Source organism: Chiloscyllium plagiosum, unplaced genomic scaffold, assembly GCF_037043375.1.
Source record: "Chiloscyllium plagiosum isolate Xiang-an unplaced genomic scaffold, Cpla_swu_hap1 HiC_scaffold_13, whole genome shotgun sequence".
Taxonomy (NCBI): Eukaryota; Metazoa; Chordata; class Chondrichthyes; order Orectolobiformes; family Hemiscylliidae; genus Chiloscyllium; species Chiloscyllium plagiosum.
The window spans coordinates 81,536,002-81,680,180 of record NW_028270151.1 but is presented as its reverse complement, the minus strand read 5'-3'; the positions used below and the strand labels follow the sequence as shown (position 1 = coordinate 81,680,180).

The following is a 144,179-nucleotide window of genomic DNA, read 5'->3' as shown; positions in this document are numbered from 1 at the left end:
TGGTATCATACATTATAGCCAGATGAATTCGTAATGACATCCTTGTTGAAACAGTGAACCATGACAAAATAAGGCAAAATAACTGAATGACAGTAGCATCCGATATAGATTCTCTCTTAATAACAGTGAAGCAAGTCTCAAGGGAACTATTTCAGTGCAAAGGCTGATGTGCTGCTTGGCGTATTCATTCACTGGCTGAAGAAATAGCCTCAGTCCACCTGGATTGAAGTTCCCCTTCATATCGTTGAAGTTGCTCCCAGAATCCCTCATTGGGCTCCACTGTTGGTCTGACTGATTTCACGTGCTGTGAAAATAAAACACAGCAACAGGTTTAAAATCCATCAGTCAGGTTCTACAGGAGGGAAGTGGAAATGCTGGCTGGGCTGCTTTACTTCATAAGTTAAATCTACCAGGGTCCAGTTATTGTAACCCCATTGCCAATCTAGCTGGCAACACTGAACTCTATGCAAAGGTCCTGTGGCACAGTGGCAGCATAACTACCTCAGGACTAGAATGTCTATCTTCAAGTCCTACCTGCTGAAGGTGTCTCATACCACGTCAGGACTTAATTGAGGAATATGATGGAATTGCCCAGGGAAGAGAGCCGACAGGATTGCCCAGTGAAATGCTTGTCTTATCAGGAAGCCAGAGAGAAAGCCTGTGTCAATGGCAAGGATCATAGAGGGGTTCAATCTCTTCTTAGCACAGGGCTCTGTTAGAATATGGAGAACTTGGAGGCCATCCTTTCTAGAGTGGAGATGGTGTTCAACTTAATTTGCAAAAGTGTGATCCCAATCGTGATGCAGCGTCTCAGACCTGCTGCAATGACTCAGTGAAGTGCAAGGGCAGCTGGAGGAACAACATCTCGTCTTCCAACCAGGTACATTACAGCCTTGATCACTCAAAATTGAGTTCAATAATTTCAAAATAACTCCACATCAGTTACTGTCTCCCACACTCCTATGTCTCACTTTGTACGGGTTGTAGGGGTTGATCCTTGTACAGCCAACCCATTTTCAATTATTCCTTCTTCCAATTAGCAATTCCTGTAGTATTTATCACTCTCTTGACTTATCATAAGCTACCTTTTTGTTTGCTTATCCATTTTTTTACTTTCTCTCTCTCTCTCTCTCTCTGCCCCTCTCTGAGCATCATGTCCACTCCCCCACCACCCATCATCAGCATAAAAAACACCCTTTCCCAGCTTTGTCAGTTCCGACATTGGATTGCCAGACTCTGTTTTTCTCTCCACGGATGCTGCCAGACCTGCTGAGTTTCTCCAGAAGTCCCCCATTGTCTGTATTGTGTTACAAGTATAAGGACAGGAGAAGATTGTAATATTCAATATGCAGTCAGTTCTAAAATTGCGACATTTGATTATCCCAAAGTGTTAAACTCATTTCTGCTTACCAATGGGATTAGGGCTTGTTGCATCGATTACAATAGGTTTCTGAGGATAGTTCAGAGGTCACTGGAGAGATGCCACTGGAAAGGAGTTTAACGGTGATAGCCAATGAGACCAGAAGGCTTTGTGTGAGTGCATGTATGTATGAAAGAGACTGGGAGAGAGACAGAAAGCAAATTTCACATCAGAAATGGCTGTTTTTGTCTAAAGGTAACCAATCTGCATTGGGTTCTGCATAGTTGGGGCAAAGAAAAGTCTTACACAGTTGAATAGCTTTGCATTGTGACAGCTCAATGAAGACATTGGAGACAATGAACAGAATTAACAGTTAGACAATTGTTAATTGGATGGCACGGTGACTCAGTGGTTAATACTGCTGCCTCACAGCTCCAGGGACCTGGGTTTGATTCCAGCCTCGGGCGACTGTCTGTGTGGAGTTAGCACATTCTCCCCGTGTCTGTGTGGGTTTCCTCCAGATTCCTGATTAGATTCCCAGGAATCCCAAGTGCTAAAGTTTCCTCCCACAATCCAAAGACGTGCAGGTTAGGTGAATTGGCCCATGCTAAATTGTCCATAGTGTTCAGGGATGTAAAGGTGAGGTGCATTAATCAGGGTAAATGTAAGGGAATGGGTCTGGGTGGGTTACTCTTCGGAGGGTCGGTGCGGACTGGTTGGGCCGAAAGGCCTGCCCCCACACTGTAGGGATTCTAATTCTAATTTAAAACTGAACTCAATACGTTCTTTGCAGTTGATGCACAGAGAAGTCTTAGAACAAATGAATAATAATGCATAGTGAGGGCTCAGGGAATGTCTAAAATTGTGAAGGGCTATAAGAAGGCAATGAATAATTAATAGTTCAGCACAATAGACAGTGAGGGTCAAAAACCGAAGTGCAGCATTTGCTTTGTTCAACTGAACCAAATTAGAGTTTAGGAAACTAATCCAGGGCATCAGTGGCTTGATAAAGCTTGCTAGATGCGCAAGTCAGCAAGTGAGGGCTCAAAGAAGTCGGAAGAATTGGAAGGGTTTGAAAGAAATCTGTGTACCATCAATAGTGCAGTATAATTGTGACGTTCTGGAGTGCCATTTTCAAAGATCTAGGGAACTTACTCCCAGGAAAGGAAGGTGAACTCCCAGGACATCAGCAGTGCTTGAGGCAGTACACAACAGACCAACTTTTCAAGGCCAGATCATCGAGAGTGAAAGCCAAATCCCTTGTGAAATTTTAATGAGATTTGGTGACTCACGATGTCATTCACATCTGGGAGGGAAAGGGAAAATTGCTGAGGGATCTGTTTGATTAAATTCATTATTAATGAGTTCTGTGGTATTGTTCAACTATCATTTGCCGGTTACCCATATTTGCATCACGTTAAGTTTGGGATGTTAGGATATAAGTCTTATCTACCTTAAAACAATCTAAACCCTTCTTTCATGTCAATAACCTTTGCATCTTTGTTTGGGTAAGCTTCATTACTCTTCTTTTGTGATTAAAGAAGCCTGGCTGACTTATTTCTAATACTAAGCCAGTTAAAGTGTGAGACTGATATAATCGGTCATATCATTATCCTGGTTGAATGTGAGCAGTGGGGAAGTGGGGCTGGAGAGGAATTGATGTGCATCTCCAAGTTTGAGTGAAACAAGTGGAAGGTCAGAGTAAAGTCAAGCAAGGTTAGCTTGTTGCTATGCAAACTCTGACTGATTAATATCACACATTGTCTGCATTGCAGACCTTTGGCAAAAACACCCTTTCATTATGCTCTCACCAAATGTCTCAGGCATGCTTTGCATCAGAGGTGCAGATGTTATGGGTACCATCTGGCCGACCAGTGGCACTTGTGCAACAGAGAAGTGCTGCAGAGCCACATTTCGCAGGCAGAGAATGTGCAGTTCACATCAAACAGGTAGAACTCCTGCTCGTGCTGATCTTTTCGCACACTGGTCTACAGACACTAAACGTGGTGATGGATTTTTTTCCAACTAACAGACTAACCTGCGTTAATCATTCTGGAAATATTGATAGCAATAGAGGTTCAAGCAGCGGTACTAAAATAAATCAGCGGTAGGAAAAGGTTGAACTGAACCTTTGAAGCAATTTAATTTAGCTAATGGGACTAACTGAAGACCCTCTGTCTGATTGCTCACATCCCTTCCTTATTGATTTCCATAAAAACAATTTGGTCAGTAAAATAACATTTTCTGAGAACATCACGTACAACCACAATGAATTCTGAAGGGACAAAGTGTCGCTGTTTGTTGTTACCCATTATACTGGAGTAAAACCAAGGCTGCCTGCCTCTGTTGCTGTAGAAACCATCCCAATAATGTCATGAGCTAGGTTTCACAACAGTCACAGCAGTTTATTATTCCTCCCTAATTTCCTCTTCATCCATACCAATAAAGTGCTGACTCATGGCTGGCATTGGTTTACACTTCACATCACCTCAGCTCTCCAGAGGTCCATTCCCCAGTGAGGGGGTTGGGACAGACAGTGTGGTGCCGGGAAAGCACAGCCGGTCAGGCAGCATCTGAGGATTAGGAGAATCGACGTTTTGATCATAAGCTGTTCTATGGTAAGAATAGGAGTAGGCCACTCAGCCCCTGAAGCCTGCTCCATCACTCTATCAGCTTATGGTTAGCCTGCACCCCATCTAGCCAGTACAACTCCGTATCTTCTGATCCATAACAAAACCCTTTCAAACTCGGTCTCCAGATTGTGTGTCGGATTTCTGCCTTTATGAAAAAAAAATGTTTCCCACGCTCCCTCCTAAATAGCTTAGTCCTGGCTCTCAAAATTATACCCCCATCAGAAGAAATAGTCCCTCTGCATCTACGCTGCTGAACTCCTTTATTACTGTAAACACCTCACCTGTCAAATTTCAAAACGCAAGGGTTCACTGTGCCCGGGCTTGTTTTCACACAACATTAACATATCCAATCTACAGCAAGCCGGAGTCCACAGTGATGGCAATGGTGAGGGGAGGTGATGGCCGAGTGGCATTATCACTAAACTATTAATCAGGAGACCCACGTAATCTTCTGGGTTCGAATCCTGACACGACAGATGGTGGAATTTGAATTCAATTAAAAAAAACTGAAAGTAAGAGTATCATTATTAAGGACCATGAAACCATTGCCGATTGTCAGGAAAAGACCCATTTGGTTCACTAAAGCCCTTTAGGGAAGAGGACTGCCATCCTCACCTGGTCTGGCCTCCATGCTTCAGACCCACAGCAAAAGTGATTGATTGTCAACTGCCCACTGGGCAATCAGGGTAGGGAAGTGAATGCTGACCTAGCTCGTGATGCCCATACCGTGTGGTATGGGCCAAGTCTCACGCCAGGAGGTGCCAGTTTCAATTCACCATTCATTCCAAAGTATCTGATCTAAGTCACTGACAAGATGCCACTGACCCTCCCCAGCCCCTGATCCCACTCTCCTCCCCCACCCTACCACTGACCCCAGGCTGGATTCGAAGAGCTGCCTTCCCACTCCTGATTGTCATCCTATGAGTGTCCCTGGAGAGAGAATGGTTGTGAACAGCAATCAAAGTCTGAGTTAGGCTGACCTGTGTTGCCCCGCAATGTTTGAGCAGCGTATGAGATCTGTTAGCATCCATTGGACCACGTCCCAGAAACAGAAGAGTTAAGAGAAGGGAGGTGCTGCCCTTGTGGTAATACGACCTTGATCACCTTCCAAAGCTGGTCCTCGTAATAATGATCACGATCATTGATTGTTCTAAAAACAACCCATCCGGTTCAGTAGTTTGTGCCCTTTAAGGTTGGAAATCTGCCTGTCTTAATCGGGTTAGTGTATATTTGATTACAGATCCACAGCAATGTGGTTAACTCTTAACTGCCTTCTGAAATATCCCAGAAAACCACTCACTTTGAGTGCAATTGGGGTGGGTACTAACTTCTGGCCTTGCCCACGATGTCATGAAAGAATAAAGGGGCGTTTGGTTGGACCTTCTCACTCACTGACTCAGCCTCAGCTGAAGCTTTGCCCCATCCTGATCACCACGATTCAGGAGGTCAGGATCATGTAAAGGGTGTGGACTGGGTTTACTTGCATTGTACCAGAGGTGGGCTTTCAACTATATGGGGAGGTTGACATCCTTCCCCTTACAGCAGAGATGGTTAAGGGGAGATTTAATAGAGACGTTCAGAATTACGAGGGGCTTTGGTAAAGTAAATAGGGCAAGACTGTGGCAGGAGGGCAGCAAACAGAAGATTTTTCAGTGGTAAAACCTTGCTGTTTAGTTGATAAAAGACTCAGTGGAGAAAACATTTGACTCTTCTCATGAAGTGTTATGGTGCAGAAAGAGGCCATTAGGCCTGCACTGTTTCTGGTTGTCACAGCGTTACTGTCACACAGGGCTGCTCTCTCATTAGAGAGAGATGTGACTGGTGGTGATTTAACCCAAGGGTCAGCGTGGTGGCTCAGTGATCAGCACTGCTGCCTCACAGCGCCAGAGACCTGGGTTCAAATCCAGCCTCGGTCGACTGTGTTGAATTTGCACGTTCTCCCCGTGTCTGTGTGGGTTTCCTCTGCGTGCTCTGGTTTCCTCCCACAGTCCAAAGACGTGCAGGTCAGGTGGAGTGGCTGTGTTAAATTGCCTGTAGTGTCCAGGGTTGTGCAGACTGGGTGGGCTAGCCTTGGGGAATGCTGGGTTACAGGGATGGGGGGGGGGGGGGTGAGGAGACATCTCTTCAGCCAGAGAGTGGTGGGCCACTGGAATCCATGGAACGCGGTGGAGGCTGGGACGTTAAATGCCTTCAAGGCAGAGATTGGTAAACTCTTGATCGCGTAAGGGGTACGGGTAAGTGGTGTTAAAATGCCCATCTGCCACAATTGAATGGCGGGATAGGCCGAATGGGCCTTGCTGCCACTCCTATGTCTTCTGGGTGCTCTGAAGTGGGGGGGGTAGGCATGGGCTGGGTGGCCTGCTTCCACGCTGTAGGGATTCCATGCCGGTGGTAGCAAAAAAAGGGCAACTACTCAGGCAATAACCCCAGGGGTGGGAGCGCAGCTAAGGGGAGGAGGGGCCGAACGGCCTCCTGCCGCACGGTTGCAGCAGCAGCTGGGGGTGGGAGTGGGAGCGGGAGCGGCCGGTGTGTGTCTGACTCACCTGGAACGCCTCCTGCAGGGACAGGCGCCGGTACTTCATGAAGTAGGCGGTGCAGACGGCGGCGGAGCGGCTGCGGCCGTTCTTGCAGTACACCAGCGTCCTGCCGCCCCGCCTGGCCGCCTCCTCGATCGCGTCCGCGCACCGGTCGAAGTACCTGTGCAGATTCTCGGCGGGCTCGTCGAAGACCGGCACCCGCATGCCGCCGATCCTCAGCGCCGGGAAGGGCTGCTGCTTGGACACATTGATGCAGAAGGTGACCCCTTCCCGGGAGAGCAGCTCGCTGTCACAGGCGGACCGGGAGTTGCTGATCAGCACCGAGTCGCTCAGCGCGCACAGATGCAACATCTGACAAGTGTGTGGGTGGTGGGTGGTGGGTGGGAGCTGGGTTTGGGTGGGAATTCCTCCCTGAAATGAACTACAGGAGTCAGAACCACTCCCTAAGAGTTTATCCCAGTCCAGGTAACAGCAAATTGGGACATCCTGAAAAACGCTTAAAGTGCCTCTCTCTCTGAAAGCAGCCCAGTGATCTCAGCTGAGTGTGTACGAGTAATAAATCTGCTCTGTTTACAGTCAACTCATGGCTTGGGAGGATTTCACCAGGTCCTAAAGCACACTGCAAATTGATCGCTCCTGATAGAAAGGACTCCTACAAAAATATATAAGCAGGAGATTTAGAGTCTCCTCAGTTTAGGGAACTAAAAAAAAAAGAACTTATTTGAGGCAAACAAGAAACACAAATATTTTCTTATTCCCTTCTCTTGCACTTAGAATCCCCATTATGCAGAAGCAGGCCACTCGGCCCAACAACACCATACTGACCCTCCGAAGGCCATCCCAACCATTTCCCATGGCTAACCCACCTAGCCTGCATATTCCAGGACACTATGAGCAATTTAACACAGCCAATCTACCTACCCTGCACATCTTTGGGTGGCACGGTGGCACAGTGGTTAGCACTGTTGCCTCACAGCGCCAGAGACCCGGGTTCAATTCCCGCCTCAGGCGACTGACTGTGTGGAGTTTGCACGTTCTCCCCGTGTCTGCGTGGGTTTCCTCCGGGTGCTCCGGTTTCCTCCCACAGTCGAAAGATGTGCAGGTCAGGTGAATTGGCCATGCTAAATTGTCTGTAGTGTTAGGGATATGGGTGGGTTGCGCTTCGGCGGGTCGGTGTGAACTTGTTGGTCCGAAGGACCTGTTTCCACACTGTAATGTAATCTAATCTTTGGACTGTGGGAGGAAACTGTGGGAGAATATGCAAACTCCACACTGACGGTCACCCAAGAGTGGAACTGAACATGGTTTTCATCATGCTGTGAGGCAGCAGTGCTAACCACCGTGCCACCCTACTCGCTTTTAATTTCCACTGGCAGTTGTCCTTCCGTGTCTCACTCATAATGTTATTCTTTAAACTAACTAGCTACTCAACAGCATGAGGCATCGCAGCCAAGACTGATGCCATCCTTCACCAACATCCACTTTCCCTTGGCTGAGAATCTCCCTGCCCCGTGATACAGTAAGGACATTTGCAGCCCCGTAGTTAGAAAGTAGGACAAGGTCAGCTGGTGTCCGAGGATAGTTTCCCAGATGGGGAAAACATCTTCTTCACACATCCATAAGGCCATACAGATATAGGAGCAGAATAGACTATTCAGCCCATTGACACTGCTCTGCCATTGAATGAATTCATGGCTGCTCTGATAATCCTCAAGTCCAGTTTCCTAAATTCAACTTTCCTGCCTTTTCCCTGTAACTCTAGATGCCATTACTGGTTAAAACCTGCCCACCTCAGCCTTACTTGACATATACATAATATATAAACCAACCGACTCCCACAGCTACCTAGACTACACCTCCTCCCACCCTGCACCCTGTAAAAACGCCATCCCATATTCTCAATTCCTTCGTCTCCGCTGCATCTGCTCCCAGGAGGACCAGTTCCAAAACCGTACAACCCAGATGGCCTCCTTCTTCAAAGACCGCAATTTCCCCCCAGACGTGGTCGACGATGCCCTCCACCGCATCTCCTCCACTTCCCGCTCCTCCGCCCTTGAGCCCCGCCCCTCCAACCGCCACCAGGACCAAACCCCACTGGTCCTCACCTACCACCCACCAATCTCCATATACAGCATATCATCCACCGTCATTTCTGCCACCTCCAAAAGGACCCCACCACCAGGGATATATTTCCCTCCCCTATCAGCGTTCCGAAAAGATCACTCCCTCCGTGGCTCCCTTGTCAGGTCCACACCCCCCCACCAACCCAACCTCCACTCCCGGCACCTTCCCCTGCAACCGCAAGAAATGCAAAACTTGCACCCACACCTCCCCCCTTACTTCCCTCCAAGGCCCCAAGGGATACTTCCATATCCGCCACAAATTCACCTGCACCTCCACACACATCATTTATTGCATCTGCTTCACCCGATGTGGCCTCCGCTATATTGGGGAGACAGGCCGCCTACTTGCGGAATGTTTCAGAGAACACCTCTGGGATACCCGGACCAACCAACCCAACCACCCCGTGGCTCAACACTTCAACTCCCCCTCCCACTCCACCAAGGACATGCAGGTCCTTGGACTCCTCCATCGCCAGACCATAGCAACACGACAGTTGGAGGAAGAGCGCCTCATCTTCCGCCTAGGAGCCCTCCAACCACAAGGGATGAACTCAAATTTCTCCAGTTTCCTCATTTCCCCTCCCCCCACCTTGTCTCAGTCAAATCCCTCGAACTCAGCACCGTCTTCCTAACCTGCAATCTTCTTCCTGACCTCTCTGCCCCCACCCCATTCTGGCCTATCACCCTCACCTTGACCTCCTTCCACCTATTGCATTTCCAACTCCAAGTCCCTCCTCCCTACCTTTTATCTTAGCCTGCTGGACACACTTTCCTCATTCCTGAAGAAGGGCTTATGCCCGAAATGTCGATTCTCCTGTTCCTTGGATGCTGCCTGACCTGCTGCGCTTTTCCAGCAACACATTTTCAGCTATGTATACATAACAATCAGCTTGTACAGACCTCTGCGGTGAAAAATTCCACAGGTTTCTTACCCTCAGAGAAGAAATTCCTCCTTGACTCTGTCTTAAATGGCCAACCCCTTACTCTGAGGTCAACTCTCTGGTCCCAGCCTCAATGAAAAGGGGAACCAACTTTTTTTGCCTCTGCCCTGTCAAGCCCTCTGATATTCATCAACATGCATGTGCCTTTTCATGAAAGAAAAGTGACGAGGAAAGAAGGGCTGCACATCACCATTACCGCAATTGCACAAACGCCAATTATGCACGAGTGGTGAGATTCTCAGTGAAACACACCTTCTCACCATTGTTTGTTCAGATGAAAGGTTGAGCAAACCCTTTTTGGGTGAGACAGCGAAACAGTCACAAAGGTCAGATAAAACTTAATGAACCTTGGCCCTCAATGATCTTACGCTGTCCTTTTCAGACTGAACTGCTGAACTTCTGACTTGGTCAAAGGTTATTAAAATTGACTGAGGTGTCCATATCTCCGTGGCCAATCAGTCACCCTTGGTAACTTGTGAGCACCTCCTCCTTCGTTCACCCATGTGAAATGCCAGTTAATGAGATCTCCTGTGGCCTTTGACCTACCAGTCTATTCTAGCACTTCCTGCTGTTGTTCAGGTTGAGATCAGCTAGCTCAGCATAATGAGATTTTTTAATTCATTCACAGCATGAGGCATTACTAGCAAGGCCTCCATTTATTGCCCACTGGGCAGTTGTCAATCACATTGCTGTGGGTCTGGAGTCGTATGAAGTCCAGGTCAGGTGTGGATGACAAATTTCCTTCCCTTAAGGACATTAGTGAACCAGCACCATTTGCCAATAGACTCTCAATACCAGATTTTCTTTTATTGAATTCAAATTCCATCATGGTGGGATTCCTCCCAGATCCCCAGAACATAATCTGAGTCTCTGGATTAATAGTCTGACAATAATGTCACTAGGCCATTGACTTCCTTGGTTGTTATTGCTCAAATCTATCTAAAGTAATGCACTCAACTTTTGTGTGGCATCACTAGTTACTTTTGAGTCCAATCTGAACTCCCTCTCTCAAAGTGTTTTGGCTCAGTTGGTAGGATTCCTACCTTTTCGTGAGAAGGATGTAAGTATAAAATGCAGTCCAGAGGTTTGAATGGATAGATAAGGCCTGCAATGAGCATATGATGTTGCTTTCTTAGACGCGATGTTAGCTGAAGTCCCACCAAGCTTTTCAACATATGCAAAACATCCCAGGTTATCATTTTGTAGAGGAGCAGGGAGATCTTGCCAATGTCCTGACCATTATTTTTCCCTTAAATAGCATCCCTATCAAGTCATCATGTTGCCTTTTTTTGTGGGAACTTGCTGTGTAGAGACTGGGTGTCAAATTTCCTGCATTACAACAATGACTACACTTCAGAGAAGTATCTCATTGACTGCAGAGAGCTCTTTGGGGATGTCCTGAACACATAGTGCGTCTTTGATTGTGCCTTTTCACCCCATTCTGCAGTCTTACTGAACTTTGCACTCACTCTGCGCCAACAATAAAAATAACAATCACGGTTAATTGAAGCCTGCACCTCCTGACAAGACATACGTCAAAATATGATTCAGTTGGCAATGATTGTGAAGAGTTATAAACAATGAGTCAGCATGGGGATGAAATTAGAAATCACATTTGTTACAAAAATAATAAACCAAAATGTTGGAAATCCTCAGCAGTCTGGCCGTCCTGTAAAGAGAGAGCTAGAATTAATGGAAAATGTTAACTCTGATCTTCTCTTCACAGATGCTGCCAGACCTGCTGAGTAATCCCAGCCTTTCATATTTTGATTTCTGTTTTCCTGCACCAGTAGTATTTCACTTTTGCTTCAAAAGGTGACTCTCCATTTTGTAAAGTTTTGTATGCATAAAGATGAGGTAAGGAATGAAAAGGGGTTCTTCCCTTTTCTGAGATCTCTGAATCCAACCATTCTGTACACCTCTAAGTTCCTTCCATCTGTGCTGCTGCTCCCCTCGAATCTGTTGTTCTGGCCCCAAACCTGGGTCCCCACCTCCCTCGCACCCTTCAAGAAAACTCCTTACAGATGACCTGTTTGACCAGACTTTAAGTCATTGACCTTATTATTTCTTTCTTTGGTTTGATATTAATCCTTTGTCTGTTTATACATCTATGAAGAATCTCACCATATGTCATGAAGTTCCAGAGCATGGAGTAAATGCAAGCTGTTGTTTTGTAAATATCGAATGATTACAAGTAAGGTTGAGTGTAAATAAATGCACAGGGAAGATTTCTCCAAAACATCTCAAACAAACGCCTTCGAGACGTGGGGAGACAATGGCCTAACGATAATATTGCTGGATTGTTAATGCAGAGACCACGTAATGTTCTGGGGACCGGGATTCAAATCCCGCCATGGTAGAGTTTGAATTCAATAAATGTCTGGAATTAAGAGTCTAATGATGACCATGAATCCATTGTCGACTGTCAGGAAAAGTCCATCTGGTTCCATCTGATTTGTTAATGTCCTTTAGAGAAGGAAACTGCCATCCTTACTTGATATGGCCAGCATGTGACTCCAGATCCATAGCAGTGGGCAATTAGGTATGGACAATAAATGCTGACCCAGCCAATGACACCCTCATCCTGTGAATGAATTTTTAAAAAGGCAAATACAGTATGAGGTTAGATATAGAGTATGGCTATTCTGCCATTGTTCCATAGAACACATGTAGGAGATACTATGTATATTTTTCCTAATGAACCTGTTCAGAGATGTTATGACATATGTCCTGAGCAGGTGGGACTTAAACCTGCGTATCCTGGCTTAGAGATAGAGACGCTACCAATGTTTTCGCTCGAGCCCACAGTTATGTATCTATGTAAAGCTTCCTCAATTCTCTACCCTATAATCAAACGCAAACTCAGATGTGCCTGCACTGCTACCTCAGTACAAAATTTGTTTTTGGTAGTTTGCATGTTGTTTTTTGATAACTACTGAACTTGTGAAATAGCCAACAACTGCTCAGGGATGTCCTTAAAATGTGTTCAGCGTCCCTATTAAATTCTGGAAAAGGATTTGTTCTGGAATCTTTGGGTGTTTCCTCAATAAAACTGTGAGGATAAGGAAGATCTCTCTCCAATCTGGATTCGGTTGGTGTCCAAAACCAAGAACAGCAAGAAGGGAAAGGGCTACAGTCTTTACTTTGTCTCACCCCAATGTAATTATGTCCAAAACAACCCACAAGCCCTGATTCTTTGATGAATTATATTACTATGTCAATTATAACTCAGGAGGGAAGCACATTTCTATCAAGTGAATCAATCCTTCTGTTCACAAGGTGTCTGTTGTCACCACTTCTTGGTTGTTCTGTTACAACAATGTGACACTCTGCTTAACCAGTAATCGAAATTTGTAATGGGATGTAACACAGAGTTTAGTTGAAAGCAGTTCAAAAGACAAATGTGCTTACGACCACACCAGAACACTCTGGGAGAACGAGTTGGGAAATAGCGTCAGTGATTAAGTAGAAGAAGGTTGCAAGAGGTCAGAATAGAAACTCCATTAGCTAGAGTCCCGGACATGCACGTGTTATACTCCTGACAAATGAAGAGTGATGGCCATCAAGAGAGAAGCAATACAGGAAGGAGAAAAGAAAACTACGTTGTTGGAATGTTATGGAAATTAATCCAAGCATCCCAGAGGGAGATGATGTAATCGGTGCTGCAATGATTCAGTCGAGAGTGAAGATTTCCTGTGAGCTTTGCCAAAAGGTGCAAGCAGCAGTCGAATGAACTAGACTCAGAACAAAATTGAATGGACTGCTGCTCAATGTAAAGTAACTTCTCAGAAAGGACGTATCAGTCTTGGAGGAGGCACAACACTGGAACAATGGTGGAGTTAAAAGGGTTAAGTTATGAGGTCAGGTTGCAGAAACATGTCTGTGTTCCCTTGAGTGTGGAACATTGATCGAGGTGTTTACATTATTTTTTGGAAGGGTTCAAGAGGCGGGCTGTAGAGCAACTGTTTCCTCTGCAGGCGAAATCCAAGACTGCATCCTAAAATTAAAACTTCAACCATTGAAAAGAAAAATCAGGAAGCAACTGTTCTAATTTGGAATTCCCTGTGCCCTGTGCTCCCAACAAAAAAAATGCTCAAAACAATTTTTTTTTAAAAATTGATAGAATTCTGTTGGATAAAAGAAGCAGGAGATTTGTGTGGCATGGTGGCTCAGTGGTTAGCACTGCTGTCTCACAGCACCATGGTCCCAGGTTTAATTCCAGCCTCAGGTGACTTGTCTGTGTGGAGTTTGCACATTCTCCCTGTGTCTATGTGGGTTTCCTCCCACAGTCTGAAGATGTGCAGGGCAGGTGAATTGGCCGTGCTAAATTGCCCATAGTGTTAGGTGCATTAGTTAGAGGGAAATGGGTCTGGGTGGATTACTCTCTAGAGTGTTGGTGTGGATGTGTCGGGCTGAAGGGCCTGTTTCCACACTGTAGGTCCAAAGAAGGAAAGTTGAGTTGAAGGTCAACTGTGGCCTCACCGAATTTTTTAAATTTAGAATTCATTGTCATGTGTACTCAAGTACAGAACTACAGGAGTACAGTGAAAAGTGTCTAATGTCACCACACACCGTGCCATCTTAGGTACAAGAGTTACCCAGGTTGAAAATGTAGGTACAAAGTAGTATAAGAAAGAAACAAAATTAAGAAGTTAAGCATTATGATTCATCAAAAGTAGAAAAGTAAAGAAATAAGTTAATAGTTAGCATTAAAGTCCTTCGTACTATTAACTGGAAATATAAAGAAATTGGCTAAACGTTCAACAGTCTTTCTTGAGTGTTTAACCATGCTGGGGCTCGAATCCCCTCTGTTTAGCTCACTCTCCAGGAGACCTCAGCTGCCTGTTGTTGATGTCACAGCCACAGACACCAGGGGATTTCCCTCACCACTCACTCTTCCCACATTGAGCCGTCATGCGATTCCCACTGCTGCTGCCACTGAAGCCACTGCCTCTAGAAGATACCTGAACAGGGTCAACTCACAGCCTCCAGTCACCAGGTACACACTTGGACCCGCTCTCACCAGCGCCTGCCTCGGACACCAGGCTGCGAGATCATGGGCCGCTGAAAGACCATCACTCTGGGCTGAGAGACGGCCACAGGCCAACAAGAGACCGGGCCGAGACACCGGGCTGAGAGATCACCACAGAAGGAAGAAGGTAAGAAGCACAGAAAGAAAAAAGAAGAGTAAAAGAAACAGACGGAGTGGACAAGCTCTGGCTAACAGGTCTTACTCTGCCGCCATCTTGAAATTTGAACAGTAGATATGAGAGGCTAAATGACCGACTCTTCTTCTATAGGAGGCTACTTTTAACTACCACAACTGATGGATGTTGGTCAGATAGAAAGAAGAAATGTAATGAATTTCAAACATTGTTTAACACGAATCTATTTAATTCACTTTTTGATTAAACAGCGATGGGATGAGAGGCTACTCACCATTTGACCCTCACAATACAGATTACTCATTGAAAGCTGTGTTAGGTCTATGCCATGCCTCCATTTCAACAGTTTCTATTTTACACCAAATTGTTCCTATTTCCAACTCTCGACATAAGTGGAGCAAAGTGAGTTACTGTTGTACTCTTAAACTGTAAATTCCTCAGTTTATTCTGTCAGTTCATCCCGTGGGTGCATATTGCTTTCCAAACCTGAAGCTGGCAAGCAGCTAAAATGGAGTGGCTTCATTTCCCATGCCACCCTCACTTTTAATCAGTTGGTGTTGTGGCTTGCTGATTCTTAATATTTCAATGAGAAGTGAGGGCCCACAACCTCAATTGTACTGAGAATCATAGAATCCCTGTTGTGCAGCTAAAGGCTATTCCGCACATTAAGTCTATAACAACCTTCTGAAGAGCATCCCACCAAGACCCAACACCCCCTCATCCTATCCCTGTAATCCCACATGGTCAATCCAATCCAATCCAGCTAGCCTGCATATCTTTGGACTATGGGAAGGAACAAGAGCACCTGGAGGAAACCCACGCAGACAGAGGGAGAATGTGCAAACTCCACACAGACAGTCACCCAAGGCTGGAATTGAACCCACATCCCTGGTGCTGTGAGGCAGCAGTGCGAACCACTGAGCCACGACTCCGCTCTTGGATTGGATTTTAAGTTGGGTCTGGGTAGCCCAGGTTTCTCCTGTTGTAATGAAATATGGTGTGCACATCTGGGGCATTGAAGGAAGGCCCAGGCCTCTGCTGCTCCAAGCTTGCCAATTTCCCTCTGACAAGACCATGCCGAACACCCACTGCTACCCTCGGTGCAACCACCATCGTCCCAATGCACAAAGGTCTCCTTCTATTCCTCAGCTACCACTTACCCCAATCCCACCAACCCACAACCCATTCGGGATTCAAATCTGTCTCGATACCTTGTAGTCTGTGAATGTTAACATTAGTACACTCCTAACTGTGCTTTCAGGAAGTAACTTGCCCTTAGAAAATAGCATTCACAGTCTCTTGACATTCCAAACCACTTTACAAGTAAAGAAATACTTTTTTTGAAGTCCAATCACTGTTGTTAAAAAAAGGAAGCACTTAGGTTAACTTGCATTAACATTCCAAAAAGACTGATCTGATATTGACAGGAGAGAGACACTGGTTGCAAGAATGATGCCAGTTAGGATGAAATCAAAAAATGCTGGAGATCACAGCGGGTCAGGCAGCATCCACAAAGAGAGAGCAAGCTATCGGTTCGAGTTGAGATGACCCTTCATTGGAGCTGACCTGCAATGTGGAAGGGGTAGTATTTATGCTCCAGTGTGGGACTGGAGTGCTGGGGGAGAGAGAGTGCTGATAGAGCAGATTAAGTGATCAGAATGTGAGAATGGCAGAACAATGGTGTGTCTACCTGCCAGACAGGAAAGAACAGACAGTCCCACTGAGATCAACACCTTCAGGTTGTGAACCCATTCCCATTCATTCCCTTTCCTTAAACTTTCCTTGTTACGTTCTCTGTCAATTCCCCTCTCCGCCCCCGCCCCACTCTAGTGGGACTGTCTGTTCTTTCCCAGTTTGGTAGTTAGACACACTATTGTTATACCATTCTCACAATCCAATCACTCACTCTGAACTGTCAACATCCTTTCTCCCCCAACACAGCACCCCCATACTGCAGCATAAATGCTGTCCCCTCCAAACTTCACATCAGCTCTGATGAAGAGTCATCTGGACTCAAAATTTTAGTTTGCTCTCTCCATGGATGCTACCAGACCCACTGTGATTCCCAGCATCTTTTGTTTTCAGTACAGATTCCAGCATTTGTAAAAATTTGCTCCTGATGGTTAGGATGCCATGGGAACTCTCCCATACTGCTTAAAGGCGGTGCCACAGGATCTTTTATTTCCATCTGAGAGGGACCGCAATTTGACAGTGCACCTGAAAGGTGGCATCTCTGACAGTGTAGCCCTCCGTAAAGCACTGAGGCATTCACCTGGATCAGGTGCCCATGCTGTCAGGGCTTGATGAAGGGCTTTTGTCCGAAACATCGATTCTCCTGCTCCTCGGATGCTGCCTGACCTGCTGTGCTTTTCCAGCACCACACTCTCGACTTTAATCTCCAGCATCAGCAGTCCTCACTTTCGCCCACTTGTCTTTACTGTTTAAGGATACAAAATCAAAGAGGTTATGACGGAGCTGCATACAATGTTAGCTGGGCCACAGCTGGTGTATTGCGTGTAGTTCTGGCCACTACATGGTAGGAAGGACAATGTTGGGCTAGAGAAGATTCACCAGGATGTTGCCTGGGCTGGAGTGATTCAGAGAGACTGCATAAGCTGGAATGGATTTCTTTAGAACAGAGGAAGCTGAGGGGGCATCTGAATGAAGTGTACAAAGTTCTGAGGTGCATAGGCAGGATAGAAAGGAGAAACCTTTCCCCTTAGTTGAGGAGCCAATAATTACAGAGCACAGGTATATGATATGGAGTAAGAGGGATTTGAGGAACAACCTTTTCATGGAGAGGTATCTGGAACTCACTGCCTAAATGTGTAGTTAAGATAGAAACCCAAAAGACATGTAAGAACTATTTAGATCAACTTGAAATAGCATCACATATAAGCCAATGGACCACATGCTGGAAAATGTGATTGCATTAGATGGACTTTGGATGACTGGCGCAAACATGATGGGCCGAATAGCCTCTTTCCATGCTTTAAAACTGCATGACTGTATAATTCAAAGTAAGCATGCTGATTCATTCCTGACACTCTTCAAAAGCACAAGGTTAATGAAGAAATACTACATATTTTATGGACTGATTCCCACTGTGAAGATTCTGGAAAAAGAGATTAATCCTTCCACACAGATGCTTATAGGTGACCTAGTAGGGCATTGGTCATGTAAGTATTGAAACCAGCTGAAGTGAAACAGTTTGCAAGCTTAAAGTCAGGCATAATTAAGGGTCTAGTGGTATTGCAATAATGTCCCTATCTCTGAGGTACACAACCTGCGTTCAACTAGGAGAAAGTGAGGACTGCAGATGCTGGAGATCAGAGTCAAGAGTATGGTACTGGAAAAGCACAGCAGGTCAGGCAACATCTGAGGAGCGGGGTGATGAAGGATCTTATGCCTGAAACGTCAATTCTTCTGCTCCTTGGATGCTGCCAGACCTGCTGTGCTTTTCCAACACACATTCTCGAGCTTGGGTTCAAGTGTCACTTGTTCCAGAGGTGTGTAATAACATCTCGAAAGAGGTTGATTAGAAAATATGAAAAGTCAGGTGTACAATGTTTTGCTAGTGGGAAGAGTAAGTGTTCAGGCAGCACTATGAAGAGGAATTAAGGTGAAGGCTTTACGTCTTTTGCTTGAGGCTCTTGATTGGTATTCCTACAATTGAATCCACTGAATTCACACAACACTCAAATTACAGATATTTGTGCACCATGGCTCTGTGCCCACAACAATTATGTAGAAGCAGCCTAACTCATTTCCTTTGAACTCTTATTAATGGAAGATCAAGCAGAAATTTATCCTGTTATTCTGATCTGGATTTTAACATTAGTCCCAGAGAACAGGACTAATATTTGGTCAATTTTCTGACCAATACCACAATTTCATTCTGTTTCGACTTGCTGGAGTATTAATGAAGTCGTGGTTCATGCTCACAACCTGTAAAGGAAAACAAAACTCCATGTTGGGCTCTTGTGGTGCAGTGGTAATGCTCCTGCCTCTGGTTAGGAGGTCCAGGTTCCAGTCATAAATGGTCACATCTCCAAATAAGTTGATTAAAAACACTTACAATTAACATGTGACTCTGTGTCATGATTTGCAAGGGCCTTGTGGTGGTGTGGCAATGTTCCTATATGTCTGAACAGGTTGATTTGAAACAATTGCCACAAACAATCCATTAATGCTAATGGTAGAGATGACCATGGCATTTAACAATTACACCAAAAATATCAAGCAGGATTTAGCTTACATTGCTCATTTTACAAGTTCTAAGGAAGATTGTGATAGATTCCTGGATATATGGACGCAGAATACTGATTTTTATTAACAAGCTAATGTGAACGTCATGATTATGTTGATCAATCTTGATTAATTGTTCTGTACCCAGGTGTGGATAAATGCAGTAAACTTCATTATTCCCTTCAGTTAGAAATGCATAGCAAGGTGGAGCTCCATGGAATCAATTGTTCATACTCTATTTCCCAAGATCTAGTTAAAGAATTTTAAAAGAAAAACTTTCTGATATGTGTTATTTTGATTTCAAAAATGATTTAAAGGTATTTAATAAACTAGTGAATTTCTCTTACTCTTTAGATGCATTTCTTTCCATATAATTTTACATTTCCCAATAAACACTTTTTGTCATTTAACCTGAAATAAGCAGTCTTACCTACTTGGCATAATACTTTCCACTGATTGCAGAAAGATGGAGTATACAGCATGCATTCAATAATTCATTGCTCCAGAAAGATGCTATGTCTTAAGATAAAAAGGGCTGAGAGTTAGAGTATGGTTTTATAGACTTCAATCTTGTTTCCTTTAAGGATATTTCCAGTAAGATTGACAAATTTATAAACATAATCTGAAAAGGTGAAAACCTGACATAAAAAAATAGTTCAAAAGGCAAATCACTCTGCCTTTCATAATTGTTTTGTTACCGCGAGAACAAAGAAAAAAATGTTGAGAGTAATGAATTGTAACAAGTGTCCCATAAATATTGAATACAAACCACTCTTTGTTTTGAAAGAAAATCAGAACAATTTGTTTCCCTTTTTATTTTTGCCTGAAATGCCAGACTGGTTCTTTTATTCCTGAAGAATGAACATCAAACATTGATCTTAATGTCAAATAGCTATGTCTTTAGTGTCAATTAAATGAAAAAAAAAATGCTGATTTGATTGTTTTACTGTGCAGTGTTGTTGCTTCTGTGTGTTAGTATCCTGTGCAGTGCTGATGCACTTACTGGCTACTTTTTAGTCTTTCTGCTTGTAACTCAGGGCTCTTTACAAAATAATTTAACTGGAAAGTGCTGGTGAATTTCCAGGTTAACTTTGTTCATGGTATGTTCTTGTATTTTCAGGCTTTCTGCTGTATGGAGCAGCCTTAGACTCTTATATAAAATACATCTACACAAAAATGCATAGAACGCATCAGCACAACCTTTGTTCATTTCAAAAATATACTTTATTCATAAATATGTATGCACATACAAAGTCACCACAGCAGTTTGGTTCTATGTAATAGTACATGAAGTAAACAAACAAACTTAAGAGTTTGACTTTATTTATCTAACAAACAAAGGCATCTCATGCCTATGTGAGATTATATTTACATATAATTGAGGTACCGAGAGGGTCAGATAACCAAGCAGACCCCCATTTAACTTCAGCAGAAAGACCTTAGACAGTGGTCTTTCCCTACTGAGCCATGGCAGCAGCTGCCCCAGGCTTTAATATGTCCCTCAGCACGTAGTCCTGGACCTTAAAGTGCCAGTCAGCAACACTTGGTCAGCGTCAACTCCTTGCTCTGGAAAACCAACAGGTTTCAGGCAGACCAGAGAGTGTCTTTCACTGAGTTGATGTTCCTCCAGGTGCAGTCAATGTGGCTTTGCATTTACCTGTTGTGAGATTAGTTTGAACTGCATTTAGCTCCCCTGCTCCATTGTGCGTACTCAGCTTTTCTTTCATCCTTTTCTCCATTCTGATGTGTTGACAAGAGGGCAAAGTCTTACACTGGGCTGTGGTGAAATGTCTGGCAGAATCGGGTGACAGAGTTCGGTGAGGCTCTTCTTGATGTCAAGAACATCTCGCTCCATCTTTAATGTCTCATTAATATTCAAAACCCATCTTACCCAACTTGCCATGTGAATAAAATTCAACAAGGAATCCAGAGCATGTACCTGGTGGATTCACCTCACTGCTCCCACCAAATGACCGCCATGCTGCCTGTGACCAAACTACAGCCCAGAGCATGACAAGCTGCATTCCATGGACAATGGTATCCAGCATCTGATATTCCAGTTTTTGTCTTGGCACTTCTAATGTACTCTACCATTGTACTCTCAAAGCACAGACATGATTGCAGGACACACCAGTCTGGAATCATAGAATCTTACTGTACTGAAGAGACCTTTCAGCCCATCTGGTCCATACTGTCAAAACTAGGCTAAATCTACACTAATCCCATTTTCTTGCACTAACACATAACTTTGAATGTTATGACACTTCAACTGTTCATCCAATTACTTTTATAAAGGCTATGAAGTTACATGCCTCTACTATCCTGCACTGCTATTGAAAGGCTGCCGAGGGGATACCTACCACACAGGGGCAGGCACTCGGCTCACACAGTGGGCTGCAGCTCAAGGGTGTTGGTTTTCTGACTGAGCGCTCGCTTGCTGAGTACCTATCTGCTCGCTTACAGTAGTCCTGCCTTGCATTGCCATGTCCAGCCAATTACAACAGGCACAGAGCCAGGCATCTGGCCTTGCCGGTCAGCAGCCCTCAGTCAAGGGGACGTACAACTTCCTGCGTAGCAGTGTGCCACGTCAATCTCACACCTGCTCTCGGAGCTTACATGGCACACAGCAAGCAGACAACCATGTCACAAAGTCTTAGGGGACTAGTTCTCAATAAGGTGCCTGGAGGCATCTGGCAGTCAGGGGCTCCCAGCATAGTAAGTTAAGAGCAATTTCCCATACCAGTCAAGGGCAATGGTCCTAGTCAGGTGTCCAGTTAGGAGACGTCAGTCAGGGGAATCAGTCTAGGGGGTGGGCCATACTCTGTCCATTCGCTCTGTAGCGGCAAGTCTGGCAGTTGGACTAATGCAGTCGAGGAGAGGTATAGGCACTAGGAATGAATTTGGTTGGAAATCGACAGTGTGCACTGGGAATCAAATGGCTGCAAGCTTACTTGGAATGGGTGGACTAAATGACTCGACCTGTGAGGGAGGGGGCTGCAGCACCCATCGTTCATGGGTTTTTTTAAAGGGGAACAACTGGTCCCTGAAACGTCTGGTACACTGGCCTGCACGTCTATGTACTCCTTGGCCATTTTACAACATCGACCCTCTCTGGCACAGCCACTGCTGAACATATCTCTGGCAACTCACCTTTGCACACAGACGAACCCAGGCATTAGCAATTTGTGTCCAAAAGTGCCAAAGGAGTAGGCAGGGTACCCTGGCATGTGTGCACATTATTCCTCTGTTTGTAGTGGGTGGCACGGTGGCACAGTGGTTAGCACTGCTGCCTCACAGCGCCAGAGACCCGGGTTCAATTCCTGCCTCAGGCGACTCTCTGTGTGGAGTTTGCACATTCTCCCTGTGTCTGCATGGGTTTCCTCCGGGTGCTCCGGTTTCCTCCCACAGTCCAAAAATGTGCAGGCCAGGTGAATTGGCTGTGCTAAATTGCCCATAGTGTTAGGTAAGGGGTAAATGTAGGGGTAAGGGTGGGTTGCGCTTCGACGGGGCGGTGTGGACTTGTTGGGCCGAAGGGCCTGTTTCCACACTGTAAGTAATCTAATCTAATCTAATCTAATTTATATGGTAAACTCTCAGTACAGAGCTCAATCCATGAAGCCTCTGTACAGCCATGAATTGTCACTAGATGGCGTGACAATGCATTGAGTGTCTGGACAGGGAGACTCAAAAGCTGATGTGTGCAAGTTAAAGTCAACATTTGTGCACAAAGTCTGAAATAACAAGGTAGCCTTTTACACCAAAGCACCTTCAATATGTTTTCTTCATTGTCTCTATCCCACTGAGTCTGAGTGCACTCCCTCCGCTTCTGTTTCCAACAGAAGCTTTCTTTAATATAGGTGTGAAAGGGTGACACCAAGGCGATCGTATCTGGACAGGCCAAACCTGCTGAGGGTCTTCTCGCTAGAGGTAGGTTAACCCTCCTCAGATTGAATTTGTAAGGGGACAGGCAGTGTGGAGTTGGAGGACCAGGACCCCACTCTCCTGTGTCCTGAGTGGAAAATGCAGAGAGACCTGTGGTTCCTCCTCTGGCCTCTGAGACCGTTCCGTCTCCTCGTTAGAATGGGGCAGCCAGACTAGGGACAACATTCCCTGTGCCCTTGTCATCAGGCCCAGAGTCCCGGGGACCAACGGGTGAGGCAATGGAGGGTAAGTGTGTGCGCATTACCAGCAGCCCCTGACAATGTCGGACCTGGTTCTCCATGGCAGCCTGTCAATGGAGGCAGCCACACCATCGGTTAACTCTTGGCACCGCTGCAGCTTCTGGGCGATGAGGGCCACTGTGTTCCACAAACTCATCAGGCCTGATACAGTTCCAAAGTTCCTGATCACTCAAACCACAGGGCATTCCCCTGCCTCATCTGAGTAGCTGCCTAGTCTCCTACAATCCTTTAAATGCTTGCATCCTCCACAGCTGCTGCTGTGAGGGATACAGATCACCATTGCTTACCAGACTGTAGCCCCTCACTCTCTATAATGATGGTTCCCCACCTAGGTATCTGGCTGGACGTTGCAGGAGGCAGTCTAGCCAGTGTTTCCTCTGAGTTGTTGGTACCCTCATCCTCAAAGGTTAAGAATGGGACATCTGCAGTCATTGATTTGCCTCTTAAGAATGGGACGACTAGGGGTGCTGGGCATTTCTCTGCAGGGCTCAAGGCTCGGATTGAGGCATGCTTGAGGCTTTTATAGTTGGGTGGCATGGTGGCTCAATGGTTAGCATGCTGCCTCACAGCACCAGGGACTCAAATGTGATTCCAGCCTCGGGCGACTGTCTGTGTGAAGTTTGCACATTCTTCCCGTGTCTGTGTGGGTTTCTGCCTGGTGCTCCAGTTTCCTCCCACAGGTTAGGTGGGTTGGCCATGTTAAATTGCCCCTGTATCCAGTGATATGCAGACTAGGTGGGGTAGATATGGGGTAATGCAGAGGAAGCAGTTGGATTTGGATAGGATGCTCTTTGAGGTTCGGTGAAGTACTGATGGGCCGAAAGGCCTCTTTCTGCACTTTAGAGATTCTCTGATTCTACGAACCTTCAAGACAAAGAGGGAGTGTCACAGCAAGTGGTGTGCAATGTTTGAGAGTGATAGTGAGGTTAAAGGCAGATTGCCAATGGCATGCAAATGGCACTTACTCATTTGGTGGGACATGGATGTCTTGAGATTACTGCAAGATCAGTCCTGGTCCTCTCTCAAACAGAGCGAGGACCATCTCCATCACTGTGATGGGCTGTTGTCTTCTGCAAAAGGCAGTGAACAAGTGAAATTATAATGGGTAGCGTGTCTGTTCATTCTGGTGCCTGTGGGGAATGGTTGAGAGCTGCTCTGAGAGACTGAGGAGGGAGAATGTTAGGCATGCAGGGTTTAATTGCATGGAAGGCTGAGGTGTGAGAGTAAATGTTGAGAGATGTTGCAAGAGACTTGGTGAGAGGAAGTGCAGTCGCAGAGATGGAGTCGAGATGGTGGAGCTAAGTGCTTACCTTGGCACTTACCAATGTCGTTGACCTTTGTGCAGGTCAGCTGGGCATTCCTCCATAACTTGGCAATGGCGTTGAGCTGGGCGGTGACCTCAGGGTCTCGTGGCATGCCCTTCTCTGCTGGTTGCCAGCCTTGCTGACTTTCTCCAGCATTCTCTGTGTTTGTTTCAGATTTCCAGCATCCGCATTTCTTCACTGTTATTAAATGTTGTAATTGTACCAGCCAGCTGAATTGGTAGAGGCAGGTACAACCACAATACTTAAAAGACATTTGGACAGCTACATGGAGAGGAGAGGTTTAGAGGGATATGGGTCAAACACAGGCAAATGGGACTAGTTCAGTTTGGGAAACGTGGTCAGCATGGACAAATTGGGCTGAAGGGTCTGTTTCTGTGCTGCATGATTCTGGATGGTTCTGGAGTCACATCTAGGCCAGACCAAAGAGGCATGACAGATTTCCCTCCCTAAAGGATATTTGTGAATTGGATAGATTCTTACAACAATTCATGATAATGTCAACATCACTGAGACTAGCTTTCAATCTTAGATTTTGCTACTTTTCATTAGAGTCATAGAGTCATAGAAATATACAGCAAAGAAACAGACCCTTCAGTCCAATTTGCCCATGCCAACCAAATATCCTAAATACATTTAGTCTCATTTGCCAGCATTTGCACATATCCCTCTAAACCCTTCTTATTCATATACCCATCCAGATGCCTTTTAAATGTTGTAATTGTATTCACTTCCACCACTTCCTCTGGCAGCTCGTTCCATACATGCACCACCCTCTCTGGGGAAAAAGTTACCCCTATTGTCTCTTTTAACTCTTTCCTCTCTCGCCTTAAATCTCTGCCCTCTAGTTTTAGACTCCCCTGCCCTGGGGAAAATACCTTGGCTATTCATTCTACCCATGCCCCTCACGATTTTATCAACCTCTGTAAGGTCACCCCTCAGCATCTTAAGGTAATACAGTCCCAGCCTTTTCACCCTGTCCCTCTAGATCAATCCTCCAACCCTGGCAACATCCTTGCAAATCTTTTCTGAACCCCTTCAAGTTGAACGACATCTTTCCTATAGCAGGGAGACCAGAATTGAATGCAAACTTCCAACAGTGGCCTAACCAATGTCTTGCCCTGCCACAACACGACCTCCCAACTCCTGTACTCAATGCACTGACCAATAAAGGGAAGTGTACCAAATGCCTTCCAAGGATAGGTGAAAGAGGCAGGATTCAATAAGTTTCTTAAAGAAAAAGTAAGAGGCAGAGGAAATTCCGGAGCTTAGCACCTTTGCAGGTGAAAACCCAGCTCTCAATGCCAGAGCAAGTTAAAATAAGCATACTTACGAAACCAGAATTGGAGGAGCTCAATTGCCTTGGAGGATTGTAGGTTTTGCAGTAAATTAGAGACATATGGTGAGGCAAAGTTTTGGAAGCATTTGTAATTTTAAAACGGAGGCGTTGCTTAATTGGGTGCTAATTGGCAGACAGCATACATACCATTTTGGGTGAGTGGGACAGCGCTGTTAGAAACAGTAGACATTGATCAACCATGCTGCCTACTTCCATAATGTCTAATTAAACACTGCATCCTTGGAAACATTTCTTTGTGTTAGTGCTGCTTTGCTTAATGCCTTGGAATGGGGAAAATTAGCAAGAACGGACATACCCTCAGCTATCTCACAATCCAAATAATTTTACGTATCATTGAGATGTAAAATCACGGACACAGACCCTTCAGTCCAACTCGTCCATGCTGATCAGATATCATAAATAAATCTAGTCCCATTTGCCAGCACTTGGCCCATATCCCTCTAAATCCTTCCTATTCATGCACCCATCCAGATGCCTTTTAAATGTTGTAATTGTACCAGCCTCTACCACTTCCTCTGGCAGCTCATTGCATACACACACCTCCATCTGCATAAAAAAGTTGCTCTTGGGTCCCTTTAAAACTTTTCCTTGTCATCTTAAATCTATGCCCTCTAGCTTTTGACTCCCCTATCCTGGGAAAAGACGTTGACTATTCACCCTACACATGCCCCTCGTGATTTTCTAGATCTCTGTAAGGTCACCACTCAGCCTCTGATGCTCCAGGGTAAATGGCCCCAGCCTCGTCAGCCTCTCCCTATAGCTCAAACCGTCCATCCTTGTAAATCTTATCTGTATCCCTTCAAGATTCACAATATCTTCCCTATAGCAGGGCAGTTGCTTTTGAATGGTCATCGCTATTTTACTGTGACCAAATGTAAAAACCAATTTCTGCAGAGTTAACTCCTATTAAAAAGAATATGATAAGGGCTGGGTGATCTGTGATACTGATTTTGTTCCAAAATTGGTCAGAATCCCCTGATAACTTGCCAAGATTTTATCTATCTGGAAGGGAGGGATGGACTTGGTTTAACATCTCACTTGAAAGCTACCACTTTTGACAGTGCTGCACACCCTCAGGACTGCACTGAATCCACAAACTTCTATAACCTGTTAATTTCATAACGTACTAATACTTTATTGTCAAGTACTTCATTGCACAAGAAGGGTATTACAGCTCTGCCCAATTGACCTGATGTTTTTTCAGTTCCCAGAGATGATATGGGATGCACTTCAATGTGACCACCAAGGTGTGGTTGGGTCATTCTTCAAACATCAATCCACAGTACCTCATGCTAACTGGTCTCCTCTTCATCTTAGTTGTGCTGAAGAAGGATCTGTTGGGCATTTTTACAGAGAGCTCAGCAGAATCTGTGGAGAGAGAGAAACAAAATTAACATTTTGAATCTTGCATGACTTCTGGTTGACATTCAGATGGATTTCAATCTTTGCCTCCACTTAAGGAACCAGTCTGAGTCGAAATTATATTTTCTTGGCAAAGTTGACATCCACTAGATCAATCTGTCCTACTGGACTTCATGTAATGTACTGAGTGATATCAATCCCGAGGGAACTATTTTATGGATTTGCTGATGTTGGTTTGGAATGGCCATTTCCTTACTTCAATTATTTTCAGCAGTATAAATCAATAATTTTGAAGAAATATTTGTTCCAATTTACAAAGAAGGTACTGAATAGCTTTCCTATGCCAGGCCTGAAGATTGAGGGTTTAAGAAGCATCACAACTGGTTTCAATATGAGGATGCAGTCTCTTCTTAAATGGAACATGAACCTGAGACATAAATTGTGCAAGGTCTGTTTGGTTTCAGAGGGCAGAACACAGACACAGGCCTTTTTAGTGGCAAAAGGATTGAGCACAGCTGGGAATCGCATCATCAATGGAATGATACCACACGTGGTCCACTCAATCAGGGGGCAAGAATGTCCAGTATTCATGTTGAGCATTTAAACCAGTTAATACCAGTTCATCAATATTTCTCATTCCTTTGAAAGACAAGTTTACCTTCCCTCTAAAATAAGAACAGGCACCTTTTATCAGTGCAGTTCATAGTTTTTCTCCTGAAGGTTTACTTCTTGTGCCTGTCCTCTGTAATCCTGGGATATACAGCTATAATCTTGGAGGTATAACTGCAATCCCAGGATCTGTCAGAAATCCCAAAGAATGCAGCATTCCCAGCTGCAATCCCTGGATATAAACATGGTGGAGCAGCATTTGCAGGACACAGCTACGATCCTTGGAAAACAGGGATAGAGCTGTATTCCTGGGGAGCTACATTCCTGGGATAAAGCTGTAATCTTGGAGAGCAGCATTTCCAAAATAGAGCTGTAATCCGGGAAGCAGCATTCCAATGATATAGTTGTAAACCTATGGAAGCAGCCTTCACGTGATATAGCCGTAATCCTGGGGTAGCAGCACTCCTAGGGCATAACAACATTCTGGGGATATAGCAATATTCTCAGGGCATGGCAGAATTCCTGGGATTTAGCAGTCTTCCCTGGATGTAGTAGCATTCCTGGGAGAAAAAAGTATTCCCGGCGTGTAGTCATTTCCCTGTGGTTGGGCAGCATTCCTAGGATTTAACAGTATCCTCTGGATACAGCAGCAGTCCCAGGTATAAACAGCATTCCTAAGATATAGTGGCATTCCTGGTATCCAATAGCATCCCAGGGGTATCGTAGCATTCCCGGGATATAACAATATTCCCGGGGGTATGGTTGCATTCCTGGAATATGGCAATACTCCCATGGGTATGGTTGCATTCCCGGGATATAGCAATGCTCCCAGGGGATATGATTGCATTCCCGGGGTATGGCAATACTCCCAGGGGATATGGTTGCATTCCCGGGATACGGCAATACTCCTGTGGGTATGGTTGCATTTCCGGGATATAGCAATACTCTCAGGGGTATGGTAGCATTCCCGGGATATAGCAATGCTCCCAGGGGATATGATTGCATTCCCGGGGTATGGCAATACTCCCAGGGGATATGGTTGCATTCCAGGATATGGCAATACTCCCGGGGGTATGGTTGCATTCCCGGGATATGGCAATACTCCCAGGGTATATGGTTGCATTCCTGAGATATAGCAATACTCCCGGGGGTATGGTTGCATTCCCGGGATATGGCAATACTCCCGGGGGTAAGGTCGCACTCCCGGGATATGGCAATACTCTCAGGGGTGTGGTTGCATTCCTGAGATATAGCAATACTCCCGGGGGTATGGTTGCATTCCCGGGATGTAGCAATACTCCTGGGGTGTAGGAACATTCCCGGTATAAAGCAGCAATCCCGGAGTGCTCACTCCCCCCGCCCCGCCCCACGCGCTCTCTGGCCCAGACTGTATCCAAGCGGTTGCCCGGGTGACGGGGGGTTTGTTTATTTCCGGGCTGCTGCCTCACTCACTGAGTGACTGGGTGGGCGACTGCCTGAGTGAGTGGTCAGCTCTCCTCCCCCCACCTCCAAAACCATGAGCTCCCCGGGTAGCCCCAGCCCTGGGCTGCCCACCCAGGAGCCCCCCAGCCCGGAGCAGCAGCAGCAGCAGCAGCTCTGGGAGCCCCTGGACTCCCCTGAACCGATGCAGCCCAGCCCAGCGCCCAGCGTCTCGGTGATGCCCTCCCTGGTGGACGTGGGGCTTCAGGAGTGGCCGAACGGCTGGAGGTACGAGGGGCAGTTCGAGGGGAACATGAAGCACGGACACGGGATCTTCCAGTGGGCCAGCGGCGAGGTAGGTCAGCGGCAGGAAAGGTCAGAGACCAACCCCCATCCCCTGGACCCCAGCAACTCTGTCTCCATGCATTTCCCACTTGGGAGCCATCAAGCCGAGGGTTGCTGTAGCTTTCTGCCTCTTATCAACTGCCCTCCCCCTCCCCCTCCCCTCCCCTGCCCAGGAAGTGAGGGAACCATACAGCCCCACTCCTCCCAATCTCTGTGCCACTTCACCCAGGACTCTGAGCTCCGTCACTGCTGCTGCAGGTACCCTGACCCATCCTGGAATCAAACAGTCATCGTTTTGTTGTTTTACAGCGCTTGAAAGAGGGACGCTGCAGAAATGTGCATGTCCCCCTTGAACCGTGGAGGAGGAGGGGCAGATAAACCTCGAAGGGCACGGTTTTATCAAATCGATAGGAAATGGAATGAGGCGAGCTATTTAATAAGAACCTGATGGAAAGAAACCTGACAACGTGTGTGTCATGTGAATATGCTCAAAAGCGGGGCAGCCAAGTGTCCATTAATCACACTTTGAACCAGAGTTCTTACAGCTTTTACAACATGGAAATTTGCCCACTGCTGGTCATCTCATATCCATCTACTCCCACCCCATTTGCCAACACTTGGTTGGTAATCTTGTATGCTATGGTGTTTCAAATGTTCCTGTCAGTGTTCTTAAATGTCTGTCCTGTCCATGACCCTCGGAATTCTGCACCTCAATCAGATCATCCCTCAATCTTCTCTAGTCTGAGTAAAACAAACCCCAGCCTATCCAGCCTCTCTTCATAGCTGAATCACTCCAGTCCAGGCAGCATCCTGGTGAATCTCCTGTCCACCCTCTCTTGTGCAATCACATCCTTCCTGTCATGTGGCGACCAGAACTGCACCAGAACCAGCTGAACTAATGTCATATGGGTCAGGCAATGTATTTCTGGAAACCTTGGAACCAACTGCTTTTTAGAAATCAGATAATTTTGGCTTTCAAATACAGCCTACTTCTGATTTCAAATTAAGTTTATCACTTCCTGCTGGTCTGGTGGCTTGGTGGTTAGCCCTACTGCCTCACAGTGCAAATGACCCAGGTTCAATTCCATCCTCAGGTGATGGTATGTGTGGAGTTTACACCTTCTGATTCCACACGGTAGGATTTTAAGATTCAGTGTGGCCTGGTTCCCCACTGTAAGGATTCTATAGTTTTCCTAAATCTCAGAGCAATGTAGTCATATCTCATTTTTTTGTACTTTTACTTTTTTAAAAAATATATTTTAATTGAAAAAAAGAGCATTTCTTGGATACTACAACAAAAACTAAACTAAACAATTCAAAACAATACAAAGAAACCCACTAATTACATAAATAAGTAATAACTAATAGCTAACAATTAACTAATAAATCATGACAGTTATAATAAGGATACAGCTCAGCAAATCAAGGTAATAGCTCTCGACCATCGAGTGCATAAATTTATACATATTCATATGTTTGTAGTTCCTCCTCTCTGGATACCAGATTCATTAAACAGAATCGTCATGGCTATGTAAAAGCCTTTATTAATATGGCAGACAAATCTATACCCAAGTCATCCAGAAAGGGCTGTCGCGTCTTATAAAAATTCTCAGTTTTGTGGTGCACCATACTTGTAAGAACGTCCAAAGGGATGTGTTCCATGCCTAACTTAAACTCAACAGCCCTGGTGGGTTTGCAGACACCCACCCGAACAGAAAGTTCTTTCTTGCACAAAAAGTGAGGATACTGAAAGGCCTTTTTTTTGTGCGAGTCTAACAGAAGTGAATTATCAAGGTCAACGAGAAGAGATACCGGGTCCATCTCCACCTCTGTCCCTAAGACCCCCTCTATTTCACCTACCACAGCGCTCCAGTATGCCTGCAGTTTGTGGCAAGACCAGAGACAATGACTGAGTGACCCATACTCACTTTGCATTTAGGACACATTGCAAATATTCCCACTTTAAATTTTGATAGTTGGTCTAGAGCCAAGTGGACCCTATGGAGAATTTTCAATTTCGAGAGTGCAGTGTGGAAAAGCACAGCAGGTCAGGCAGCATCTGAGGAACAGGCAAATCAACATTTCAGGCAAAAGCCCTTCATCAGGAATCACTTTCTCCTAGAGGATGTTCAATTGCAAGGCATGGGTCCTGTTGCAAATGAAGATCCTTCTTGCATTTTCCCAGATATCCTCCCATACTTCAGAAGAGATCTCAATGTCCAGCTCCCTCTCCCATACCTTACAGAGCGGTTTGGTCTCGTCCGAGGGACTCTCTCCCAATAGATGATAGACATTACTGAGAGAAAGTGTGTTCTCAGCACCCTCTTCTCTGTGTCAGATCTATAAAAATCAGTAAGAAGTGTGGTCTCTTTTTGTATGAAATTTCTAATTTGAAAAAAATGAAAGAGGTTCCTACTGGGCTACTTGTATTTCCAGGCCAACTGGTCGAAAGACATCAGTATATCCCCCTCGAATAAGTCCACTCCTCCCAGTCTGCGGGGTAACTACAGTTGAGTCAGATTAATAAGGGGCCACTTGTGAAACCCGATAAAGGAACTGAACCAGCCATTCCGTCTTCTAAAGGTTTGCTTAGTAAAAAGCAGAGGAAACATTTGCCAAGCAGACGGGGCAGAATGTTCATTTTCATGAGGGGCTATCCGACCTAACCAAGAGATCAGAAGCGCCTCCCATCTTCGGAGGCCTTCTTTGATTCTGTCGAATAAAATGGGCAAAATTGGTTTTAAATAACCGATCAATGACGGGAGAGAAAGCCCTCCTGCAACCATCTAAAGGGAAATCAAGATTCACCCTCAGGACCAGGCATTTTCGGGAGATCACCCACAGGCATGGCCTCTGATTTCGCAAAGTTGATCTTGTAACCCTGAAAAGCCGCCAAATAAATTAATGCATTGTATCATTTGAGGCACTGAAACTGTTGGCTTTGACAAAAAGACAAGAACGTCATCTGCATACAGTGCAACATTATGTGACTTTGTCCCCAGTTCTGGAGCAGGTACATTGGGATCCTTACGTATTGTCACCTCCAGCAATTCAATCACCAATGTGAAAAGCAATGGTGATAAGAGACAGCCCTGTCAACTGCTCCTAAGGATATTGAAATTGCTTGACAGCGCACCGGCACCATTGGTGATGATCACAGCAAGAGGGTCACTATCCAAAACTTTTACCCATCTGATGAAGGCCTCGCCCAAGCCAAAGCACTGTAAAATATCAAAAAGCTATGGCCACTCGACCGGTCGAATGCCTTCTCTGCATCTAAAGAGATCACTAATCCCTGTACCAATTGTTGTTGACATGCTTGGATCATATTAAGTAACCTCCTGACCTTATTTGACGATCGGCGACCTTTTATAAAACCCATCTGATCCTCCTTAATGACGGAGGGCAGCACAATTCCTAGTCTTAGTGCAAAAGTCTTAGAGAGGATTTTGAAATCGACATTCAGGAGTGAGATGGGCCTATAGGAAGCACAGTCCTCTGGGGCCTTCCCTTTTTTAAGGATAAGAGAGATGTTTGCTTCTCTTAAAGATGGTGGGAGGAGGCCATAACTATGTGAATCGTTAAACATACTAAGCATCGGTCCTGACAGTACATTTATAAATTCCTTATAAAACTCACTGGGAAGTCCATCAGGACCAGGTGCCTTTCCACAATGAAGCAGCCTCACAGTCTCCTGCACGTCTTGCACTGACAATGGGACATTAAGGAGATACTCTTGCTCAGGGTTCACTCCCAGGAGGTCCAAATTCTTAAAAAAAGACTCCACCCTAACCCACCCAACCTCACAACTTTCAGACTGGTATAGTTTGGAGTAAAATTTCTGCGTTATTCCTTTTAGATTCAAGGGTTAAACTTCCAGTATCTTCCCTGATCGAGGTAATGGCTTGGCGAGCACTCCTTTTGCTGGCGAGGTACACTAAGTACTTGCCAAGCTTGTCCCCATGCTCAAGCAGCCTTTGGTTTGCAAATGTAGGCTCCCTGTTAGCTGTCTGTGTGAGCATGGAGTTCAGTGTGGATTGAAGCGCTGTGAACCTCTGCAGTTTAATCAGCGAGGGCCTGTCAAAGTATGCCTTTCAGGGGTGTCTCAAGCAAGCACTGCTGCTCACCCTTCTGCCATTCCTTACTAACTAACCCTCTAGCATAGACTTTAGCAGTTTCCCAGAGAACAGATGGATTACTGGCTGACTCTTAAAAAGCCCTGAACTCAGTAGAAAAGAATTCAGTAAAGTTGCTATCCTTAAGGATGAAGGGATCCAGTCGCCAGTGCCTCGATCCTACCACAGTATCCTTACTCTTGACCATTAAATACACTGGAGCGTGATCAGAAATAATGCTATTGCCAATTGCACATGACACCATTGAGCTCATTGCACTGGGGAGTCAAAAAGAGATCAGTCCTGGTATGGTATTTGTGCGGATTCGAGAAAAACATAAAATCCCTGCCAGTGTGGTAAAGGTGCCTCCAAACATCTACCAATCCTAGTTCAACACACAAATCCCTTAATTGCTTAGATTGTGAAGAAGATATCGGGGTGGGGGGGCCTTTTGGCAATCTGTCCACCGTAGGGTCTATTAGACAATTAAACCCCCCCACGATAGTATGCTGAGATGCAAGGTTAACCAGTCTAGCACATGCATCAATCAAAAACTTGAGGGGTTGGGCCGGAGGACAATAAACATTTATCTTCCCCATTTATCAAAGCTTTAAGGATTACAAATCTCCCATGTGCGTCTTTAATACACTGTAGCAACTTAAATGGAAGATTCCTAACAAGTATGGCCTCTCCCGTACTTCTAGTATTGAAAGATGAGAAATAAACCTAGTCATACCCATACGGTTGCAGTTTCAGATGCTCTACATCATAAAGGTGTGTTTCTTGCATGGCCAGTTCACCTGACCTGCACGTCTTTGGATTGTGGGAGGAAACCAGAGCACCCAGAGCAAACCCACACAGACACAGGGAGAGAACGTACAAACCCCACAGAGACAGTCGCCCGAGGCTGGAATCGAACCATGCTCACACAGACAGCTAACAGGCACTGTGAGGCAGCAGGGCTAACCACTGAGCCACCAGGTTGCCTCTCCTTTTTATTCTGTATTTTCACTCCATATCTATCTTCCTGTCAAGTTAATCAACTGCACCAGAAAACCTTCCCACAAGGATGTTGGTCTTGCTCCAATTTAGGCACAACCCATCAGACTTGTACAGGTCTCACCTTCGCCAGAGACAAATCCAGTGATCCAGGAATCTTTGTGCTTTATTATTACAGTATTATGTTGGGAGCTTCTACAAGGATCACCGTCATGGACATGGGATCTACGTCTGGCCAGACGGGAGTAAATTCACAGGAATGTTTTACTTGGATCGAAAAGATGGATATGGGACCTTAGAAATGAAGGATGGTGCTATATTCCAGGTACTTCCATATAGTCAGGGAAAAAAGAAGCTTGAAATATTTTACTTCGGATCCCTACAGTGTGGGACCAGGCCATTCAGCTGCTTGAGTCCACACAACCCCTCCAAAGAACATCTCACCTAGACCCACCCCAACCCTGCATTTCCCATGGCTAATCCACTTAGTCTGCACATCCCTAGACATACCAGGCAATTTAGCGTCGCCAATCCACCTTGTGGCTAAAGGCAGAGGATATTAAGATTGCATTATCAGCCATGATTGTATTGGATGGTGGCATAGGCTCAAAGGTCCTATTCCTGCACCTATTTTCCATGGTTCGGACCTGCACATCGGGAAGAAACCCATGCTGACACAGAGAGAATGTACAAACTCCACACAGACAGTCACACAAGAGTGGAATTGAACCTGTGTCCCTAGTGCTGTGAGGTAGCAATGCTTACCACTGAGCCACTGCGACTTGTTGCAAAGTTGGCAGTGCATTCTCAACATTCACTGGATATGGTAATTGCAAGCAAGGCCTGTATTGATTGCCGATCCCTCATTACCCTTAAGCATGTGATGAAGTTACTCCCACACTATCATTGAATAGGAAGCTCCAAGGTGACTCTATGGCTCTATTTTGACAAAGTAACGGTAAAGAACAGTAAAATGCTTCAAGAAACTGGAATTCTGAAATGAACACAGAGAATGCTGGAGAAACTTAGCATGTCCGAAGAGTCTTAATGGACTGGAACAACTAGCTGTTTCTTTCTACACAGATACAGTCAGACCTGTTGAGTTTCTCCAGCATCTTTATGTTTGATAAATGACAGACTTATGTTTCCAAGTCAGAATACTATGTAGCTAAGAGAGAAAATGCTGCCCTTGTCCTTTTAGGTGGTGGAGGACTCAGGTTTGGGAAGTACTGCCAAGCAAGCCTTGGTGTGTTGCTGTATTGCATTCTGTGAGTAAGACATCGTACTCTGGTGATGGATGAAGTGAATAGTTCAGATAGTTTAAAAAAAAGGACCAAAGTAAATGATGAAGACAGGAAAGAGTTTTCAAACTGGCAATGTTGGCAGTGGACCTTGCCCATTAGCTGAATACATTGGAACATGATGAGGGCTCTGCCACTTTTCCAATCTCTAAAGATATTGCAGGCCTACCAGTGAGAGAGAGAATCAAAAGTATGTTGTATTTCTCAAACTTACGCAGAGGGGACATTAGTTTCTGAGTGTGTGTGCTACATGTTTTATTCACAGGGTTTTTTGATGTCTGCTTCATGCTTCTAAGCTGCTTCCAGCTCATTGTACAGTTTGCTTACTTTATTTCAGAATCCACATCCAGACTTAACCAATCAAGTAGAGAGAGCACCAATAATAAACTGACTCACAAAAGGTAACAGGTCAATTGAACCACTGAACAGCACAGCTTCTACAGCAATCCCATAATATGATGTATCTGCTTCATTCTTTGCAATGTGAGCTGTTCAGATTGAAGAGAGACAAAGGGCAATAATGAATTAGGGGTCGTGGTGACATAGTGATATTGTCACTAAATGAGTATTCCAGAGCCACAGGCTAATGCTATAGAGACTTGAACATAATAGTTTCGAATCTGACCATGGCCAATGGTGAAATTTGAATTTGATAATGAAGAACCACTGGTAATTGTGGCCATGCCATGCAAACCAATCTGGTTCATTAGTGCCCATTACAGAAAAACATCTGCTGTCCTTAACTGGTCTGGCCATTGACTCTATAACATTGATTGAAACACTTTTGTGCCCTGTGTAACAGCATGACACACCTATTGGTTGTATCAAAGTTGCAACAAATCCTTAAGTAAGGAATAAATCTGGATAAACCATCTAGCTTCAACCTAGGCACCAGAAAACCCAGCCTTAATGTCCTTAATAACATCTGGGGGCCTGTAAAAAAAAATTGGGAGCACTGTCTCACAGTCTAGTCTACTTAATGGAATCATACCAGACAGACAATGCCCCAGCCACCATCATCACCATCCTTGGATACTTCCTATCCCATTGAAAGGACAGGCCCAGCAGAGGTGGTGTCAAAGTGATACACAGTCAGTAGGGAGTTGCCCTGAGTGTCCTGAACATTCACTCTGTAGCCCATGAAATCTCATTGCATCAGGTCAAACATGGGCAAGGAACTTTCCCGCTGTTTAGCACTGACAAACAAACCCCCTCCTTCAATAGGTACCTCTCCATGTTGAACAACACTCCTTCAAAGGTGACAACAGACACAAAACATATTGTGTCTTCACTGTCCATCACCAAGAACAGCTTGGCAGCAGCACTATTGATTGAACTGGTCATAGGACATAGCTGCTAGGCTGGGTCTGCGGCAGGACGTGAGAGAGTCAACAAGCGGGAAATATATCTTTGACTTCATGTTCACCAGTCAGCTGGCTGGAAATGCATTTGTCTGTGATAGTGGAAGTGACCACTGCACAGTCCTTATGGAGACAAATACCATATTTATTTTAAAGATACTTTCCTTAATTTTCTTTGGCACAGTCACTGTGTTGAATGAGATAGACTTTGTACAGATCAAGCAACTCAAGACTGGACATCCATGAGGCACTGTGGAGGGCCATCAATAGCAGCATTGTGTTCAACCAGAATTTGCAACATCATGGCTTGGCCTATGGCCTGCCCCACCCTTACTACCAAGCCAGAGGATCAGTCAGGGTTCATTAAAGAGAGCAGAAGGGGATGCCAGCAGCATCCGAACCCAAAAATGGAAGTGTCAACCCAATACAAGACTTCCTCTACTTTTTGTCATTTACACAAATGATTTGGATGCGAGCATAAGAGGTACAGTTAGTAAGTTTGCAGATGACACCAAAATTGCGGGTGTAGTGGACAGTGAAGAGGGTTACCTCAGATTACAACAGGATCTAGACCAGATGGGCTGAGAAGTGGCAGATGGAGTTTAATTCAGATAAATGCAAGGTGCTGCATTTTGGGAAAGCAAATCTTAGCAGGACTTATACACTTAATGATAAGGTACTAGGGAGGGTTGCTGAACAAAGAGACCTTACAGTACAGTTCATACTCCTTGAAAGTGGAGTCACAGGTAGATAGGATAGTGAAGAAGGCGTTTGGTATGCTTTTCTTTATTGGTCAGAGTATTGAGTACAGGAGTTGAGAGATCATGTTGCGGCTGTACAGGATATTGGTTAGGCCACTGTTGGAATATTGCGTGCAATTCTGGTCTTCCTATCGGAAAGATGTTGTGAAACTTGAAAGGGTTCAAAAAAGATTTATAAGGATGTTGCCAGAGTTGGGGGATTTGAGCTATAGGGAGAGGCTGAACAGGCTAGGGCTGTTTTCCCTGGATCGTCAGAGGCTGAGGGAGGTTTACAAAATTATGAGGGGCATGGATAAGATAAATAGACAAAGTATTTTCCCTGGGGTGGAGGAGTCCAGAACTAGAGGGCATAGGTTTAGGGTGAGAGGGGAAAGATATAAAAGAGAACAAAGGGGCAACTTTTTCACACAGAGGGTGGCACTTGAATGGAATGAGCTGCCAGAGGCTGTGGTGGAGGCTGGTACAATTGCCAACATTTTAGAGGCATTTGGATGGGCATATGAATAGGAAGGATTTGGAGGGATAAGGGCTGGGTGCTGGCAGGTGGGAATAGATTGGGTTGGGATATCTGGTCGGCATGGACAGGTTGGACCGAAGGGTGTGTTTCCATGCTGTACATCTCTAAGACGCTATGACTCTACTCGTGTACCAAACAGAATAAGCAGCAAATGATTGGCAGACCTAAGTGATTCTACAACCAGTGGATCAGATCTAAGCTCTCTGTTCTTGCTGCATTCAGTTATGAATGGTAGTGGACAATTAGCAATCAGGTCGCAGCTCTGTGATTATCCCTATACCCAATGATGTATTGGTGAAGTGGGGGTGGGGGTGGGGGCAGCACATTGGTGGAAGAGACAAGGCTAAAATATTTGGATCCATTTTCAGCCAGTAGAGCCAAGGGGATGGTCCATCTCGTCCTCCTCCAGAGTTCTCCAGTATCACAGATGCCAATCTTAGAGTCATAGAGTCATAGAGATGTAGAGCACAGAAACAGACCTTCTGTCCAACTTATCCATGGCGACCAGATATCCCAACTAAATAATCTAGTCCCATTTGCCAGCACTTGGCCCATATCTCTCTAAACCCTTCCTATTCATATACCCGGCCAGATTCTTTTAAATATTGCAATTGTACCAGCCTCCATCAATTCCTCTGGCAGCTCAATCCATACATGCACCACTCGCTGCGTGAAAAGGTTGCATCCTTAGGTCTCTTTTATATCTTTCCCCTCTCACCCTCAATCTATGCCCTCTCGTTCTGGACTCCTCCACCCAACGTCTATAAAATCACCCCTCAGCCTCCAACGCTCCAGGGAAAACAGCCCCAACCTATTCAGCCTCTCCCTATAGCTCAAATCCTCCAACCCTGGCAACATCCTTGTAAATCCTTTCTGAACCCTTTCAAGTTTCACAACACGGTGGCACAGTGGTTAGCACTGCTGCCTCACAGCACCTGAGACCCGGGTTCAATTCCCACCTCAGGTGACTGACTGTGTGGAGTTTGCACGTTCTCCCCGTGTCTGCGTGGGTTTCCTCCGGGTGCTCTGGTTTCCTCCCACAGTCCAAAGTTGTGCAGGTCAGGTGAATTGGCCATGCTAAATTGCCCGTAGTGTTAGGTAAGGAGTAAAATGTAGGGGTATGGGTGGGGTGCGCTTCGGCAGGTCGGTGTGGACTTGTTGGGCCGAAGGGCCTGTTTCCACACTGTAATGTAATCTAATCTAATCTAATCTTTCCGATAGGAAGGAGACCAGAATTGCACGCAATATTCCAACAGTGCCTAACCAACATCCTGTATACCTGCAACATGACCTCCCAACTCCTGTACTCAATACTCTGACCAATAAAGGAAAGCATACCAAACACTTTCTTCACTATCCTATCTACCTGTGACTCCGCTTTCAAGGAGCTATGAACCTACACTCCAAGGTCTCTTTGTTCAGCAACACTCCCTAGGATGTTACCATTAAGTGTATAAATTCTGCTTTGATTTGCTTTCCCAAAATGCAGCACCTCACACTTACCTAAATTAAACTCCATCTGCCACTCCTCACCCCACTGGCCCATCTGATCAAGGTCCTGTTGTAACCTTCTTCGCTGTCCACTACACTTGCAATTTTGGTGTCATCTGCAAACTTACTAACTGTACCTCTTATGCTCACATCCAAATCATTTATATAAATGCTGAAAAGTAGTGGACCCAGCACCGATCCTTGTGGCACTCCATTGGTCACAGGCCTCCAGTCTCAAAAACAACCCATTGTCACCACCCTCTGTCTTCTACCTTTGAGCCAGCTCTGTATCCAGATACCTAGTTCTCCCTGTATTCCATGAGATCTAGCCTTGTTAACGAGTCTTCCATGGGGAACCTTGTCAAACGCCTTACTGAAGTCCATATCGATCACGTCCACTGCTCTGCCCTCATCAATCCTCTTTGTTACTTCTTCTAAAAAACTCAATCAAGTTCGTGAGACATGATTTCCCACGCACAAAGCCATGTTGAATATCCCTAGTCAGTCCTTACCTTTCCAAGTACATGAAAAGTCTGTCCCTCAGGATTCCCTCCAACAACTTTGGGGTGGCACGGTGGCTCAGTGGTTAGCACTGCTGCCTCACAGCACCAAGGACCCGGGTTCAATTCCCACCTCAGGCAGCTGTCTGTGTGGAGTTTGCACATTCTTCCCGTGTCTGTGCGGGTTTCCCCCGGGAGCTCCGGTTTCCTCCCCCAGTCCAAAGATGTGCAGGTTAGGTGAATTGACCATGCTAAATTGTCCATAGGGTTAGGTGCAGCGATATATGTAAGGGAATAGGTCTGGGTGGGTTGCTGTTCAGAGGGTTGGTGTGGACTTGTTGGACTGAAGGGCCTGTTTCCACACTGTAGGGAATCTAAGATGAACTTTCCTACCATCAACGTCACGCTCACTGGTCTATAATTCCCTGGCTTGTCCTTATCACCTTTCTTAAACAGTGGCACCACATTAGCCAACCTCCAGTCTTCAGGCACCACACTTGTGACTATCAATAACACAAATATCTCAGCAAGAGGCCCAGCAAGCACATCCCTAGCTTCCCATAGATTTTTAGGGTACACCTGATCAGATCATATCGATTTATCCACCTTTATACATTTCAACACATCCAGCACTTCCTCCTCTGTAATATGGACATTTTTCAAGATGTCACCATCTATTTCCTACATTCTATACCTTCCATGTCTTTCTCCACAGTAAACACTGATGCAAAATACTCATTTAGTATCTCCTGAAACACCGCACAAAGGCTGCCTTGCTGATCTTTGAGGGACCCTATTCTCTCTCCAGTTCCCCTTTTGTCCTTAATTTATTTGTAAAATCCCATTGGATTCTCCTTAACCCAATTTGTCAAAGCTATCTCATATCCCCTTTTTGCCCTCCTGATTTCTCTCTTAAGTATACTCCTACTGCCTTTATACCCGTCTATGGATTCACTCGATCTATCCTGTCTTTACCTGACATATGTTTCCTTATTTTTCTTAACTAAACCCTCAATTTCTGTAGTCATCCTGCATTCCCTATACCTACCAGTCTTCCATTTCACCCTAACAGGAATATAATGTCTCTGGATTCTCGTTATATCATTTCTGAAGGCTTCCCATTTTACAGCCGTCCCTTTACCTGCGAACATCTGCGTCCAATCAACTTTTGAAAGTTCTTGCCTAATAATTGTCCAAATTAGCCTTCCTCCATTTTAGAACTTCAACTTTTAGATCTAGTCTATCCTTTTCCATCACTACTTTTAAAAATAATAGAATTATGGGCGCTGGCCCCAAAGTGCTCCCTCACTGACACCTCAGTCACCTGCCCTGCCTTATTTCCCAACAGTAGGTCAAGGTTTGCACCTCCTCTACTAGGTACATCTACATACTGAATCAGAAAATTTTCTTGAACCACTTCTCTTTATTTCATGTGAAATTAAGAAATGGGTGAAGGCACTGGATTACAGCAAAGTTGATGGCCCCTGACAACATTCCGACTATAGTACTGAAGACCTGTGCTCCAGAACCAGCTGCACACTGAGCCAAGTTGTTCCCATACGTTAAAGTACTGGCACCTTGCAAACCCATGACCATGTCCATCTAGAACGACAAGGGCAGCAGAGATATGGGAACACCACCACCTGCAGGTTCCCCTCCAAGCCATCCTGACTTAGAAATATATCTCCATTCATTCTGTGTCCTGGGTCCTAACAACATTGTTGGTCTACCAATGGTACATGGACTTCAGCAGTTCATGAAGGCAGCTCATCACCACCTCTCACTGGCCATTAAGGTTGGGCAATAAATGCTGCCCCAGCTAGCAACATCCATATCCCGTGGGCGAATAAAAAAGAATCTATCTGACATTGTGAAAATTTGCAAAGGAATATCCTCTCCCCAAAAAGCAGCAAAGACTCAATCCAAACAACTACTGTCCTATCAGTCTACTCCTCATCATCAGCAAAGTGATGGAAGGTGTTGAGAATGGCGCTATCAAGCAACATTTGTTCAGTCACACAGCTCCTGACATCATTGCAACTTTGGTCCAAACATGGACAAAAGAGCTGGACTCAGTGGTTCTGACGAGAGAGACTGCCTGAATATTAAGTCAGCGTTTGACTGACTATGGTGATATTCAATGGTATTAGTGTTGCTGAATACCCTACAATCAACATTCATTTATTGACCAGAAATTGAACTGGAACAGTCATTTAAATAATGTTCTGGATCAGTGGTGCTGGAAGAGCACAACAATTCAGGCAGCATCCGACGAGCAGCAAAATCGACGTTTCGGGCAAAAGCCCTTCATCAGGAACGTCGATTTTGCTGCTCGTCGGATGCTGCCTGAATTGCTGTGCTCTTCCAGCACCACTGATCCAGAATCTGGTTTCCAGCATCTGCAGTCATTGTTTTTACCTCATTTAAATAATGTGCCTAACTAGAAGATCAGAGGCTTGAAATTCTGCGGTAGGTAATTAATTCACCTCCTGACTCTTCAAAGCCTGTCCAGTATCTAAACAGCACAAGGCAAGAGAGTGATGGAATACTCTCCACTTGTCTGGATGAGTGCAACTCTTGCAACACTCAAGAAGCTCAACATCATCCAGGACAAATCAGTCTAATTGATTGGTACTCTATCTACCACTTTCACATTCACTGCCTTCACCATTAACTCAGAGTGCATCTACAAAATGTATTGTAGCAACTCACTGCGGCTCCTTTGACAGCTCCTGTCAAATGTGTGACCTCTATCATCTAGAAGGACAAGGGCAGCAGATACATGGGAACAACATGATTTTCAAGTTCCCCTCTAAACCACATGCCATCCTATCTTATAGAGTCATAGCATCATACAGCGTGGAAACAGACGCTTTAGTCCAAATAGTCCACATCGAACATGTGCCCAAACTAGGCTAGTGCCACCTGCCTACATTTGGCCCACAAATATTTTCTATTTCTGTACTTAACAAAATGTCTTTTATATTTAACTGTACCCGCATGCACCACTTCCTCAGAAAGTTGATTCCACACACTAACCACTCTCTTTGTAAAAGAGTTGCCCCTCGTGTCTTTTTTAAGTCTTTCTCCTCTCACCTTAAAAATATGCCCCCCAATTTTGAATACCTCCACCCTAGGAAAAAGGCCTTTGCTATTCACCTTATTAATGCCCCGCATGATTTTATAAACGTCTGATGCTCCAGTGAAAAAAGTCCCAGCCGAGCCAGTCTATTTTTATAACTCAAACCCTCCATTCCCAGCAACATCCTGGTAAATGTCTTCTGAACCCTCTCCAGTTTAATATTATCCTTCTGGCAACAGGATGACCCGAACTGGACACTACTCCAGAAGAGGCCTCACCAATGTCCTGTTCGAACTCAACACAATGCCCCAACTCCTACACTCAAAAGTCTGAGCAATGACGCAAGCATGCTAAATGACTTTTTCCCCAATCTGTCTGCCTGTGATGCACATTTCAAAAAGGTCTCTTGAAAATATATTGCTGTTTCCTTCACTGTCTTTGGGTCAAAATCCTGGAACACTCCCTTCTAGCATTGTGGGTGTACCTACATTCCAAGGACTATAGCAGCATAAGAGGTGAGATATGACCACCTTCTCAAGAGTACCTAGGGATCGGAAATAAATGCTGGCTTAACCAGTGATGCTCTTATCAATGAAACAAATACAGAGAGGAGAGATTCCGTGCATAAAAACTAAAAGAAGCAATCAAAGAAACAACAAAGAAAAAAAGGTGTATATTCTATACAAAAATGCCATTAGATTAGATTAGATTCCCTACAGTGTGGAAACAGGCCCTTCGGCCCAACCAACCCACACCGACCCTCCGAAGAGTAACCCATCCAGACCCATTTCCCTCCAACTAATATAACTAACACTATGGGAAATTTAGCACGGCCAATTCACCTGACCTGCACATCTTTGGACTAGACAAGTGAATAGTCCCAGAGGATCAGCAGACAGCAAATATGATTCCTGTATGTCAATAGGGATATTGAACCATTCAGAGAACTATAGATCAGTTACTGTAATGTAGAAACAATAATGGAAATTTTACTGAATGATGTCATAGGAAAACATCTCAAAATCGCAACAACAGCTAAAAGTAATCAACACACTTCTCTCAAAAGGGAAAGTCATATGTGGCCAGCGTTGGTGAGTGAAATAACTCCACAGAAGCCTATCATCATCCTTTATTTACACATTAATAATCCATAACTCTAGTACTGCCTCTTCAGAGTTATGTACTAGAGTGTCAGTATCTCTGACACTCAACCTTTTTATATGTCAGCCAAGGCTCCCTGGTTGGACCAGATTAACAGCCCCAATCAGGGAACTCATATTCTGTGAGGTGCAGCTGGCTGACCTCAGTACAATCACAACAGTGAGGTTTTCCATAAAGTAACAGAACAATCATGGAATAGGAACTAAAAGCAGGGATAGGCTACTAGGTGCTTCAAGTTTTCAGTACAATCCTGTCAGATCTATTTGCGGCCTTAAATCCACATTCCTGTCTGCCTCCTTAAATCCTTGACTTCCTTGTAGATCGAAAAGCAGAATATATGCTTAATTGATTCATTCATCTAACCTAGATCAGTGCGAGATGCTTCATTTTGTGAGGAATATAGGGAGCACATAAGGCTTCGACAATCAGCCTAACTGGGGTCGAGGAACTAATGGATCTGGGGATGAAAGTTATCAAACAATTTAAAGTAGCTGTAACTTTAAAAAAAACTCTCAAGATATAAGTAAAGCACTGAGGTTCGTTTCAAGAAGATGAAGTTTGCAGGTGAACTAAAGGGAGTGATTCTTAAAAGTTTGATGTCCCAGGTTTTGATGGCGTGGATGTGGAGTAGGCATTTCCATTCATACAGATGTGAAAATGAACACGCACATAAGATAGGCAATACTAAATCTAATAAGGAACTCAAGTGAAACTTCTTTCCCTGAGAGTGTTGTGAACGACGACCTTGTTGCAAATGGAGAAAGTTGGGGCCAAGAAGATAAATAGAGTTAGGAACGTGTGCTGAACACATGAGAGAAAATCAATCAGAACACGACATACACCCTGTCCCAACAGTCTCCCAATTCCATCTGTGCATCACAAGCACCACACTGGTGCCCCTTTATTACTTTTCCTGATATATCAGGCTCCTTATTTTTGTCTCTTTTGTCCTGATATATCAGGCTCCTTATTTTTGTCTCTTTTGTCCTGATATATCAGGCTCCTTATTTTTGTCTCTTTTGTCCTTTCATGGGATGCGGGTATCACTGACAATGCTGGTATTTGTTGACCCACCCATAATTGCACCTAAACCGAGTGACTTGCTAGACCATTTCAGAGGGCAGTTCAGAATCGACCACATTATTGTGGCTCTGTATTCCCTATCATCTTTTTTGTGCACGGACCTACGAGGTCCATGCAAGGCCGGTGCTTCCAAAATGGGAAGTCAATGTGTCTACAGGTGGATCACGCAGATGTGCAGAACCTTGCAGTCACTGTGCAGCTTAGAGCAAATGCGGTTCTGGGCCTTGAGTTACACATAGGCCGGACCAGGTGAGAGTTTCAAATAGAAACAGAAAAACGCTGGAGAAGCTCAGCAGGCATGGCAGCATCTGTGCAGAGAGAAACCAAGTTAATGTTTTGAGTCCAGTACGATTCCTTCAGAATGTCCTTCCCTAAAGGTCGATGTTGCACCAAATGGCTTTTTATGTCAATCGATGTTAGTCATCAAGGTCACTAACTGGTGCTGGTGTTACATTGAAGATTTGTTCATTGAATTTAAATCCTACCAACTGCTATGTTTGGATTTGAATCCAGCAATGACCACTCACTCCAAAGAATTACCCTACCCCTCTGGATTACAGTGAGTTCCCCACTATACTGCTGCCTCCACCATTGTTTCAGTTGCAGTGTTGTGAAGAGTAGTGGTGCTGTTTTGTACGGACTTAAACATTCTAAATCAGAACACTGAGATCCTGTAGTGATTTGGGTTGGACACTGGAAGAGTGGTATTATTAGATTGACATTGATTGGGTGAGGTAATGTGTGCATTGTATTAAACACCATCACAGGGCAAGTTGCGAGATTGAAGTCAATAAATCCACTCATTTCTGGTCTGCCACCAGCAAGACTCACCGCGAAAGTGACTCAATTGTTAAAGGCAAGCTTCTGCTCCAACCTGGTCTGAGCAATCAGAGAATACTATGAAATAACGCTGCGTCACTGCTGCTTACATTCAGTCATAGAGTATTACAACACGGAATCAGACCCTTCAGTCCAACCAGTCCATGCCGGCCAGAATCCCAAGCTAAACTAGTCCCAGCTGCCTGTGCTTGGCCCATATCCCTCCAAACATTTCTTATTTGTGTACTTATCCAAATGTCTTTTAAATGTTGTAACTGTACCTGCATCCACCACTTCCTCTGGAAGTTCATTCTACACAAACACCACACTCTATGTAAAAATGTTGCCCCTCGTGTCTTTTTTAAATCTTTTTCTTCTACACCTTAAAAATATGTCCCCTAGTTTTGAAATACCCCACCCTAGGGAAAAGACATCTCCCATTCACCTTATCTATACCCCTCATGATTCCTCCATAAGGTCACCCTTTACCCTTCTACATGAGAGAAGTCCCAGCCTATCCAGCCTCTCCTTATAACCCTCCATTCCCAGCAACATCCTGGTAAATCTCTTCTGGACCCTCTCCAGCTTAATAATATCCTCCCGATAACAGGGTGACCAGAACTAGACACAGTACTCCAGAAGACGTCTCGCCAACGTCTTGTACAACCTCAACAAGATGTCCCAACTCCGACACTCAAAGGTCTAAGCAATGGAAGCAAGCATGCTAGACACCTTCTTAATCTTTGAAAGAAATGTCTGTTACCTTTTCTCATTGAAGAGTGAGCCCTATTAGACCATAGAGCCGCGCTCTCATCAGAGAGACAACTGGTGGTGGTCTAACCTGAGGGTCACTAAGCCTCAGGTAAGGGGAGAGGCTGAGAAGATGAGTCCTTCACAGCATCAACATACTAATGCTGTTAGTATTAATTTGCATCACAAACCAGCTATCCAGCCAACTAAGCTAACCAGCCTCATCTAATCTTATTAGTGTCTAAGTAAATGTGTGACTGTGAATGAGTTGTCTATCATGGCACTTAGCCCATTGCCAGCCTGTGCTGAGTTACCTCATTGTTGTTGTGGTGGGTGATTTTAACTTCCTGTATATTGACTGGGACTCACTTCGTGATAGGGGCTCGTGTGGAGCAGAATTTATAAGTTCCATTCAGGAGGGTTTCTTGACACAGTATGTAAACAGTCCAGCCAAGGAAGGGGTTATACGTGATCTGCTCTTGGGAAATGAGCCTGGCCAGGTGAGTGAAGTTTCAGTCGGGGAGCTTTTTGGGAATAGTGACCATAATACTATGAGTTCTAAGTTACTCATGGATAGGGATAACGGCAGTCCTCAGGTACAGGGGAAGGCAACCTACAACAACATCATGACAGGAACTGGAAAATGTTGATTGGAGGCGGCTGTTTGAGGGTAAATCCACATCAGATGTGGAGTCCTTCAAGCAGCAGTTGATAAGAATTCAGGAGTGGCACGTTCCTGTGAAAATGAAGGATAGGTGTGACAAGTTATGTAAACCTTGGATGACCAGGGATGTTATGACTTTGGTCAAAAAGTAAAAGGAAACATATGTAAGGTCTAGGAGGATGGGAACTGACAAAGCCCTTGAAGTACATAAGGAAATTAGGAAAGAACTTAAATAAGGAATTAGAAGGGCTAAAAGGGGTAATGAAAAGTCATTAGCAAACAGGATTAAGGAGAATCCCAAGGCTTTTTATACATATGTAAAAAGCAAGAGGTCGGCAGGGAAGGGGTTGGCTCACTCAAGGACAAAGGAGAGAATGTATGTGTGAAGCCAGAAGAGGGAAGTGAGGTCATAAATGATATAAATGAATATTTTGTGTTGGTATTCACCACAGAGAAGGAATTGGTGGAGGATGGTTTCAGGGAAGCGAGTGTCAAATATGTTTCTGTTAAAAAAGAAGAGATGCGTATCTTAAAAAGTATTCAGCAAAGTCTCTGGGTCCTGATGGGATCTATCCCAGAATATTGAGGGAGGCAAGAACAAATTGTTGGAGCATTAACAAACATCTTTGTATCCTCTTTTGGCCACAAAAGGTGAGGTCCCAGAGGACTGGAGAATAGCCAATGTGGTCCCATTGTTTAAGAAGGGTCGCAGGGATAATCCAGGAAATTACTGACCTGTGAGCCTCACGTTGGTGGTAGGAAGATTATTGGAAAATATTCTCAGGGACAAGATCTAGACACTCTAAGACGTAAACTGACTTATTAGCGATAGACAGCCTGGTTTTGAGCGGAGGAGGTCGTGCCTCACTAACTTGATCGAGGTTTTTGAGGAGGTGATGAACATGATTGATGAGGGAAAAGTGGTTGGTATTATGTACATGGATTTCATCAAAGTTTTTTACAAGGTCCCTCATGGCAGGCTGGTACAAAAGGTGAAGTCACATGGTATCAGAGGTGAGCTGGCAAGATGGATACAGAACTGGCTTAGTCATAGGAGACAGAGGGTAGTGACAGAAGAACTTCTTTAGGAATGGAGGTTTGTGAATGGTGGTGATAATTGCTGGGCCGTCTGCTGTTCATGGTCTACATAAATGATTTGAAGGAAAACATGGCTGGTCTATTAGTAAGTTTGCAGACAATACAAAGATCGGTGGTGTTGTGGATAGTGAGAGGGATTGTCAGAGGATGCTGCAGAATATAGATTAATTGGAGGCATGTGCAGAAAAATGGTGGTGGAGTTTAATCCAGACAAATGTGAGGTGATGCATTTTGGAAGGTCAAGCACAGCTGGAAATTCTATAGCGAATGGCACCACCCTTTGGAGTATTGATATGCAGAGGAATCTGGGTGTGCAGATCCACAGATCACTAAAGGTGGCAGCGCAGGTAAATAAGGTAGTTAAAATAGCTTATAGCATTGTAGCCTTCATGGAAGGGGCATTGAGTATAAGGATAGACAAGTTATGCTGCAGCTTTATAGAACATGGGTTAGGCCACACTTGGAATATTGTATATAGTTCTGGTCACCACACTATCAGAAGGTTTACCAGGATGTTGCTGGTATGGGGGATTTTAGTTATGAAGAAAAGTTGGATAGACTGGGTTTGCTTTCATTGGAATGCAGGAGGTTGAGGGGGCAAACTGATAGATGTTTATAAGATTGTGAATGGCATGGATAGAGTGGGTAGTATGAGATGTTTTTTCCCAGGGTAGAGAAGTCAATGACTAGAGGACACGGGTTCAAGATGCGAGGTTCGGGGTGTGGTGGTGGTTTGTGGGGGGGGGGAGGGGGGGGTGGTGGGGAAGGTGGTTGGGGGTGGGGAGATGTTTAAAAGAGATGTGTGAGGCAAGTTTTTCACACAAAGGGTGGTTGAGATCCTGGAACATGCTGCCAGAGGAGGTGCTGAAAGCAGACACAATAGCAGCATTTAATAAGCATCTGGATGAATACTTGAATAGGAAGGGAATATAGGGATATGGATTCTGTAAGTGAAGAGAGTATCATATGGAAGGGCAAAATATGTTGGCGCAGGCTTGGAGGGGCGAAAGTCATATTCCTGTGCTGTATTGTTCTTTGTTCCTTATATTCAACAGAATAGTGTAAAGGTGCTGCATTTGGCCTGCATGTCCTGGGCACTGAGCAGTGCGCAGTGAAGGCTTCCATTACGGTTCACTATCTGAAAGACCCCATTCTCACTGAGATTCCAAAAAAGCCGCAAATGGGGAGCAGTAGTTGTAGCTGCATGGAAGTTGTCAGCCAGTGCACTTTGCTACGTAATGATAAATGCACGGCTTCAAGTTTATTTTTCAACAAATGTCCTGATTTTAACAGTCAAGAGGTCCATTTCAGTACACTGTGCATTACCATTCTGCTCTGCATTCAGAATTGCAGAATGTATGACTGCGGAATTGGCTCATTTGCCCTAAGTTTTATTTTGTTTCTGTGCTGTCTGTAACCAGGAATCTTTCTTTCCCATTTAGGGGCTTTATAAAGCTGATGAGCGCTTTGGGCCTGGGGTATTGACCTATCCCAATGGCCGGCAGGATGTGGGCCTGTGGTATCGGAATCACCTCATCCGGCTTTGTACTGAAATTCCAGGGACCATCACCATGAAGGATCACCCGCTTTACTATTCCAGCAAGGAAGAGCTTACCATCCCAGCGAGAACGTACAAGGAGAAGTATTTCTGGAGAGTCAACCCCGAGGAAGACCCCTTCTTTTACCCTTTCAAAAAACTGCTGTTTGACGACAACTACACCCTGCCTGCAGAGATTGCGATTTATTCCACCGACGCTGACCACTTGCCCCTCACTCGCTCCTACACAAAGGAAGGTGACAGATATTTCTTCCAAAAAGAAGAGTTGGGAGATGAAGATGAGATGGTGAAGCTCCCCATCGTAAACCAGACTCCTTTGCTGGTTCAAATGCAAATACACATCTATAGACATAGGTATACATTTGTCAAGTATTCTGGGATGCTAACCATTTCGCAAATGTTGTGGCATAGGGTCATACAATGCGGAAACAGAACTTTCGGTCCAACCAATCCCCTGGTCATAATTCCAAACTGAACTAGTTCCACCTGCCTGTACTTGGCCCATATCCCTCCAAACATTTCTTATTCATGTACTTATCCAAATGTCTTTAAGGGTTGTCAGTGTACCCACATCCACCACTTCCACTGGAAGTTCATTCTGCACACAAGCCACACTCTGTGTAAAAAGGTTGCCTCTCATGTGCTTTTTAAATCTTTCTCCTCTCACCTTACAGATATGCCCCTCAGTCTTGCAATCTCCTACCGTAGGGAAAAGACCCCTGTCATTCACCTAATCTGTACTCTTCATGATTTTACAAATCTCTATAAGGTCACCCCTCAACCTCCGACACTTGCATGAAGAGAAGTCGCAGTCTATCCAGCCTCTCCTATATACTTGTTTGTGCAAGGTATTTTTCTCCTTTCACATATGTAAGAGGCCAAAAGGTAAGTACTCTACTCCCAGGCTTCCGTCAATGCCCCTCACTGTGGCATGTGTGGAGAATAGGTTTGAAAATGACTTGCCTGTGCAGCTATCCCTTAGCCCATGCAACTCAAACAAACTCTAAGCTAACACTTCAGTGCTGTGCTGAGGGAGTGCCAAATCTTTTAAACTCTCAGCTCTGTCAGATTAATGCAACAGAACCCAGTGGTACTATCTCAAGGAAGACATTTGGATGTCTTGAGGAGGTGAAAAGTTTTATATTTTATTCATTCATGGGATGAGGGCATCACTGGCTAGTCTAGCATTTATTGCCCATTCCTGACTGCCTGGGGCAGGGGGAAGTTTAGAGCCAACCACTGTGCTGTGGGTCTAGAGATACATGCAGACCAGACAGGGTCAGGGTGGCTGTTTCCTTCCCTAATGGACATTAGTGAACCAGATGGGTTTTTCCAACCATCAACAATGTTTTCACAGTATTCATTAAACTCTTAATTCCAGATTTTAAAATTTTTATTGAATTCAAAATGTAACAGTTGCCACACCAGGATTCGAACCGAGGTCTTCAGAACATAACCTGGACCTCTGGATTAACAATGCAGCTCAGCCAATGCACCCCCTCCTCTTCCTAAAAAAGGTGCTATATAAGTGCAAAATCTCAATGTCCTTGAATACTTTTTGCCTGACTTTGTTTCGACTAAGTTTGTGTTGATGACACAAATGTCCAAACTTAGACCAGACAAGCACGTCCATGTATGTTTCTGATGAGTCTCCATTCACCCTTCTTGGTCTAACCCTAGTTAAAAAGTGTGGTGCTGGAAAAACACAGCTAGTCAGGCAGTATCCGAGGAGCAGGACAGTCGACGTTTCGAGCATAAGCTCTTCATCAGGAATGTGCTTATGCCCCAAGCGTCGACTCTCCTGCTCCTCGGATGCTGCCTGACCGGTTGTGCTTTTTCAGCCCTACAATGTTTGACTCTGGTTTCCAGCATCTGCAGTCCTCACTCGTCTTTGGTTTAACCCTATCAGAGCATCCTTCTATTCCCTTCTCCTTCATGTTGATAGAGCTTCCCCCTGAATGCATCGGTACTAATCGCCTCAGCTATTCTTTATGGTAATAAGTCTGACATTCTAACCTTCCTCTGAGTATAGAATTGCACCTGGAATCCCGATTGGAATTTGTCAGTGACTGGCATAAATTTAGGACTCAAATCTTGCCTTGCCTCATGGAAGCATCTTCTCTACCTCTACCCTGACGAATACTTGCCTCAGAGGTCTCTATTCGGTCACCCCTTAGTTTCTACCTTTTGAGCGAAAAGAGCTCCTCTGGTTAGGCCAAACCTCCCTAATAGAGTGGATTTGGAGGCATAGTGGCAACATCTCCAGAAGCCAGGCTAATGCTTTGGGTTGTGAGATCTATTTACCCTACCGTGGTGCACAGTAAAACCTGGAATTAAATGCTAGTCTAATGGTGACCATGCAGCCATTGTCAACTGATATTAAAAGTCCATCTGGTTCACTCATGACCTTTTCCTGATCTGGCCTACATGTGACTGCAGACTCCGAGCAATGTGGTTAATATTTAATTGCTCCCTGAAACAAATCAAGTGACACAGTTCAAGAGCAATTGAGGATGGTCAACAAATACTGGTCTTGCCAGTTATGCCCACACCCCATGAAAAAGTTTAATAAAAATTCAGGATCTCTCAATTTTGGTGTCATCCAGTAGCACCTTTTTCCCATTCTTCTTTCTCCCTTTTATAATATGGAAACCAGAACTGTTCACCAGACTCAAAATCTGTCACACTTGAGGAAGTTAAGTCTAAGGGGCTGTATCCTTGCCTTGGCTTTGGGCAGTAGGAGCTGGGACTGTTTCAGTGACCCTAGTCTGAGGGACTTCATTGGAACTTTGGTTGGAATGCTCCCTAATTGGCTTGTGGAGGGGTTGCCTATCTGACTGTGAGTGGCAGGCTGGCTTTCAAAGCAAGTGGGTAAATTAGAGGCCTTCCCAGGTTGCAAGGAGCAGACAGCTACAACTAATGGTCAATAGCTGAGAGGGGGTGGGGGCTCCATCACAAAGGTGCTCTGTAAGCCACTTCATAAAAAGGATAAGTGCATAAATGAGAGAGAGCTGCCAAGTTGACTAAAAACTGTGTCTCCAGAGATGGGGCTATGCAACAAAATAAATCTAGCCTTGAACTTATCTATCCCTTGCATAAGCTGATGACACCCCGAAGTAGTGTACAGTCAATAATGAACCAGCATTTATTTTAGCCAAATGTGTCATTATACTTATTATGAAGAAAACACAACTGCTAGTTCAACCACAGCAAGATCTTATAAACATGATCATTCATTTATGGGTCTACCGTTCCGTTACTTAATGGATAGGTACTGGCCAACTCAGCAGGAGGTCTCACCTGCTCTTCACCGAAGTCGTGACCAGATTGTTTATGGCTTCCTTGCAAAGGGGAGATAGGACCTCGGTTCAACATCTCATCCAAAAGCCAGTGCCTCAATGCGGCCCTGTCTTGAGGTATCATCGTTGACCTTTGTGCTCAAAAGCTCCAAGGTTGAGATCTAGAGATGTGGGGCCTTCAAAAACTGAAGAAGGCCAAAAGATACAAAGGAATTGAAGGGCTGGAAGCAGTTGTTGAAGCAGGGGCATGTGAGACTTTGGATATGGTTGCAGAAAAGGATTTGAATTTGGAGGTTCGTTGGATAAAGAGCAACTAGAATATTCTAGTTTTTTTCTCTGTCAAGTATAGTTGAGGGAGTTAGTGATGCAGTGATAATGTCACAGGATTACTAGTCCAGAGGCCTAGATTAATAATTACTAGTCCATTGGCCTGGATTAATAATCCAGAAAAGGGAACATGGATCAAATTCCATCGTGGCAGCTGGTTGAATTTAAATTATTTTAATAAATCTGGATTAGAAATCTTGGTTCAAATGGCTACCACAACCATCAATTGGTTGTAAAAACCCCTTCAGAAAATCTAAGCATAGTATAACCAGAGACTCTATTTTATCAATTTTAATAGTAACATTTTCAAAAGACTCCAACAAAGGAGGACCAAGGAACCGATAAGGAAATGAAGAATAGAATATGAACGCAATCCAGCAAAAATATATAAAAAGTCTGTAAAAACTTCTATAGGTACTTAAAAAGGAAACGTTTGGCTAAAATGAATGTTGATTAATTATAGGCAGACGAAGGAGAATTAGTAATGGGGAATGGAGAAATGACAGAAGAGCTAAATGATTACTCTGTGGCAGTTTTCACTGAGAAAGATACAGAACTAGAGATTCAAGTGGCTAAGGAGAATGAGGAGTTGGAAGAACATTAGCATTAGTAAGAATGTACTGAAGAAACTAGTGTGATTGATAATCCCCAGGACCTGATGGTCTACATCCCAGAGTGTTGAAGGAGGTGGCTATGGAGATAGTCAGCACATTGGGAATTATCTTCCAAAACTCTGCAGTCTGTGGAATAATTCCTGCAGTTTGAAAGGTATCAAATGTTTAAGAAGGGAATGTGAGAGAAAACAGGGAACTACAGACTTGTTAGCCTTTGCATCAGCAGTGGAGAAAATCTGTCCTAAAGAATGTGATAAATAGACAGTCTGTTTATTGATAATGATCTGATTGAACACAGTCAGCATGGATTTGCAAATGGGAAATCATGCTTGACAAAGTTGTTAAAGTTTTTATGAAGATATTACAAACAGAATTGATAAAAGAGAGTCAATGGATAGAGTATACGTAGATGTTCAGAAGGCTTTCAATAGAGGTTCCCAGAGGAGGCTGATTAGAAATGTTAAAAGACAGGTAATGTACTGGCATGGATTAATGATTGGTGACAGACAGAAAACAGAGCAGGAGTGAATGTGTTCTTCCTGCATGGGAAGGCTGTGACTAGAGGGGTACCATGAGGATCAGTACTTGAGCTCCACCTCTTCACAACACTTAACAATGATTTGAAGGTAAGGACTAAGTATGATATTTACAAATTTGCAATGATGCAAAACTGTAGGAATGTTTTGTGAGGAGAATGTAAAACAGTTTCAAGAGCGTTTGAACAGGCTTGGCCAATGGGTAAGAGCACAGTAGATGGCAGAGAGAGATTGAATGGAAGACTGGAGTGTGTGACCTTAACTGCAGCTTCTAATTGTTGGTAATTGTTGATGAAGTTGACATTGAGGTGTGATGGATTGTCAAAGGATGAGAGGTAATTAACAGTAGAAAGGACAGGAAGTCCAATAACCAAGTTACCCTTGATGGGGTGATTAAGAGCAGGTGAATAATGGCATAGAGACCACATGAAATACCAGGTCCCCAGCTGAAATACAGAAGGAAATACAGTCAGATTCACCACCTCTGCTGACACTGAGCGAGTAAGAGTATAAGGATTCGGAGAGAAACTGCAGCTGTAGGAGAGACCAGAGACTGGAGCAGGAACTAGGGGCCAAATGGAGACTGGGGACTGGGGCAGAGACTAGGGACTGGAGGGAAACTGCGATCAGAGCGAAAATGGGGACCAGAGAACAGGCTGGGACATGTGTGAGAGGCTGAAATAGGGAGAGAATGAGGATCAAGGAGGTGTCTAGGTACCAGACGACAGAACAGATCATGAGAAAGAGACTGGAGATCAGCAAGAGAGAGTAGAGACAAAGGAGAGACTGGACTTGAGCGAGAGGATTGAGTCTGGGAGAGGGATTGGGCTCCAGAGAGAGGGAAACCAGGGATAGGCCAGCAGGGAGAGAAAAGACCAGAGACAGAAAGATAAAGGAGACAGAAAGTCTGGGGACCTATGGAGAAATCAGAGACTGGGGGAGAAACTAGGGACTAGGGGAAGAAAGGACACCAAAGAAGAGATTGTGGATTGGGGAAGAGACCAGAGGGAGAGACTTGTGACCAGACAGAGAGAGAGAGAGAGTGAGACTGGGCAACAGGGAAGAGATCATGGGCGAGACTGAGGACTGGGGGAAAAGTTGGAAATGGAGAGAAACTGGGGCAGCCTTTGGGGAATGTTGTCACCTAACTATAATCAATATATTGAGTGAATGTTGTGACACAGCTCCCCCAAAATGCTGTTATATGCTGACTGCACTGTGATTATATGGTGAACAGAATCTGGTTCACATGGGGCACACAGGACACTGGAGGGTATAGTGCTCATGTCCCTGCCAATGGTTGGCTGTGGCAGATAAAGGACAGAAGACACGGGTAGCCCAACAACAAGATGCCCCCATTTGGGGGGATGTGGGAGGACTGTGGATGATACCAACTGGTATTGTATCTCGGGAATGAAATGGGAGTGGGATATTAGTGAAGAATGGATTAGAGGATGGAGGTGGCAAAGGAAAAAATGATGGGATGAAGATACTATGAGAGGAATCTGATGCTGTATTTATTCTAATGAACCTGTTCGATGATGTCATTACACACCTCTGGAGCAAGTGGGATTTGAACACGAACTTCCTAGCTTAGAAGTACTGACACTAACATTGCTCCAGAAAGGGCCCCAATACAATGGAATAGTTTGAGACAATGTTGGCATGGAATGAATGAAATGGCGTTAGGTGAGCATTAAGGGATACAAGTTGCAACAGAGAAGCTAATTCCATTGCTAGTATTTTGTAGGCCCCTGCTGGTAATAAACTTAAAATGGAATGCTGTGAATGCTGAAATTCTGAAAGCAAAAGAGAAAATTAGAGAAATACAGAAAAAGTTAATGTTTCAGCCAATGTGACACATACTACAGAGACACAAGTTATTACTGGGAGAGATGTCTGGAAGTTTATTAACAACTAATCATGCTCACTGATACGACATCTCAGATTTCCATGTAGTCTGCGTCTTATTCTTACTTAATTACAATGACATTATATGTAGTTGACTGCCTCAGATTGACTCATTGCTCACTTACTTAATTCTACAAAGAGTAAAATGGGGATATTTTATATACTGTAGAGTTATACATCATGATGTTGTCTAACTGTCTTAAAGGTCTAGTGCCGTTCTGAGATCTGTGTGACAATACTACAAGCTGACATATTCACTCATGTTTCTCTCTCTGAATATGAGTAGTGGACATCACATGATGCAACCTCCAGATACATCCAATCAGAGACATGTACACGCAGAGTTGGCAACCCTCAGTTCAATGCACACTGCATTAACATGGTGTCACATTCCCTTCCCTGTAGGCACGCTGAGGCAATGCTCTCCTGGGATGTCGCTGCTGTCATTGCAGGAAATCGTGAGGGCTTTGGTCCAAGGGGGCCTCTGGAATGCAGTTCTGAGCAACTTATCACTGCAGCTAGAGAGGGAAACCAAGAGACCGTGCTTAAAATTCTCAAAACGAACTTAGTGAGTGCAGATGTGGCAGATGTCAATGGACACTTCTCACTGATTGGTGCTGCAGTAAGTATCATTCCTTTGTCAGGGCTCTCTCTGGAGTGTCTATGAGGAGTTGTCATTACCCTGTGGTAAAGTGGACAAACCATCTGTAAGGGGTTCACTCTCAGGAATGACTCCATAAACTAAGAGGGGTTCCCACCATCCCAGCCAGGGAGCTCTTGGTCTCAGTGAGACCAGGTTGACATATCATTGTACAGTGGAGTCTGTTTGATATATCTCACAGAGGTATGTAGCCCTCCACAGCAACCGTTTCTGACCTATTTAGGCCTCCATAAATAGACACAAATCCCAAGACACACCTACCTATTGAGAGGAGATGCTCCTATATCCTACTTTGATAATGATTATAAACAAACAATAAACTGGCTGGGACAGTGGGTCAGACACTGTCCTTTCACACTCTGGGACTGACTGGGACACTGGGTCAGACATTGTCCTTTCACACTCTGGGACTGACTGGGAGAGTGGGTCAGACACTGTCATTTCACACTCTGGGACTGACTGGGACAGTGGGTCAGAGACTGTCCTTTCACACTCTGGGACTGACTGGGACACTGGGTCAGACATTGTCCTTTCACACTCTGGGACTGACTGGGAGAGTGGGTCAGACACTGTCATTTCACACTCTGGGACAGTGGGTCAGAGACTGTCCTTTCACACTCTGGGACTGACTGGGACAGTAGGTCAGACACTGTCCTTTCACACTCTGGGACTGACTGGGACAGTGGGTCAGACACTGTCCTTTCACAGTCTGGGACTGACTGGGACAGTAGGTCAGACACTGTCCTTTCACACTCTGGGACTGACTGGGACAGTGGGTCAGACACTGTCCTTTCACGCTCTGGGACTAACTGGGAAAGTGGGTCAGACACTGTCCTTTCACACTGTGGGACTGACTGGGACACTGGGTCAGACACTGTCCTTTCACACTCTGGGACTGACTGGGACAGTGGGTCAGACACTGTCATTTCTCACTCTGGTACTGACTGGGACAGTAGGTCAGACACTGTCCTTTCTCACTCTGGGACTGACTGGGAGAGTGGGTCAAACACTGTCCTTTCTCACTCTGGGACTGACTGGGAGAGTGGGTCAGACACTGTCCTTTCTCACTCTGGGACTGACTGGGACAGTAGGTCAGACACTGTCCTTTCTCACTCTGGGACTGACTGGGAGAGTGGGTCAGACACTGTCCTTTCTCACTCTGGGACTGACTGGGACAGTAGGTCAGACACTGTCCTTTCACGCTCTGGGACTAACTGGGAAGGTGGGTCAGACACTGTCCTTTCACACTCTGGGACTGACTGGGACAGTAGGTCAGACACTGTCCTTTCACACTCTGGCACTGACTGGGACAATGGGTCAGACACTGTCATTTCACACTCTGGGACTGGCTGGGACAGTGGGTCAGACACTGTCCTTTCACACTCTGGGACTGACTGGGACACTGGGTCAGATATTGTCCTTTCACACTCTGGGACTGACTGGGAGAGTGGGTCAGACACTGTCATTTCACACTCTGGGACTGGCTGGGAGAGTGGGTCAGAGACTGTCCTTTCACACTCTGGGACTGACTGGGACACTGGGTCAGACATTGTCCTTTCACACTCTGGGACTGGCTGGGAGAGTGGGTCAGACACTGTCATTTCACACTCTGGGACTGACTGGGATAGTGGGTCAGACACTGTCCTTTCTCACTCTGGGACTGACTGGGAGAGTGGGTCAGAAACTGTCCTTTCTCACTCTGGGACTGACTGGGAGAGTGGGTCAGACACTGTCCTTTCTCACTCTGGGACTGACTGGGACAGTAGGTCAGACACTGTCCTTTCACGCTCTGGGACTAATTGGGAAAGTGGGTCAGACACTGTCCTTTCACACTCTGGGACTGACTGGGAGAGTGGGTCAGACACTGTCCTTTCACACTCTGGGACTGGCTGGGACAGTGGGTCAGACACTGTCCTTTCACACTCTGGGACTGACTGGGACACTGGGTCAGACATTGTCCTTTCACACTCTGGGACTGACTGGGAGAGTGGGTCAGACACTGTCATTTCACACTCTGGGACTGACTGGGACAGTGGGTCAGAGACTGTCCTTTCACACTCTGGGACTGACTGGGACACTGGGTCAGACATTGTCCTTTCACACTCTGGGACTGGCTGGGAGAGTGGGTCAGACACTGTCATTTCACACTCTGGGACTGACTGGGACAGTGGGTCAGAGACTGTTCTTTCACACTCTGGGACTGACTGGGACAGTAGGTCAGACACTGTCCTTTCACACTCTGGGACTGACTGGGACAGTGGGTCAGACACTGTCCTTTCACAGTCTGGGACTGACTGGGACAGTAGGTCAGACACTGTCCTTTCACACTCTGGGACTGACTGGGACAGTGGGTCAGACACTGTCCTTTCACACTCTGGGACTGACTGGGACACTGGGTCAGACACTGTCCTTTCACACTCTGGGACTGACTGGGACAGTGGGTCAGACACTGTCATTTTACACTCTGGGACTGACTGGGAGAGTTGGTCAGACACTGTCCTTTCTCACTCTGGGACTGACTGGGACAGTAGGTCAGACACTGTCCTTTCTCACTCTGGGACTGACTGGGAGAGTGGGTCAGACACTGTCCTTTCACGCTCTGGGACTAACTGGGAAAGTGGGTCAGACACTGTCCTTTCACACTCTGGGACTGACTGGGACACTGGGTCAGACACTGTCCTTTCACACTCTGGGACTGACTGGGACAGTGGGTCAGACACTGTCATTTCACACTCTGGGACTGACTGGGAGAGTGGGTCAGACACTGTCCTTTCTCACTCTGGGACTGACTGGGAGAGTGGGTCAGACACTGTCCTTTCTCACTCTGGGACTGATTGGGAGAGTGGGTCAGACACTGTCATTTCTCACTCTGGGACTGACTGGGAGAGTGGGTCAGACACTGTCCTTTCTCACTCTGGGACTGACTGGGACAGTAGGTCAGACATTGTCCTTTCTCACTCTGGGACTGACTGGGAGAGTGGGTCAGACACTGTCCTTTCACACTCTGGGACTGACTGGGACAGTAGGTCAGACACTGTCCTTTCTCACTCTTGGATTGGTCAGAGTTTTTGATTGACTCCAAATTGCATGGATTGAGAACAGTAAGCCTAGTATATGTCGCCCATTTCCAATTGTCCAAATGGCTTGTTAGGCCATCTCAGAGGGCAGTTGAAAGTCAACCACATTGCAGTGGGTCTGGAGTCACATGTGAGCCAGTCAAAATAAGATTTCCCTCCACAAAAGGCATTTGTGAACCAAGTGTTTTTATTCCTAGACAATCAATGATCATAGTCATCATTACTGAGACCAGCTTTCAATTCCAAATCTGCTAACTGAATTGAAATCTTCCCAGTCAATATATTTAGATTTGAACATATTTCCAGTGCATAAGCTTGGGCCTCTGAGTTCCCAGGCAAATGCTGTGTGGGAGGGTACCCAGAGAAGGCGGGGTGCACAGGAATGAAGTGCACAGTGAAAAAAAAACAAACTGGGGAAATGTGGTAAAAAGCAAGGAATATGGGAGCAGACTACAGAAGGACATAGACTTAAAACAGGGCAGGCAGATGAGATTCAATGGGGCGGCATGGTGGCTCAGTGGTTAGCCCTACAGCCTCACAGCACCAGGGACCTGGGTTCGATTCCAGCCTCGGGCAACTGTCTGTGTGGAGTTGCACATTCTCCCGTGTCTGAAGGGGTTTCCTCTGGGTGCTCCAGTTTCCTCCCACAATCCAAAGATGTGCAGGTCAGGTGAATTGGCCATGCTAAATTACCCAAAGTGTTAGGTGCATTAGTCAGAGGGAAATGAGTCTGGGTGGGTTACTCTTCGGAGGGTCGGTGTTGGGCCAAATGGCCTGTTTCCATACTGTAGGGAATCTAATCTAATGTGGGAATGTATGAGAGATGCATTTTGGATGGGAGAATGAGGAAAGACAATATATGAATGAAATAGTGTGATGCTAAATGTTGTCATCAAACCAAGACACCTTGGGTGTCCCCAAATACTTGTACATCGCAGAACTAGTTTAGGAGGCTTTTAGGAAAGGCCTACCTCCTCGGTTTTATTAATGGAGACCTGAGTCCAAAAACAAACAAAAGGTTATATCTGGGCAATAAAATATACACACTCCAGATTGAGTGCTGTCTTCAGTGATGGTCAGAAACCACATTCCAAGAACGACACAAGGCATTGGAAACAGCAGAAGAGATCTATTGAAAGGCACCAAGTATACGGGACTTTGAAGACAGGACCTGGGTAGTAGTTTAGCACGGCTGCTTCACAGCACCAGGGACCTGGGTTCAATTCCACTCTCCGTTGACTGTCTGTGTGGAGTTTACACATTCTCCCCGTGTCTGCATGGGTTTCCTCCCACAAACCAAAGATGTGAAGGTTGGGTGGATTGGCCAATCCCCACGCTAAATTGCCCATAGTGTCCATGAATAGGTGGATTAGCCATGGGAAATGCAGAGTTACAGGGAAGAGTCTGGGTGTGATGCTGTTTGGAAGGTTGGTGTGGACTTAATGGGCTGAGTGGCCTGCTTCTGTACTGTAGGGATTCTGTGATTACCTAGAAAGGGAAGAGAGGCTAGAATTATTTATCCTTTGCACAGGGGTGGTTAACAGAGATTTAATTAAGGTATTTAAAATCAAGAAGGGTTTTGATAGAGTAAATAATGAGGAACTGTTTCCCAATTCAGAGGTGTTGGTGACAAAGTGCAAAGTTAAAAGAACCAGTGGCAATATGTTTATGACCAGATGAGGAGGTGAAATTGGCTCCCCTTTTTTCTAATCCCCTCTTGGTCAGTCACAACAAAAACTTATATTACTTTTTTTAGCACACAGCTGCCACTCTTTAGTTAAACTTAATTAGCCAGAGGAAAATGAAGGACCCAAAAGATGGGTTTTCTAAAGTGGAAAGATGAGGAATTTTATTATCTATTAATTCTGAAAGTATAATCAAACCATAGTCTCAAACAATGCACACAAACATAGGTAATAGTTAAAAAGGAAAAGGTATATGGTGGCTCAGTGGTTAGCACTGCTACCTCATAGATCCAGGCACCTGGGTTCAATTCCAGCCTTGGGCAACAGTCTGTGTGGAGTTTGCACATTCTCCCTGTGTTTGCGTGGGCCTCCTCAGGGTGCTCCAGTTTCCTTCCACAGTCCTAAGATGTGCAGGTTAGGTGAACTGGCACTGCTAAATTGTCCATAATGTTCAGGGATGTGTAGGTTAGCTGCATTGGTCAGGGGAAAGGATAATAAGATGGGGGAATGGGTCTGGGTGGGTTGCTCTTTGGAGGGTTGGTGTGGTCTTGTTGGGTCGAAGGGTCTGTTTCCACACTGTAGGGATTTTATGATTATAGATAGGAAAAATAGGTCAGGTCTTCAGACTGTCTGATTTTAAATTGGAAGCCGATTGTTTAATAGTTGACTTGGATTCTTCAGCAGCTGCTAAGTTTGTCGACAACCTTGAGTTGTCAGTGAATGCTGGATTGTGAGAGACAGGGAGAAGAGAAGTTTGCAGTGTCCTTGCTGTTATCAATTCATATTTATTTCTGTGTCTGCTTTTCTACTCAAAGCAGTCGTTGATATAGTTCCATTGATAGTTCCTGAGTCTGCTCCATTGTCTTTCCAAGTTGACAGTTGTGGGCAGTCCTTTGATGACCAAAATGTCTAACTCATCACCGCAATATAAACTAAATTACAGATGGGAATTCTTTCATTGCTGATTTAAAGAGATTGGTTTTGTTCATCACATGTGTGTTCTCAGGACTTACCTCAATTTGGGGTCAGGTTAGCCATTTTATTTCAGTATTTGCCGCTTTTGAAAACCAGGTTTAGTCTATAAAATCATATGATTTGCATCAGAAACTTGAACATCAATTGTTCATGTTTACTATCATCGTAGCAGTAAGAGGAAATAATTTTTTCACATAATAGATTGTTGTGATCTGGAACAAACTGCCTGTTAGGATGGTGGAAGTAGGTGATTCACAAAAGAGAACAGGAAGAAATACACAGAGTTAAAAAGTAAAGTAGCAAGCCATTCACAAAGAGTAATAACGTGGGATTAATTGGTTACACCAATGAGCCAACGCAGACATGATGGGCCCTTCTGTTCAATGTATTCTCTGATTCTGTCATTGCATGTTCATCCCACCTCATATAATGCAAAATTGAAACAATGTTTTGCAGGCTGTCTGCAATGACTCGATCATCAACCTGCTGCTTGATAATGGAGCCAATGTGAATAAGCTGAACAACGAGGGTGTATCTGCGCTCAACTACAGCTGCATACATTACTATCCTTCAGGCTGCTTTCTTCACAATGAGATCTACAGACTCACAAACAAAAAAGAGGTTTGTTTCACTTGAAGCCAGCACTGGATGGTAAGAAAACTCCCTGAGTCCGGTTGCCTTTTGGTAAGACCATGTGCAGCACGGTGGCTCAGTGGCTAGCACTGCTGCCTCACAGCGCCAGGGACCCAGGTTCAATTTGAGTCTCAGGTAACTGTATGGAGTTTGCACCTTCTTCCCGTGTCTGTGTGGGTTTCCTTCGGGTGCTCCAGTTTTCTCCCACAGTCCAAAGATGTGCAGGTTAGGTGAATTGGCCGTGCTAAATTGCCCATTGTTTTGGTTTAGGTGCATTAATTAGGGAATAAGTGTAGAGTAATAGGGTCTGGGTGGCATACTCTTCGGAGGGTACTCTTTGTTGGGCTGAATAGCCTGTTTCTGCACTGGAGAGGTTCTAAAAAATAACAGTTGTGGACTTATTGGGCCAAATGTTCTGTTGCCACTCTGTAGGAATTCTGTGATTCCATGAAAAGGTAGAGGGATAGAATGGCTGATATGTTTCCTAACCTCATTCTCCTGCATTCTCCCCCTAAAGCTTGATCCACTTACTAATCTATCTACCTCCGTCTTAAGTACATTAAATGACTTGGTTTCCACAGCCCTCTGCAGCCATGAGTTTCACAGATTAACCAGCCTCTGACTGAAGACATTCCTCCTCATCTCAGTCCTAAATCCCTTTACCTCAATCATTCGGGTAATCCTGACAGTGTGCTGTCAACATGACCTTCAAGGTCTGAAACCACCTTTCCAACACTCCTAGTTTTACTTTAAACAGTGAATAGTTGTTGGCCTCTTGAATTTTCACAGATTACTGCAGGGGATAAATCTTTTCTGTGTTGCTGGTTTAAATTAAGCTGGGTGGGAGGTAGTTTACCTTGTGTCATAACATTTTGGGGGCTCGTCGTTGGGATTTGAACAGTTTGGGGGCTTTCGTCCGAGATTTGAACTGCTTTAGACAGATTTAAATAGATTTGGGGGTACGAAAAATCCCAGCAGATATAAGCACTTGCTAGTTAGTGTCGTGAATCTTTAAATAAAACGTAAGTGAGACAATTTGTTTAATTTTGGTGACTTATGATTGATTCAATTAAAAGTGAAAGAAGTGGTTCTTAAAATTGATAAAGAGGTTCTGGGATTTGAATACGATTCTCAAAGTTGCCAAGAAAATTTAGAAGGAATGAAAAAGGCCATACTTTTAGAATTAGCAAATAAGTTAGATTAGGATATAACCAAGGACAAAAGTAAAACTGAAATTGTAAGGGAGTTACTCAAACATTTAGGTGTATCAGAGAAACAGACAAGTGCAGTAGAGGTAGAAAAACTTAAATTACAATTGAGGAAAATGGAGTTAGAAGATAAACAGAGAGAGAGAGAGAAAGGGAAAGAGAAGTTTCTTAGCTGAGCAAAAAGAGAGAGAATTTGAACTTGAGAAGTTGCGACGTAGTCAGCAAAGTCAAGTTAACAGGATGGAGATTAAAGGAGAAGGTAGTGATATATACAAACATGTCAAAACTCTGCCACAATTTGATGAGAAAGATGTTGAAGCCTTCTTTATGTCATTTGAAAAATTGGCTTGGCAGATGGAGTGGTCTGAGGATTTATGGGTTATGCTAGTTCAGACTAAACTGGTAGGCAGAGCTAGTGAGGTATTTGCCACAGTGTCAGATGAGGGGTCAAGAGATTATGAAGAGGTTAAGCAGGCTATTTTAAGTGCATATGAATTGGCGCATATAGACAGCTGTTCAGAAACACAAAGAAGGGACCAGGTCAGACTTATGTTGAGTTCAAAAGAACTAAACATAGTCATTTTGATAGATGTGCTTTAAAAATAGATAGGACCTTTGAGGCTTTACGCGAGATTATTCTGCTGGAAGGAGTTTAAAAACTCACTTCCAGAGGTAGTAAGAATTCACGTGGAGGAACAGAAAGTTCAGGAAGTGAGAAGTGCAGCAGAATTAGCAGATGAATACATGTTGGTTCATAAGACAAGCTTCCTTCCAGAATTTCATCCTGTGAGGGATAGACATTGGGAAAAGAGAAGATTCTACACTACTAAACCAAGAGTAGAGAGCACCGGTAAGATTTTACCGCAGGTTAAAGAAGCCCAAGAGGGTTGACAGGAGGTGAAAGGCCTCAGGTGTTTTCACTGTAGTGGAGTGGGACACAGAATTACAGTACCGGTGGTTTCAGAAGGGCACTGAGCAAAGGTATTTTCACTGCTAGAAGGTGGGACAGGTAAAGTCACAGTGCTAGTTGTTAAAGAAAGGTGCTGTGGGAAAAGATGAGGTAAAAGAAGCTAAGCCAGTGGCATTGGTGAAGGTAGTAGAGGAGACCCCAAGAAGAGCCGAGGAGCTGCAGGAGAGTGCACAGCCTAGGCAGGGGCAGGGTATGGAGTTGGTACCTGATCTCTACAAAGAATTTGTCTCTGTGGGTAAAGTTTACCCAGAAAGAACAGGGGAGAAGGACAAGGAGTTATCATTTTGAGAGATACAGGATCTAACCAGTCGCTGATAGTAAGGGATGAGCGAGTGTACACTCTTTCTGTTACCTGAGAGTGTGGTAATTTGTGGGATAGATGGACAGAAATTTAACATCCCCCTATGTAAGATCAGGTTGGAGTGCCAACTCAAGACTGGGGAAGTTACAGTGGGAGTGATTGACCAACTGTCAATTCCAGGAATTCAATTTGTTCTTGGGAATGATTTGGCAGGATCCAAGGTGGGAGTGACACCCTTTGTTGTGGAGAAGCCCAAGGAAGACCAAGAAACTGAGGAGTTAAAACAGAAATATCCTGCTATTTTCCCAGACTGTGTGGTAACCAGATCCCACTATCAGACGCCACAGCATGAAGCGAAAAGTAAAGAGAAAGATGAAGGAGTTGAGGTTCAGTTAGTGGATACCTTGTTTGACACAATGGTGCAGAAATAACCTGAACAGGCAGAGGGTCAGACAGAAGTATTTTCTCCTGAAAGGCTAAGAGACTTGCAACAGCAAGACAAGACAATAAAAGATATACATGTGAATGCACACTCTGAAAAGGAGGCAGAGAATATTCCTGAAATTTTTATGTGAAAATTTTCATCTGGATTCTTTTTTTAGTTATTATGTGAAAGATAGAATCCTAAGATGGAAATGGAGACCACAGCAGGTTAGAACAGAGGAGAAATGAGCTGAAGTGCACCAGATTGTGTTGCTGGTAGTGTACAGATAGGAAGTGTTACAGGTAGCACATGGACTACCTGTCAGAGATCACTTAGGGGTACAAAAGACTCAGGCTAAGGTACAAAAACATTTTTATTGGCCTGGAATGCACAAGGATGTGGTTAACGTTTGCCGTACGTGTCAGACATGCCAAAGGTAGGTAAGTCTCAGGCAGTAATAAAACCAGCACTACACAATGCTCACATTTGAAGAACCTTTCATGAGGGTTATAATTGATTGCGTAGGGTCCCCTCCCGAGAACTAAAATTGAGAACCTGTATTTGTTAACCATAATGGATATGTCTACTAGATTTCCGGAGGTAATTCCATTACAGAGTGTCAAGGCAAAAAGGGTAATAGAGGAGTTAGTAGCTTTCTTCACACAGTATGGGCTACCCAGAGAGATCCAGTCAGACCAAGGGTCAAATTTTACTGCTAGGCTGTTTAAGGAGGTTATGGAAAGCTTAGGTATAAAGGTGCAGCACTTTAAATCCAGTGCGTGTCATCCTGAATCCCGTATGAGCCCCAAAACTGTTACGACATGGGGCAAACTATCCTACTTAATTTAAACTAGCAACAGTGAAAGGATTTATCCTGTGCAGTAATCTGTGAAAATTCGAGAGGCCAAGAACTATTTAAAGTAAAAATTAACAACTTTATTTCTTTAAGTCGTTAACTAACAATTATTTACAACTCCTTCCTCTAACCTATCTTTTACCTTTCCCTCTACAATACTAGTCTGATAAAATCCCTGAGTAAGATTTATCAAAAATCAAACTTCAAAAGCAGGCAGCTGTCAAATCTTCCCTTCGTATCTTCCTCTGTAGATTTTCTTCTTCTTAGGGATTTCTGCTTCACAGGTCTTTGATAGATAAAGGTACCTTTAAGAGAGCTGTGTTTCGGGCAGTCTGTACATGCTGGTGGCTTAGCAATTCTCCCCCATCTGTTCAGTTTTTTTTGGTTTTATATCCCAAAGCATCGGATTTTTTCATTGGTGTTAATGTTGTCAAAATGCCAACTTCAATCTTGATTGGAGTTTGGTATTTTGGGGTATAATTTAAACTGATTAGTCAAATTCGAACTTGTTTTTTTTTTCTCCAGGCAACCCAGCTAATCTAGCTGTTTGACCAACTGTTACATTTAAAATTTTTCAGTACTCTCTGCAACTCTCTAAGTCTTTCAACTCTCTTAAAGGTACAGTCCACCCACATCTGCATAACATCAGTTACCTCCTTCAGAACCCTGAGGTGTTGGTCCAGGTGATTTATTCATCTTCAGACCTTTCAGCTTCCCAACACCTTCTCCTTAGTGATGATCACTATACTCACCAGTGCCCCTGAAACTCTTGATGTTCTGGCATGCTGCTGGTGTCTTCCACCATGAAGACTGATGCAAAGTAGCTATTCAGTTCCTCTGCCATTTCTTTGTTCCCCATTACTACTTCAGCAGCCTCATTTTCCAGTGGTCCAATGTTTAAATGCCAATCCCTTTCTCGCTTCATCTCTGCCATACCCACATCATACCTGTCATTACAAGCTCTCATTTACCTTGTTTCATATACTACATGCATTTAAGTACAACACCCTCAGTCCTGCATTGACTGCTCCCCTTCACATAGTTGTCCCCTCATCTGCTGTGCTTAAAGTTAGATTCCTGACCCTGTCCACATTCTCTGTCCTATTACTTGCTCTGGAAGCTTTAACAACCTTTCCTGAGCCCTCCCCACATTTAACTTTTATCCATAATTTTCCGTGCAATGGAAACCACATCCCCCCACCCCACAATTGAGTTTAAAGCCCCATCCACAGCCCGATTTATACAGTTCACCAGGAGTCCAGTTCCAGCATGATTCAGGTGAAGACGATCCCATCGGAACAGTTCCCCCCTTCCACAGTACTGGTGTTACTGTCCCATGAACTCAAAACCTGTTTCTCCCACACCAGTCTTAGAGCCACACGTTTGCCTTTTTGATCTTGTTGGCTGTGTCTCAATTAGCTCGTGGCTCAGGTAGTAATCTAGAGATGATAACTTTTTAGGTTCGGCTCTGCAATTCAGCCCCGAGCTGCTCATATTCCCTCAGCAGAACCTCGTTCCTCTTTCTGCCTATTTCATTGCAACCAATGTAGTCCATGACAATTGGATCTCTCTCCTCCCACTCCAAGTTCTTCTACAGCCCAGGTGAGACATCGTGAACCCAGGCACCAGGCAGGCAACACAGCCTTCAGGATTCTGCATCCTGGCCACAGAGAACAGTGTCTATTTCCCTGACTATACTATCCCTAATTACAACTACGTTTCTCGTTTTTCCTCCTGTCTTGACTGCAACTCAGTGCTGTGGACAGTTTCCCATCTTCCCTATAGCCTTGGCTCTCGTTGACGTAGGAGGCAAGAGTGTCAAACCTGTTCGACAAGCTCAAAGGCTGAGGTTCCTTCAGCACTACCTCCTAGATTCCTCTGCCTGCCTCGCTCGTAGTCACATACTTCTGTTCCTGACCACTGACCAAATGCAAATCTAAGGGGTGGGACTGCCTCCTGAAACTATTCCCCCTCCATGATGTGTCACAGTGTTTGCAGAGAATCTAGGTACAGTCCTTAGGTACAGAATAGAGAAATTAACAAAAATAATTTGCCAGTATTTGGCAGATTACTGGACTGGCCAATGAGACAGCAGGGATTAGAGAGTTTCAGCAATTGATGTAAACAGGAGAGCAATGGATTGTACCTTTCCACCATCAATCATGGCCACCCCCAATGACGCCAGGCTCCATCTTCCCAGTTGAGCTAAGGATACCTCTCAATGCCGCTACAGCCTTGTTGGCACTGGTGGTCCACCATCTTGTTATTCAAGAAAGATGGAAGTTTTTCGGTCAGTGTAATCTTTTGGGGCGATGTTCCTAGCATAGCTGACAGTATGTGCAAGCTGGGAGTTTTGGGAACAACGCTTGAGAAAATGCTGGGTGTGTGAGTGTGAAATGAAGTGTACGAGCTCCGGATTCATAGAGAGATTTCCTTTTCCCTATTCTTTCACAGGACCTGGACATTGCTGGCGAATCATTTGTTTTCCATCCCTAATTGCTGTCTGAAATCAGCGGCTTGTGAGGCCACATCAGAGGCTAGTTGAGAGGCAGCGAGGCTGATGGGTCTGGGTCATGTATAGGTCAGATCAGGGAAGGAAGAGAGGTTTCTTTCCTTCAAGGGCATTGGTGAATGAGGTGGGCTTTTGCGATAGTCAACGCTGGTCATTGCCACTGAGAGTAGTTGGTATTGCAGGTTTCTCAAATCATTCAATTTAAGTTTTGGATTGTTGGTCGGTGAGATATGGTATACTCTGCAGTGACTGAGGTCCCATTATGCGGTTGGTGTGCTGTGGCAATTCAAGATGTATTCACCTACCTTGATCATCACTGTGAGGCCATTGGAACTTCTTGTGCAGCCAGTCCTCAGGACTGTCCGACACAGCGATCTGATCCCACTCCCTCCTCAAAGCCTCCATCTGGAGTCTACTTTCCCTCCTGAGGATAACTCGGCGAAAGTGGGTACAGCAGATGCTGGAGATTAGAGTCAAGACTAGAGTGGTGCTGGAAAAGCACAGCAGGTCAGGCAGTATCCGAGGAGCAGGAGAATTGACGTTTCGGGCAAAAGCCTTTCATCAGGAACCTTTCCTCCACTGCCCCTCCCCCACTCCAGCCTCCAGTGCATGGTAGCTGGGATGTCTTGAAGGGGTACGTAAAATGAATTTTTCTCCTTTTAAAAGATTGGCATCAAATTGTTCTGACCTCCTGTGAGTTTGCAACAAAAATACAAAATGGAGCCTGTGTGATTGGGACTGGCTGCACACAGGTAAATAGGAAGACAGTGTATTGCTGGGGAAACAGCAGCTGTAAGTTCTCCTGGTTCATGTGTCCCTGAAAGTATGTAGGTGCAGTTGGCATTGGTGTATTGGCCTTCATAGTGAGAGGATTTAAGTTCTGGAGCATGGGTGTCTTGCTGCACTTGAGCAGTGCCTTGGTGAGACTAGACCTGGAATACCGTGTGCAGTTTTGGCCTCTCTGTCAGAGGAAGGATGTCCTTGCGAGAGAGGGAGTGCAGTGAACATTTACCAACTTGATTCTCTGCGAAGAGGTTGTATCGGTTAAAGATTATGTTCACTAGTACTCAGAGGCTTAGGGGTGGGAAACCTATAAAATGGGAGTCCAGAACTGGTTCTAGATGTGGGGTAAACCATTTAGGAGTGAGATGCAGAGAAACGGTTTCATCGAGAGTGCTGGGCCTGTAAATTCACTGCCACAGTAAGCAACTGAGGCAAACATATTGTATGACTTCAAGATAAAGTACTTGGTGCTTAAGGGATCAAAGGGTATGGGGGATAAACGGGAAAAGTTGGATGGTCAGTCATGATCATAAAGAATGGCTGAGCAGGATCGAAGGACCAATTGGCCTAATCCTGCTCCTAATTGTCTATGGTTCTGTGTAGCTTGTCCCTCCCACACCTGTTTTGGCTTTCAGGGACACTCACAGCCTTGGAAGGCAAGCCTCTGTTTGCCACTCCAACAGTAAGCGTTTGAAGTCGGCTGTGACATGCGGATGTTCTTCCATTTGTGCGGTTTTCACTCCCTGGAGGGTCACTGGCCTTACGTTTTAGAGTGGAGACACCCAAGTGTTTAGACTCTGGGCTCATTTTACAGAACCTTGCCTCTCGCCATTTTCAGCCCCCACTCTAAAGTACCAAACACTTCAGGCTGTGAATTCAATAAAAGCTGTCTTCCACGTGAAGCATCTCACGATTGGAAATGGCATATCGCAAAAAGGAACCCACCACCCTTCTCCCAACCCCGCCCAAAATTTACACTCACCTTAGCCCCAAGCTCTCTCATAGGTCTGATACAAAAAGGGTCTCAGTTTAACAAAGAACAAGGAAAAGTACAGCACAGGAACAGACTCTTCGGTCCTCCAAGCCTGTGTCGATCCAGATCCTCTATCTAAAACTGTCGCCTGTTTTCAAAGGATCTGTATCTCTCTGCTCCTTGCCCATTCATGTATCTGTCCTGAAGAAGGGCTTATGCCCGAAACGTCGATTCTCCTGTTCCCTGGATGCTGCCTGACCTGCTGCGCTTTTCCAGCAACACATTTCCAGCTCTGTCTAGATACATCTTATATGATGCTATCGTGCCCACCTCTACCACCTCCGCGTTCCAGACACCCACCACCCTCTGTGTAAAGAACTCCTTAAACTTTTCCCCTTCAACTTTAAGTCATGACCCCTAGTAATTGAGTTCTCCCACTCTGAGAAACAGCTTCTTGCTATCTACCCTGTCTGTACCTCTCATGATTTTGAAGACCTCAGTCAGGTTCCCCCCTCAACCTCTGTCTTTCTAATGAAAATAATCCTAACCTATTCAACCTCGCAGGAGAATCCTGCGCTTGCCCCTCAGTCACTCACTGATTTTTCCTGCTGAGGTATTCACAATCACTTGCATTGTGGTGAGAGCTCACTTTGGATTCTTTCCCTGTCTCCAGCCTCCCAGTGCGACCGAAAGGAAGGTAGAGGATCTGGAGATGGATGACGAACTGACAACGCAGGTGAAGATGGCTAAAAGGCTCTCAGTTTACGACCGCAAGATAAGAGTTGGCAGCATAAGCTTTAAGAAGGCTTCATTAGTTGCTTCACAACAGGAAGAGCTGACGTGGAAAGAGGAAGAGGATGCGCACGTACATGAGCTTCCGAATTTTGAAGAATCTCTAGACGATGAGACTACCATATCAGAAATCGACGAGGAGAGTCTTATGTCACCATCAGTAGGGCCTCCCTCAACTGGTTACTTTGAATCCACACGGAGCGTTCACCATTTTCAGTTCAACGTAAGTGGCCGACAGCTGCAGCAGGCTGCCCACGTCTTAAGTAGGAACCAGCGTTTCAAGAGCTCGGCTGGGAAATCTATGATGACACCTGATTTCAAACACGATGAGAAAGTGTGGCGGATAGCCGCGATGAAATCTGAGTACGTGCAACAAGAGCAAATATTGCCTTACCCGACGGGGACTGTGTCGTAAATGTATGCCCCTCAATCTGACCCAAAGCACGTTTTCAGCTCGCCCCATTTGACCCGGATCAAAAGACCACCCGAATAGATTTTCCATCAGTTTCTGTTCCCCATTCCTTATCTTCCTGTGTAAGGCCCATTGCGAACAGAGGTTCAAATTCAGGGCAGGCTGCACTTGAGAATTTCACGAAAATGCCTAACATTGAGTGGCTCGCATGGGGATGGCATCAGCGCGATCTGCAATCCAACCCCAAGATTGGTTTTCTTTTGCCTGGGTTACTCTAGTGTGTTAAGGCTTCATTTCTTTTTATAGTATGTACCCAGGCCTATACCTGCTAACTCGTCATAGGGATTCCAACATGCAAGTTCCCTGCATCGGCCCAGATTAAACTCTTACTGCCTCCTGCTCTATTATTCAGCACAGAGTCAAGGCTGAGTCACCCTCACACTTGCTCCTATTCTATTACTAATGATATTGACCTCTCTGCATCAAGTTAATGCTTCATTGCCCCATTACTGCATGCTCGTCGTACCCAGTCGAGTTTGACCCTATGCTTCTGCATTAAAGATAGTCAATCCTTGATTTGCGGAGGGTATTGTAGATTAAAGGATGGCATAAATCTATTTTTTTTCCAAATGTTTCCCGTTCCCAGGCACCAGAAGAGAAGGGAAATCATCATCCTGCTTCTCCGAAGAGGAGCAGATCCCAATATTTCCACTAAACCGATACCAGTACTCTTTCTCGCCATGTTGGCTGGGGACCTCAGCTCAGTCAAAATGCTACTGGAGAGAAAGGCAGATCCAAACACCCGTATTCGGTCACAGGTAATGCACCAAGCCAGCACAGCGAAGGGGGTAGCCATATTGATATGATTCGACATGTTAACCAAGTGCAGGGGACAGCATGACCTTTCATCAACAACAGCACACACTGAAGCAGTTTTGAACAGCTGAAACACGCTTCAGAATAGAAAATGGTTGAAAGCAGATCCAAAGATTGAGTTTTAAGAATAGTTGACAAAGAGATGGTTGGTAGGTTTGAAATGAAAAAAGGGGAGGGGGGGGAGGCTACACGGTGGCTCAGTGGTTAGCACTGCTGCCTCGCAGCATCGGGAACCTGGGTTCGAATCCAGCCTCAGGTGACTGTCTGTGTGGAGTTTGCACATTCTCCCCGTGTCCTCCGGCTGCTCCGGTTTCCTCCCACAGTCCAAAGCTGTACTATATTGCCCATAGTGTTCGGGGGCATCAGGCTAGGCGGGTTAGCCATGGGAAATGCAGGATTACGGGGATTATGCTATTCGGAGGGTGGGTGTGGACTTGTTGGTTGGAACGGCCTACTTCCACACTGTAGGGATTCTATGAAAAAGGATGATGGTGCAAGGCAAAAGGGAATGATAATATGACAGATAAAGAGGACTTATAAACAGAAATTGCAGAATCATTACCCACAAGTGCCTCCCCTAAAAGGAAAAATGTCTGCAGTGGTTATGAAATGGCGAGGGCTCATTACTGAGGCTGGAAGACTGTGAAGTGTATTGTCCGAAAGATTTAGTGCAGTTTCTGTAGCAGGTTGAGGACAGAGGTTTGAGAGTGAGAGCAAGGCAGAGAATTAAGGCAGCTGGAAGCTAAGGGTCCCACTTGAGGTCTGAATTCTGGAGGTATATCTTGTGAGGAGCAGACCATCATGAGTGCGGGTAACTAAATTACAAGAAACACAATTTTATTCGGAACCAGTGCTTGGGTCCCTGGGTGGGGGTGAAAGGGCAAAGGTTGCATCTTCAGCACTAACTTGGAAAGGTGATGTAGAAAAGATGGGGTTTTCCAAGCCATTCAAAACGGGAGCAGGACTTAATGAAAGAGGAATGATACTTCTGGCACATGGTCACTGCTAATCCAGGTGTTTTGACTCTGATTGACAAAGGAGGAATGAATGAGATGATGGTTGTGTTGAATTGGAATGAATGCAGTGCATGCTTATGCTTCTGCTGTCTGCAGAGTACAGGGCACTGAGTGTTAATCTATATCACTTCCCGTACACACCGCACTATGAGCCCAACTGACAATCCTGAATTAATGGTCAGCTTAATTCTTCACACACTATGCAGCAAGTGTTGTCCAATTGCAAAATCTTATCTAATGATCACTGTGTTTTGCAAGTGCGGACTTGTTCAGTATCGGCTGTACCTTGGTAAGTTTGCACAGAGAAATGGGTGTGCTTGGCTGTTGACTGCCAGTCATCTTTAACTGATGTATTCTCGATGGGAATACCTCTACCAATCAGAGCACACTTGCTCACCAATTTGTCCTCTCCCTGGGCTTAAATGCTGCTTTGCTTTGATCTTTCTTGTGAATTGTCCTGGTGAGCGCAAAACAAAAAGCTTCAACAAGATGTTTTTTTTCCCCCAGCAGCATGACCACTTCTGTACTACAAAGCAACTAAGAGATGGGTTTGTTGGGGAAGATTTGGGATCCAAATGCATTGAGTAAGTGAACACAGGGGTCAGAGGGATTTGAATTCAAACTTGCTGAGGATGAGAATCATTTGGTGCAGAATCTGAGAGGAGGCAGGGAGAGGATATACTGAGGTGTAATCTTGATAATGGGGCTCAGGCCATTACTTCAATGATTTGGACACTCCAGGCAACAGAAGGCAAGGCATTGACATTGACAGAACGTCAATGAAGGTGACCATAACATGGCTGTTAATGGCAGGGACACTGTTTGCAACCTCCTGATGTTGGTTCAGAGAAGGCTGTGATTGCAGGTTCATTGACTGAAGCCAAGGGGGAAGATGTGGGTGGGTGTGAGGAGACAGTCATTGAGACCAGGGTGAGTCAGGATGGAGGGGCATGCATTGGTGTGCTGGGGGATGAGAGAGTAAGTCAGTGATGGGAGGAGTGGCTGAGTCAGTGAGGAGGGGACGGTCAATACGAGTCAAGGTAAATGGACAACAAATGCTAGCCCATTGATGACCCATATTCCATGAAAGAGTTAAAAAATAAGACCAGAAAAGAAGGGATATCAATGGAGTGTTTTGTTTTTCTTTCAATCTTGGGATGTGTGTGTTGCTGCCAGTTACTGTCTATCCTTAGTTGTCCCTTGAGTAGTTGGTGATGAGTTGCCTTCTTAAACCGCTGTAGTCCATTACTGTGGGTTGACCCACAATGCCATTAAGGAGGGAATTCCAGGATTTTGACCCAGCGATAGGGAGGAAACGATAATATATTTCCAATGGTGAGTGTGTTGGAGGGGAACTTGCAGGGGTGCGCGGTATTCCCATGTACCTTCTGCCCTTATCCTTCTCGATGGAAGTGGTTTTGGGTTTTGAAGGTGATGTCGAAAGAGCCTTGAGGGTGGCATGGTGGCTCAGTGGTTAGCACTGCTGCCTCACAGCATCAGGGTTCGATTCCAGTCTCGGGTGACTGTCTGTGTGGAGTTTGCACATTCTCTCCGTGTCTGCGTGGGTTTCCTCCGGGTGCTCCGGTTTCCTCCCACAGTCCAAAGATGTGCAGGTTAGGTGAATTGGCCATGCTAAATTGCCCGTAGAGTTAGGTGCATTAGTCAGGGGGAAATAGGTCTGGGTGAGTTACTCTTCGAAGGGTCGATGTGGACTTGTTGGGCTGAAGGGCCTATTTCCAAGCTGTAGAGAATCTAATCTAATCATAAGTTAGTACAGTGCATCTTGTCTATGATTCACACATCGCTGCCCCATTGTAACTTCAAAACGAAGGGAATGCATGTTAAAGATGGTAAGAGTTCAGCAGGATGCTTTGTACTGCATGGTGTCAAACATCTTGAGTGTTGTTGGAGCTGCACTCATCCGGGCACGTGGGGGGTATTCCATCGCATGCTTGACCTATGCCTTGTAAATGGTTGACAGACTTTGGGGAGTCAGGAGGTGAGGTACTCAATGCAGGAGTTCTAGCCTCTAACTTGAGTTTGTAGCCACAGCATTAAGACGGCTGGACCAGTTCCGATTCCTGATGAAGGGCCTTTGCCCGAAACGTCGCTTCTCCTGCTCCTCGGATGCTGCCTGACCTGCTGTGCTTTTCCAGCACCACACTAATCTTGACTCTAATCTCCAGCATCTGCAGTACCCACTTGCGCCCAGTTCAGATTCTGCCGATTCTGAGGAATTCAGGAATGGTAATGGGAGATGGTGTAGACACCACACCTGGGAAACTGGGCGGCACGGTGGCACCGCGGTTAGCACTGCTGCCTCTAAGCGCCAGAGACCCAGGTTCAATTCCCGACTCAGGCGACTGACTGTGTGGAGTTTGCACGTTCTCCCCATGTCTGCGTGGGTTTCCTCCAGGTGCTCCGGTTTCCTCCCACAGCCCAAAGATGTGCAGGTCAGGTGAATTGGCCATGCTAAATTGCCCGTAGTGTTAGGTAAAGGGGTAAATGTAGGGGAATGGGTGGGTTGCGGGTCGGTGTGGACTTGCTGGGCCGAAGGGCCTGTTTCCACACTGTAAGTAATCTAATCAAAAAAACATTCATGGCACTCTTAGCATCACCCCAAACCCCTGTAATTGGAACCTGGAATTGGATGGTGGGATGGGGGTGAAATTTAAAACCCACAACTCACCCACTACTCTGTCCTCCCTTTATCTTCGGTATTGTTCTCTGAGCAAGGAGCCCTCATCCAGGACAGTTTCATTGGGCATTACCGTGTTGTTGCCTCACATCTACCAAGTCCCATTTCACCCAGTTCCTAATCTGAAGCAGGACAAAGAGCAATGTAGGAACATACCAACAGGAGTAGGCCATTCAGCTATTCAAAGACGCTTTGCCATACTCAATAATGTTGATTATCCATCTTAATGCCATATCCCTCAATATCATTAGTGACTAGAATTCTACCAATTTCTGTCTGAATCAAACTCAGTGAATCAGCTTCCATATCCCTCTCGGGCTGAGGAGTACAAAGATTTACCATCCTCTGAGTGAAAGAATACGTCTCTATCTCGCTCTGAAATGGATTGCCTTTTAGTCTGTGTTATGGACCAGGCCAGAACCCCTCAAACCATTTCAAAAAGATAGCCCAGATCCTAACTTTGCTGGTCATTTTAAACAGATGTATAGTGGTTATTCCAGGAGAGAATCAGCTAGTCAAACCACTTAGTTTTAAACAAAACAGAATTTAATTACAAGATTACTGAACGAAACACAAAAAACAGACAACAGATTACCGAATAACTTATCCTATCCAAAAACCCAACAGACATTCCAAACTTAATGATGCTGTTCCAAAATACTCGCAAGCATCCCCATAGTGTTAGGTATAGGGGTAAATGTAAGGGTATGGGTGGGTTGCGCTTTGGCGGGTCGGTGTGGACTTGTTGGGCCGAAGGGCCTGTTTCCACACTGTAATGTAATCTAATCTAATCTAATCTAATCTAATGTAATCTAATCTAATCTAATAAACACCCCTTGGCAGAAAAGATAAAATCAAACAAGGTCTTACAGGCTTGATGTTAGAGAGAGAGAGAGAGAGAGAGACGACAGTAGCCTTTCCTCACACACCCACACTCACAGCTGCATTAAACCAAACCAAAGAATAGCTGCTAGAACCGGCCACTCCCCTTTCATTATACAAGTGCTTTTTCTTTTCAAAACTTGAAAGCCTGCTGTCTGAGGCAATATCGGTTAGCTGTAAACAAATTGGCCCTACCATCCATCCAAACTCAGACCAGTCGGAACCTTTCGTTGTTTACAACCTCTCTGAAAGACAACCTAACCTTGCCAAAGGAACATCTTCATCACAGTCTGATACTGTGTCCCCTGATTCTAGGCCCCCACACCAACAGGTAACACCCTTTCTGCAAATACTCTGTCAATCCCGTTGAGAATTTTGCTACACCACCACCTACCCCCCCCCCCCCCCCCCTCATTATATTTCAGATGACTGTGTCCTGTCCGTTCCTGCCTGTCCAAATCCCTGAGGAGCCTCTTTGCATTCCCTATACACCTCACTCCCCACCAAGTAACATCTCCCACCATCTCCCAGGGAAGGCAGTCACTTCTGAATAGTCTGTGAATGGTTCCAATGGATACTGTTAAAAACCGCACAACACCAGGTTACAGTCCAACAAGTTTATTTGGAAGTACAAGCTTTTGAAGAGCTGCTCCTTCATCTTATAGCTAGTGGGAAAGGATCATAGGACACAGAATTTATAAGTAAGAGATCAAAGTGTCATGCAACTGTTGCAATGTATTGAACAAACCTAGATTGCTGTTAAGTCTTTAATCACTTAGAATGCACTGGCACCACCTTTAGAAGGTGCCACTCTCCTCCCTCTACATGCCCATCACCCGGTCTCAGCTTCCAGTATCTGACTGGGTAGGTATCGATAGCAGGGGGAGACTCAGCATGTCTGATTGTAGCCAGCGTGTGAGAAGCCAGTGCAGGTGAACACCAAGACTGTCAGTTTTGTGGCTGTTTTCTTGCAGATAAAGGAAATCGATGGACTGACCCCACTCCACGTCTCTGTGGCGATCCCTGGCAAGCAAGGAGTGTTGATTACTGAGCTGCTGCTTAATGCTGCGGCCAACCCGAACGAAGGAGCGTACGATGACGATGTGACCTACGAGCCTGACATGGTATGCCGTTTAACACGTATGTCCTGCACATGTATGTTGTGAGGAACTCCCTGAACCTCCCATGGGAGGGAGACAACAGCTCCGCTGGTCCTTATCCAAGGGAGGAGGCAGAGCTTTAGGGGAGGCCCTGAAATTGCCCACCAGGCCTAGCTGCATATTTCGGTTTCAGGAGAGTTCCTCATTGCTTGGGAGGGCACAAAACATCAAGACTGGGTTTTTGTTTTAGGGAACTTGGAGCTCTGAGTTGGAGCAGCACAGTGGCTCAGTGGTTAGCACTGCTGCCTCACAGCACCAGGGATCCGGGTTCGATTCCAGCCTCAAGTGACTGTCTGCATGGAGTTTGCACATTCTCCCCATGGGTGTGCTCTGGTCTCCTCCCACAATCCAAGTTGGATGGATTTGCCATTGGAAATGTGGGGTTGCAGGGATAGGGTAGGGGTTGGATCTGGGTGGGATGCTCTTTGGAGGGGTCAGGGGGGACTCAATGGGCCTGCTTCCACACTCTAGGGATTCCATGAATTCAAAGCAAATTGTCGTTTGGGCCTATTGGCCTATTGACCACAAAACCTATTTATGTAGCCCGTCCACTTTTGGCTCTCCAACAATCATTCCAGCTCAGGAAAGGCATCTACCTCTGGAACAGGAACTGCAGTGTCCAGAGACAGTGATGTATGTGGCAGTGTGAGGAAGTCCAAGACTTCCTTCCACCGAAACACCTCAAATATTCCTATTAATTGTTCTTCAGGGCACCACTGGCTAGACCAGCATTTATTGCCCAGAGGGCAGTTCAGAGTCAACCACATTGCTGTGGGTCTGTAGGCCAGGCCAGGTAAGGACCAGTTTCCTTCCCTGAAGGACATTAGTGAACCAGATGGACTTTTTACAGTAATGGTTAACATTAATGCTTGCCTTTAATTCCAGTTTTTTCTTGGGATTCACCTTCCACCATCTGCCATGGTTGAGATTGAAACCCATGTCGCCGTTCTGGATTACCCGCCCCAGTACTAATGCCAGTAGGCTGCCACCTCACCTTCCCGTCCAGCCTGATCCAACTGCTGGGCGTAGACCCAGCCCCAACAGTGTGGCCATGGCTTGGCTGGTGTATTTCAAAAGGACAGACACTGGTTAGGGTGCAGTCTGACAGGACAGACTTCAGGGTTGGCGTTGGGGAGAGGTGAACCACCCTCCTGTACCCACTGCGGGTCGTCAGCAGCGCCGTGCTTTTGAAATACTCCTTCTCGGGCGATGTGAGAAAGCGACACCCAGTCATGAGTTGTCTCTCTGGCAGGACATCCAGACAGAGGAGCCCACAGGTATGATCCTGAAGAGCCCCAATTTGATGGGAGTGCCACCACATTACTTTACGCCCAGCGACATAGTGCCCATCGAAGGTGGACGAACCCCGCTGCATATTGCTTGCCAACGTGAAGATAACCACAAGGTAGGAAAACATACTGGTGTTTCCCGCCCCCCCCCCCCTCCATGCTGCCTGGCCAGCTCCTGACCCACCTTCTGCTGGGTTAGGTAGATACCGCATTGGGGGAGAAGGTAGGGGCTGTTTTGGGTGCTGGATGAGTGGGCGGGAGTCAGAACCTGACACTCGCCCAATGTCAACATCGAGGGGAGTGATCTTCAGTGCTGTTGTTTGGGATTAGTAAACCCACCCGTTGGGGGCAGAGTTCCATTGGTTAAAGGTTACATGGCAGACTCAATACAAACACTGCATTCCACCAGTGACTGATCGAGGGTGCTGTGCTGCTTTCAGAAATCACGCTTTCTCTCTCCTGAATGGGTGCTGATGGCATGGCTAGCATTTACTGCCCACTCCTAACTGCCCAAGAACCGAGAGGCTTCCTCAGCCATTTCAGAGGGCAGTTAAGAGCCAAGCACATCACTGTGGGCCTGGAGTCATGTGTGGGACAGACCCGGTGTGGGCTCCCTTCTGTAATGACCAATGGGGTGGAATGTTCTCAGCGCCGTTGAGATGGGATCAGCAGCAGTGCAGTCTTACAGGCCAGGTGTGTGATTGTGCGTGTGTGTGTGTGTGTGCGCGCGCGCCCTCACAGACCTGCGTGCAAGGGTGTGTGTGGGAGTGTATGCGCCCGCACAGGCGTGAGACTACGTGGGTGCATGGGAGTGTGTTTGTGAGAGTGTGTGTTTGTGCAAGGGTGTGTGTGGGAGTGTGTGTCTCTGGGTTGGGCTGTATCTGGAGGCTGTGTTGCAATGGTTCACTCCTGACAGCTGACAGTGAGTGTTTATTGATGACGGGCATCACGTGTCATTTCAGGACGCTCACCAGATTGTCAGACTGCTCCTGCTGCACAAGGCTAATCCCAATTTACTGTGGAGTGGTCACTCACCCCTTTCGTTGGCAATCGCTAGTGGAAACGACCCGGTAGGTGCTCCCTTCGAACACTTTGAAAATGTTTGTTTACATTCTCACCCATATCCCATGACACATCCATATCAACACGGTGTGTCCTGCAAAGATTCTCAATGAACCAAGTCTGTGTATAGCGAACGAGGATCAGATTGGGCTCAGTGTGGGTCAATCCAAGTTAGAGAATTTGCCAAGACCACTGAGGTACCAGATGTGACCACTCGGGGCAGGCACTGGAGTGCACTCTGCAATGGGAAATGCTCATGGGTTCGGCCAGGGGTTTGCAGATTCTGAGGAGAGGGTTGACTCATTAGAGGGAGAGGGAGGGGTAGAGTTGTCCTCTTGGTGAGGGAGACTGACCTTTCTGATCCTTGACATCTTATGCCAGTCAAGGAGGAGGCCCTCTGAAAGTTCAACATTTGGACATGAAGAAAAGGGAGAAGGAAATGAACTAGAAAGTGACCTTTGCCCTATTTAAAGTGTTGGTCGACTTCCTTTTGAAAATCCTCTGGCCTAATAGGGTTTGAGGATTAATGTGGCTGCTTTTAATGTTACCTTCAGCTTCCTGCAATACTAAGATTCGCCACATGATGGTGCAAGTGCATCATATACAACTGGAAAGCTCTTCCCCTATTTGTGGCTGCATTCTGCTATAACTGACAGGAAAGATGCAGTTAAATGTGAATACAGCGAATAAATACCAGAGATTATTTTAAAGTTGCAAATTGAAAATGAGGGCAGAAGAGGGACCAAGTTTATATGAGGAACAATGCTGACCAGTTATTTAGAGAGGGGGTGAAGCAAAGAAATCTTGCCAATTAGATTCACCGGCATGATGGGGCAAATAGCCTCTTTCTGTGATGTAATGTTGTATGAAAAACTACATTTCAACTGGTTTGATCTTTTCAGTGTGCAAGTTTGATGGGATACAATTAAGATAAGATGCAGAATGGCACTCTGTCTAGCGTTACCTCTTCATCAAATCGACTGATACCATCCACATCACCAGCCCAAGTCTGAGAATACACCTTATTCTGTCCAGCATTGATTCTCCTGGCTGTACCATCAATATTCTTCAAACTGAAACCCACCCGCCCCACCACTATGCTCCCCTCATCTCCCCTCCCCCCTCCCCTCATCCCTCCAGTCTAGAATCATCCTGCTGCCAGTCTCAAAGTTCAACCTCTTACTGGTCTGGCTATGCCCTCATCTAACATTGCCCCTGCTACCTTCCCATCTGGGAAAACACTCAAGGGCAACTAGGGACGGGCAATAAATATTGGGCCCAGCCAGTGATGCCCACATCCCTTGAGTGAATGTTTGAAAAAGTCAGCAATAAAGATTTAAGAAAGGACCCTGGATCAATGGTGCTGGAAGAGCACAGCAGTTCAGGCAGCATCCGAGGAGCTTCAGCAAAATCGACGTTTCCTGATGAAGGGCTTTTGCCCGAAATGTCGATTTTGCTGAAGCTCCTCGGATGCTGCCTGAACTGCTGTGCTCTTCCAGCACCATTGATCCAGAATCTGGTTTCCAGCATCTGCAGTCATTGTTTTTACCTTTAAGAAAGGACTGTCAATTCTTTCATCAATTTGAGTTGTAAGTTGATTTGTTTGCCTCTGGTGAGAATTGATTTATTTGCAACAAATATTACTCCTTATTAGGAACAAAAATCTGCTCAGTGTTTTCCCTTGATCTGAGTCCATCACGCAGGCAGATTGGGGAGCTTGATTAAGTTTTAAACTTGTGTGAAGATCCGGAGTGGTGGGGTCCAAGTATCAGTGAACTGTCCCAAGTGTTTCGTAGCAAATGTTGGTCACTCAGAATTCTGAATCCTGGGCTCCACCAAATTGAGTGGCTTAAGTTCAGCTTTAATACTATTCTAAGTGTCCCATTATTACTCCACTCAATGCGTTTTGAACACCCTTATACTCTTGAGCAGACTGCACAACTGAGCCACGACTGGCGCTCAATGTACGTTACCTTGCCAGCCAATTTTGCACAGCAAGATCCCAATCTGACTGCACGATACTCATGGTGTTTGGAGCTCAGAGGCTGGACATTTATTCGGCCTACGCCAGGCTGTTCCAGTTTGGAACCTTCCTGAGGCAGCAGGCCCACTTCGCAAGGGATCCACGTGAAGCGGCCTCCTCCCACCTCCCTGCTCCAACCTCTGTAGACCCCCCCCCCGACCCCCCACTCCCCCACTCCCCCACCCCAACAACATGCCCAGGGTTAGCCCAGAGCCACTAGCTTTCCCCCTTTCCTGTGGTGTTGCTCTCACCCACTCCCACTGTCAGGCTGAGGGAGTCGGGCTGCAATAGCTCTCGGGTCCCGCCAGGAGCAAACGTTCAGTGACCTCTGAACCCTCTCTCTCTCTGCCCTCCATCTGTCCCCAGGCAGTGAACGAGCTGCTGGCTAACGGAGCTGAGCCGAACCTGCCTCTGACCCACGGACTGGGGAGTGCGATGTGCACTGCTGTCAGCACCAGGTATGAGCACAAGAGGAGCCTGACAGGCAGACTAGCATTGGTAAGTGACAGAAAAACTCAACCAGCTTGGGGGGGGGGAGGGGGGAGTGTGTGGAATTGTTGCGGGGTGCCATGCTGAGAGGAAGCCCCACTGCAGTTTCAAAGGTGGACACTCTGCAGCCCAGGCTCTTTCCAAAGTGTACTTACTTCACAGGATATGGGTAAGGCCAATTGCTGCTTGAGGCTGTTCGCTCGGGCCATTTCCAGAGGGAAATGAAGAACCAATCATATTGAGGAGATCACTACAGAATCCCTGGAAGCAGGCCATATTGCCTATCGATGAGCTTCCCTTCTGGACCCACTCCCTGCCACATCCCTGTAACCCTGCACTTCCCATGGCTAGCCCACCTAGAGGGCACATCCCTAGATACTGCATGGTCAATCCACATAACATGCACATAGAATGAATGAATAATAGAATCCCTACAGTGTGGAATCAGGCCATTTGGCCCAACAAGTCCACGCTGACCTTCCGAAGAGTAACCCACCCAGACCCATTCCCCTACCCTATTACTATACATTTCCCCTGACTAATGCACCTAACCTACACCTCCCTGAGCAATTTAGCATGGCTAATTCACCTAAGTTGCACATCTTTGGACCTTGGGAGGAAATCGGAGCACCCGGAGGAAACCCACGCAGGCACGGGGAAAATGTGCAAACTCCACACAGTCAGTCGCCCGAGGCAGGAATCGAACCTAGCTCCCTAGTGCTGTGAGGCAGCAGTGCTAACCACTGAACCACCATGCTGCCCAGGGCCTGAGGGGGCAACCTTTCCCCAGAAAAGGTGATGCTTCTTGTATGGATCGAGCTGCGAGAAGAAGCGGTGAAGGCTGCCACAGTTACAACTAAAAGACATTTGGACAGCTACATGATTTAGAGGGATATGGGTTGAAAAGTGTGGTGCTGGGAAAGCACAGAGGGCCTGACCTGCTGTGCTTTTTCAGCACCACACTTTTTGATTGTGATCTCCTGCATCTGTAGTCCTCACTTTCTCCGAGAGGGCTATGGGTCAAACACAGGCAAATGGGACGAGATCCAGTTGGGAAAGCTGGTCGGCATGGACAAGTTGGGCCGAACTGTCTGTTTCCATACTGGATGACTCTGGGTGGATCTGGAGTCACATGTAGCCCAGATCAGAGCGGGACAACAGATTTCCTTCCCTAAAGGACATTTGTGAATTGGATAGATTCTTACAGCATTTCGTGATAATGTCAGCATCACTTAGACTAGTTTTCAATCCCAGATTTTATTAGTGTGCTTTAAGTTAACTCCAGCAGCTCCGCTGATGCGATTTGACCCCATAACAACAACCTGTGTCTGGAAAACTATTCCAGTGACATCGCCCCCTTCGCACCATCTCCGCCATAACCTCTGCCCTCCCACACCTCTGTCATTTCCAGCAGGTTTAATGGTTCACTAGTCTACTTAATGACCTTCAGTTGGAAATTCCTGAAGAATGATGGATCGGGCAGCAGATGGAGTTTAATTTGTATAAATGTGAGATTTTGGTAAAACAAACAAGGGCAGGACTTATACAGTTAAGAATAAGGCCCTGGGTCATGCTGTAGAACATAGGTCATAGATGTATAGAACATAGGAGCAGGAATATACTATTCAGCCCTTCAAGCCTGAGCCTCCAATAAACACGATCACTGCTGTTCATCCTTGTTTCTCCTGAAACCTCTTGATCTATTAGGTAGAGACTGATACAATTGCAACATTTAAAAAGCATCTGGATGGGTATATGAATAGGGAGGGTTTAGAGGGATATGGCCAAATGCCGGCAAATGGGACTAGGTTGGGCTGGGATATCTGGTCGGCGTGGACGAGTTGGACTATAGGGTCTGTTTCCGTGCTGTACACTTCTATGACTCTAGTAACCAAGAAGATTGATGAGGACAGAGCAGTTACTATTGTTTACTTGGATTTTAGTAAAGCCTTTGACAATGTTCCACACGGTCGAATAATCAGTAAAGTTAGAGCACATGGGACTCTGGGTGAGCTTGCCAAATGGACACAAAATTGGCTTAACAATAAGAGACAGAGAGTGATTATGGAGAGTTGTTTCTCAGACTTGGAGACCTGTCAGCCCCCTCTGGTTTGTCATTTATATGTAATGGATGAGAGTAGGCATTGTTAGTAAGTTTGTGGATGACACCAAGATTGGTGGTATAGCAGACCGTGAAGAAAGTAATTCTTCATGAATTGGATCAATGGGCTGAGGACCAGCAGATGGAGTTTAATTTGTATAAATGTGAGATTTTGGTAAAACAAACAAGGGCAGGACTTATACAGTTAAGAATAAGGCCCTGGGTCATGCAGTAGAACATAGAGACCTAGGGGTTCAGGTACATAATTCTTTGGAGTTTGCATCACATGTAGACAGGCGGTTAGGAAGACGTTTAGCACACTTGCCTTCATTGTTCAATCCTTTGAGTATAGGAGTTGGGTACGTCATGTTGAGGTTGTACAGGACGTTGGTCAGGCCTGTTCTGGAGTACTGTGTCCACTTCATGTCACCCTGTTAAAGGAAGGGTATTATTAAACTGAAAATAATTTAGAAAACATTTACCAGGATGTTACTAGCAATGGAGGGTTTGAGTTATAAGGAGCGGCTGGATAGGCTGGGATTTTTTTCACTGGAGCGTAGGAGGTTGAAGATTGGCCTTATAGAGGTTTGTAAAATCTTGAGGGCATAGATAAAAAAGGTGAATGGCAGGTATCTTTTCCCTAGAGTGGGGCATTTCAAGACTAGGGGGCATGGAAGGTGACAGGAGAAAGACATGAGGGCGATTTCTTTAAACGGAGAGTGGTTCATTTGTGGTATGAACTTTCAGAGAAAATGGTGGATAAGGGTACGGTTACAACATTTAAAAGACATTTGGATAAATATGTGAATAAGAAGTGTTTGGAGGGATATGGACCAAGAGCAAGCAGATGGGACTAGTTTGGTTTGAGATTATGCTTGACACAGACTTGTTAGGGTCTGTTTCTGTGCTGTATGACTCAATAACTCTAAGAATTTTATCTAACTCCTTGAACACATTCATTGTATTGGCCTGAACCACTTCCTTCAGCATGAAATACCACGGGTTCACCCACTTCTGAATGAAGAAATTTCTCCTCATCCCAATCAAACATGGCACACCTTGTATACTTATACTGTGACCCTTTGGTCTGTGGGTCAGTGGGAATACCCTTCCTGCTTTACCTATTCTAGCCTTGATAGAATTGTATTGGATTCTATGAGATCCACCCAATCTTCCGCACCTCATTCTTCTGAATGCCACTGATTGTAATCCCAGCCAACCCAGTCTGTCTCCATTTATCAGTCCAACATTCCAGAAATCAGTCTGGTAAACTCCCTCTGTAGCCAGAACAACTTTCTCAGTTAAACAAACCAAAACTGCACACAATACTCTGAGTAAGGTCTCAGAAAGGCCCTATACAATTACAGAAAGACATCTCTGTTCCTGAATCCTCTCTCGGTGAAGGCCAACAAACCATTTGCCTTCTTCACCACCTACTGCACCTGCACGCTTACTTTCAGCGACTGGTGTAAAAGAACCCCAAGTTCTCTTGGTACCTCCTCCTTTCCCAGCCATTCAGATAATAAACTGCCTTCCTGTCACTGCTACCAACGTGGAAAGGCTCACATTTATCCAAATCACACATCATCTGCCATTATTTTCCCACTCAATCAACTTGTCCAAGTCACACTGAAGCATCTCTGCGTCCACCTCAGAGCAATGTCTCATTATCCTATGTGTTCTGATCCTTTGACTCATGCACATTGAGGCGCTGTATTGATTCTGTGGAGAGTCAGCACGTAAAAGCAAGATGCTCCCTCCCAGGAAGAGGAGGTGCAACGGTTCCATTCCAATTTATCTCCTGCCTAAGAGTTGTCATTAAACACGCCCTTGGCGGCACTGAGCTGGAAAGTGCTGCCCATTTGCTTTGTGCACATCAGGACAAATGCTAAATTTCAAACAACCACAGCAATTTATACCACAGGAGACAAACTCTTTACAAGAATATTAATGACTTTGCAGACAACACAAACATAGATGAAAAGGCAGTTTGCAAGAAGGATGCACACTGTTTAAGGTTGAGTAAGTGGGCAAAAAGTTGGCAAATGAAGTGTATTGTGGGAAAATGCAAAGTTGTTCATTTTGGAAAGGAGAACAAAAAAGCAGAATATTATTTAAATGGAGCGACAGTGCAGAACGCTGCAACACAAAGGGACTTGGGGTACTTGTGCACAAAACACAGAAAGCTCGCACACACAGGGCAGCAGGTAGTCTGGAAGGCTAATGGGCTGCTGGCCCTTAATTCAAAGGGATTGGAGTATAAGAGTAGGGATGTCTTACTGCAACTGTACAAGGTGCTAGCGAGACCACTACTGTGAGCAGTTTGGGTCCCCTTTTTAAGGAAAGATATTATTTCCCTGGAGGCAGTCAGAGATGGTTGATGAGGATGTTCCCTGGTATGGAGGGATTGTCTTATGAGCAAAGGCTAAACCATTTGGGACTCTCAACTAGATTCTAAACTCACTGGGGTTTAAAAGAATGAGAGATGACGTTACTGAAAGGGGCCTGACATTGTGATGATGCTGCTCCTTTAACAAGGTTATGTTGTCCTTGGCTTTTTTCAAAAGTGCTGTATGAGGCAAAGTTGCTGAGAGGTCTGGCTTGGATGGGTTTTAGGGCCAGTTTGATTATAGCTAACAGATACTGCCTCAGTAAAATGGCTTTCAAACTAAAAAGAAATCGCATCTATAATAAAAAAGGAGTGACCAGTTCTCCCAGCTCAGCTCAACTCTGGTTTGGTTGGTTTTAGCAGTCTGGCTGTTCAGTTTAAGCTGGTCAAAGAAACAGTTCTATGGAAGAATGTGTTCCATGCTGAATCTCTCTGCCATTTCTCTCTCCTGTAAGACCCTGTGTTTGATTTTACCTGTTTTGCCAAGGAATGTTGGTGGAGATAGTTGCAGGAATTTGGAAAGCATCATTAAAAGGGGATAATCTGTTGGGTTTTCGGATAGAGTAGGTTATCCTGTTTTCTGTTTTCTTAGTGTTCCATCCGGTAATTTGTTTTTAGATTAGATTAGATTCCCTACAGTGTGGAAGCAGGCCCTTCAGCCCAACAAGTCTACACTGACCCTCCGAAGATCAACCCACCCTGACTAATGCATCTAACACTTTGGGCAATTTAGCATGGCCAATTCACCTGACCTGCACATCTTTGGACTGTGGGAGGAAACTGGAGCACCCGGAGGAAACCCGCGCAGACACGGGGAGAACGTGCAAACTCCACAGACAGTTGCCGAGGCGGGAATTGAACCCGGGTCTCAGGCGCTGTGAGGCAGCAGTGCTAACCACTGTGCCACCCTGCCACCCACCCTTTCTTGTAAATAAACTCTGTTTTGTTTAAAACTAAATAGTTGGGCCAGCTGCATCCCTCCTGGAATATCTACCATACACCTGCTTAAAACAACGAGCAAAGTTAGGGTCTGGGCTACCTTCTTGACACGTTTTGAGGGGGTCTGGCCTGATCAAAACAACAGGGTAAGCACTGAGAGGATGTTTCCGCTCATGGGAGAGTGTAGGACCAAAGGACATAGCCTCAGAATAAAGGGGCACCAAATGAAACTGAGATGGGAAGGAATTTCTTCCCTCAGAGAGTTGTGAGTCTTTAGAACTCTTTGCCACAGAGAGCTGTAAGGGCAGATTCCTTGTGCAGTATTTAAGGCTGAGGGAGATTCTTGATCTGTTGGCGAATCAAAGGTTATGAAGAAAGGACAGGAAAGTGGATGTGAGGAATGTCAGATCAACCATGATCCTCGTGAATAATGGAGCAAGCTCAAAGGGCCAAATAGCCTAGTCCTATTTTCGGTGTATAAAATGAGGTACAGTACCCTGCTGCTGCTGGTTTGTCCATTTCCTGTTGAGCTCTGTGCTGCCCATGACACTCACCATAACATGCACACGACCAGTGTTGGTTACACCTACAGCCTGGTACTGATGTTTGGGTGCCTTTTACAATGGGAGTATTTCCCTATTTAGGATGTTCATGCAGTAACACATGTGCAGTCTTGTGAAATCTTATATTCGTGATACGTAATGTAAGGGTTGCTTAATGTCACACTGTGGTATTGTTGTTTGAGGTTTTGAGTTTGAGTTTTGATGAAAGAGCAGTGCTCTGAAAGTTTGTGATTTCAAATAAACTGGTTAGACTATAACCTGGTGGTCATGTGACTTCTGACTTTGTAATATTGTAGATCATGGTGACACTGTGATATCATTGGTTAAGGTGTTGTAATGTCAGACTGTAAATATTGTTTTAGGTGTTTTACTGTCACACCATGATATCATTGTTAAAGGTGTTGCACTGTCACCATGTGATATAATTGGTTAAGGTATTGTAATATCAGACTGTAATATGTTTAAGGTATTGTACTGTCACACTGTGATATCATTGGTTAAAGTGTTGTATTGTCACACCGTGATATCATTGGTTAAGGTATTGTAATGTCATGCTGTGATACTGTTTAAGCTGTTGTAATGTCACACTGAGCTACCATTGATTAAGGTATTGTAATATCATGCTGTAATATTGTTTAAGGTGTTGTAATGTCACACTGAGCTAGCATTGATTAAGGTATTGTGATGTCATGCTGTAATATTGTTTAAGGTGTTGTAATGTCACACTGAGCTAGCATTGATTAAGGTGTTGTAATGTCATGCTGTAATATTGTTTAAGGTGTTGTACTGTCAACGCCATGATATAATTGTTTAAGGTGTTATACTGTCACCATGTGATATAATTGGTTAAGATGTTGTAATGTCAGACTGTAAATATTGTTTTAGGTGTTGTACTGTCACACCATGATATCATTGTTTAAGGTGTTGCACTGTCACCATGTGATATAATTGGTTAAGGTGTTGTAATGTCAGACTGTAAATATTGTTTTAGGTGTTGTACTGTCACACCATGATATCATTGTTTAAGGTGTTGCACTGTCACCATGTGATATAATTGGTTAAGGTGTTGTAATGTCAGACTGTAATAATATTTAAGGTGTGGTACTGTCACACTGTGATATCATTGGTTAAGGTATTGTAATATCAGACTGTAATACTCTTTAAGGTATTGTACTGTCACACCGTGATATCATTGGTTAAGGTGTTGTATTGTCACACCGTGATATCATTGGTTAAGATATTGTAATGTCATGCTGTGATACTGTTTAAGCTGTTGTAATGTCACACTGAGCTATCATTGATTAAGGTATTGTGATGTCATGCTGTAATATTGTTTAAGGTGTTGTAATGTCACACTGAGCTATCATTGATTAAGGTGTTGTAATGTCATGCTGTAATATTGTTTAAGGTGTTGTACTGTCAACACCGTGATATAATTCTTTAAGGTGTTATACTGTCACCATGTGATATAATTGGTTAAGGTGTTGTAATGTCAGACTGTAAGACTGTTTAAAGTGTTGTAATGTCACACCATGATATCATTGGTTAAAATATTGTAATGTCACACTATAATACTGTTTAAGTTGTTGTAATGTCGCACTGTGATATCATTGGTTAAGGTATTGTAATATCAGACTGTAATACTGTTTAAGGTGTTGTAATGTCACACCGTGATATAATTGGTTAAGTTGTTGTAATGTAACACTGTAATACTGTTTAAGGTGTTGTAATGTCAGACTGTGATATCATTGGTTAAGGTGTTGTAATGTCACGCTGTAATACTGGTTAAGGTGTTTTAATGTCATGTTGAAATACTGGTTAAGGTGTTGTAATGTCAGACTGTAATACTGGTTAAGGTGTTGTAATGTCACACCATGATATCATTGATTAAGGTGTTGTAATGTCACACTGAGCTATCATTGATAAAGGTGTTGTAATGTCATGCTGTAATATTGGTTAAGGTGTTGTAATGTCACACCATGATATCATTGGTTAAAGTATTGTAATGTCACACTATAATACTGTTTAAGTTGTAATGTCGCACTGTGATATCATTGGTTAAGGTGTTGTTATGTCACATTGTAATACTGTTTAAGGTGATGTACTGTCACACCGTAATACTGTTTAAGGTGTTGTAATGTCACATTGTAATACTGTTTAAGGTGTTGTAATGTCACGCTGTAATACTGGTTAAGGTGTTGTACTGTCACATTGTAATACCGTTTAAGGTGTTGTAATGTCACACTGTAATACTGGTTAAGGTGTTGTAATGTCACGCTGTAATACTGTTTAAGGTGTTGTAATGTCACGCTGTAATACTGGTTAAGGTGTTGTACTGTTACGCTGTAATACTGGTTAAGGTGTTGTAATGTCAGACTGTGTTGTCATTGTTGATGGTTACATAATTTGCAGATCTCAATCGGCACAGCTTGTGATGTTGTCACCACTCAGATTGTGTTGGAGACAGTGCGGGACTCCCACCAACCCCCTGCCCCTCAAGTTGCTCATGGAGAGGAGGCTGAAAAGGTCGAGAGAAAATTAGCGCGTTGTGTTTCTTTCTTTTTCCAGATCCTCAAGTTGCTCGAAGCCAATGCCAATATTTTGATGCCCATCACTCTTACCTCCCAGGTCAACCAAGCTATAGGAACAGCTGTGGATTTTGCATACCACAAATATTTTCAGGTACATCCTCACGATCTTCCCTTCACTTATTACAGGGCCTCAGAGTCCATTCATTCCCACTCAATCCCATCGCCCCCATGTAATCAACATCCTGCCATAGCTTTCACAGCTGCCTATGTTTCATTTGGGGCTCACTGGTATTGGTCTGGATTGGAAGGCTATCTGGATTGGATTGGAAGGCCGTGACTTCAAATCCCCCACAGAGGCCTGATCTAGCCACCACTTCAAGTGCTGCACTGTCTCTCGGATGAAGCATTAAATCAGAGCTCGATCTGTCCTTCAGGAGGATGTTTGTGAGTAACACGCCCTGGCTCTTGTCAAGGAATTCCACGGCACTGAAAGGGGCTATTTTTCCTGGTTTCCTCACCAATATTTGTATTGGGGATCAGCCTGAAGGCAGGCCCTGTGCTCCCTCAGGAGGCTAACGAAATTCGGCACGTCCACAAATATTCTTACCAACTTTTATAGATGCACCATAGTGGCACGGTATGGTATGGCAACTGCTCTTCCCGAAACTGCAAGAAATTACAGAGCGTTGTGAACATAACCCAGTCCATGATGTAAACCAGCCTCCCATCCATTGACTCCATCTATACTACCCACTGCCTCAGGAAAGTAACCAACATAATCAAGACCCCTCCCATCCCAGTCATACTCTCTTCCACCCTCTTCCATTGGGCAGAAAATATAAAAGTTTAAATACACGCATGAGCAGATTCAAGAACAGCTTCCTCGTCACTGTTATAAGACTTTTGAACATGAGATCTGTTCAATTCTGATCTGCCTCTCTCAGCACCTTCTCTGTGGCTGTAACACTCTATCCTGCTCTCTGTTCTGTGACCTGATGCACTTTGTATAGTACGATCTGTCTAGATAGCACGTAAAGCAATATTCTTCACTGTATCTTGGCACGTGACAACAATAAATCGATCAATAGTTATTCTATGCCCTCCTATCTCAACGTACCTCTTAAATCCATGTAGTTGCCTCACGTTTTCAATTTCAATGGGTAATAAGTCATGTGACCAGGTTAAACTAATCAAGGAAGTAGTTTTCCTGTTCTCCCTTCCTCATGTGTGATTAAAAGAAACAGAAGTCCTCTTCCCAAAGGATCCTCTCAGTAATCAGTACTCGATCCTCAAGGTTCTAGCCATCCCACAATCACTCATGAAAACTCTGTGGTTCCACCTTTGACCCTGAGCATGGGACTCTTGCCTGGTCTGATTTACAGAGATTACTCACCCTATCCCCACTCCTCGTGAATTAAAGTGATTCACAGGTAACATCTATGCCTCAACAAAAATCACTATAAACAGCTCATCTGATCACTGCTTCTTGCAATACCTTTGACCATCTGAAAGGTGCTATGTCAATGCACATCTTTCTTGCCAGCGTGTTGATGCACAAATGTATTAGAGGTGTTGTTGTAACGCAATGTCAGTGGGTTAACCCAGGACATGAACTTGCCTCTTCTCTGTTCAGGTCTAACTGACTTTAGGTCGTCTCTAGCCTTTTTGTATTGTTCCTGCATTGTGGCATCTAATTCTCCTTCTTAATTATCGGGTTAAGAATAGTCTCATTAGTCTTGATCTGCTTTGAGTTCAGAATGTGGCTTTTCCTATTCATTGTAAATTATCAATGGGAAAATCAGACAGGAGTCTTTCAGGCCAGGTTCTTCCTCTCAGATCAATCAGTCAACATTTAGGAACAGTAGTTACAGTAGAAACACTACACAGAATCTTTCACTCCAGATGCAGGCCATTCAGCCCAATTTTGATGATGTTTATGTTCCTCCCACACTACATTGTCTCACCTGATCACCATATCTTTATTCCTTCATGCACTTACACGGTTTCCTCTGAAATGTAATTACTTCTGCTCCTCTGTTCCTGCTTTCTCTCAAGAAGCCATTAGACTCAGAATTCTCTTCCACAGAAAGCACTGGGTGACTCGGTCATTGAGTTTATTCAAAGTCAGACACCAGGTTATAGTCCAACAGGTTTACTTGCACTCAGGAACTTTCAGATCGCTGCTCCTTTGTCAGATGGTGCTAGTGCTTTCAAATAAACCAGTTAGACTATAACCCGATGTGGGCTGACGTCTGATATTGTCCACCCCAGTCCAACACTGGCACCTCCACATCATGGCTACTATCGAGTTTATTCAAGGCTGAGATTAGACAGATTTTTGACAGACAAGTGCTAATGGGTGGGCAGGAAAAACCAAACCAGATTAACTATGATCTTATTGACTAGTGGAGCAATGCTGAGTGGTATCTTGCTACAACTAAGTCTGCTTTCTGACACCTGTACATAATTGACCTCAGTTACTCAGTAGGGGATATTCCGGGTCTGATGCAGCTGGTCATACAACTTAGCTTTAAGCAAAGCAGAGTTTATTTAAACACTACTTCTGAAACACAAACAAAATAAATCAAAATTTAGAATAACTAAACTATTGGAAAACTTAACCAATCCAACACAGCAACTTAACTCAGGAGCCGTTCCAATTCATCCCATAAGCACGCCCTTTGACAAAAGATATATTCAAACTCAGGTTCTTACAGGCAGGAGCGATTTCAGGGAGAAAAGTCTATCAAGAATCATCTGCTGAAGCACGGAACCTTTCTCTGGACTGTAGCAGCTTCTCACTGTTACAACCGAACAAGAAACTAGAACAAAAAAACTGAACTGGGAGAATTGCCACTGCCCTGCCATTTTACAGACATTTCAGCATCTCTGCCTTTACAACCTCTCTTAAAAGAACCCAAGGACAAAATAACCTTGTTAAAGTGACAACATTGTCACAGGGGTTCCGCAGAGATGCCACCATCTGTGTAAAGAAGAATTGGTTTGTGACTTTCCGATATCCTGGTTGGACCTCTGAATGACTCTTAACATCATTGCTATATTTAATAAGATCAATAGTTTAAAATTCTTTATCAGATCACCCCTCAGCCTCCTGTCTTCCAGGGAGAAGGGCTCCTGCCTGTTCAACCTTTTTTTAGCTGACCATTTTTTCTTACCTAACACATCTGATGTCAAAACTCTAACCCATTGTCATCAGAATGGAGAATGAAATGTCTGTACCAAAGCTCTTGCCTGTGTGTACTCACTCTTTCCTTTCAGTGCCCTGAATATAATGCTCTTAACTACTCCTTGAGGTGCTTGATGAGCAGAAATACTAACCCTCTTCAAATAAGCCACTTAGTTCAGGTTAACCCAGGCACCCCAAGTTTGGTGGAGTTGGTTTTCAATGGTCATGGCCTGGATGCTAAGCTATTAGCTGCTTCAAAAACCACTAATGTTAATGCGCCTAATCTCCCAGCTGATAAGGAGAATCCATCTCAAACAGGGTTGATGATACTTCTCCAGGGTCTTGAGGTGGTCGTCTGAGTTCCAGAACCATATATACAACTTCACAGCATAGCCAGTGAGTCAATTACACATGGCTGCATTGTGACCAGCGTCAAGACCACATCTCGTTTGTTTCCACATATTCGGACTGTAGATCAAAAACTGGGAAAATACTGCTTTGAATGAAGGGAACTGTGGAAGGGGAATGGCTACAGTTTTAAAACTGAGAGTGTGGTGCTGGAAAAGCACAGCAGGTCAGGCAGCATCTGAGGAGCAGGAGAATCGAAGTTTCAGGTGAAAGTCCTTTATTGTCATTTTCACCTACGGTTTTAAAATGTCATGTGTACTGGAGCTGCAAAGAATATCGAGTGATCAGACGCACAAGGAGCTACTATTAGGGCACGGCAAAGCCAGACAAATCCTCTCCAGTTCTCTTGTGTTCAAGGGGATTTTGCACCATGACTCTAGTTTGATTACTCTTTCCATTGTTTATTTTGTCTGGGTGTGCAAGAGCTCAATCTAACGACAGCATCTCGATTGGCCCCTGATCAGGTGATGAAGTTTTGCTTGTGCTAGCAGAGACAACCTAATCTCTGAAGGTAAACTACCAAGATCTATCTCTCTCTCTCTCTCTGTCTGTCCACCTCCTGCGAATGACATTCACCTTCAAAGCCAGCTCCTACTGACTGTTCTCACCTTCCTTATCCTGTCAAATCCCTGTTAAAGGAAGGGAGAGAACCCTTCAAAAGGATCGATTCTCAACCACTGACTGGAAGACTGAACATCAGTGCAAACAACTCCATGTCATCAGTAAATTGCCAAAAGACATCGAAGGAAATTGGAAGACATCAACCTCAAACAACTCATCAGATCCTGTAATCCAGATTGCACTATCAAACTATAGTATCCCTGCTTTCCCCCCACCCATAAAATCCATATCCCTTTGTGCATGTGTCAGTACTTAAGAAATAGAGTTATAATGTTTTAAGCTGGCATTCATACTTTTTCATTACCATTGGCTAAGGGCAGTTTGCTTACAATGAACAGTTCCGTTCTGGTGAATACACAAACCAAATCACATATTTACTTTCCGTATGAATTTGAGAGTCAGATAGAAGTGGGCAATTCGGTGGTAATCAAGTTAGTGATGACTCTGGGAGTAATGGAGCTGGATTTCCAGCGCGCTACCCCAGTATTTGGTAACAGAGGTGACATACTATGTTCTGTTGTCGGCACCACAACCACAAATGGATCACACGGGAATGTAAGGAATTGAAAGAAGATGGTGAATTTTTCTGTGACTAGAAACTAACACTCCTGGATTGGCCTCGAGAATAGAAACAAAGCATTCTTTTTAATACCCAAAAACAGAAATTGCTGGAAAAGTTCAGCAGGTCTGGCAGCAGCTCGGGAGAGAAATCAGAGTTAACGTTTCGGGTCCTCTGACCCTTCTTGTTCTGAAGAATCTTCCTCTGATCTTTGATCTTGCTGCAATCTCATATTGTCGGGGCATCCATCTATGAAGAACCTTGAAAGCTCCAACTATCCCCAGACCATTAAGGTGTCTCAGAAGAAAGCAGCTTTGACCAGCAACATAGTATTATGGCTGAGCCAATCTAACCTCAGTGGGTGACAGAAGAAACATTGTAAATGAACTCAGTGCCCCTGAGTTGAAGGAATGTGCTAGCTAGGTCCTGAAACTGAACATGCGTTTCCACTCTTGACCAATATCCCACCAGAAACAGGAGACAATGTGAAATGCAAAGCCCTGTGATAGCTTGATATAAAAGGATTGGGTGTAGCAAGTCCTACTCCCTGACATTGACCATCTCCCTGTTATTTTGTGCACAGGATTCAAGAATAGCGCAAACACCTTACCACGCCCTGACACACAATGAGCGAGAAGTCTATAATGCCCGCCGTGAATTACTCAACTTTCTGAGCAACCTGTTTCGAAAGGCTACCGTCACCATGGAACGGAAGAGATTTGAGGAGATCATACAGCAGAACATGCAAGGTCAGTGGAGACGTGTGGGTGGCTCAGTGGTTAGCACTGCTGTCTCACAGCATAGGAGACCCAGGTTCGATTCCACCCTTGGGCGACTGTCTGTGTGGAGTTTGCACATTCTAGCTATGTCTGTGCGGGTTTCTTCCGAGACCTCTGGTTTCCTCCCACAATCCAAAGATGTGCAGGTTAGGTGGATTGGCCATGCTAAATTGCCTGCAGTGTCCAGGGATGGGTGAGTTAAATGGTATAGGCATGGGGCAAACCTTGTATGGGGTTACAGGGATGGGTCTGGGCAGGATGCTCTTTAGAGGGTCAGCCGAATGGCCTCTTTCCACACTGAAGTGATTTGATATGGTGACACTTTCCTTTTTATGTTGCTGCATCGAGTGTTTCGCTCACCTGAACCTGCCACCTGAGGAGTGTGGTCTAAACACAGCGACTGTCCAGGCTGAACCAGGAGGCTATCTGCAAATGAGTTCAAGTCTCACACTGTGAACGGGGCCCCCCACTGAAGCTCACTGGGCATGTTGAAGATCTAACTTCCACGCCTGCACTGCCTGACAAATACTGAGATAGCAGCTAAAGATTGAAATCCCCCATTTTAACCTAATTCCTGCTTTCCCAGTCATAAAGGGGCGGACTCAGCTTGTGTCAGGGCTTGGGTTAGGGTTCCCACTGACTTCCAGTTGAATGACATATGGGACTTTTTAAAAGTTATGTTGTGGGATATGGGTGTGATTGACAAGGCCAGTACTTGTTGCCATCCCTAGTTGCCCCTTGAACTGAGTGGTTTGTTCAGACTCACACGTGGACCAGATAAGGCCAACACATGTCTTTCCCGAGATGGGGTTGGATTTTTACAGTAATCAATGATTATCATCTTGGTCACCATTACTGAGTCTAGTTTTACATTGCAAATTTACTAATTGCATTTAGATTGCTGAATTGGGATTTGAGTCTTTGCCATCAAAGCGTTAATCTAAGTGTCTGAATTTCCTAGTCCGGTGGCATTGTCATAATGTCGCAGTCTTCCTGGCCTGATATCCAGGTGAAGTTTCCTGGAGGGGTAATGGCCTTAGACATCAGGAAAAGACCATCCCCTCCTTTTATTTTTGGAGATTGGAGTAGTCTAAGGTTTCAGGGTTACGATAGGGATCTGATTCACAAGATAAAGAATCCAAGCGCTCTCTAGCAGCAGCTATTAACCATGATTGGATTAGTCCGAAACAATCAAAAATACAAAAGGCAACATTGCTGTCTCCGAAGGAATGGGAAGGGGAGGTTATGCAATATACAGGAACCATTGCACGAAGGAGGAGACCCACTTCAATTTCAAGAAGGCTTTCAGCTCAGTGCTAGGATATATTGGAGAACAGGGATGAGTTTTGGAATTTAACACAATACATCCACCACCTCAAATTTCACCCTGAGTCTAACCCTCACACACGGGGGAGGGGGTGGGGGGGGGGGGGTGGGGGGGGGGGCACATGGGATAAGGTTGCTCTGTACATTTAATGTGATCTCTTTGCAGGCTCTATGTTGATGACATTGTAGGGGGACAGTTTTGTGTTGTATGGTCATCTGAAAGGACTGGGAAATTTATACAAGAAATGATAACAATGGATTAATCAGTCAGATAAGGTGGTGGCAGGTACCCTAAATTGCTCTGTACAGATCTAGAGGACACATCAAAGCTCTTGATTGGGATGTCTGCCCAATAAAATTGTTGTACAGCACAGATGGAGGCCAATCATCCCTTCTTGTCTTTTCTAGCTCTTTGGAAGAACTATCTATTCAATTTGTTGCTGTCTCTTGCTCTTCCCTCTTCACTCTGAAATGATTTCTCCTTTTCAAACATCTACACAATTCCCTTCTGGAAGCTATTTCTTTTCAGGCAATATCCTCCAAATCATATAAACTCACTACATTAAAAAAAAGGTTTCATCTCCGTTATAGTTCCTTTGCTTTTTACTTTAAGTCTGTGTCCTCTTGTGACTGGCTTCCTCCTTCCAATAGTGGAAGCAGTTTTTTCAGAATAACCCTGTCCACATTCTGTATCAATGCAATCATGCCAAGTAAATATATCCATCTCACAGCTCCGACTCTTCAGCAACACTTCCCCTCCCTCTCCAACTGCCGAATTCAGTACTGGAGTAAGAATGTCTTGCTGCAGTTATACAGGGCCTTGGTGAGGCCACACCTTGAGTATTGTATGCTGTTCTCAGTCTCTCCTCCTTGGTCTCGGATGGGTGTCATACCAGAAGTAGCCACCGTTTTGCCAGTGGCAGCATTGGGTACAGTGGAGCTAACTGTAACTCTGATTGGATGGGACCTCCAATCAAGCAGCTCTGATTGGACAGGGCCTCCGCTGCTGTGGTCCTGGATCCCGGGTAAAAGCATTCCAGTAAATGCTTGAGTGGCACAAGATGCATGCCAAAAGGCATGCAGCGGATCTCCAGTCAGGCTCCTGCTGCCACCTCAAGTTTCCACTCATTTTGCCGGCCAACCTATGGTCAGAACAGTGCCATGCTCACTCTCACCATCTACATACACAGAGACAGAGCTTTCTCTAGCTCGGATGAGGAGTTCAGGCTGGAGTGGGTCATTGTCCTACATGTGTCTGTCATGCTATTCAATGAGATCACAATGGAACTGTGTCACTCTATCCATCCATTGGCATTGGATCCATTGCCTTTTGTAACTTTGGCTACCAAAAATCAATCAACCTCAGATTTACGATTGTTAATTGATCTATCTTCTCATGTGTGTGTGTGTGAGAGAGAGAGAGAGAGTGTCTTGTGTCACATTTCTAGCCCCATTTACAGTGAACTGGATTATACCACAAAGGGTAACAGGGAATGTTTTCGTGCAATGTCACAACCTTCCACCTCCTTGGTATAACTACCTTTCACTCTCTCTCCCTCTCTATTTCCTTGTTTCCACTTTCATGATTTGGACGAAGGAATTGAATGCCATATCTCCAGCTTTGCAGATGACACTAAGCTGGCTGGCAGTGTCTGCTGTGAGGAAGATGCTAAGAGACTGCAGGGTGACTTGGACAGATTGGCTGAGAGGGCAAATTACTTGGCAAATGCAATACAATATGGATAAATGTTTGGTAATCCACTTTGGTCACAGAAACAAGAAGGCAGATTATGATCTGGATGGTAGAAGTTTAGGAAAAGGTGAGGTGCAATGAGCCCTGGGTGTCAGGATGGAACAGTCACTGAAAATTGGCATGAAGGTGTAGCAGGCTGTGAGGAAAGCTAATGGCACGCTGGCCTTCATAGCGAGAGGGTTTGAGTATCGGAGGAAGGATGTCTTGCTGCAGTTATACAGGGCCTTGGTGAGGCCTCACCTTGAGTATTGTGTGCAGTCTCCTAGTCTGAGGAAGGACATTCTTGTTATTGAGGGAGTCCAGCAAAGGTTGATCAACGAAGGTTGATTCCCGGGATGGCAGGACTGAGATATGAGGAAAGACAGGATCAACTGGGCATGTATTCACTGGAATTTAGAAGAATGAGGTGGGATCTCATAGAAACATTGAAAATCCTGATGAGACTGGCCAGGCTAGATGCAGGTAGAATGTTCCCGATGTTGGGGAAGTCCAGAATAAGGGGTCAAAGTCTGAGAATGAGGGTACGCTATTCAGGACCGAGATGAGGAAGAATTTCTTCACTCAGAGAGTTGTGAACCTGTGAAATTCTCTCTCACGGGAAGAGTTGGAGCCAGTTTGTTAGATATATTCAGAAGGGAGCTGGACCTGGCACTTGCATTTAAAGGGATTAAAGGGTATAGAGAGAAAGTGGGAATGGGAATACTGAGATTGCAGGATCAGCCATGATCGTATAGAATGGGGATGCAGGCTGGAAGGGCTGAATAGCCCATTCCTGCACTTATTTTCTATGTGTCTATGTTTCTCACCTGTAATCTCTCTCTATATATAAATTTTAATGTATCCATGAATCCCTCCCTGTCTATCCCAGTTGACCACAGAAGCTAACTATGTATAAATTGCTGGAAATTAAGGGCCAGATTTTCACATGGGTATGGGAAAACGCCACCGATGCAATTTTGTGACTTCTGGAAATTTCAGCCAACCCATGCATGACCCAGAACTTTTATCTTCTTACATAACAAAGGATTATATCTGTAGAGAACACGTTGGTTAGGAGCTTAACCTTCACTCTCCAACATAGCAGCCCAACTTCCCTAATATCATTCAAAACTCTGCTCCACCTCACGTCAAACCCCATCAGCACCCCATATCCCCTCAGATTCCCCACATATGATTCCCTATTCCATGTATCCTCTATCGCCACTCACACAGTATCGACTATGTACAGTCCTCATGACCCATGTCTGGCAATTGTGAACTATTTGGAAGTCATTGGATTAAAAAAAAGACTTTGGGCAATTTAATAATTCAAGCACTATTACTGATACAGAAAAAAGCCAGCTGCAGCGTAATACAAAATCTGTCCATGCCTCTTGTAAACAAACAAGAAGCCACATCAAAGGTGTGTTATGTTATTACATGCTGTTAAAAATGTCAATCATGCTTGAATTAATAAACCACTGATTGAGCCAAAGCCACCAAAAGCTTCTGAAATCTGTAATGGCTATTGCTGTCATTGCTGTGAAAGCTCCATGCCACATTACCTGAAATTGAAAGAGCACCACCAGACACCTGGAGGAAGAACGCCTCATCTTCCGCCTTGGAACACTTCAACCTCAGGGCGTCAATGTGGACTTCAACTGTTTCCACATTTCCCCTTCCCCCACCTCACCCTAGTTCCAAACTTCCAGCTCAGCACTGTCCCCATGACTTGTCCGGACTTGTGGATTAGTGGTGCTGGAAGAGAACCAGATTCTGGATTGTCCGGACTTGTCCTACCTGCCTATCTCCTTTTCCACCTATCCACTCCACCCTCTCCTCCCCGACCTATCACCTTCATCCCCTCCCCCACTCACCTATTGTACTCTATGCTACTTTCTCCCCACCCCTACCCTTCTCTAGCTTATCTCTCCACGCTTCAGGCTCTCTGCCTTTATTCCTGATGAAGGGCTTTTGCCCGAAACGTCGATTTCGCTGCTCATTGGATGCTGCCTGAACTGCTGTGCTCTTCCAGCACCACTAATCCAGAGCAGAATGTAACCCTTTTCCATTTCAAAGTGGCCTGCCTGTACATCCATGGAGGGGAGCAAGTGCAGAACTTTATCTTCAACTTCCAAAAGAATTTTTGTTTCACAGACAGAACTGTCAGCTGATTTAAATCATGTTAGCAGAAGCTGGCAAGGCTTGAGGAAATACTGTGTCAGTTCTGGTCTTCCTGTTCCAGCAAGAATATTATTAAGCTGCAGAGAGTTCAGAAGCGATTTACCAGGATACTGCCAGGGATGGAAGGTTTGAGTGACTGGGAGAGGCTGGATAGGCTGGGACCCCTTTCACTGGAGTGTAGGAGGTTGAGGGATGATCTTATAAAGAGTATCGGTAAGGTGAACGGCAGGTGCCTTTGTCCCTAGGATGGGGGATTTCAAGGCTAGGGGGCATATTTTTAAGTGAGAGGAGAAAGATTTTAAAAAGACATGAGGGGCAATTTTTTTTGTACACGGAAGAGTGGTTCGTGTGTGGAATGAACTTCCAGAAGAGGTGATAGGTACAGGCGCAGTTACAACAATCAAAAGACATTTAGATAAATACATGAATAGGAAATATTTACAGAGATGTGGACCAAGCGCAGGCAGTGGGACTAGTTTGGGATTGTGGTCCACATGGACTAGTTGGACTGAAAGGTCTGTTTCCCTGCTGTAAGACTCTATTCCTTTTTTTTTACATCTTTAATGCAATATAGCACCTGCAATGTTCACAAACTGTCCAAGTAGGTGAATTCTTTAGGGCTTCCAAAACCCACAACAGAAGATGTACCAAATATGCGGGAGGGAATACAATTTACCTGTAGTCCTTGCAGTGGGGAACTCTCACTTCGTATATAGTGCATTGTGTTGAGCATCCAAGCCCCTTCCCAACACAAGAAACGGTCACACCGGCAGCATGGAATGGGGTGGAGAGGACAATTCTTTTATCTTCCAAATTAGTGCTGGGTTTTGTACCTCGGATCCCACTTCCATTTGGAGTTGAAAACCTGGCCTAATAATGCCAGACTCAAAAAAGATAAACATCTAATTGGCTGTTCCCCTTCTTTCATCGGCAGCTGAATGGATGCTTTGAAATATTTGCGGAGCTACGGGAAGGCAGCAAGGGAATGGGGCTTTCAGACAAAGCAGCAGAGGTGCAATGTACCCACCCAGTGGCCCCCTTCTCCTGATTCTATGACGGGACCTAGTGGCTCTGAGGAACTCCTGGTTTACGTAGCTATGTATAACAGTGGCACTTTGTACACAGCTACCCCGACCACTCAAAGCAAGCCTCACCACAGTATTGTAGAGATTTGCAGGTAATGAGTGTGGGCTTTTAAAGTCTTGTAAGTAGGAGCAGCAAAGGTGCATCAAGAGACCTGTATTTACTGCAGTGACAGCCAGTTTTACGTGGCTTTGTTCTAAATGTCCGCTGGTGCCTCCCTATGCCTCGTGCAACCACCCCCTTCATTATATGGCAGGCACAAGGGATTTGGTATGTTTCTGATGACAAGAAGCTTCAATTTTGCAATGTGAGGTTTTTTTTTTGTGTGTGTTAGTCCATTAGGCAGGAGATTGCTTTTCTATTAGGGTCTTCTCATTCATCAGCGTCTCAGTCATTGAATGGCTGTAGATTTTGATTGCCTGCTCACAATTACATGCAGATAGACTCTGGCTCCTGACATCCACCATCATTCTCTTACTCAGCCCAGTTGCTTCTCTCATTATTGATCTGGAGCATTTTAAATTCACAATTTATTTTTCAGCCTGACACGTGTATGCTTTTTTCTCTCTCTCTCTCTCTCTTTGTTTCGCTACGATCCATGAATTCAGTTTGTGAAAACAATGGAATTCTCCTTCACAATGTGGCAATAAGATTGGTACTGCAGGAGCTGTCACTTCTTAGTCACTTGAAGTGGTTGCTTCCTCATGGAATTGGGTTGGATGATGTGGATATTGTCCAAATTTTCCTGGAAGTCTCGGCATTTAAACTAAATGGACAAAGTGCTCAGTGGTTGGCACTGCTCTTTCACAGTGCCAGGGACTCGGGTTTGATTCCACCCTCGGGTGACTGTCTGTGTGGAGTTTGCACATTCTCCCTGTGTCTGCGTGGGTTTCCTCTGGGTGCTCCGTTTACCTTCTGTAGTCCAAAGGTGTGCAGATCAGGTGGATTTGCCAAGTTTAATTGCCCATTGTGTCCACGGATGTGCATTAGTCATGGGAAATACAGGTTATGGGCATAGGCAGGGGGATGAATCTGGTGGGATGCTCTTCAGAGAGTTAATGCAGACTTGATGGGCCAAATGGCCTACTTCCACGCTGTAGGGTTCTGTGATTCTTTGATTTGGCCGCCATACCCAACATTGTTACATCCAAGTTCTGAATCGCCTAAGCTGTGAATCACAAGCAATTTACAGCACAGCAAGAGCCCATTCAGACCAAACTGTCCATGCCAACCCATGCCAGATCAATTCATATTGAATCACACAGTGCTGCCTATTCCCCCACTGTCCTGTTTGTTCCATTGCTTCCAATATTTACCCAGTTTTATCTTAAATGTTCCAATAGTTTCTGCTTCAACTATAAACATTCCATGGGTTAACAAGGGGTTACAGAATTACATTTCCAGTTTCTCATGTCTTCAATGAGAACTGTCAACTGATGACCCAGAGATAATAGCTTTTCCTCCTCTCCAACGTACAAGACCATCATCGTTTAAAAATCTCCAATTCATGGCACAAGGTGAGTTGGTGAATCAGAGAGAGTTCACACAGATGATGGGATGGTGGCCTCCTTCTGAGCTGCAGCAATTCTGTGTTCCTGAAAAATCTCCCCTTTGCCTTAAAAATATTCGCAGCATCTTAAATCTGACCTCATGGCAATAGTTTTTCAACACATGACATTATCCTGGTAAATCTATTCTACACAATGTCTTTGCCTTGAATGACCATTCTAATAGCAGAGTATCAAAAACACAGTACTTGAACAATATGTCACAATTGATTAGATTAGATTACATTACATTACAGTGTGGAAACAGGCCCTTCGGCCCAACAAGTCACACCGACCCGCCGAAGCGCAACCCACCCATACCCCTACATTTACCCCTTACCTAACACAACGGGCAATTTAGCATGGCCAATTCACCTGACCTGCACATCTTTGGATTATGGGAGGAAACCGGAGCACCCGGAGGAAACCCACGCAGACACGGGGAGAATGTGCAAACTCCACACAGTCAGTCGCCTGAGTCGGGAATTGAACCCAGGTCTCTGGCACTGTGAGGCAGCAGTGCTAACCACTGTGCCGTGAAAAATCATTATTTTATGACTCTTGTACTACTATTAAAATATTTTGATTGTCACTGACCATCTTATAACGTGTCATCCATCTGAACTTGCAGAGAATTATTTATCTGAACCCTTTGATTCATTAACTCTAATCTTTCTAATTAGAGTTAATTGCGTACTCTAATTGCGTTTACACAATTTCAGTCCTTCTTCCGTCCTCGCAATCCTCTACCTATCTCCCATCGCACTGATCCCCCAGTCTTTTCTAGTCTACTCTACTGTTTGCTAACTGTCCTGCTTTGATGTATGAACACACTTGCAGCAAATCCAGTCACTTATATGAACCAAGTACTCACCCTGAGGGTGCACAAGTGTTAATCCTCTTCTATCTCCAGCAACATACCTTTCCCAAACTCTGCTGGGTCAGATGTGATTTGAACAGCCCCCTTTACAATTCTCCCTGCTAAAGTGTGTGCACATGAGTGACAAGGAAAGTACTTGCATTTGCTTACACCTTTTGTGACCTCAGGACATTTCAAATGCACTGGAGGTAATCGAGTCGTCTTTTTGGAAATGTCGGAGCTGTGTAATAGGGGAAAAGCATAATTTGCAACTAACACTGTCCCCCCCATCATGTTCGGGTTATTTTGTGGCTGTTGAGAGATAAATTTTGATCAGCGCACTGAGATGAAACCCCCTGTGTCTTCTTCGAAATGACACAATGGGATCTTCTGCATCCACCGAGAGGGTACCGGGAGCTTCTGTTTAAAGTTACAATTGAATGCGGGTACCTCAGGCAATGCGGCACTCCCTCACTGTTGCAGTGGAGTGTCTGTCTAGAGGTCTCAAAATGGGACCTGAACCTATAACCTTCCATCGGACCATAAGACATAGGAGCAGAAATTAGGCCATTCAGCCCATTGAGTTCTGCTCAGCCACTCAATCATGGCTGATAGTTTTTCGACCCCATTTTCCTGCTTTGTCCCCATAACTTTGACCACCTTGGCAATCAAGAACTTATCAATCTCGCTCTTAAATACATTCAATCTCCTGGTCTCCACAGCCTTCTACGGCAATGAATTTGACAGATTCGTCACTCTCTGGCTGAAAAGGTTCCTCCTTAACTCTGTTCTAAAGGGTCTTCCCATTGCCCTAAGGGTGTGTCCACAGGTCCTCAACTCTCCTGCCAATGGAAACATCTTCCCAAAGTCCACTCTGTCCAGGCCGTTCAGGATTCTGCAAGTTTCAATCAGATCCCCTCTCATCCTTCGACTATAGTCTCAGAGTTCTCAAGCATTTCTCATATGTTGAGCCTTTTGTTCCAGTGACCATTCTCGTGAGCCTCCTCTGGGCCCACTCCAGGGCCAGTACATCCTTCCTGAGGTGTGGGGTCCAATTGTGCTCACAATGCTCCATCTCAGGAGACAAGTCCACTGCTTCCCTTTTGAGTCTTAATTTAAAATTGTAAGTTCACATAGCACTGAACTCTCACAAGGGTCAATCTCAACATAATTATTTCACACTATTCATCAGAGGATAAAGAGCAGCCTTGTCCAACTACATCACCAGACTAGGCCGATTTCCTTTCCAGTCTTTTCCCTCTCCTCAAGGTTAGAGATGAGCGTGGACACAAGCCTGAGTGACAGAGCAGGCATGGTCAAAATTGGCCTGAATGTCATGGGCAGCACAGTGCAGTGCCATTCAGCTGAGGCTAGGAGGAGGTATGTCAGGGTGCAAGAGTGTAAGTGAAACAGAAAGACTAGTATATCACTATTCCAAGGTTGTGTCCAGTGCTTTGAAACATTTTACATCAACATAGAGCTGTAGGGATCGAGCGTACCTTCCCCCCTCCCTCAACCCAAATGTCAATGGTGTTGCTTTAAGGTTGTTTTTAAAAAGTGCAGACGATGGTTCTCCATTTGAAAGGATTGTCCATTTCAATGGCTACTTCCTCAGCTGTACCTACCAGCCCTGCAAAGTGACTCAATCTTGAACAGGCTTTGACACTGCTCTGGGCAGAGCGAGGCTGCTCTGTCATGCGTAGCGCCTGCCAATTTAAGACGAAATGAAAATGTTGTTATGGGGCAGAGTTGACGTACTGCATCCCTCACGGTGTCCAGTGGGTGTCTCCTGTGTGTACAGTATATAAACATGCATGAGACCTCAATTGATACTATCAGAATATAATTCACACCCAATGAATACTTTGAAATTCCTGTGGAAACCTAGTAAGCAGAAGGCATTTCTTAACTATTTGTCTGATATTTTTACCTTTTCTTCCCATGGTGGCACCTCTTTCATTGTGTATATTTTCTGCCAGGCTCGTGCCAGTAGGTTTTTTCCTGTCTGGCAAATATGGCACATGGGTGCCAAGCAGATACTGCTGTATGAGTGATGACATGTTATATTCTTAGCTATGTCCACCTGCACATTAGGGTCAGTCAGTAGCAGTCTCGCCCTCTTCAGTATGTGACTTTGACCTTGAAGCTCTGCTCTACAGAGTGCAGTATAAGATTGAGACTGGCATTCCAGGGTGGGTGCTGCCCTCCCTCTCAGACCTGCTGCCTTGCAGGTAAAACCTCAAACTGAGACTCTTACTTCCCTCTTGGTTAGACCCTTCAGCACGGTGTTGGAGGCGAGCTGACAGGTTCTGTCCAGTGTCCTGGGCCAGTATTTATCCCGCAGCTGATAAAGGGATGGCCTTTTTGTTTATCTGACTGCTGTTTGTGGAGCCTTGCTGTCTGCTGTATTTCCTATATCACAGCAGCCACTTTGGAAAGTGCTCAACTGGCCGTCAATCAGTTTGCTAGGTTGAGAGAGGCGCTATATTAATGCAGGGTCTGAAGGAAGCCTAGCAGGCGACCCAGTCTCCAGTCGTGGCACTGAGTAATGTGGGAGCCTGACTGAATGAAGCAGTCTCCCGGTTACAAAGTGTCTTGATCTTGGTGAAGGCATGGGCAGGGCGGTGAAATGGCAGCTTCCGTCTGATGGGTTTCACCCACCCGAATATTTCTGCAGTTTTCGGGACAACCCGTAACAGTGGGCACCTGTTGACCCTGGGTCAAGTCGGACAGGGAGGCACAGTTGTACCGTTACAGCTTTTGGAAGGGATGGGCAGGAAGCCATTCATAGCCGTCTCATAAACATTCAGGGTGGGTCAGATTTCCCCGAGAGGGATCGGGCGTGAACCTACTTGCTCTGCATTAACGTGTCATGAATAATGGTGAGAGGTCAGCCCCACTGGAGGAGGGTCAATTGCACAAACTTTGTTCGGTAAAATCATGAGGCCCATCTGGTCATAAAACCGATGAGACATCAATGAGATGCCAACCTGACCAGGTAGTCTTCACGCTCCAGTGAGCGTCTGGTTAGCTCACGTGGTCCGCAACACAGAATAACACCCACAGGATGCCTTCAAGTCCTAGACTGCTTTGAGGTCACCACAAAGGCACCAACCCCCAACCTCTGACGAGTCCTTCCCTGAAGTGGTGCTGACCCCCAGGTTAAAACCCCCACCAGTCATCTCCCTCCCCAGTGAGAAAGCAGCCATCTTTCACAAACCTTTCAAAAAAAATCAAGTTGTTATTTTTACACTAAAGCTTAAACTCTTTTTGTTTAAGGTGTGAAGCCTCTCCCTGTTGGTCAACTTGTGAGAAGTCTCAGTCTGGCTTTTTGTTGTTAAACACTTACAGTGTTGGCAGGAGCTGTGAGGCCTGACTGTGCCTTCTAAGCGAGGTAATGGCATTGGCTGATTCCAGTCAACTTGACCAGGGCAGACAAGTAGGGCTGAACCCAAAAGGCCACACTTCATGGTCGTCTCCTTGTCCCATGATGCCTTTGATTAAAAACCTGTCAGATGTGTACATGAGCTGCTGGGTGTTGGAGCACCCTTTATATTTGAAGGGTGAATACTAAACTGTGAGAGGTTATGCTGCTCTCAAACTATTATTACTCCAACACAATGACATTAATTTCCCATGAGGGGCATCTGATGGAGATGCCTAATGTTCAGTCTTGAGTGTGAACATCATCTGCAGTGCCAATCTTACAACGTTAATTCACACTCAGTAGATACTGGCACAGACCCTGGCAGAGTGCAGCTGGTCAATTATCTTCTTGTGGCACTGGAACCAGGTTCTCTTGAACTGCCCCGTGGGCACTAACTTCCTCACCCACCTCTGTCCAGGCTGACTTCGCCAGCTGAGGTGGCATTTTGTTGCCACTCACAGGGAACAGAACTTCCCTTGTCTCCCGGACAACCTTCAGGAGGTCACAGAATCACAGAGTTATGCAGCACAGAAACAGATGCTTTGGTCCAACTTGTCTGCACTGACCAGATGTCCTAACCTAATCTTGTCCCATTTGCCAGCACTTGGCCCATATTCCTCTAAATCCTTCCTATTCATATACCCATCCAGATGCCTTTTAAATGTTGTAATTGTACCAGCCTCCACCACTTCCCCTGGCAGCTCGTTCCATATATGCACCACCATCTGTCTGTTAAGATATCCCCTCAGGTCCCTTTTAAATCTTTTCCCTCTTACTATAAACCTATGCCTCTGGTTTTGAACACCCCTCCCCTGGGAAAAAGCCCTTGTCCATGCCCCTTAAAGTTTTATAAACTTCTGTAAAGTCACCCCTCAGCCTCCAACACTCCAGGGAAAACAACCCCAGCCTATTCAGCCTCTCTCTATAGCTTAAACCCTCCAACTGAATGCCTTAAAGTTTAAAAACATCTTTCCTGTAGCAGGGTCACTAGAAGTGAATGCAGTTTTCCAAAAGTGGCCGAACCAATGTCCTGTACAGCTGCAATATGATGTCCCAACTCCGAAACTCAATGCAATGATCAATGAAGGCAAGTGTGCCAAGTGCCTTATTCACCCCCCTGTCTACCTGCAACTCCACTTTCAAGGAACTATGAACCTGCGCTCCTAGGTCTCTATTCAGCAACATGCCCGAGGACCCCCCATTAACTGTATAAGTCCTGCCCTATTGGTAACATGTGGCTGTGCTTTTTGCTTAGTCTCCAGGGATGGATGGGGGCGATGAGCAGAGGTGTGGTGGTGCTCCTATTGCAGAGAGTGAAGTGCGCTCTGGGTCCCTTATAAATATATCGGACAAATGGTGAAGCCTGGAAATTCCAAGTGTGGGACGACCTTCCTGTGCCCGCCTGCCACTCCACAATTTGGCATTTTACCCACTCATGAATACCAAGCTGAGAAGGATGCAGTGAACATGCCTCCCACTTTTCCATTTAGCTGTGTAATTAGCTCAAAATAAAAACAATATTTTACCTGAGGGGTTAATCTGCTCTCTTCCTTCTTGGTCCACCAAACCCCCCTGCCATAGCCACTGAAATGAGAAATGACAGGCAAAGCTATCCTTCATTATCTACCTTAACTGGGATCTTCTTGCAAATTTGAGCTGAAAGGTCAAAGGCCATCATTTGAATTGCTGCCCTCTTGAGAAACAAAAAGTGACACAGTGAGGATACATGTGTTAATTGTACTCCCAGCTCCGGAACAGCAGGCAAGCCCCAGGTAGTCGATGGAAGTGCTTCAGGGATACCCTCAAGGTCTCACTGGTGAAGTGCTGCATTCCCACAGACACCTGGGAATCACGGGCCCTAGGCCGTCCGAAGTGGAGGAGGAGCACCCAGGAAGGCATGGACCACCTTGAGACTTGCCATCGGGACAGAGGGGAAGCCGGGGGGAAACAGCGAAAGGAGCGCCCTGCCACACCACCCATCCCTTACCCATGACCATCACCTACCCCAAGTGTAACAGAGCTTGTGGTAGCCGCATCGTCCTGTATTGCCAGCTATGGACTCACCCTAACAGTGGAAGAGAGTCATCCTCATCTGTGAGGGACCGCCTATGATGATGATGTTAATTGTTTATCAAATGTGTGTTATTTGATGCAGCTGGAGGGCACTAAATCAAGTTTTATTTGAGTGCTTAGAATCAGACAATAGCTGCAGCATGGCAGGAAGTCATTCAGCCAGTTAAAGGAGAATGCTACTTTGTACCAATCTCCTGCTTTCTCCTCATCCCCGCGCACGTTATTTTCAGACAGAGATACCCGTTACGGAGAGGGGCAGGCACATCGGAGGATCTCCTTGTGGGTCTGCGCCAGGGCTTTACCCAAGATACCCATGAACTGGTCGAGGCACAGGCTATAGTAGGTCGGGGTGGGGGTGGAGTTGGGAGTGGGGGTGGAATCCCCTGTGTCCAAATGCCTGCCTTTGCTTAGGGACTAAGTCAACGCCAAGGTATCCTTGAGATAAAGCACAGAGTGCCTACCGGTACATCTCAGGCCTTTGACAACTGCTGAGCCCCATTGGAGGATCCTCAAACTCCAACAGATATTTTCATTTATAATTGTGAGTTACCTTTGCAATTGGATTTTTGCTACTGTGCCCTTAAGGGGATGTACACAACTTTTTCTTTAGACTAACCTAGTTAATTGTTTTGGCTTCACATAGTAGAGGCACTTAGTAAAACTGAGAGATGGCTGAGCTCGAAGGTATAAGATCAGAAACAGGCCATTCAAACCATCATGCTTGTGCTATCTCTATTATTTAGTCCGAATATCTTATCTAGTTCTAATCTCCTACTTTTCTCCCATATCCCTGCACACCCCTCATATCTAGAAAAGAATATCCTATGGCTCCTTGAGTGCTTCAATTGAACCTGGCTCCGCCACATCTCCAGGTAATCCATTCCATACCCTAACTACTTGCTGTGTGAAAAAAAACCTTTTCTTAAATCATCCTTGCTTCACCAAAACATCACCTTAAAGGTATGCTCTCCCTGACCTTGTACCTTTTGCAAGCTGAAACACTCGACTTAATCTATCCAGCCCGCTCATGATTTTGAAAACCTCAGTCAAATCTCCTCTCCACCTTCTTCTCCCCCATCCCCTCGTGATCAATCCCCAAAGCCAAGGGAAATCACTTCCGCACTCACTCCAGTGCATTCGCATCTTTTCTAACGCGTCATGTTTCACATTTGTAAATAAAGTGAAGACTGAGTAAAACTTGAGTCCAAAACCATCGCTCACCAACTGGCTTTTCAGTTCAGCTCAAGGACTCATGGTTGGGTGACTTGAGCCTGGGTTTTTTCAAACCTGCAGATTGTAGCAGAAAGAGTAAGGAAGAGGGTGTCTCAGTCCTGAGGGAGATTGGCCCTGGGAAATGCAGGGTTACGGGGTTAGGGTCAGGGGTTGGAATGCTCTTCGGAGGGTCAGTGCAGACCCAATGGGTTGAATGGTCTGTTTCTGTGCTGTGGGGATTCAATGACAGAAAGAAATTGTGCAATCGTTTCCAAGGGGTAAAGGAACAGCTCAGATGGTCCAAGGGTGGAGAGCAGCAGAACACACACCATTAATATACTTATTAGATTGGGAAAAGTTGTGAGAGAGAGATGTTGAAGATTTGGGGGATGGGAGTCAATGAAGGTAATGTGTGCTCTAATCTTGATGGATAGGCTTGAGCATTCAAATAAAAGAATCCACACAGTATGGAAGCTGGCCATTGAGTCCACACTGACCATCCAAACAGCAACCCATCCAGACCCAGGCGCTACCCCTGTGACCCTGCATTGCCCATGGCTAATCCACCCAGCCTACAGTTAGACTGTGGGAGGAAGCCAGAGCATCTGGAGGAAACCCATGCAAATGCAGGGAGAACATACAATTTCTGCACAGACAAGCATCCAAGCCTGGAATCAAACCTGGGTCCTTGCCACTGTGAGGCAGCAGTGCTAACCACTGAGCCACTACACTGCCAATGCTGTTAAATGAAAATGCAAGAGTCTGGTCCCTCTAGCTTTGGAGACTGCTCTAGTTTTAAATTGTCCTTATTTCAGGATTTGAGATCGGCAAGTGTTCCATTCTAATCCTTACTGGAAAATGTTCATGTTTTTACAGATCGGGAAATCGATTCAGCTTTGCCACCCCTGACTGAATCAGAGGCCCTGTCTTTCGCCAACATCAGTCTGACAGCAAAGGCCATCATTGAGCGCAATGCTCATGTCGCTGAGGGGAACCTGCCAATATTGGCAGCCTCCGAAAAAAAAAGCAAAGTCCAAGATACAGCTCCCAGGTAGGATGTGTGGGCCGGAGGTTGGCAAGGCTGAGGTGCCCAGATCTCCAAGTGTCCCGGGTTTCTGGAATCAATAGCATCAGATCTGGAGTCTGTTCTCTTCTGAAGGACTAGGACAGAGTCGCTGGAGTGAAACACACTATAAATACAATACCAAACGAGTAGAGAGCACCACCCTGTGTCAGCTTCACTCAGTAAGCAGAGATCATACTTAGAAAGAGAGAGACACAGCGAGTAAATAGAGAGCAACACAGAGACAGGGACTCACTGAATGAGCGGAGAGTGATTCAATGAGAGGTTACAGAGTGAGGGACACACTAAGAGAGAGCAGAGAAGGACTCACAGAGAGAGCAGGAAGAGACAGAGGGAGAGAGACATGGCAGACAGGGACACAGAGAGAGAGACAGACAGACAGACAGAGGAGAGCAGAATGGAACAGAGAGGGAGAGCAGAGAAGGACACAGGGAGAGAGCAGAGAGGGACAGAGAGAAAGAGAACAGGGAGGGACACAGAGAGTGCAGAGAGGAACACAAGGAGTGGGAGCAGAGATGAACAGATAGCATAGCAGGTGAGGAGACTTGTGTCAGAGTTGGCAATCCCACAAATAGCCAGAGGAATCCTCTCCAGGATCATCATTTCTACCAAAGGTCAAGCAGCTTTCTGTGTAAGGTCAAAGTCTGAAGTCACAACGCTGATCAGCAAAGTTAAAGAATTAACTCCAGAAGAAAAGAAATGTGTACCTAGTGGAAGAGTGAGGGGGCATCAAGGTAACTAACTGATCAGAACAATATGGAAAGGACCCTTGCCATTGGATCTCTGAACTGTTCCACAACTCATTAAAGGTTGTGATGATATGCCCAAGTAGCGACATAGAAACATAGAGAATAGGAGCAGGTGTAGTCCTTTTAGTCCTTCGAGGCTGCTCTGCCATTCATTATGACCAAGGCTGATCATCCAACTCAATAGTTTTTCCCTGTTTTTCCTCCATATCGTACCACTCCAAGGGCTATATACAATTCCTTTTTCAAAACAGACAATAATTTGGACTCAGCTGCATTCTATAGTAGCAAATTCCACAGGCTCATCACTCACTGGATGAAGACATTTCTCCACATCTCAGCCCTAAAGGATATACCCGTGTCCTCAAACTATGACTTTGGCTGTGTGGCAGTGATCACACCTGTCTCTGAAAACCTCCGATTCATTATTCTTGACTTTGCTCTTCTGCTTGCTGCTTGTCCCATGAAACTCTGTAAGAGAGAACAACAGCGAGGAACTACCACAGAATCTGGGCAAGGGGGAGAAGCAGGGCTCAGGATTAGTGTGATAAGGGGCAGGAGCCAGCTGGTATCTATGAGGCTGGCATGAGAGACATCAAACTGAAGGCAACATAATATCAGGCAAGTATGGCATAAATGGAACAGGATTGTTTGACCCGGCAGGAATCAGCTGAGCCTGAGTCGGGGGATGGGTATATGCAGAGATCAGAAAGGAGATTCATCATTTCACTGACAATTAATCTCCCCTGCTCCCCCTTTTGAAATATGAAGTCCTAATCTTTAATCACTTGTACCTCTGCTGACAATAAGACATAAAACTAATCAATATCCTTTCTTCCTTCACGTTTGTGCATGGAGTATTTAAGAAGGAGGGATTTTGAGTTTCAGCTAATTGAGTTGTGTTATTAATTCCTAGTTTTGTTTGTCTACTGCTACTACTAATAGGAAAAGTTAAGAGGGATATGGGCCAAGCACTGGAAAATGAGACAAGATTAATTTAGGATATCTGGTCAGCACAGAGAAGTGGACCAAAGGGTCTGTTTCCATGCTGTATATCTCTATGACTCTATCAGACCTGCACAACCTTGGACTGTGAAAGGAAACCCACATAGACACAGGGAAGGTGTGAAAACTCCATACAGTCACCCGAGGGTGGAATTGAACCTGGGTCTCTGGTGTTGTGAGGCAGTAATGGAGCAGATTTTGGAGCAAAATGGAGTTGGCTCAATCAAAAATTGTGCGAAACAGTGAAAAAGAAACATTGTTGTGTTGTATGTTTTAGCTGTTCACAGTTGCTAATGGGCAGATGCGTCTTTCCTGCCTAGTGTGCAGTGTTTAGCTTCAATAGCAATGAAATCTAATCTGTGTGAATTCTCCATAAAGTGAGCTCTCACGCCAGAATCTGCTGTACAGTTTTGCTGCAGCTTCAGAAATCACAGCAGACAGGATTTTGCTGTTTAACTGTCGCAGCTTTTACCAGGATCAGATGTTGTCTGGGCAAGGTACATCCCAGAATGGAGGTACTGTGTGTGTATAATCCCCGCAGTGCTGCCAGTACCTTACACTGAGTGAATCTCAGATTATTTTGCTGACAATTCCTCTCCGTATTGGATTAATCGGGAAAGAGATGTCAACACTGCCAGAATCTTACTAACGTCAGAGTGCCCCCTTACGTGAGGTTAGACACAGGATCCAGAGTTGAACCAGAGACAGCTTTGCAGTGGTGGGACCAGTCTCCATTGTCAGCTCCTCTCTGCAACTGCTGAACCGCTGGCTGTAGCTGGGTGCACCAGCCGTGCTGTGGGTTGGCTGCTCCTCTGCGTCAGTGGCCTACAGGTGTGGACTTTTCACAACCCTGCGGATAGCGCCTCCATTTTGAGACTGCCTCGCAGTCTCCTGCCCTATCTCAGAAGGAGCTGGCCAGGCATTGCAGCGGGCCCTCTGATTAGCTGTTTCATTCCCTGCCCTGCTCCCTGCTTCATCTGATGGATGCCTTCTTAACTGTGAATAGCAATGCCAACACCCCCCATCACCATCATCCGCCCCATCACCTTTCACCATCATCTCCCCCCTCCTCCACCACCACTGTCTCCCCACCTCCCTCCCCATGGCCAGTTTCAGATTCCAACCCAGAATCCAATTGGATGGCAGGATCCCATTGGGCTGGGTTGGTTGTTTGCAAAGGCCCCAAAAGCACAGCAGTTATCGGCCCTTATGAGCTCACTACCAGGTATCAGGGAGCCCCTGGACTAAGCCGTCCAGGTGGCTATCAGTATGAGCAGAGGGTGTGAGTTGGATTGGTCCTGTGAGAAATTAGGCTACACACATCCTACATCAGGATGGCTTTGCGGTTTGATCTCTGGTCCCTTTTGAATGAGAGGATTCAGAGTGGCAGTACAGATGCAAAAATTGGCGTTGAAGCTAAGATGGGGGAATGAGGGGAAGTCACCCAATTCCTCTTTGCCACCAACATAATGAGTGAGTCAGAAAAGAATCAGGATTGGCTTTGATGGGCCTCATTGCTGAATAGCACAATTATACACAATTTCTACAAATGAAGGGTGGATTCTTGGGCCAAGGATCAAAGTTACTGTTCAAGCAGTGACACTGACAATTTATTTGCAGGAGGGGAATACACACAAGGGTTCAATACCTGTTATATATCAGTTGAACTATTTAAAACCAGACCATTCCCCTTTTACAGCACATGACTGTAGTTGGCTTGGCTACATGTGGGGTGGTGCTGAGATGGAGAGGGAGAGCAATATTTTGGCTACATGCTTGAAATGCAACCAACCAGGAGCGAAAATATTTTTATTTCTTGAAGGTCCTTCTTGAGATTTTCTGCAGCACTATTTGATTTTCAGGGGCTACTATTTCACTCTGACTAACTCGTTTATGCAGTCATAACAGCACCTCCAGTGCTTCGATGTATTTAGTGTCACAAAGGAACAGCATCAGAACGATTTATCAATATATTCAGTTATCAACCCTCCATTGAACTTAAAGCCACTACACTGAGAGGGAAGCATTAATTTCTTAGATACCATTGCACTTAAATTGGCACAAGAAAATAGCACAAGCTTCCGACAGAAGTTTTCTTTCCAAAACAATTGACACGCAAATCTACACAAAGTCACCATCCTTATCATAGCTGCTATCGATTGGTCAGGTCATTACCAACGCCTTTGCAGATGCATGAAGGTGGAACATATTAACCAGGCAGTTACTACCCTATTTATTGAGTCTCAAATTTCAATCTCAGATTCAAAATTTAACAATTGATATGGAGTCTATTATAATGACAGAAGTTCATTTCACTCTAAACGGTAACATCTGAAATCATGCACACTTAAGCTAGAGATTCCATTTTGATTACTCCAGTGATTTCACATTTTCTGACTTCAGTTGACTGAGAATTCAGTTGTTATCCCTGAAATCATTCTCTTTCCTTCACAGCCTCTATCTTCTCTCTTCCCATTTGCAGTGTCCATCTCCCTCCCTTACATCTCTTCTGCCACTCTTTCCTGACACTTGTGGCCCTCCTTTTACCCCAGCCTGCAGCCTCCTTCTTCAACCCTCCCTACCTCAACCACTTCCTTCCCCCACCCCTAACCAATGCAGGAGACAACACCACCTGAATATGGCAGACTGCAGCCCCAGCAAGACAGTCACTCACTCACATACCGTCACATACAATCACATTCTAAACCTCTCCCATGGCCACGACTGATAGTGAGCCTATACATAAGAAGATCTATAATCACTAGGAGTGGGAGTAGACAATTCTGCCCTTCAACCCTCCTCAACCATTTAATACCATCATGGCTAATCTCATCTCAGCCTCAATTCTTCCCTGCCCACGCTCTATAACTATTTAATCCATTACTAATTAAAAATCTATCTCCTCCTTACATTTACTCAATGTCCCAGCATCCCACTGTGGGGTACTGAATTCTCCAGATTCATTACCCTTTGAGAGAAGTAATTTCTCCTCTGTTTTAAATCTGTTACCCCTTATCCTAAACTATGACTTTTCATCTGAGATTGCCCCACCAGAGGGAACAAGATCCTTTCTACATGTACGTTGTCAATTTCTTTTAGGATCTAATATACCTCAAATAGATCTTCTGTCATTCTTCTGAACTCTCAGAGAGCACAGGCCTGAACTGCTCAATCTCTCCTCATAAGACAAACTCTTCATTTCTGGAATCAGTGGCAAATACAGGTGAGAAACAACCTGTGATTGGAGGATTGTGAGAGAGACGGGATTTCTGATTGGAGGAGCAGCTCCTCACTGACCCTGGGTCCAGTCCCAGAGAGCGGAGTGGGAGGAGGGCAGTGTCCTGGTTCTGACAGAGTGACCCCATTGATTGAATCTCCCCGGCCGTCATTGTTGATCTTGTAGGTGGATCCTTTGTATTTTGTACACTGCCACCCACCCTCAAGTGGAATATCACAAAATAGCTGATAAAAAGCCTGTTTCTCAAGAGGGAGAGGGTATCCCAATGAGCATTGTCTTTTGTTTTCACACATTCCCTTCCCTATCTCTGGTCTAGGACATCACATGTCACATCTTTGATCTTTGACTGCCACCTCACGCTCTTCCCAATAGTCATGGTGTTTGTCCCACTGAGCCTGATTTCCTGGCAAGCGAGAGGTGTGCACAGGCATTTGCTGACGGGCTATTGCTCCAGGAAAATAGGCACAAGCCCTGCCTTGGCACACCCCAGTGGAAGAGGAACCCGGCCTGAACGGCAGCGCCCATTTGCAGATCCGGCCCTGACTAACCAGATTTCTGCTCTCCTGCCTGTTTTAACAGGAGGCAGCTATTCAAGTTCAAGTTCTGTTACGCCTGTGGGCGTTCGGTGGGCGTTCGGCTGATCACGTGCAGTCGGTGCAAGGAGGTGTACTACTGCAGCAAGGCCTGCAAGGTGACAGCGTGGAACGAATTTCACAAGGATGAATGCTACTTAACAAAAGGTGAGGGCACCCTATGTTTTTAATTCATTCCTGGGATGCGGCATTGTTTGCGTTTCATGCCCATGCCCAGTTGCCCTTGAGAAGCAGTGTTGAACTGCCTTCTTCAACAACTGCTGTCAATGTCATTATGGACCAGACCAGACCCCCTGTAAGAAGGTAACTTGGACCCTAATGTTTCTTATTTTAAAGGCAAATGTGAAGTGCTGTGTTCCAAATGCAATTCGACTGGTCAACATTAAGCAAAACACAATTCAAATACTATAGTTAAAACACAACAAAAGAAAGAAGAATTTAGAAGTACGTAACTCTATTGGGAAACTTAACAAAATGACAGATACAGTAACTAGTACTAATTAACTGTTCCAATATTGTAACATTCCATAAGCACACCCTTCAGCAAATTCAGAAAACAGGTTTTGTCTCACATGCAATCCAGCAGCCTTGGCTGTAATTGAGAGCGGGAAAAATAGCTTCCAATTCTTCAAGCCCACAGCAGCAATTGCTGAAAGCTATAAGTCCTTGGTCTGTGAGAGCTTGACCACACCCATTCAGGCTACTTTTATTGTTCCAACTTTAAAAAATACAAGACTTCACAAGTTGCTTATCTTCTCATAGACTGTTCAGCACTTATACCCCAATCTCTATCTAAAAGAAACCAGGACAAAACATACCATCGTCACAATGTGCTGTACGCCACTAGGAAGGGAGTTCCAATAGACCCAGCAACATTGAAGGAATGGCAATATATATTTTCAATAAACATGTTCAGCCATTCACACTTTTGGTGTATGTAAGACATGATCCTGGACTTCCTTGGCTCTTACGATCACTACCACCATGCCATCATATCCCTGAAGAAATGGTGGTATACTTCCAGGTCCATTCAAGAATTCAGTTTCTTCATTTAGTTAATGAGATAAAGTCCATATTGTCTAGATGTATGGATGTGTCTACCTCATGCATATATTTCAATAACCTCCACATTTTTCATCGAATCCTTTTCACTCTCTTAAATGCTTACTGCTTTGAGATACACATCTTAAATGTACAGATATACCTTTAAGTATGTAGCCACTAACCACACACAAGACTAAACATTTCCCATCTGTTAATGCAGACTGTCAGAGTTAAACACTGCAGGCATGCTTGACATGGAGAAGTCTAATACAGCTGGTCAGTTGCAGGCATCCATTGTATTACATTGTTTTGCAATGCCTCAGGCCAGTTGCTACACTGCCAGCCTGTAATCAAACGTTAACTTCAATATTGTCAATTTGCCTGCCTCTTTAAACTCCCAATTGCTTAAATTGTTCTTCAAGTTCCACTAATTGAATGCGTGAGGTGCATTTCGCTTTGTCTCCCCGTGTGGCCGAGGGGTAAACCTGTACCAATCAGATTATCATTCCACTTGATAGACGGAGCTCCCTTTCGTCTTCTGTTGCAGTTAGATCTGTTTTAATGAAGTGCTTCGATGAGGTCGAAGAGTGAAGCTACCTTCTCAGTCGTTAATTGAAGGCTGCCAGAAACAACATGAACAATTTACCTTGGAGACGTTCCCGAAAGCTAGTGCTAGAATACCATAATCTGTCAGTCTTTATATAGTCCTAAACACATTAGGACAGGGAGAAGACCATCCAGTCTATTGGATCTCTGCTGGTGCTTTATAGAGCAACCCATTCAATCCCATTTCTCCTTCTATTTCCAGAGCCCTGCACATTGATTTTCTTCAAATGCTCTCCCAATTCCTTCGTGAAACCATCGATTGTTTCTGTAAGGAACATCTGACTGACTTGTGTCATTTAAAAATCTTGTCATGGAACTGTTGTGTGAAGCAGCTTGTATAAAATGAAAAAGTAAGTGGTTTTTCCTGCCATTGGCACCGCAAATGTCCACTGGAGTGGTCTCCTCCTCACTTACTTCAATGGCGGATTAGGGAAAAGCCCAGAAATCTTCTATCTGTGTGGAGTTTACACATTCTCCCCGTGTCTGTGTGGGTTTCCTCCAGGTGCTCCGGTTTCCTCCCACAGTCCAAAGATGTGCAGGTCAGGTGAATTGGCCATGCTAAATTACCCATGGTGTTCAGGGATGTATAGGTTAGGTGCATTAGTCAGGGGTAAATGTAGAGTAATGGGGAATAGATCTGGGTGGGTTACTCTTTGGAGGGTCAGTGTGGACTTGTGGGGCCGAATGGCCTGTTTCCACACTCTAGGGATTCTAAAAAAGAACAGTTTTTGGGGGCAACATTTGAGAACAAATGCAAACAATGCTCTGTCATGCTATTAGCCAATATAAAGATTTAATGGTGCATAAAGGTAAGATATCATATTGTGCATTACTTAAGCACAAAGAACGTTTGAAGCAGGCATTGGAAAGTAAAATGTAATCTAAAAGAATGTTTGGAAAGCAGAACAAGGAGTGGGCAATTGTTGCGGTGCATGTGTGTATTATTCAAAATGTGAATGGATTGCAGAATTCGATCCTGGGGAATGGGCTTTGTGGGAAAGGTGACTTGAGGGATGGACTTCAGTGGGAGATTTAGGATACTAGAGGAATAGGTTTGATGGAAGAGTTAGCAGACTGGAAGAGTAAGCATTGGTAGGAGAGCTAAAGAAATATAAGCTTCAATGAAAAATTTGGGAAACTGGAAGAATAATGCTTTGATGAGAAAACTCAGGTTACAGGAAAACAGAAGTAGTACTGATGTGGGAATTTAAGGGATGATTTAAAATTGAAAAGAATAGGCTTTAACAGGAGAGTGAGGGTACTAAAGAACAAGCTTTGATAACGGAGGCAGACTGAGGCAGAATTGTTAGAGTAGTAGAAAAATGAACTTCAATGGAAAAATTAGGGTCTTGTAGGCTGGAGATTTGAAGGGAGGGCGAGGACACTGGCTTGAATGGGCTGTGGTGGCAGGTTCAGATACCAGAGCATTGAGGTTCAAAAAGCCAAAATGGCCATAACTTATTCTAAACATGTTGTAATTGTTGATGTAATCTCTCTGTCTCCCTATCTCTCTCTCTCTCTTTCAGGTCGCCCCTCAAGCAAAAAAGATGGTTTTTATGGGGATGCTGGATTGCGAAGTGGTTCATCATCACCATCTGTAGAACTGGACAACTACAGCTATATTTAAACTGATACCCAGTCAATTCTTTTGTTCATGTTGATTCTCACTGTTTTTTTTGTTGGAGTGTGAGGCATCTTCCCTATTTTTCTATCAGTGCAGGGAACTAAATACTTTTGTGAAAAGTGCCAACATTAAGCAACCCTGGGCCAGAATTCACACAGACCCTTTTTGCACTGCCAGGATAGATGTGATTTTTTTTTAAAAAAGTTTATTCTATCTTCGAGACCGTTTATCAAGCACTCTCACAGAACAATGTTACATTTCCCCAAAGTGGGGGGCATCAGAATAAAATGTTAAAATTTCTGCCATTGAGCTAAACCACTCTGAACAACTGAAATTACATGATCATCAGAATTATACAGATGTAAATCAGCTTTGTGTGCTGAAGCAAGAAAAGATAACTTGACGTTTCAGTAATCACCCACACTCGTCATTGCTGTTTTAAATTTAGCAGAGCTCATCACCAGGTTAGTCTTGTGGTTTCCACTCTGAGGGGAGAGGTATCAAGTTGACTAGAATGCCGAAAAACACAGCAGGAAGTGTTAAAGCCAGGGAGAGGGATGGCTCCAATACTGTGTCAGAAGATATGTGGAGAGAGTAGCAAAATAAGCTCAAATGCAATTAAGATGACTCACTGAGTCAGGTTGTGCACTGTGTTTGTTACTTTTATATAGCTTGAGAATAAACTATTTTGATGGAAATAAATGAATCTGATCTAATGTTACTCTGTTTGAACACATTATTGTGAAATAAAGCAACGGTTTGGTTTCAGTCTTACCTCATCTAGTAGTAGCCCGGGCTGCTCCTGGAGAGATTGAAGAAATGCATGTATGAAAGAAATGAACATTCTCTACACGGTAATCACAAACATGTTATGGTGCTGAAAGAGACCATTTCGTCCATCGTCAAGAAAGCATGCCAATACCTATATGTCCTCAGGAGGCTAAGGAAATGTGGCTTGTTCACAATGACCCATACTAGTTTTTATAAATGCACCAGCGAAAGCATCCTTCTGAATGCATCACAGCTTGGTATGGCAAGTGTCCTGCCCAAGGCCACAAGAAATTACAGAGAGTTGTAAACACAGCTCAGACCATCATGAACACCAGCAGCCCATCAATTGATTCCGTCTACACTTCCCACAGCCTCAGGAAAGCAGCCAATATAATCAAAGACTCCTCCCACCCTGGTTATACTCTCTTCCACCCTCTTCCATCAGGTAAAGGATACAAAAGTTTGAAAACACATACCAATAGATTCAAGAACAGTTATTTCCCCCCAGTATCAGATGTTTGAATAAACCTCTTGATCTTTCTCTGTACCTTCTCTGTAGCTGTAACACTGTATTGTGCATTCTTTTCTATTACCTTACTTACATAAGGGATGATTTGCCTGGACAACACACAAAACAATACTTTTCACTGTATCTCAGTACATGTGACAATAATAAATCAAATCATGTCTGTTTCAGCTCTCCAAATGAGAATCATGATCTATTACCATTTTCCAACCTAATTCACACACCCTTGCACATTATGTTTATCATTTTTTTAAAAATCAAATAATCATTAATGCACTCTCTAATGCTTCAGTTGATTTATCCTCCACCTCATTTTTAGGCAGTACATTCCAGGTCTGAACAACTCATTCTTTATTTTTTTTTCTCTCATGTCACAATTGCTTCTTTTGCAATTCATTTTGAATCTGTGGCCTCTCATTCTTGTTCCTTTTACAAATGGGAACTATTTTTTTCCTATCTATTCTGTCCAAACTGTTCATAATTTTGAGAATGTGTATCAGACCTCCTCTTAGATTTCTTGTCTCAAAAGAGAGCAGTTCCAATCTGTCCTCAGAACTGAGGTGTCTCATCCCTAGAACCATCCTTATGAATCTCTGCTGCATTGACATCCAATGACCTCACATCCTTCTTATAGTGTGGTACCCAGAAATGAGAACAATATTCCTAGCTGTTAAGTCCCTGTGTTGTGCTCTCAGCCAGTATTATGAGTCAGTAAATCACTCAGGCTGCTTAACACAACAAATTACCCCATGGTCCTCTGGAGGAACCATGGAAAGATCTGAACTGAGAATAAGTTAACTAAATTACCATAATATTCCTTCATCAAACACTCACTTCCTGAATTCAATAGACAGAGAAAGGGTCCAAAGTTCCTTCCACACTGTGCAATTTAGGAGTAGAAGATCAGGTTTCAGTGTTGGTTAACATATTGCATTTTTCAAAATGCAGTTATACCCAGCAAGCAAAGATAAAGTTCATTGTAGTCTCAGCTCCTTATTCGAGAGTTTAAGATGACAGTCACCATACCTCAGGTGAGCTGGAGAGGGCAGGGCCCCCATGGTAATCTCAGCCCATCTAGGAGTTGAACCCATGCTGTTGGCATTGCTCAACCATTCACGCCCCAAACCACTTGTTGATTTCATTCTATTTCAATTTAAACTCCACCAGCCGACATGGTGGGATGTGAACCCATGACCCCTGAGTCTTGCGATATCTAAACCGGTGACATCACCACTATGCGATCGTCTCCTCCTGACATCCCATGACAGAGACAGTGTTGGTTAGATGTAGTGTACACTGTTCCAGGCAGGATCAGGTTAGATCCAGGGTACAACTTGATCCATCTTCCACAAGCAAAGATTCTGAGGTCAGGTCCAATACAAGTTGGATCCAAAATAAAGGTCCTTCTGCACTGCTCCAGAAACACACTCAGATCAAGTTAGATGTAACATAAAACTTTCTCTCTACACTATCTGAACCAACAATCCCAAGAGAAGTATAACACAGGTTAGATACAGAGTAAAGGTGGCATACTATACTGATATTTTTTCCAAAGCAGGTACAATGTTAGTCAGATTCACAGGAAAGCTCTAATACTTTTAGGTGAGATGCAATGGAAATTCGAGAGACTCCTCTGCAATTAGTCACACACCCTGTATGTTTATATTTACATGTGGAGCACTGGCTTATTGCTTCTTTAATACTGCTGTTGAATTGGTATTAATATGGCAACGAGCAAAGTTCCACTTTCCTGGTGACAGTATAGCTAAACAGTCAGCACCACTTCCATCCAAGTGGATACCTGTGACAATTTAGGAGTAGAAGATCACTTTGGGATCTGCCATGGCCAGTTGACCTCACCACAGTCTTGGTCCAAACATGGACAAAAGATGCTGAGCTTCAGAGGTGAGTGAGAGTGATTGCCCTTCGCAGCAAGATGGCATTTGACTGGGTCAATGAGAATTAAAACTCTGCCGTGGCTGGAGTTATACATAGGACAAAGGAAGAAACTTCTGTTTTCTGGAGGTCAATCATATCTATCCTTGGGCACTACAGCAGGAATTCCTAATGGTAGAGTCCTCGGCCTAACCATTTTCAGCTGTTTTATCTATGACTTCATTCCAGCATGAGGTCAGATGTTCACTGATGATTGCATAACGTTCACAATTCCTCAGATACCGATGTTGACCAGGTCCAGATGGAGAAAGACCTGGACAGTATCCAGGCTGAAAAGTAGCATGAACAACACTGTACAAGTGCTAATCAGTGACCATCTCAAATGAGAGAACTAACCGTCATCCCTCGAGATTTTGTGGCATTACCATTGCTGAATTCACCATTATCAATATCCTGGAGAGTTAACATTGACAAGAAACTGGAAAAGTCAGTGACTTATGGAGTACAAGTTCAGGTGAAAGGCTGGGAACTCTGTATCGAGTAATTCACCTTGTGTCCAGCATTCCCTCGAATTTTCTTTGCAGCTGCGCAGGCTTCCTATGTCTGTGTAAGGCAATGATTTCTGAAAAAGGAGTTAATGCCTCGGGTTGACGTGCTGATGTTGATCCCCACATGCAAAACCCTTGGAGTAGCTGCACACACGCAATTTAGATAGAATGTTGCTTGTTTCCCTATTTCCTGTCCACCGTCTACAAGTCACAGTCGGGTGTGTGGTGGTATACTGACTATTTGACTGAAAGAGTACCGACCTAAATAAAGTCAAGCTCAACATCATCAAGGACAAAGCAGTTTGCTTGATTGATAGCTCACAAAACATTCTCAATAATCCTAATGTACAGTGGTTGCTGGGGGTCTTGTCTACAAGATGTACTGCAGTAACTCACCAAGTCTCATTCAGCAACTTTTTCAAACCTGTGGTCAAAACTATCTAGGAGGGCAATGGCAATAGATACATGTTTTAAAAAACCCATCATGTATAGGTTCCTCTCCAAGCCACACATCATCCTGACTTGGAAATATTTTGCCACACCTTCACTGTGGCTGAGACAAAATTCTGGATCGATATTCCGAACAGCAGAGCGGGCATGACTACATCCCAAAGTCCCACATCAAAGCCAGAAGGGAGCTCACCACTGTTAGCGCGGATGAAATGACATCAGTCCGAGCCCAGAGTGCGGTTCAACAATCGGTAACGTTTATTGCTACAGTAACGCCGGCGGAGACCAACCGAGGTCCGAATCTCGGCTGCTCTGCTGTTCCCGCTGCCCTGCTACATATTATATACTTTTAGTTGTCAGGATGTGTGGAATTTGAGGATGAATGGGATGATAGTTCCCCATCATCACTGGAGTAGGTGCAAATACTATGTTTCCTGCCGTCCCAGGAGAGTTGCAGGGCACGCACAATAGGGTGCTAATTGGTTTATGTAAAATGGGTCCGGGTATTATCTGCTTGTGAGGGCAGGGGCTAGCACCCCCCTTTGTTCCCTTGGGGTGTTGGTGTGTATTGGTCTGTCCATTCCTGTCTGGTGGATGCCTGTCCTTTGTGTCAGGGTGGTTCCATATCAATGGGTATGGGTGTGTTTCAGTCAGTCTCTTGATGTGATTAGGAGATGGGTTTCCATATTAATTAATTCCGGAGTTTTGGTCTATGAGTCATGGGTAGTGTTGGTCTAGTGAGGATTTGATCTGTCCCTGTCTCCTATCTCCCGGTCAAGTGGGCGGACCAGCAGCTGCAGAGTTCTGTGGGTTTAAAGCTGCGACTGCTGTTTAAAACACAAAATGAATTCTTATAGTTTCCTGATGTAGGCATAGTCCCGTGGCAAAAGCAGGGCGGCTCTGATGCCCGCTTGCACCACCACTTTCGAAAGGGTAATTATTTGGCAATAACTGTTGGACCAGCCTGCAATTCTCATATCGCATAAATCAATAGAAGAAAGCAAATTGCTTGAACCAGTGTTAAAAGTTCAGTCTTACTCTATCTGTCTACAGTGTCTAGTTTATGCAGAATCCCAACAGTACAGTTAGAGACCATTCAGCCCAATGAGTCTGTATCACCTCTCCAAAGAGCAGTCCAACCAGACCCACCCCATCCCTGTTAACTTCATTTACTATGACTAACCTATCCAGCCTGCACATCCCTGGATACTATGGGCAATTTTTAGCATGACCAATTTTTGGATTGTGGAATGAAACCAGAGCACCCAGAGAAAGCCCACTCAGACACAGAAAGAATATGCACATTACACACAGACAATCGCCCAAGGGTCAAATCAAACCCAAATCCCTGGGGCCCTGACACAGCAGGGCTGAACACTCATATCTTTTTAAAATTTCTCTCCTCTCACCTGAAAAATATGCCCCCTTGTCCTGAAATCCCCCATCCTAGGGAACAGGCATCTGCCATTCACCTTATCTACACCCCTCATGATTTTATAATTCTCTATAAGGTCACCTTTCAACCTCCAATGCTCCAGTGAAAACAATTCCCAGTTTATCCAGCCTTTCTTTATACTCAAACTCTCCATACCCAACAACATCCTGGTAAATCTCTCCAGCTTAATAATATCCTTCCTAAAACTGGATGACCAAAACTGGACACAGTACTTCAGAAGAGGCCTCACCAATGCCCTGTACAACCTCAACATGAACTCCAATATTCAAATGACTGAGCAATGAAGGCAAGTGTGCTAGTTGGTTGAATGAGGTTGAGGGGCTGAATAGCTGACTCCCCTTCCTACAACATTAATTATCTCTGATCCTCGGAATGAATGTGGCATATTTCCATGTACCATCTTTAAGTCTCCATCCATTAATGGCTGCAAGTTGCGTAGACATCAACTACCTCAACACTCAAATACATTCTTTCCAATATCATTGAATGTCTGATGAAGTCCAATTTCTACATCTTTGTGTGAATCCATTGTCAAATGTTGTCAAGTGTGTACAATGTATTGAACTTCCCCGGCACTGTAACAATCACCTGTCAGTAAATGAGAATATCGAGACCTAAGTCGAAGTGGAACAGCAATATAATCAACTTCAAACTGTCTTGGCTTTAACATTTGTCCCTCAGCCAGTATCAGCATTGTCACATGAGGGTTTTTTTTTTGCATTTTTGTGACAACTGGCTGGCGTAAATGGTCGTAGTCTTCGATCACAATAATCCAAAAGCACACAGTTAGTTGCAAAGCACTTTCAGACGTAGTGAGGTTGGGAAAGACGCTACACAAATTCTGATCCTTTTGTTTTAGTCTAGGTTGTGATCAGTGCTAACAGGGAGACGTGCGATTGCCCAAAACAATAATTTTTTGTCGGGCTTTTTGAAAATGCTTTATCGAGGTGTGCACTGATTTGTGCCCTAAGGGATTGTAAATTTTCTGGTAATTAACAATGATAATGCTGTAATGGACAATGCTGTTCAGAGGAGTTATTAATGACCTTGGCAGGGGTATTGTAATTAATCATTTAAGTTTGAGGATGACATGCATATAGGAGAACAGTGCATTTCAATGAGACAGATATTATTGAAGGAGACCTCCAGTCACTTAGAAACTGGACAGAGATAAATAGCGAACACAGTTAATAGAAAATGTGTACAGCGAACAGTAAATTGGAGGATATGAATATAAAATTAAACAACTCTGAGCAAGCTTAGAGACTGTTTCGCTACACTTCAGTGGGCTAATCTCCCAGCTAAAGAAATGAACACAAGAGCAAGTGAAGGCAGGAAAGAACACATTTAAATTTATATTGCACGATTCACAATCTTATGATGATCCAAAGCGCTTTACAGCTGATGAAGTGTTTTTGAAGTGTAGAGTCTGTTAAACTTCAAGGAAAAATGGCAACCAAGTTATACATAGCATGATTCCACGAACAACAATACAATAACGTCCAGGTTATCTGTTTTAATAATAACCTCCAGCAATCTGCATTATTTTGCTTCACCAATGTTGACTAGGATACTGGGGAGATCATAGAAACACAACAGTGTGGAAACAGGCCATTCAGCCCATCAAGTCCACACTGACACTCTGAAGAGCATCCCCTCTAAACTATCCCTGAAACGTTGCATTTCCCACGGCCAATCCACAGAACTTGTACATGTTTGGGTTGTGTGAGGAAACTGTAGCAAACCCACACAAACATGGGGAAAATGTGCGAACTCCACTTAGATAGCTATGTGAGGGTGGAATCAAGCCTGGGTCCCTGGTGTTGTGAGGCAGCAATGCTAACCACTGAACCACTGTGCCACCAATGATGGTGAGTCAGGAGGTGAGTACTCATCATAGAACTCCTAGCTTTAGACCTGCTCTTGTAGACACAGGTTTTATATAGCTAGTCCAGTTCAGTTTCTGGTCAATGGTAACACCACCCCAGATGTTGAAAGTGGAGGACTTTGTATTGGCAATACCACTGAATGGCATGAGGCAGAGGTCAGATTTTCATTTGTTCAATATTGGCATTGCTGACTGTTAGAGTCGTGGAGTCTTCTTCTTTACCCTATTATGTGTGACTTCTGCACCCTAAAGTCTCTTTGTTTAGCAACACTTCCCAGGACCTTACCATTAAGTGAATAAGTCCTGCCCTGATTTACCCTACAAAATTCAACACCTCACATTCTTAGGATAGGAGCTTAGAGCATAAACAAGATGTTTAGTTGAACACACTTGGAAGAGACATTAAACTGAAGCTCCATTTGAAATCCATCAACTATAAATACTCAAATGCTGACCTGCATCAGCATTGGAGATTAAACTTAGGATCTTCCAGTTTCCGGCTGCCAACACTACTTCGGTCTATTCCTGGAGGATTCATGACTTGACTTCCCACCTCTAATTCCCAGCCAAGTAAGTGGGTCTGTTTAAAAACCTCTAATATGTTCATAACTAGTGGGCGGCACGGTGGCACAGTGGTTAGCACTGCTGCCTCACAGCGCCAGAGACCCGGGTTCAATTCCCGCCTCAGGCGACTGACTGTGTGGAGTTTGCACGTTCTCCCCGTGTCCGCGTGGGTTTCCTCCGGGTGCTCCGGTTTCCTCCCACAGTCACAAAGATGTGCAGGCCAGGTGAATTGGCCATGCTAAATTGCCCATAGTGTTAGGTGCAGGGTTGGATGTAGGGGTATGGGTGGGTTGTGCTTCGGCGGGTCGGTGTGGACTTGTTGGGCCGAAGGGCCTGTTTCCACACTGTAATGTAATCTAATCTAAAAATCTAATCTAATCTAATGTACCAAAGTGCTTAAATAAAAAATATGAAAACAACATTTTTAAATGTCCTTGCAATTTTAGTTTCCTGAGCTATTCGGAACACTGTTGAATTGCAATGTAGTCATGATTAACGCAGAATTATTGAAAACTCCAGGGTAATTCTGGAGGAGTAGCAACTTGTGACAGTCAGGTTTCTAGCTGGATTAATGAAACAGGAACAAGAGTTCAAATCCCATCATGACAACTGGGAATTTGAATTAAATGAATTTCCAACAAAAAAGATAGTATCAGTTAACTTCAGCTGCTTCACCAATGACCTGTCCTCCAATATAAAGTCAGGAATGAGGATATTTGCTGATGATTGCACATCATCCTTCATAGTTTGCGACTCCTCAGATACTGAAGCACTCCATTTCTCTTTGCAGCAAGGCATGAACAACACTCAATCATTTGCACTGATTAGTGACAAGTAATATTTGTGCCATACAAGTGCCAGGAAATGACAATCTCCAACGAGAGAGAATCTAACCATTACCCATTGACATTCAATGCCACTGACATTACTACACCTCTCACTATCAACATCGTGCATGTTATCATTGACCAGAAACTAACCTGGGTCAGCTACATAAATTCAGAGTGGAGACTGTGGTGCTGGAAAAGCACAGCAGGTCAGATGGCATCGGAGGAGCAGAAGAATCAACGTTTCGAGCAAAAGCCCTTCATCAGGAATGAGGCTTGTGAGCCAAGGGGATGGAGAGATAAATGGGAGAGGGGCTGGGGCTGGGGTAAAGGTAGCTGTGATTGTAATAGGTAGATGGAGGTGGGGGTAAAGGTGCTAGGTCACAGAGGAGGGTGGAGAGGATTGGTGGGAAGGAAGATGGACGGACGGGACAGGTCAAGAGGATGGTGCCAATTTGAAAGGTTGGCACTGGGATAAGGTGGGGGGAGGGGAAATGAGGAAACTGGTGAAATCCTCATTGATGCTGTGTGGTTGGAGGGTCCCAAGCTGGAAGATGAGGCGTTCCTCCTCCTGGCACTGAGTGGTAAGGGTGTGGCGATGGAGGAAGCCCCAGATCTGCATGTCCTTGGCAGAGTGAGAGGAGGAGTTAAGGTGTTTGGCCACGCGGCGGTCGGGTTGCTTCGTGCATGTGTCCCGGAGATGTTCTCTTAAGTGTTCCGCAAGTAGGCGTCCTGACTCCCCAGTGTAGAGTGCATCGCTCCCTTTGTGGTCTCCTCTACATTGGGGAGACAGGACGCCTACTTGCAGAAGGTTTCAGAGAACATCTCCAGCACCCACACCAACCAACTCTGAAACGTTGATCCTCCTGCTCCTGGGATGCTGTCTGACCTGCTGTGCTTTTCCAGCACCACATTCTCGACTCTAGTATATTCTCCAGCATCTGCAGTCTTCACCTTCTCCACATAAATTCAATGGCGACAAAATCAGGTTGGAAGCTCGGCATGCTGTGGTGAGTATAGGTGCATGAATAGGAAGGGTTTAGAGAGATATGGGCCAAATGCAGGCAACTAGGGTTAGATTGATTTAGGATATCTGCTCAGCATGGATGGGTTGAACCAAAGGGTCTGCTTCCGTATTGTGTAATTCTATCACTCTAGTCATCCCTTGACTCCCTAAAATATTGTCCACAAGACTCAAGTTAGGGATGTGATGGATTACAGTCCACTTGCCTGCAGGGCCAACAGTGCTCAAGAGGTTTAACACTATCTACGATAAAGTACGATGCCCATTCACCACTTTAAAAATTCATGTCCTCCAGCACTGATGCACAGTCACAGCAATGTGCTCCAGACACAAGATGCATTGCAGCAATTTACCAAGTCTCCTTCACTAGCACCTTCCAAGCCTACAACCTCTATCATAGAGTCATAGAGTTATAGAGATGTACAGCATGGGAACAGATCCTTCGGTCCAACCCGTCCGTGCCAACCAGATATCTAACCCAATCTAGTCCCACCTGCCAGCCTCCGGCCCATATCCCTCCAAACCCTTCCTATTCATATACCCATCCAAATGCCTCTTAAATGTTGCAATTGTACCAGCCTCCACCACTTCCTCTGGCAGTTCATTCCATACACATACCACCGTCTGCGTGAAAAAGTTGCCCCTTAGGTCTCTTTTATATCTTTCCCCTCTCACCCTTAACCTATGCCCTCTAGTTCTGGATTCCCCCATCCCAGGGAAAAGACTTTGTCTATTTACCCTATCCATGCCCCTCATAATTTTGTAAATTTCTATAAGGTCACCCCTCAGCCTCTGACACTCCAGGGAAAACAGCCCCACCCTGTTCAGCCTCTCCCTATAGCTCAAATCCTCCAACCCTGGCAACATTCTTGTAAATCTTTTCTGAACCCTGAGAAGAACAAAGACATTTCACTGTTCCTTCACTATGGCTGGATCAAAATCCTGGCACTAACTCCACCCTTTGGGGACGAGACCTCCACTGCGTAATGAGTTTCTGGAAGTCATTGTTTGTTGTGTCTGTATTGTTGCCTATTCAAACAAAGGATGCTAGACATCCAGACCAAAGTGGGTAGCCATGGGCACACGTATGGGTCCCAGCTATGCCTGTCTCTTTGTTGGCTACGTAGAACAGTTGATCTTCCGTAATTACACCGGCACCACTCCCCACCTCTTCCTCCGCTACATTGATGACTGCATTGGCGCCACCTCGTGCTCCCGCGAGGAGGTTGAGCAATTCATCAACTTCACCAACACATTCCACCCTGACCTTAAATTTACCTGGACCATCTCTGACACCTCCCTCCCCTTCCTGGACCTCTCCATCGCCATTAATGATGACCGACTTGACACTGACATTTTTTACAAACCCACCGACTCCCACAGCTACCTGGATTACACCTCTTCCCACCCTACCTCTTGCAAAAATGGCATCCCGTATTCCCAATTCCTCTGCCACCGCCGTATCTGCTCCCAAGAGGACCATTTCCACCACAGAACACACCAGATGGCCTCCTTTTTTAGAGACCGCAATCTCCCTTCCCACGTGGTTAAAGATGCCCTCCAATGCATCTCGTCCACAATCCGCACCTCCGCCCTCAGACCCCACCCCTCTAACCGTAACAAGGATAGAACACCCCTGGTGCTCACCTTCCACCCTACCAACCTTCGCATAAACCAAATCATCAGCCGACATTTCCACCACCTCCAAAAAGACCCCACCACCAGGGATATATTTCCCTCCCCACCCCTTTCCACCTTCCGCAAAGACCGTTCCCTCCATGACTACCTGGTCAGGTCCACGCCCCCCCTACAACCCACCCTCCCATCCTGGCACCTTCCCCTGCCACCACACTGTAAAACCTGCGCCCACACCTCCTCCCTCACCTCTATCCAAGGCCCTAAAGGAGCCTTCCGCATCCATCAAAGTTTTACCTGCACATCCACTAATATCATTTATTGTATCCGTTGCTCCCGATGCGGTCTCCTCTACATTAGGGAGACTGGGCACCTCCTAGCAAGCGCTTTAGGGAACATCTCCGGGACACCCGCACCAATCAACCACACCGTCCCGTGGCCCAACATTTCAACTCCCCCTCCCACTTTGCTGAGCACATGGAGGTCCTGAGCCTCCTTCACCGCCGCTCCCTCACCACCAGACGCCCGGAGGAAGAATGCCTCATCTTCCGCCTTGGAACACTTCAACCCCCGGGCATCAATGTGGACTTCAACAGTTTCCTCATTCCCCTTTCCCCCACCTCACCCTAGTTCCAAACTTACAGCTCAGCACTGTTCCCATGACTTGCCCAGACTTGTCCTACCTGCCTATCTCCTTTTCCACCTATCCACTCCACCCTCCTCCCTGACCTATCACCTTCATCCCCTCCCCCATCCACCTATTGTACTCTATGCTACTTTCTCCCCACCCTCCCCTAGCTTATCTCTCCACGCTTCAGGCTCTCTGCCTTTATTCCTGATGAAGGGCTTTTGCCCGAAACATTGATTTCACTGCTCCTTGGATGCTGCCTGAACTGCTGTGCTCTTCCAGCACCACTAATCCAGAATCTGGTCTCCAGCATCTGCAGTCATTGTTTTTACCTTTTTATCTCATCTCTGTGAGTGGGTGGGTGTGTGTTCAGGATAACTTTGTCCTGTGACAGTCTTTTAATTGTTTTGTCAATCAAGATCAGTTGTGCATGCTCAGGAGTACTCAGCATAATAACAGATTCTTGATTGTTCCTGGCTGAGTGGTATAATATTCAGCCTGGGAAGGATAGAACGTCTCACTGTTTCCACCTTCCATGATTGGAGAGGTAAAAGGATTAACTCGCCACTTTCATTCTCCACACACTCTGCTCTTTGACCAATCTGTTTCAGAACAACCACTATACTGGCAGACTGGGATCTTACACTGTTCCTGGAGTCATCAAAAATGTGAAAATTTGATTAAACTGCTGAATTGCACAATTCTAGCAAACTGCATAATTCAGTTTAAAAGCACATACACATAGGTTTATTCATTAACGAGAAAATAATCACTTACAGCCAATAAGCTGTTTTTAACCAATTGTGAAAAAGAAACATGAAGTGTTAGGTTTTAACTCCTTAACCTAAACTCTATTCCTTTTTAAAAATATTTTCCAGACACAACCCAACAGATTCATAGAGACAAGACACAGGTGTTGTGGGTGCGGGAGGGAAAATAGTCAAAAAAGCACCGTTCTGGCATCAGTCTGGATCACAGTTTTCAATCAGCTGCTTTCTTTTGACTGCTTCTGATTCTTTGCTGGTGACCTGAGTTTGTTGATGTACTGATTCTCTGTCTTCCATTGAATTGAGGATTTGCCCTTTCAGCACCTCTAAAGGTGACTTTTCTTTTCCCTTTTCCTGTTAATACAGAATTTGCAGCAAGAGCAGTTTACTGGGAAATGGTGAGTCACAACAACTCTGAGGAGATTTTCTGTTTATTCTTCCTGCAGGAGAGAGAGGGAGGGAGGGGGAGAGAGAGAAAAAGAGATTTAGGTCCTTTTACATTTACAGACTGAAAGCTTTTCTATTGTCTTCATGGAAGGCCGTAATCATTTGCCCAGGACAAATCTTATATTTTGTTTCATAATAGTGACCTGGTGGTATAAAGATGCATTGTCCATTTTAACAGGAGCCACTTGAGGCATGACTCATGAAGGAAACATGCTACACTTTTTAACTGAATAGCTTTACTTAGCCCAGGATGATAGTATTTTTGAATGCAATATTTGCATATATTAGTAAGCAGTAATAAATGACTTTTGTGACTTTTGATACCACATTGCCCACATTATAGTTTCTTATCTCAGGAGGGTTTACATCAGGTTAGCAATGGTCATAGAGTCATAGAGATGTACAGCATGGAAACAGACCCTTCAGTCCAACCCGTCCATGCTGACCAGATATCCCAACCCAATCTCGTCCCACCTGCCACCACCCAGCCCATATCCCTCCAAACCCTTCCTATTCATATACCCATCCAAATGCCTCTTAAATGTTGCAATTGTACCAGCCTCCACCACTTCCTCTGGCAGCTCATTCCACACACGTACCACCCTCTGCGTGAAAACGTTGCCCTGTAGGTCTCTTTTATATCTTTCCCCTCTCACCCTAAACCTATGCCCTCTAGTTCTGGACTCCCTGACCCCAAGGAAAAGACTTTGTCTTTTTATCCTATCCATGCCCCTCATGATTTTGTAAACCTCTATAAGGTCACCCCTCAGCCTCCGACACTCCAGGGAAAACAACCCCAGCCTGTTCAGCCTCTCCCTGTAGCTCAGATCCTCCAACCCTGGCAACATCCTTGTAAATCTTTTCTGAACCCTTTCAAGTTTCACAACATCTTTCCGATAGGAAGGAGAACAGAATTGCACGCATTATTCCAACAGCGGCCTAACCAATGTCTCGTACAGCCACAACATGACCTCCCAACTCCTGTACTCAATACTCTGACCAATAAAGGAAAGCATACCAAACGCCTTCTTCACTATCCTATCTACCTGCAACTCCACTTTCAAGGAGCTATGAACCTGCACTCCAAGGTCTCTTTGTTCAGCAACACTCCCTAGGACCTTACCATTAAGTGTATAAGTCCTGCTAAGATTTGCTTTCCCAAAATGCAGCACCTCACATTTATCTGAATTAAACTCCATCTGCCACTTCTCAGCCCATTGGCCCATCTGGTCCAGATCCTGTTGTAATCTGGGGTAACCCTCTTCACTGTCCACTACACCTCCAATTTTGGTGTCATCTGCAAACTTACTAACTTTACCTCTTATGCTCACATCCAAATCATTTGTGATTGTTTTTAAATAGATAAGTCCAAGATCTTACGGCAAATGGTTGAAAACCTAATTGAAGATCAATTCGAGAACCACCTTGGATATCAAAGCATTTTGACAATCAGTAGCATTAGCTGGTGACCTATAAGTAGGCATTGAGCAGCCAGAAGCTAAGTTCTATCTGAATAAAGTCTACATTGTTTCAAATTTGAAGACCTCCCTGTCATTAATAGAAAAGAACTGATAGCCTGGCGTTCTGATTTTGGAATAATTTTAAACTGGCTGTTTAATGCTGTGAGGAGAAAGTGAGGTCTGCAGATGCTGGAGATCAGAGCTGAAAATGTGTTGCTGGAAAAGCGCAGCAGGTCAGGCAGCATCCAGGGAACAGGAGAATCGACGTTTCGGGCATAAGCCCTTCTTCAGGAAGGGCTGAATGCTGTTTAATGCTGTGCACAGCATAGTTACAAAACTTTCCTGAAAGGAAAGACAGCTTTACAAACTTTGAAATTCTTTCAAACTCTACCTCTATCCAAAGGTCAGTTGGTTCTACCAAATTTATTTCTTTAAATCAGTGCCAAAGTAGAGGGAGCCACTTTGATATTCTGATGCAAACTACAAGACATCATCCCATAGTGTGTGACGGACCACCAACTCCATACATTGACCGAGTCATATGCAGAGCTAATACCTGACTTCACTTTAGCTTCTCAAAGTCGTCTATCTCATAGAGTGGTGTAGCAGCAGCAGGATGTATAGATCTCAGTGTAATCACAGCTCATGAAATTCAAACCACACCTAATGTTGGGCGCAGACCATGCATAATGCAATCAAATCAGTTGAAGTTAGAAACTTTCTCAAGGCTCATCTGTTATACTTTGGCAAGAGCTAGTGTGAAGAGTTGCAATCAGCAACTGCTAAAGATGAACTACTAAAGGAGAATGTTGAAGACCATTATCCAGGGATAGTCTGACATTACTAAAGAAATATTTGAAAACTTTCAATTATTCATACAGAGAGGAACTTGATATATCATAACAAGTCAATTTCAAGGGCAATTGAGAACTAATACCAAATATCATGTCTATATTACATCAGGGACACATGGATATTGAATGAGGTAGCTGGTGATAATTTTGTAGACTGTCCAAAGATGAATCAAGATATTCAATGACTTGTAAATGCATATCAGGCATGACATATTATTCCAGTGGCAAAGGGACACTTTACAGCTACATGATGTTCCAACTACTCTTTGTACAAAAGTAGCAACAATGCATGAGGAAGATTACACTTTGACAATGGATTACTTCTCCAAATTACTCGTTGTTCAATACCTTAGCAATACCCCAAGCGTTGTCAGCAACAATCACTGACATGACGACTGCTATTTTCAACTTATTTAATGGCCCAGGATGGAGAATGTCTGAGAACAGACTGCAACTTACTGGCAAACTGTTCCAAGACCCAACTGTTGGGAGTGACCCATATTTTATTGTCACCACACCACCCATGCTCAGAGGGTCTGGCAAAATCTATAGTTTGTACCAGCTGTACTCTTCATACCACAGAAATGGAGAAGTGGTTCCCAACCACAGCACAAACATATGCTTGGAGGCAAGTCTGAATGACCAAATGTCTAACCATTCCATGACAAAGGGCATTCTTCTGCAAATTTAGAGGGGAAATGAAAGAGACATACAACCAGCAAACAGATGGGAAACAACCACAATGGTGCAGCAGTCTCACAGCACACGATGGACCACCATTTTCACACATTGACAGAATCACATTGCAGTGCAAATACCCAAGCTCATCTGGCTCCCAAAATTTTCGACCTGGTGGATACCAATGGTGCAGCAGTGTTAGGACTACCAATATGCATAGATCTCAGTAGATTCAAAGTTTATGAGGTTCAAATCAAGCTTACTGTTGGGGAGCAGGCCAAATATAAAGCAGTCACATCAGGTGAAGTTGAAAACATTCTCAATGTTGATCTGTGATAATTTGGCCGGAGATAGTTTGAAGAGTTGCTTTTAACTGCTAAAGATGAACCACTACAAGAACTGCAGAAGACCCATTATCCAGGAATGGCTGAGTTTGAGTTGGAAGCACAAATACAAACTCTTGGATAGCAGCAAAGATTTCCAGAAGATGCAACCAACCCAGGTGATACAAAGTCTTTTCTGATCACTGAGCTACATTGCAAAGGATCAGAAGCCAGCTCAGGTCAATGTATGACCCACCAATCATGAATGAGGAGAGTGAAGAAGAAAGCTCTGATGACAATGATTGTATGGTGATGTTGAGTGACAACCACCACCAACAAAACAACCAAGTTATCAAACATGTGCCTCTCGAAGACAGCAGGCAAATCTCTCTCTCTGGGTACAGGATCACCAAATCAACTCAAGTTGTCAAACCTCCAAAGTGTTACATTGGAGTTTGAATTATTCATTTTGTAAACTCTGTATTTACCTGCTTTTATGAAGATTGAATTGACAATACATGTCTATGTACAACCATACATATCTGTTTCAGAATTTTCTTTTAATCTTGCATAATGAAGATTGTCATGTTATGTCTCACAGTCAGTATGTCAGTATACCTTTACGAGACATGCTCATGACATTGTCACTGTATCATAGCATGTGACCTGATGGTACAGAGATCTCATACCCCATCCGAACTGTGGCTATTTGGAGTATGATACGCTGATGGAAACATGTTACAATTTATAACTGAGTTGCTTAATGTTAACCCGGATATGGATGTACCTGTGAATGTAAAAGTTATTTGTTTTAGTTTGCTGTAATAATTGTATTTTGGATCTTTCAATACCACATTTGCCACCTCCTAGTTTGCTTTATTATGAGGGATAACAAAAGGTTTGGCACATCAGAGATAAAGGGGGTAAAACAAACACAAAATTCAATACAGCCAATTACCACCCTGTTAGCCTACACGTGCTGAGCACCAAGGTGATGGCTGGAAGTCCTTTCACATGAACACGCCAAGATCCTCTGCACTGATGCTCAGGTTGGGTTTCACGTAGGTCACTCAGCTCCCAAACTTACTCAAACTCTAAACACAGCACATGTGCTGATTTCAGTGGTAAACTTGAAAGTGTGACTACTCTTGGCATCAATTTAGCCAGCCATGAAGCCGTCGCAAAATTTATGTCGATAGGAATCAATTGGAAAGCTTTCCATGGGAGTTCTCGGTGGCTCAGAGTATGGTTGCAGCTGTTAGAGGTCAATGATCTCAGCCCTGGGATATTAGAATCCCTACAGTGCAGAAGGATGCCATTTGGCCCATCGAGTCCACACCAATCCTCCAGGGAGCATCCCACCCAGACCCACCCGCTATGATATCCTGCAACCCCACATTTCTCATTACTAATCCAATTTAACCTGCACATGTTTAGATCTGTGGGGGGAAGCTGGAGCACCCGGAGGAAACCCAAGCAGACATGGGGACAATGTGCAAACTCCATGCGGACAGTTGCCCAAGGCTGGAATTGAACCTGGGTCATTGCTGCAGGAGTTCCTGAGGTACTGACGTAGGCCCAACCATCTTCTTCAGTTACTTCACCAAAGGCTTTCCTTTTATCATAAGTGTGTAAGTGGGGATGTTTCCTCATGATGCTCCGAACTGCTCACATTTCTTCAGATAATGCAGCAATCCACGCAGGGCATGAACAACACTGAGGCTTGAGCTGATGAGCAACTTTTGCATCACACAAAGGTTTTACAATGATGATCACCAATAAAAGAACGTATAACCACTTATTATTCAAGAAGCTCAACACCATCCGTAATAAAGTAAGCTGCTTACCTGCCAACCAATCTGGGAAAAAGTGAGGACTGCAGATGCTGGAGGTCAGAGTTAAGAGTATGGTGCTGGAAAAGCACAGCAGGTCAGGCAGTATCCGAGGAGCAGGAGTTGAGCTTATGCCCGAAGCGTTGATTCTCCTGCTCCTCCGATGCTGCTTGAACTGCTGTGCTTTCCCAGCACCACACTTCAACCGCCAACCAGTCTGCCACATTTCAACATTCACTCACTCCACAATTGCCACACAATGGCAGGGTATCTGCAAACAATAAAGTGTTGTTTACAATTCACCAAGACTCTGTCAACAGCAATTTGCAAAAGTGCAACCTGTAGCACAATGGAAGCAGACACATGGGAAATATTACTATCTCCATGTCCCCCAGGGTGATTTTGACATGGAGTGTTGACAAAACTAGAAAAAAATTGGGAACGAAAGTGACTGGGTCCAGATAAAGGGAAAGCAGTTATCAAAAATAATGACCAAAGAAATGAAGCTGCAAAGCTTGATTGTATGCAATTCAGACTCCATCAAGTGCATCATTCTGGGTTTCTGCATTTTATTGCGTGATCATTAAGTATATTGTTCTATTGCAGTCTATGTGAGCTGAGAAACATGTATAAAGATGTTCCAAAATATACCAGTCAAGCATGAATTGCCACGAAGATATTGGCTAATATTGTTTTTTTTTAAAACATACTATTTACCCTGTTTTGCAACTGGAACCCAGTTTCACTTGGGAACAAAAAACAATTAGTGTGAAATGATTTTCTGGCATTCGCTTAATTAGCTTCTGGGGAGGGCGCAGTTGCCAGGCAACCTTTTT

At 44.9% G+C, this 144,179-nt stretch overlaps 2 protein-coding genes across 5 annotated transcripts in view; one reads left to right on the top strand and one right to left on the bottom strand.

Annotated features, from left to right (window-relative positions):
- dusp28 (dual specificity phosphatase 28) overlaps positions 1 to 7,063 on the bottom strand; it is a 10,858-nt gene extending 3,795 nt beyond the window's left edge. Inside the window, exons 1-2 of the mRNA XM_043701789.2 lie at positions 6,537 to 7,063; positions 1 to 304 (exon numbers count right to left, since the gene is read on the bottom strand). The exon at positions 1 to 304 is cut by the window's left edge and continues 3,795 nt beyond it. Of these exons, the coding sequence (XP_043557724.1) occupies positions 185 to 304; positions 6,537 to 6,881 (465 nt within the window). The 5' untranslated portion in view covers positions 6,882 to 7,063 and the 3' untranslated portion in view covers positions 1 to 184. The remainder of the gene's footprint in view (positions 305 to 6,536) is intronic.
- Positions 7,064 to 29,346: 22,283 nt separating this feature from the next.
- On the top strand, positions 29,347 to 125,485 carry ankmy1 (ankyrin repeat and MYND domain containing 1). Of its 4 annotated transcripts, XM_043701790.2 has the most exons (16): positions 29,347 to 29,615; positions 34,898 to 35,044; positions 50,750 to 51,219; positions 57,958 to 58,174; positions 64,407 to 64,571; positions 73,284 to 73,765; positions 74,461 to 74,632; positions 80,261 to 80,410; positions 81,699 to 81,851; positions 82,698 to 82,805; positions 85,187 to 85,318; positions 93,870 to 93,983; positions 99,191 to 99,356; positions 115,706 to 115,880; positions 121,482 to 121,642; positions 124,672 to 125,485. In XM_043701790.2, the coding sequence occupies exons 1-16, from the start codon at positions 29,358 to 29,360 to the stop codon at positions 124,770 to 124,772; spliced, it is 3,171 nt and encodes a 1,056-aa protein (XP_043557725.2). In that variant the 5' UTR covers positions 29,347 to 29,357; the 3' UTR covers positions 124,773 to 125,485. The 4 variants fall into 4 exon arrangements, with proteins under 4 accessions (XP_043557725.2, XP_087849974.1, XP_043557726.2 ...); XM_087993848.1 differs by lacking the exon at positions 34,898 to 35,044; XM_043701791.2 differs by lacking the exon at positions 121,482 to 121,642.
- Positions 125,486 to 144,179: the final 18,694 nt, after the last annotated feature.

Excerpts from the sequence above, each read along its gene's own strand:
- ankmy1 (XM_043701790.2), top strand. The coding sequence starts at position 29,358 with ATGAGCTCCCCGGGTAGCCCCAGCCCTGGGCTGCCCACCCAGGAGCCC. Across the intron at positions 51,220-57,957 it reads ATACACATCTATAGACATAG|GCACGCTGAGGCAATGCTCT; the intron begins GTATACATTTGT and ends CCTTCCCTGTAG. Across the intron at positions 80,411-81,698 it reads TGACCTACGAGCCTGACATG|GACATCCAGACAGAGGAGCC; the intron begins GTATGCCGTTTA and ends TCTCTCTGGCAG.